This window comes from Humulus lupulus, chromosome X (genome assembly GCF_963169125.1).
Source record: "Humulus lupulus chromosome X, drHumLupu1.1, whole genome shotgun sequence".
Classification (NCBI taxonomy): Eukaryota; Viridiplantae; Streptophyta; class Magnoliopsida; order Rosales; family Cannabaceae; genus Humulus; species Humulus lupulus.
The window spans coordinates 42,020,840-42,165,018 of NC_084802.1; the positions used below are offsets into that span (position 1 = coordinate 42,020,840).

At 39.7% G+C, this 144,179-nt stretch overlaps 2 protein-coding genes, 2 non-coding genes and 1 pseudogene across 4 annotated transcripts; 3 read left to right on the forward strand and 2 right to left on the reverse strand.

Annotated features, from left to right (window-relative positions):
* Nucleotides 1–24,206: 24,206 nt before the first annotated feature.
* Nucleotides 24,207–67,164, reverse strand: LOC133805755 (uncharacterized; the record flags this gene model as incomplete). Its single annotated transcript, XM_062243915.1, has 5 exons — nt 24,207–24,482; nt 25,000–25,328; nt 63,591–63,949; nt 64,562–64,694; nt 66,237–67,164. Coding segments are annotated over 5 exons (2,025 nt in total), but the record flags the coding sequence as incomplete, so codon positions are not given.
* Nucleotides 67,165–68,173: 1,009 nt separating this feature from the next.
* Nucleotides 68,174–68,280, forward strand: LOC133807611 (small nucleolar RNA R71). Its single transcript, XR_009879514.1, has one exon. It is a non-coding gene; the product is annotated as a small nucleolar RNA R71 (small nucleolar RNA).
* Nucleotides 68,281–79,890: 11,610 nt separating this feature from the next.
* On the forward strand, nt 79,891–83,080 carry LOC133803956 (CDT1-like protein a, chloroplastic; annotated as a pseudogene).
* Nucleotides 83,081–96,864: 13,784 nt separating this feature from the next.
* On the forward strand, nt 96,865–96,971 carry LOC133807746 (small nucleolar RNA R71). The gene has a single exon (XR_009879642.1). It is a non-coding gene; the product is annotated as a small nucleolar RNA R71 (small nucleolar RNA).
* Nucleotides 96,972–122,871: 25,900 nt separating this feature from the next.
* On the reverse strand, nt 122,872–128,470 carry LOC133803531 (O-fucosyltransferase 10). The gene is made up of 10 exons (XM_062241611.1): nt 127,820–128,470; nt 127,114–127,192; nt 126,754–126,821; nt 126,403–126,491; nt 125,908–126,105; nt 125,544–125,748; nt 125,292–125,459; nt 124,911–125,078; nt 124,113–124,303; nt 122,872–123,585 (listed from the first exon to the last, which is right to left on the reverse strand). The coding sequence occupies exons 1-10, from the start codon at nt 128,183–128,185 to the stop codon at nt 123,405–123,407; spliced, it is 1,713 nt and encodes a 570-aa protein (XP_062097595.1). The 5' UTR covers nt 128,186–128,470; the 3' UTR covers nt 122,872–123,404.
* Between the last annotated feature and the right edge of the window lie 15,709 nt (nt 128,471–144,179).

A 144,179-nucleotide genomic window follows, 5' to 3' on the forward strand; every position in this document is an offset into this window, starting at 1 on the left:
ACAATGATATATCTCACACAGATATCTTTCCGGCATAGTTTCATTTCTCATGGTTTTGTTCATTTTGGTCGTGAACATCTGTCTTGTTCTATGAGAGGTTTTAGAGAATTGAGCACCCACAATTCTCCTTCGAAGCAGAACCACTTCTCTCTCACATATGTGACCTCTTATCTAAGAGTAATCCCCCATTACTCTACTGGGACTTCCGATGTGTAAGGGTCATTAAAAGCTTTAGCTTAACCTCTTTTACAACGAGCATCAATGTTTCACCATTGGAATAGGTAGGGGTAATCCCCCACAGTGATCCTACTCGGTCTCAATAACTAGGTTGTCCCATTAAACCTAGATCTTGGGATCTTAAGTCAACTAGGTTGGGTTTCCTTTATATCGACATTAATTTCCTTTGGGCTTAAGTCCCATTCCTTTTGATGTTTTTACAACTTGATCTCTATTTAACCCTTTGGTTAGCGGATTTGCAATGTTATCTTTTGACTTCACATAATCAATCAAGATAACTCTAGTTGAGATCAGTTGTCTAATGATATTATGTTGTCGACATATGTGTCTAGACTTACTGTTATACAAAATATTTTGTGTCCGACCAATTGTTGCTTGGTTATCACAATATATGCATATTGCAGACACATGTTTAGGCCATTCTGAAATATCCTCCAAGAAATTACGCAGCCATTCTTCTTCTTCACTACATTTATCTAGAGCTACAAACTTGGATTCCATCGCGGATCTAGTGATTACAATTTGTTTCGAGGATTTCCATGAAACAGCTGTGCCACCTAGAGTGAACACATACCCACTAGTACCTTTTGAGTCTTGGATGTCAGATATCCAGCTTGTGTCAGTGGATCTCTGGTATAGTTCAACCCATAGTTACGAGTATACCGCAGGTACCTAAGTACTCTTGTAATTGCCTTCCAATGTTCAACACCTGGATTACTTGTGCATCGACTTAAAGTACTGTAACATCCTCCTAATCCAGGACCGTTACACTGCGTACTTTAAATTGTGTCAGACTTGCTAATCAAGTCATTTGGCTTAAAACGTGCATCTATGGTTAATAACAAGGGTTAGGGTTAAAACTTTTGGTTAAAGGAATCATTGACTTTTATTTAAAAAGTTTCATACATTCGTGGGATCCCAAAATATTACAACCAAATTCTTAAAGAAGTGTAGGTATATCAAAATTACATCTAGCCAACCTAAGCGACAAAACAGGGCTACAACCCTAGTTCTTCTGAGATATCCTTGGTTGTGGTGGTCGAGCAGCCGCATATGTACACGCCGCCACCAAAGCTCTCTAACTCATGGATGGTCAAGCTTTCCCTTCCCCTTACCTGCACCACAAAGCACCTGTGAGCCAAGGCTCAGCAAGAAAAATCTACATGTGCATAAACAGAAAATACCGATTTTCAGATACTTATCCAGCATGTCCAGCAATAATAACCTACACATACAGTCATTCAGCTACAAACCAATGGTCATTGGACCAGTTTGGGGCCGTTGCCCTGAACAGTTGACCATAGAGCCAACCCCGGGGCCTATGCCCTAGCTATGTGACCATAGAGTCACCTGGGGCCCTCGCCCTTAGCTCTGAGTAACTAAGCATAGAGCTAGCCCAACACCTTTGTTTTTCTAACAACCATAGGGTCAACCAACGTAATAGTACATTGCTGATTTAGGCCTAAGCCTTTCGACTAGTGCACAGTGCGCTTTTGCCGTCCTTGACTAATAAGCCAAGCCCTGATCCAGGTATTCAAACTTCAAAATAGAAACAGATATGAATAGGCATATCCCAACAAAACGAGTACACATGCATGTTAATCACATAACACCATCGACTAATTGTACTCACAAGATTAATCATACCTATTTAATGGGGCCTCAGGCCCTAACCACAAAATCCAAGCAACAAACATGAAACACTTAAGCAGATATATAATATTCAAGTAAGATCAATCAACATGTGAAACAATAGCTTAAACATAAATGTTCTAAGGGCCCAAGCCCTAATCATAATTATTGATAACAGTCGGGCCAAGCCCTTTTCACATATAACATGTATTGATAACAGTCCGAGTATGGCGTAAAATAAGGACGACCCTCGAGCACGATCCTGGTTCCGAGCCCCTAACGATAACCTAGTCACAACCATAATATAGGATTCCATCAATAACAAGCAAATAAAGGCTTCCAGACCAAGTCCTAGCCTCCGGGGCCTCGAATTCCACTAAACCGGGTAGTGGAATCGATCTCGAGCCCAAAGGAAAAGGTTCCCGTCTTTAAAAACTCCCTTAAGGCCAAAACTGCCCAGGCGGGCTGCGACTTGACCTTGAGGGTCGCGTTGTGCCCCCTCTTATCCGAGGCCTTCTCCCTCTACCAAAGGGATGCAGGTCGCGGCCTGCATAAGAGGGTCGTGGGGCGCCTCCCAGACAGAGGCCTCCCAGGGCCCTAGGTTCAGCTGAGTCACAACCCCTCAAGAACAGAGCCGCGACTTGGCCCTGCGAACCCAGATTTTCTCCATTTCCCAACAGCCAAATCCAACCTAAATTATCTCAATCTTACCCCCAAAACCATAATTAAATCACCATAGTAGCTCTAACATCCTTTTAGTAGCAAAACCCAACAAGAACCTAATAACAAAACTCATTAAAACACCAAATTCAACTCTTGAGCCATAAAGTTCAAGAACACCTTAAAACAACCAAACCAACACAAAATTTCAATGGAAAGCATGACCTAATGCTTACCTCAGAAGTTAATTCTCAATGTAATGCCCCAAATTTCCTAATAAGGTTTAGAACCTTGGTTAGGAGGCCGGGAGGGCCATAATTGATTTATTATAGTATTTAATGATTATATGCATATTTATGTGAATTATATTATTATATGATGGTGAATGCATGCGTATGGGAGAATTTATTATTGTAAGAGTATTTTGGTAATTTGGCCACTGTGGGCGTAATTGTATATTTTGGGTGCATGATTGTGATTAATTAATATAGCCACATTATAAGGTGGATTGGTTCAAGCTATCGACATGAGACGATCATGAGATGTAAGTGTTCGGTCTAGTCATAACGGGTTTAAGCTCGGGGCTCGGGGTGAGTCTCGGGGTGATATTAATGATTATAGCGTTACCGGGGATTTTAGGGTAACAGAATATGAATTATTGGTGTTTGAGGATATTGAGATTAGCAGGAATTGGGAAGTGTTAATTATGATTAACGGGTTAAGCAAAAAGTACCAATTTTACCCCTAGAATGGTTTTACAGGCTTAAGATGACACAAGGGTAATTTGGTCATTTTAGGGGTGGATATATATGATTTAAAAGGCTGCTGGCTGAGGAAAGTGGTAGATTAAAACAGAACAAAACAGAGACTTGCTTATTCCTTCCGTACATTATCTTCTTCATTTCTCCTTTGGTGTTCTTGAGCTCTAGGAGAGGTTTCAAGCTAGGAAAACTTAAGGCTGGGTTGGTGGCTTGATTCAGCTTGTGAGGGAGGTCCAAAACCGGTTACAAGGTGAGTTTTAGACTTTGGTTTCAGGTGTTGCTCTGTTTTCGTTTTAGTTTTCAGCTCATGATTTTTGATGTAGAAAGTGGGAATCAAAGGGAGTTTTTGTGTTGGTTTGATTGGGATTTGATGAGGGTGATCTATGGGTGTTATTTGGGGGTTTAATTGTATGATTGGAGGAGGTTTGGAGTTGATTTGAGAGGCTGGTTTGAGAGGGAAAACGCAGGGTTAAATTTCTGGTGCGTGTGGCCGTATTGTTGGTCTGGGCTGGGCGCCGCGGCGCAGCAGGGGTGCGCCGCGGCCCTTGGCGTCTGGCAGAGGGAGAGCCCTCTCTGTTTGAGGGCGCGCCGCGGCCCTTAAGGCCATTTTGACCAAAAACATGTTTTTAGCTTGGGGATTCAAGCCATAGGCCTCGGGGTTGAACCTAGTACCCTGTTAAGTGGGGATTGATGTCCCAGAGGCTAGATATTGGTTTGGAACTTATGTTGATCATTTTTATTGATGATACCTTATATTTGGTTATGGCTAGGTGACCGCTAAAGGACTAAAAGTTGATCGTTCTCAAGGGTCGTTCTTTAAATCGTTCTAGCTCGACTTTGAGGTAAGAAAACTGCACCCTATGTATATGTGACATGCATGGCTATTATGATGCATGTTGGTTGATTACTGAGTATGACATGCGTGGTTATTATTGATGCATGTCGGTTGATTATTATGTATGACATGCATGGCTATTCTTGATGCATGTTGGTTGACTATTAAACGTGACATGCACGGCTGTTATTGGTGCATGTTGAATTGTTGAATATATTGCATATGATGCATAAGAAACATGTGATTAGGACATGCTTTGTATGCTGGGTGTGATATCGTTCAGAGCTTGAGCCTCTGTGTTAATGCATAGTCCTAATTGTACTAATATCTGTTAAGTAAGCATGCTGAATACCTTGTTTATGGATATTGGACATGTGATATATGTTTGGTGGCATGGCTTACCTGTGTATGGCGCTGACTTATTAGTCAGAATCGACAATGGTGTCAGATCCGTCTGTGAAGCTGTGACTTATTAGTTAAGTTCACCACGGGCTGAGCACTGGTCGTGTTTTACCGACCCAAGGGTCAGAGGTGGCAGTGCGTTGTGAATGCCGGGCCAAATAAAGATTAGATCTAATTGAGGTCGGCATTGAATGACTCATATGGGGTATTAATGTTGGACCGACCAGAAGGTCAATGAGAACTATAAGCGCTTGCCTGGTCTAAGACCAGATGATTTCAGCCAAGGTATATGACCCCGGTGACCGTTTGTCACATGGCTAAGGGACGTTGTCCATAGTTTCGACTCTAGAGTCATGAGGAAGGTTATGTTGGTGACTAATCACCTTGCACCTGTCCTAATCAAACTTAAGGAAGAATCACTTATCGGTTAAGCCCTGGTGACCCTATCGTCACGTGGCTAGAGGGAGCGATGCTCATTATTGTGACTTTTGGCTATTGTCACCTATTGGCTTGGACTGATAGTCCCGAATGGTTATTATGATCGCTGTTGGTATTATATCATGCTCTATTGTGTTTTCTTGCTGGGCTTTGGCTCACGGGTGCTACGTGGTGCAGGTAAAGGCAAGAGGAAGCTGGACCATCCTTGAGTTGGAGAGCTTAGGTGATGACGTGTACATATATAGCTTCTCGTCTGCCACGGTCGAGGTTTAAAGTGGAACTAGGGTTGAACCCTGATTTGCTGCTTAGAACGGCCTGTTGTAAATGTTTTCTGTAATAGACTTTGAAACTTTATTTTCGGGATCCCAATGTATAAATTAAACGTTCTAGTGAAACGTTACATCTTAACCAAAGTTTTTAATCCCTAAACCGCTAATCATACTTAGTTCACGATTTTGGCCAAATGACTCGGTTAGCGAGTTTAGCACTGTTTACAAGGCACACCGTAACGGTCCCTGGGGTTTGGGGCGTTACACTCAAGCTGCAACAAAACTAATCCCCCAAGTTTAGGCCTTCAATTCCCTAGCCTTCAACAAATAATTCTTCAAGAAACCCTTCTAAATTTTCCAAAACCAGGTTAAGGAAGCTTAGAGAGAAAGAGAGTGTGAGAGAGAGAGTTTGAGTCAGCCAGTAGAGTATTTCTGAGTGTTTCTTTTTGTTTCCTAAGGTTAAGTTTCACTTAAGTTAATCCAGAGGCTCGGGGTACCAAAAACGTCCCTGAGGGCAAAATGTTCAAATTCTCCGATATTCCCTCCTAAACTCACTAACTTTAAATATATCATCAATTATTCATTCCCATTACCCGATAACCCAATTAAATGCCAAATACCCAAAATACCCCTTGACTCGCCCCGAGTTGGGTATTGGGTTCCGTTGTGACTTTCCCGCTAATTTGCTCCCCAGGATCGTCTCGTGTTGTGTAACTCAAATAAACACACATAATAATGTGGTTTCACACATATATCACATATATGCGCATGTATATATATAATTAGGCCCATAACGGGCCAAATTATCAAAATTTCCCTTCTAATAAGAAACGGGCCACATACAAATTTAATACCCCTAAACATGCACCACTAGTTATATTATATCACATAACTCACATAATCACAATCAAATATATCAAATAAACATATAATTCAATGTATTGCCATCCTGGCCCCTTAATCAAGGCTCTAAGCCCTATTAGGTAATTTTGGGACGTTACAAGTACTTACAGTGTAGGCAATATCTGGTGTTGTACAACTCATCAAGTACATTAGACTATATATCACTCTAGCATACTCTGCTTGAGAGACATTGTCGCTTTTATTCTTGGACAGATGATGACTTATGTCATTTGGTGTTCTGGACACACCAGAATCATTTTTACCAAATTTGTCAAGAATCTTGTCCACATAGTATGACTGACTTATACTAAGTCCAACTGGCGTCCTTGTCATCTTTATTCCTAAAATTACATCAGCCAGTCTCATGTCCTTCATGTCAAACCTTGAGTTCAACATATATTTGGTAGATTTTACCATTCGTTGGTTGCTTCCGACAATGAGTATATCATCTACATACAAACAAAGAATAATATATCCATCATTTGTATTTTTGATATAAACTCATTTGTCACACTCATTGATTTTGAAGCCACTTGTCATCATGACACAATAAAAATTTCCATTCGCATATATATATATATTACTATATAAAACGTTCATGCTGCATGTAATATATAAAATTTCAAGTGAAGGTAACTTAAACTTAAATTATATAAAATATGTGCATATATGTATGTAAAATTCATATACAATTGTATTCATATAAATATATATACTAATATGCATAAATCATACATATATAAGGAAAAATAAATCTACATAATATGTTCATAATTATCGTGCTGATAATATACTTCCATATATATATAAATAAATATTTGTAATGACAATACCAATTAAGATAAGTGAATATGCATATACCTTTACCCATTTATTACAAGAATATGTGGAGCATTTCATTAATATGCATATATGTATTTAAACTAGACATTATACCAAAACCAAAAATATATGATATATGTTCAAAATTATAGAATACATTAAGCATATATGACATATATATATGTTTCATGCATATAAAACAAATGATATATTCCATATGGATACAACAGAATATAAAAGTACCAAAAAAATGCATATAACATATATACAAAACTTTCATATCAATACATATATGAGATAAAGAATTTTGGCAGATAATCGGTGCAAATATTCAGTAATCAAGATATATATATATACTAAACAAAGTTGGGAGCATAGAAAGATAATAAAATATTATCAGCACCAACTAAATAGCAAAACAAACAAAATTCAGAAATGGTTTCCGCCTTCAATCTGTTCATCTTCTCTGAGGAGTCAAAATCTACTTTAAGATTGTTAGAAATAATATAGTGGAGAAGAACGAAATATATATTATGATATTTAATTGAAGAACAGAAATGCAAAAATACAATATAAATACTAAACAAAAGTTGGGCACGAGAAATGTGTTTTCCTTAAAGAAGATTTGCCCCTCTACCTAAACGGTGCTAGAGGATTCATGAGCAACCACTTCCCAAGATACAACAACTATCAAGCAGGATGAACGCAACACTGCGTCTGCTTAGGCGAACTCGAAACAAACCTTCCCTCTATCACTAGAAAATACTACAAAGACAAAAGAGAGAAAGAGACTAAGACTATTGTGTGTGATACTCTGTATCTGTGTGTCCTAGAATGAGAGGAGTATCCTTCTTTTATAAGCTTCATGGATAGTTGAAAATGTGTGTGAATCAAGTGCATTAATGCCCAAATATCCAACAAATCTGGAATCTTAATTTCTGAAAAATCAATCAGAATTAATCACACTTATTCTGGTAATATCAGCAATTACTAGGGGTGCACACGGGTCGGATTTTCGGGTTTCGGGTTCATCGGGTTCGGGTTTTGAGGGTTTCGGGTTAAGAAAAATGGTACCGAAACCGATCCGAAATTTTTCGGATTTTTTCGGGTTCGGGTTCAGGTTCGGGTGTAATTTCGGGTTTGATGGGCCATTTGTGATTTTGGGCCAAAAAGCCCAGATTCGCAAAAATGCCATATTTTTTTTCAAAAATGCCATTTTTTTTTTCAAAAATATCATCTTTTTCAAAAAATATGTATGTATATAAATACATGACTAATTTATTAATACTCAACTACTAACATAAAGAAGAAGTTGTTACTACAAATCTTAAATTTAGAGAGCTCCTAAGAAAAGAAGAATAGTTGGGAAAATGTGCTATCAATTTTTATGTACATTCCCTGACTCTGAATAAGTTGCATATAAATATATATTACTAACACAACCATTAGCAATCAGCACACCACTATGTTATTGTGAGTAGTCTCATGTCAAGTTTGATTCTAAAACTATGTTATTCCTCAACATAATTTTTTTTTTCAAGTGCAAATTCAAAGAAGGTGGAAAGGATATTGAAGACTTGATTGGCTGCAGATTAAAAGTCCGGTGGCCTATGGATAAGCAGTAAGTTCTCTCTTGATAACACCCTTCATTTTTTTTCTTTTCTTTTTGACCAATATCACCATTCTTTTTTTAATACCAGCATAAAACCTACCCTTGGATTGGAGTTCAGTTATCGGAACAAGGCACAAACAAAAAGGAAAAAAAGATACTCAACAAATTGTAAAGCTGAAACTTATTATACATCCTTTAATTTAAAAAAAATAAGAAAAGAAAAAAGAAGTTAAAATATAATGTCAATCAAATCAAACACTTAAAATACAAACAAAGTTCAAATTATCAATTACAAAACAAACATTAAAAATGTCAAAGTCCCAAAATACAACCATAAATAAACAACGATAAAATCCATAAACTTAAGTACATAACTAGTTAACCACAAAACCAAAATAAAGTCCATAAGTCGTCTACAACCATAAACATTAAATTAAGTCTATAAAAATTCAAAATACATGAAAAGCAAAAGTCCATGCCCTTTCCTTCTTTCCTTTCCTTCATTCCTTTCAAAATTCAAATAAGAAAAATTAGTAAAGAAAAGAAATCATGGATAATAAATAACATAAAGGCAGGTAGGCATGAATAAATTCTTACAAGCAATTGCAATTCTTTTAATTTGTAGATTGTAGTGCAGCAGATGAGGCTGAAGACTGAAAATTGACAGAGGATGAAGCTAGCCCAGGCCCAACACTTGTAGGATCATTGGTCATCTCTACAAATATTTTTAATATAAAAGATAAATATTAGATTATAAAAAAACATTCACACACTTAAAATAAATATTAAAATGTACTAAACTACCTGACTCAAGATACTCTGATGTTTGAAATGCTTCTTCTTCTTCCATATAGTCTCAAACAATGATGGGTTGATGTGATCCGCTCCACTAGTTATTGAGACAAATTAATGCTTCGACCATCCTTGGGCTTAGTGAGCTTCTAAAAGGATCTAAAATTTGACCTCCTATAGAAAATGCCGCCTCAGAAGCAACGGTGGTAACTGGTATAGCTAACACATCACGAGCCATGAGTGACAAGATCTTGTACTTGCACCCACTACTAGCCCACCATCCCAAAACATCAAAATTCTCAGTTGGTCGCTCAAGTTCCTCTTCCAAATATTTATCGACCTCATTTTTTGTCACTCCATCATCCTTCTCCAATCTTCGTGCCACAAACTCATCATGCAAATTTCGTGACTTCTTGTTGGCACTAGGTCGACCACTAACAGGCATGACGAATGTGGATGAAGAACTAACAATAGAGGTTGATTGTAGCTGAGTCATAGATGCCAATGGATGAAGACTTTATGTTGTTTCATTATATTGATCAAACATTGCCCGCATTGTCTTCTCTACCTTTTTCACCATCTCTTTGCACGTCATCTCATCATAAGTAGCACTAAAGCAATGACTGAGATAGTCAAGCTTGTATCTTGGGTCAAGGACCAAGGCAATTAGAAGTGCCTCATTGAAATTATCAAGTTTTCCCCAATACTTGTCATACTTTAGTTTCATGCTCATTGCCATTGTCCTCAATAACTCATTCTCATCATCGTCAGCTACTAAGTCACACAGTTCTTGTTGCATATTGGAGATCTCAATGAAGTACTTATTAGCAGTAACATAAGTAGACCCACTAAACTTTAATGTTACTTCGTAAAAAGTCTCCAAAAACCTCAAAAACACTGAAGCATTTTCCCAATCATCAACAGTGGGGGGCCCCTCCTTTGGTATTCCATCTTTGTCAACCTCATCAAAATATTTCATATAATTAGCATCTCTTTTCATCCTGTCAAATGCCTTCCGAAATTTCATTGCACAATTGAGCATTAGATATGTGGAGTTCCATCTTGTTGGGACATCTAAACACAGAAGCCCTTTACATTCAATCTTTTCCTGCATGACACGCTCCTTAAAATTTTTTAGCCTAGCAGGAGAAGACCTAACGAACCTCACAGCATTTCTAATTGCTGCAATTGATCCATGTTTTTCCTTCAACCCTTCAGTGACAATTAGATTCACAATATGAGCGCAACACCTCATATGTAAAAACTTTCTATCCAAAATTAGGCCTCTCTCTTTCTCCTTGAATTGTTGCCTCAAGTATCTAATGGAAACATCATTAGACGAAGCATTGTCTATCGTAATGGTAAACAACTTAGAGATGCCCCAATCTAAAAGACATAAGTCGATCTCATGGCCAATGGTTTCCCCTTTGTGATCTACCACTTGGAAAAAATTGATAATTCTTTTTTGATACTCCCAAGAATTATCAATCCAATGAGCAGTGATGACCATGTAATTCAAATTTTGAATGGAAGTCCAATTATCGGTAGTAATCGATATCCTCTCACGACTCAAAATATTTTTCAATGTTGCCTTCTCCTCCTTATATAACTTCAATACATCTTTAGCAACAGTCATTCGAGAAGGGATCTCAAACCTAGGTTGGAGTGTTTTGACAAATCTTTTGAACCCTTCACCCTCGACATGTCTAAATGGCAACTCATCCAACACAATATATTGTGTGAGGGCTACCCTACAAGCTTCTTTGTTATAAGCTACCGCTACTAAGTTTGTCTCCCCCTCTTTCCCTCCCTTTACATGCTGAAAGCTTAAAGTCTTTTGTCTCTGCTCATCAATCTTATACGGACTTAGGTCACATACTTTCTTAAAAAGGTTCCACAAATGACTAGTCCCATGTTTTCTACTGTCACACAAGAAGTCAGACCCACAATAATTACATATGCACTTGGGGGGAGGAGACTCTTCGTTAGGATCTGTCGAGGGTGGAGGAGGATCTTCCTTAGTAAAATGATCCCAAATAGATGACCCTTTTCCCTTTGGTTTCCAGGTACTACTAGCACGAGGGATGGGGGGAGGTCTAACCCTCTTTCTACTAGCTCTAGTTTTTCTACCCTGATCAGTAGGAGGAGTAGGGTTTTCAGTTTGAGTGAGAGGTGGTTGATCTTGATCATCTATTGGGGGAAGAGTTTCATCTACCTCATCAATATCCATTACCTAACAAATCAATGGAAATTCAAGTAATTGTTATTGCTAGACAAAAGAAGAAGTAATAATCACAATACTGTTATGAATACAGAGATTTAGAAGCAAGTGTGGAAACTTTAGATTGGTCTAAATTTAAATCATAAAAAGAGTCCTTTTCTTAGTTATTCCTCTTCTTCTTTTCTCACTAGTTAGTAAGTTCTAAAAAAGATAAAATAATAATACTCTTCACACACTTTCTTACGGCATATGAAACTAGTTTAAAGCATATTAGTAATAGTAATTTATCACACAAGTAGAAGTTTTGTGAGTTCCCTTGGTCTCTGTTCAAGCTTGGACTGAATTTTAAACTTATGAAACAATTTAACCCTTTGTTTTGATTATGAACAAAACACACACTGATATACACACAAAAAATATACTTTGACCATCGCATACAATAAAGTTTTAGTCATTGGTCCTTATTGATGCATCATATGTTCATTTCCTAACAAAAGTTAAACTAATTGTATAACAAAATATTCAAACTGAACCCACATTGCCAATTTCAAACCCAAAATCTCTGACTTTTGTGTACAAGACTTGCCCTTATTTCCAACCAAAATAAAACTTTAACTGCCTAACTGTTAGACCATTTCTTAATGGTTTGACAACTGACTAACATATATATATGAATTCATTAGGAAGAAATTTGAATTATATTAAGTTAATGATTTCATAATTTCATCTGGTTACTTAATGGTTTCTACCAAGAAATGATTTCATAATCTCATAATTTGAATTATATGAAATCTGAATTATGAATTCTAACTTAATGGTCTAATGAAATGGTGACCTGAAACCTGCCTAACATATATATATATATACATATATATATGAAATCTGAATTATAAAATTCTAACTTAATGGTCTAATGAAATGGTGACCCGAAACCTGCCTAACATATATATTATATATATATACATATATATATATACTAAATGTAAATATATATAGCTGTGCTTACCGGACCGCTGCTGGCGAGGCGAGGCGTGTCGCGCCGCTGGTGGTGGCCGTGAGATCTGGTGGTGCCGCTGCGTGAGAGCTGAGGATGAGGGAGGCTTCGGGCTCTCGTCTCGATGGGTTGGGTCGGCAGGCAGTGGCACTCGGCTTCTCTTCTTCTCTCCTACTTGCTACCATGCTAAAGCTTGAACCAAGAGGGAGGCTGTCGTGCTTGATGGTGCTGAAGCTTGAATCAAGAGGGAGGGAGGCTGGGCTGCCGCTTGACTGAAACGAAGGAGAAGAAGACCAAAAAAAAAAAGGAGTCGGGTTCTAAAGTTTAGAGCTTAGATTTTTTTTTAGATTTTATTTATTTATTTTATTTTTTAAAAAAATTCGGTCGGGTTTCGGGTTACACCCGAACCCAACAGCACATATTTTATAAACCCGAATCCGACCCGATTTTTTCGGGTTCGGGTCGGGTTAAACCCGATTTTGTCGATTTTTTCGAAAAAATGGGTTCTCCGGGTTCGGGTCGGGAGGGTTTTGCGGGTTTTGCAGGTTAAATGTGCACCCCTAGCAGTTACCCAAAGGGATTTTCTAAAAATCAATAGAATTAATCACACAATATTCTGTTATCTCAATTTTGACCAAAGTGCTTTGGTAAAATCAATCAAAATAAATCACACAATATTCTGATAATCTCATCTTTAACCAAAGTGATTTGCTGAATCATTACCATTTTAGGCATCAATTTCTCATTCACTCAATTTTTTCCAACAGGGACATTACTTGAGACTTTGTTAGGTGTTCTCTTTAACAACAACAAACAACAATCTCTAATAAAAGTTAGACACCAAGGCTAATTATTTCCTTAAGTAAATATAAAAATAATTAGTGACTTCATTTGTAACACCTTGGATAACCAAAACCGTTACACTGTGTGTTTAAGATAGTGCAAGACTTGCTAATCAAGTCGTATGAACACAAATGTATTTCTAAAGTCAACTGACAGGTTAGGGTTAAAAGATTTTGATCATAAAATATTTGATTTTCATTATAATAAAAGTTTGATACATGGGATCCCAAAAATAATGTTTATATGGTGGATACAAGTTGCATAACACATATGTTCATTTACAGGGGATCTCAGTCCCATTCACAACTCGAGTGTAGTTTTCTTACCTCGAGTCCCGAGCGAAGGATGTAGAGCGGTCCCGAGCACGATCATCAATCCTAAGCCTTAATAGAAACCCTAGTCACAAGCGACAATTGATAACTATTAAAAATCTAATCCAATTAAAATGTTTTGGAATAAAATACTAGCCTTCGGGACCTCAAATTCTACTAAACCGGGCAGCAGAATTTGTCCTGAGCGCTTAGGTTTAAGGCCCCGAGCCCAAAGATCTATTTTGGTTAAGGTTGCCTAGGCGAGCTGCGACCTAGCCCTAAGGGTCGCAGCGTGCCCCCAAGTCAGAGGCGCCAGCCTCAAACTCCTGGGGTAGGCGGGTCGCGACTTGCCCTCTAGGGTCACGGCGTGCCAACGAATCAGCAAGCCCCTCCCAGGGCCTTTTTGGTCATGTGGGCCGCAGCGCACCCCCTGAACCCAGAAATCCTTGGGTTTTTCTGCATTTTCCCCGAGCCCAAACCAATAATTTACACCCCAAACACCAGCCAAACTTAGACGTAAGCCTAAAATCTTCTTTCATACAGCCTAAACATCACAAAAATTCCTAAACAATTACATACCCTCACCCAACACTCAAAATCAGACTTAAAATCTACTTCCATGCAAGCCTAAAGTTTTAATGGAATTCAGCAGATTAATCAACTTAAAATCCTTACCTCAGTAGTATCTCCACCCCTTGAGTTGATTCCCAAACATAACAAGCCTTCCCCCCTTAGTTTCTTAGCCTCAAGTCTTCAAATCTCAACAAGTTCTACATACCAAAGAAAGGGAGAGGGAGAACGTGAGAATGAGTGTGAGAGAGAGAGCTGAGAAATTTCTATTATGTTCTGATCACTTCCTAAGGTCCTTTCAAGCTTATCCCCCTACAAAAGACCAAAGTACCCTTGGTATTAACTCATCCCCCTAATTTCCCTTAAGGGTAAAATGGCCATTTCCCCGTTTCCCGCTAATTCCTTGAGTCATCCTACAAATTCCCAATCAATCCCGACATACCCAACTAATCACCAAATAATTACCCATTACTCGATAAATCCCCAAATACTCACTAAGTTTCTAGAATACCCCTAGGCTCACCCCATGCCAGGTAACCCACCGTTATGACTATTCTGCTAATCCGCTTACTAGGATCGCCTCGAGCCGAATACTCCTACTGACCAGAGGAGTCGTCTTGTTCCTTAGAACCTTGTATTTCCTATCTAAGATCTGAATTGGTCGCTCCTCATATGACAAATCTGTTTGTAGCTCCAAATCCTCGTATCCCAATACATGGGTCATATCTGATACATACTTTCGAAGCATAGAAATGTGGAACACATCATGAACTCCTGATAATGATGGGGACAAAGCCAATCTGTAGGTGTTATCCCCATTTCCTGCATGGGCTCGGGGCCATCGTCCTGGCCTACTATCAGGGGCCAGGTCAGCACGCGGGCCTGGCCCAAGGCCTCTTGGTATGTAGAGTGCCCAAGGGGAAGGGTATAGACCGGGGATTCATGTCTGGGACCATTGGAGAGGTCCGGAATGTCCCTCCGGGTCCGTCCTCCGCGACGATGGTCTGGGCGACGTACAGGGCGTTCGAATAGGTAAATGGACCCTGGACCTGGACCCTGGCACTGTCCAGGCCAAGGGTAAATGAAGCGGGACAAAGGTAAATGGACCCGGATCACCTCGCCCCCGGTTGAAGAGGCCAGGCGTCCAGGATCCTGACGCCGCTTCGCTCCACGTGGGCGTTGTCCCCCACTTTTCACCTGCAGAAAAGGCCACCTCGGGATTGCACGTTGATGTGTCAGGACTGCGCAGCCAAGTACTCTGACTGGTCTTGTCTCCTGAATCTGCCTCGTGACTCGAAGTGATCAGACCCAAAGCGCCGTTTTGTCGGGCGAGACGTAGTTCTAAGGTCAACCTATTGGGCCTTAGCTGGCTTGGATTTCATGTATTTTGTATCTTTTTGTATTGGGCCTCCACTAGAAAGGCCGCTTATATCCATTTCCCCGATGGCCCTGGGTTGGATCTGGCCCAGACCCGGTATTCCCATACGCCTATAAATATAAGCTACAGAACACTGTAAAAGGGGTCTCCTTTTTCACGAAAAGGACAGAAACTCTGTCAAAATATAGAGAGAAAACTCCATTGTAAAAGCTTCTTCAAGCTCTAATAATATACACTCGTGGACTAAGGCTAGTTAACGCCCCAACCAGGTAAAAACCCTGTGTCAATCTTTTGTTTTCATTATTATTATCAGTAAATATTACTCATTAATAGAGTTGCCGAAAATCTCGGTTAACAGTTTGGTGCTTTCATTGAGAGCTGAAGGAAGTTAGTGCTAACGTCAAGCCTTTACTACGATGGTGAACACACGACACACCACCTTCGAACCTACCAATCCAGATCAGGGCAACGGAGACCCGCTGCCTTCGCAGCATGTTCCTCAGGACCTGCCTAAGGACGTGCCTCCTCAAACATCTCACCAAGACGAGTCGCAGGACTACGAGGGTGGGATAGAATACAAAGTGGAAAACGAGGAGGGGTATTATGAGGAGGAAAATGAGGGGGAATACCACGATGAAGCTGCGGATCCCAGGACCCCCCGCGATGATCAGCAGGACTTGGAAGTGACCAGACTAAGGCAGCAAGTCCTGGATCAGGAAGCCAGGATCACTGAGCAGGCGGAGGCGCATCGCCGGATGCAAAAGTCTCTCCAGGCCCTGCAGGCGCTCATGGCCGCGCAGGGTCCGGCAGCCAACCCCACAGCTGGCCCACTTCCAGAAATGCAGCCACCCGCTCCCCGGGAGCAAGCCGGGGTCCCCAGAGGTGCCAGCCCGGCCCATCCCCCGGAGCCTTTTTCCGAACCGGCTCCAGGCGACCCGGACAAGGAGCGACGGAAGACCCGGGAGAAGACCACCCCCGTCGAGAAAGCTAGGGCACGTTCACGGCCGCTACCCAGGAAAGAGAAGGTGCGCCCCGTCACAGGACGAGGCCACCCGATCGATCCACAGGGGACGCAGCCACGGAATGGACAGCCCCGGCACGCCCCAGGGCCAAACGGGCGGGAAAGGTCTTTGCACCCAAGAGCCTCGGTCAACAAGAACCACCGAGAGCAGTCTCGCCTCGAGGAGCGCCACGCCCTCAGTTCTGGGGACAACACTTCCCGGATAGATTTACGTGATAGACTGAATGCTCGGAAGGAGCGGGCCCGCAAGGGAAAAATCCTCCCTCGAGACGGCGACCTCAGGAACGACATCAACGACAGGAGGAACGAAAGAATCCCCCTGGAGGATACCATGGCCAAGCTTCTCATGGAGCAGATGGCCGCATTAAAAAAGGTCACCGATCGCCTGGTCCGCAAGCACAAAGGTGCAGACATTGACTCCGACGAAGAGGATAAAGAGCCATGCACGAGGCACATCCTAGACGCCGTACTACCCAAGGGGTTCAAGATGCCGAGCCTCACTGCCTATACTAGAAATACCGATCCCAGGGACCATCTGTCCCGGTACAACCGACTCATGATAGTAGCTCATGTCAGCGACGACGGCAAATGCCTCTGCTTCTCAATCAATTTGGGCGGTCCTGCCGAAGAGTGGTGGAAGAGGCTTAAACCGGGGTCCATCCAATCCTGGTCCGGACTGCAATCTGCGTTTCAAAAGCAGTTCGTGGCCACCATGAGGATGGATATGCAAATCAGCGCTCTCGCCAATATTAAGCAGCTCCTCGTGGAGACATTGAGAGCCTACATCCAACGCTTTCCTGAAGAAGCCTCCAAGACGAAAGTCAACGACGGGCAGCGCCTGGTGGCACTGCAGTCCGGGATCCGGGCCGGGTCCCCCCTTTGGGATGACATGCAGCGCAGCAAGGCCGCCACTTTGGAAGAATTCATCAGAAGGGCCCAAGGATTCATCAACTGGGAGGAAGCTCAGATCCAGGTCTTTGGGTGGCCCCCAGCTCCTCATCCCATCTCTCAGACGATTTCGGGATATACGGGACAATTCCCGGCGCAGTCCTATGCCGCGCCCCCCATTGCCCCGGGATCGGCCATCGCGCCCGGAGTCAGCTACACCCCTACGATATACGACCCTGCCACTTCGGGGTACGCCCCGTCCCAGTCAACCCACTTCTCCGGGTATGGCGTCGCGCCAGCAGGACACAGCATGGTCCCCGTCGTGGCCCAGCAGTCACAGACGGGAGTGACCGAGGCAAGTGTGAATCCCGCCCAGGGGAAGCGATCAGGCAAAGGCCAGAACCGGCCCGAGCCGGCCAAGAAGGGGAAGAGGGGCTACGAGCCCCAATATTCAGAATACACAAACTTGGTGGACACCAGGGAAAACATCTACCTGGCGACAGAGAGGGCGGTCCACTATCGGAAGCCTAGCCCCATGTTTAAGGGGGGAAGGAATCCGAGAGACACCAGCAAAAGGTGCGCCTATCACAAAGACGTGGGCCACACCACCAACGAGTGTCGGTAGCTCAAGGATGAGATCGAAAATCTCATCAAGCTGGGGCACCTCCACCAGTGGGTAAGGATGCCCGTGGGAGTCCCGGGCATGTCAGCAAGCCTTGGGCAATCCACGACCCCGGTAACGACTCGGGCATACCCCCCCCTGGGAGGGTATGCACAGGGACCTCCAGCGTAGGCCCCTCAGGGGGCCCTTGCCGCGCAAGTTCCCTACCCCGGAATTCCCTATCCCTCCGGGGCGGCACCCCCTCGAGTTGACGGGCATATGGCAACCATCTTGGGCGGACCTCACCTGGGAGGGCCTTCGCGAAATGACCAAAAGTGCTATCTAAGCGAGCTGGACCACGGCCAGGAAGTTTGCGCCCTTGTCCAGGCTCCCGCTCAGTGCCCTAAACTGATGAACCTACCCATCACCTTCACGGAGGATGACGCCCGCAACATCCATTTTCCACACCATGACCCGCTGGTCATAGATGCGCAAATCACCAACAAATTGGTGTCCCGCGTGTTGGTGGATGACGGAAGCTCTGTCAACTTGTTGTTCATACCCTCCTTCACCACCATTGGCCTGACGGAAGCAGATCTGGCGTCCTGCCCGACCCAAATCTACGGCTTCAACGGAGATGCGCTTCTCCCCATGGGAAAGATCCAGCTGCCGGTTACGCTGGGGGGTGAATTGCAGCACTCATTCAAATTCTGCACCTTTGTTGTGGTGGATTGCCCCACCGCTTACAATGTTTTCTTTGGTCGGCCTGCACTGGTCGAGTTCGGGGCCGTCACCTCCATCCGCCATCTTTGTATAAAGTTCCCATGCGACTACGGAGGGGTAGGGACTGTCCGGGGAGACCAAAAAAGCGCCCGGAAGTGTTACCACGTCTCTGCCCGGCCCATATACATGGTCCGAGAGGAACCCGTCGAACCAGCCCTCCTCCCTCCTGCTGAGCGAGTGGCCCAGGAAGAGGATGATCTAGACCCGCGGACAGGGGACGATCGCGTCCTGGAGCCAATGGACGAAATAGAAGAGGTGTGCATCAGCGAAACCGACCCGGCCAGGATCATCCAAGTAGGAAAGAGCCTGCCGGCAGACATTCGGGCCGCCATCATTGCCCAAGTCCAGGAAAACCAGGACCTTCTGGCCTGGTCCCACTCCGATATGACCGGGATCGACCGTAATATCATCTGCCATACATTAAGTATTGACCCAAACGCGATCCCGGTCCACCAGAAGCGCAGACCTTTGGGGACGGAGAGGGCCGAGGCCCTTAAGCTGGAGGTGGAGAAGTTGTCTTCCATCAACTTCACTCGCGAGGTTGTGTACCTCGTGTGGTTGGCCAATCCCGTCTTGGTGCCGAAACTGAACGGGACCTGGAGAACATGCATTGACTTCACAGACCTCAACAAAGCGTGTTCGAAAGACTGTTTCCCGCTCCCCCGAATCAACCAAATGGTGGATGCCACGTCTGGTTACGAGATCTTGAGCTTCATGGATGCCTACTCCGGCTGCAATCAGATCTCTATGCACGTGGCGGATCAGGAGCACACCAGTTTCCAAACCGACAAGGGCATCTATTGCTACATAATCATGCCTTTCGAACTCAAGAATGCCGGAGAAACGTACCAAAGGCTCGTCAATCGGATGTTTCGGGCCCAGCTAGGGCGAAACATGGAAGTATACATCGATGATATGCTGGTCAAGTCTAAGACATCCCGGAACCATTCGGACGACTTGGCAGAGGCTTTCGCGGTTATCCGGAAGTACGGGATGAAGCTGAACCCTAAGAAGTGCACTTTCGGCGTGGCCTCCGGGAAGTTCCTGGGATTCATAGTGAGCTTCCGGGGAATAGAAGCCAACCCGGACAAGATCAAGGCACTGATCGACATGGCCTCTCCCCGGAAGCACAAGGACATGCAAAGCCTGACGGGGCGAGTGGCCGCCTTGAGCCGTTTCGTTTCTAAAGCCACGGATAAGTGCGTCCCTTTCTTCAACGTCCTTCGGGGAAGCCAGCGTTTCGAGTGGTTGCCCGAGTGCGAGGAGGCCTTCCAGAAGCTGAAAGAGCACCTGGCCAAAGCCTCTATCCTGGCGAAACCAGTAGAAGGAGAGTCACTGTATCTATACCTAGCCGTGACCGAGCACGCGATCAGCGCCGCGCTGGTGCGAGAAGAAGAAAGGACGCAACTCCCGGTATACTATGTGAGCAAGCGGCTACTAGACGCCGAGTCTCGATACCCATTGATCGAAAAGCTGACTTTCTGCCTGTTGATGGTGTCCCAGAAGCTTCGACCCTACTTCCAGGCTCATGCCATAAAAGTCTTAACCAACCATCCCCTGCGGCAGGTATTGCAGAAACCCGAGTCGTCGGGAAGACTCCTGAAGTGGGCAATGGAGCTGAGCCAGTTCGATATATCTTACGTGCCCCGGGTGTCCATCAAGGGACAGGCCCTGGCTGATTTCATCGTCGAATGTTCCAGGATTTCCCCGAAAGAAAATATTCCCGAGGCCTCCGCGGCGCCCATGTGGAAAGTCTTCGTGGATGGAGCCTCAAACGAGAATGGGGCTGGGGCCGGGATCATCCTGGTGTCACCGCAGGGGCACCAGCTAAAAAATGCCCTCCGTTTCCAGTTCAAAGCATCGAACAACGAGGCGGAGCATGAAGCTGTCCTAGCCGGTTTGCGCCTGGCCCGGGAGGTAGGGGCAACGAACCTAGAAATTTACAGCGATTCCCAACTAGTCGTCAGACAAATCTCAGGGGAGTATCAGACCAAGGGAGAGAGAATGGCGGCATACGTGACTCAATCGAGGGAAATGCTCCAAACGTTCGCAGCGCATTCCATCCACCAAATCCCCCGGGAGTAAAATGTCTTCGCGGATACACTGGCAAAGCTAGCGACCGACGCAGAGGCCGAGCTGGCCGGACTGGTTCCCGTCAACCATCTCCCCGTACCGAGCATCAGGGCCTCCATCGTCCACACCATCGACCACTCCACTTCCTGGATGGGACCGCTGATCCGATACCTGTCCACCGGGGAAGTTCCAGACGATCGGGCCGCAGCCAGGAAACTCCTGTACCAGGCCCACCGGTACGTCATGATGGACGGAAAACTCTACCGCCGGGGGCTATCCATGCCTTACCTCCGGTGCGTGTCTGGGACTGCGCTGAGTGCCATCATGCATGAGGTGCATGAGGGTTTTTGTGGAGATCACACGGCTGGGCCCAGTCTGTCCAAGAAGATCCTGCGCCAAGGATACTTCTGGCCCACCATGAAGAAAGAATGTATAGACTACGTCCGTAAGTGCGAACAGTGCCAGAGGTACGCGAAGATCCCGCGGGCCCCCCCCCCGACAGAGATAACCTTGATGAATAGTCCCTGGCCCTTCGCAGTATGGGGGATCGACCTTGTTGGATCCCTCCCGACCGGGAAGGGAGGGGTTAAGTATGCCATTGTGGCTATGGATTATTACACAAAATGGGTTGAGGCAGAGCCCATGAACACAATCACTTCCAAAAAGGCCCTAGATTTCGTCATCAACAACATAGTATGTCGGTATGGCCTCCCCTACAAAATCGTGTCCGACAATGGGAAGCAGTTCGACAGCGCCCACTTCACGGATTTTTGCGAAAGGCACGGTGTATTGAAGAGTTTCTCCGCGGTTGCCAGACCTCAGGAAAACGGGCAGGCAGAAGCCGTGAACAAAATCCTAAAGGGGACACTGAAGAAAAAGCTTCAGGCCTGTAAGAGCAAATGGCCCGAGGAACTCCCCCGCGTACTGTGGGCCTACCGGACGACTGAGAGGACGTCAACCGGGCACACCCCCTACTCTATGGTCTATGGATGCGAAGCCGTCATCCCAATCAAAACGACCGTCCCGTCCCACCGACGCGACACATATGATCCCACCCAGAACCACGCCTTACTCCAGGAATCGCTAGATCTCATCGAAGAGATCCGGGAAGAGTCGCAAGTGCAGCTGAAGATGTACTAAGGCAAAATCGCGCGGCATTTCAACTCCAGAGTCAAGAGCGGTAAGTTTGCAACCGACGATCTAGTCCTGCGAAGAGTCTTCCCTGCTACTCAAGATCCGGGAGTGGGGGTTCTGGGCCCTAATTGGGAGGGGCCATATGAGATCCAACACGAGGTATGCCCCGAAACGTATCGCTTGAAGCAGCTCGATGGTTCAGAAGTCCCGCGAGCCTGGAACGCGGAGCATCTCCGCAAATACTATCAATAGTCCTAGAGCTTTTCCCAATTTAACATTTTCGTTGTAAACAATGTATGCCTCAGGGCGACTTTCTTTCGAACAATGGAAATGACGTGTGCAAAACGTCATAAAGGGCTATTGTCACAACCATGCTAATCCCTCTCAAGTGACCCCAGACCCGTCTCCGCTCACTTGCAGGGGGTATCATCCCAGGTATAAACAAAATATCTGGCGGGGCGCAAGCTTAGGCTAGTCTTGGTTCGGACCACGGTCCGGGAGACGAAACCCCAAGGTCGGTCCCACCCTGGACGAATGACGTCCGGGGGTATAAAAGAAAGGACCGAGCCCAAGGCCGGTCCCACCCCGGACGAACGACGTCCGGGGTTATAAAAGAAAGGACCGGGCCCAAGGCCGGTCCCACCCCGAACAAACGACGTCCGGGGGTATAAAAGAAAGGACCGAGCCCAAGGCCAGTCCCACCCCGGACGAACGACGTCCGGGGGTATAAAAGAAAGGACCGAGCCCAAGGCCGGTCCCACCCCGGACGAACGACGTCCGGGGATATAAAAAAGAGGACCGAGCCAAGGTCGGTCCCACCCTGGACGAACGACGTCCGGGAATACAAAAAAGAGGACCGAGCCCAAGGTCGGTCCCACCCCGGACGAACGACGTCCAGGGGTATAAAAGAAAGGACAGGGCCCAAGGTCGGTCCCACCCCGGACGAACGATACCCGGGGGTATAAAAGAAAGGACCGAGCCCAAGGTCGGTCCCACCCCAGACGAACGACGTCCGGGAATACAAAAAAGAGGACCGAGCCCAAGGCTGGTCCCACCCCGGACGAACGACGTCTGGGGGTATAAAAGAAAGGACCGAGCCCAAGGCCGGTCCCACCCCGGACGAACGACGTCCGGGGATATAAAAAAGAGGACCGAGCCAAGGTCGGTCCCACCCCGGACGAATGAGGTCCGGGAATACAAAAAAGAGGACCGAGCCCAAGGCCGGTCCCACCCCGAACGAACGACGTCCGAGAATACAAAAAAGAGGACTGAGCCCAAGGCCGGTCCCACCCCGGACGAACGACGTCCGGGGGTATAAAAGAAAGGGCCGAGCCTAAGGCTGGTCCCACCCCGGACGAACGACGTCCGGGGGTATAATAAAGAGGACGGAGCTTAGGGCCCTTCTGATCCAGACAAATTGACCTCTGGGATATAAAAGCATCTGGCTAGCCCCAGGGCAAAGTCAGGGCCTAAAAACTGGTAAAAGGAGAACAAAACTCCAGGTTAAACCAAGCCCCGAGGGCCCTGGACTGAGTGCCAAGACTAGAGACTTTGAAAATGAAGTCGTTGGGTCTAGTCCCGACCATTGGAACCGGAGCTAAAACCCTGCAATCAGTTAGTCACGGCAACAAAGTGGAATTTCTATTGAACGATGGAAGGGAGCTTTCGTAAAAACCAAAGAAAGTAGCAATGTTTTAAATTTAATTACAAGCCAAAAACACTAATAAAAGTACAAGGCCAGGGGTCGGGCCTACAACGCATCTGCCCGGAGGTCCGCATCCTCCCTCTCCTTGGCCTCGTACTCGACCCGCTTTGACTCAGGATCAGGGAAGACAAGGAGGTTCATACTCTTATCCTTGCACCAGGCCATGTAGATGGCCTCATCAAAGGTGACATCCAGTAAGCCCTCAGCCTCCTCTTTTTCGTGAGGGGTCATTTCATGCGCCGCCTTCTCCTGAAGCAGAGAGTCGCCCAGTTCGCAGACTCGGGCTTTCAAGGCCAGGATCTCCTCCTTATCTAGGGTGGATTATGCCGCGGCCATCTCCAAGAGCGTCGCCCGTTCATCGGCATCCTTTGTCTTACGAGACAACTCCTCTTCCAACCCGACCTTGGCGCGGCCGAGCTCCTCACGCTCCGCCTGCACGCGGGCCACCTCTGCCTGGAGGCGGGCCGTCTCCCGGCCAAGGGTCTCCTTGGCGGCCTCCCTCTGATTCACGGCTGCCATCAACTCTAGCTTGGCCGTCTCGATCTTTATGGCAAGCTCGGCCACCAGGTCCACACTCCGTTGGGACAACAGATCAACCTGGAGCAAAGAAAAGTTAGAAAATAAAACCATCATCAACAAGTAAGGAAAGGAGTATAAGAGAAGTAAAAATTACCGCGGTGGCCTGGTGGCGGAGAGCCTGGGAGATGAACAGCACGTCCGGGTTGGCTATCGTGGCATACCTCTTCAGCTTAAGGTTGGACATGGTGCTCCCAACCTGGTCCAGCAGATCAGCCGTCAGGGGCGCTGTGTCCTGGCCGAGCTTCGGGCGGAAGCCCGCTTCGACGACTAGCCGGTCCACGATCAGCTGGGGAGTGCTAAACTCGGCAGGATGATCCGAGAATTCGACCTGGCGACGGATCATCAAGGCCTTGTAAGTGTCGTCCCTCCAGCACCGGCCGTTTTCCCAGGTTCGGTTGATCAGCCGGGACTGCTCATCCTGCAAGGCTGACTCCCCCTCCTCGAGAAGAGTTGGGCAAAGGGGAAGAACTGGCGGGGCGGGGATTTCCTTTGCGGTCAGCCGACTCTCCCCGTGTGATTCTTCAGTCGAGCCTACCCGCGTCGTCCGAGGCCTCTTCCCGATGTTACCTTCTCCAGCGTCAGCCTCCGGGCCCCTCTTCCCGGAGCTCCGGCTGACAGCCGCGCCCGCCTCCAAATCAATCATGGGGGGTTGGTCAGAAGCGAAGTCTGCAGCAAGCTCCACGGCCTGGAAGGGAACCACGGCCAGAGCTTCTTCACCTAGACGGAGCTCGGTCTTGGGCGTTTCCCTGGTAAGTTGGAGCTCCAAGCCCGTCACCTCATTTCCTTTCCTGGCCGCCTTCTTGGCCGCCCTGTCCTTGATGAGTCTCCTCATTTCGCTGGCTGGGTTTGACATGTCGGAGTCCTCTGAAAAAGTACAGAAAAAGGAGTTAGGACAGTAAACCAAACAGATGAAAACGCAGAAAGCAGTTAAAAACGACCCGGGACGAACCCTCATCTAGGCCCCGGGCGAGACTCAATTCCCTTAAAGGAAATGAATGGACTCGATCCCCTATGTCGTCTGGGTTCAGGAAGCACCCGTACTGGAGGAACCCAGGTAAGAACATTAGGACCTCTGAGCCTACGGGGACGGGAACTGAAGGCCTCATCTCCCCATCGGCCCCAAACGCGGGGCCCGAGGGTACTAGCCTATCCCTAGCTAAGTCCCCGACTCGGGGAGCATAAGTTAAGATTAAAGGGGAGTTACCTCGCCCCGATACGCTAGCCCCGGGAGTCCCGATGTTTGGCAGGGCATCTTCGAAGAGCTCCTCCAACTCCTCTTAGGTGGCCACTTCCGCCGGGGGCTGGTTCTTCTTACGCTGGGCCGCGTCGGCCCGCGCCGCCCTTACCACAGTCGCAATGTGGTCGAGGGCCAACTGCTCCCGGACGTCGACGTTCTTCTCGCAGGGGATGCCCCGAAGGTTCAGGATAACAATGGTCTGGGTGGCCGCGAGCATCCCAACCAACTAGAGATTATCGTCCGTGACGTAGCCCCCTACGTCCAGATCCTCCGCGGTCAACTTAGCATAAAACCTCCTCTTCTCCAGGATGAACTCGGTAAGGGGGCTTTGAGCAAAAGGCCCTGCCACCCGGAAGACATGATAAGAGACGAGTAGAAAAGAAGGATAAAAGAGAGGTCCAGGGAAATACTTACCCACTCGTTGGAAGTCCAGCAACAGCGTGGGGTTCTTGTCCACGAGGAACCCAGACGTCATGAACCAATAATGCCTGACATCCGGGGGATGCCTCCAGGAGCTGGTAGGAGTAGGGTAGCTGCTCCGCGGCTGCAACCTGTAAAAGCCGTCCAGGGTCTTGTCCTTGACGTTAACCTGCGGCACCAGCTTGTAGAAGTACAAGACCTCCACAGGGGAAGGCTCCGCGATCTCTTTCGCGGCGCAAAACACCTTCCACCCAGCAAGCAGACAGTACGCTTGTGGCAGAAGCTGGAATGGTGCGATTCCCACGTACGTCAGGAACCGCACGAAATAGTCATGAAGCGGGAGCGTAGCTCCCGCGCTGATATGGCCAGCACTCCAGGCTCCAAATCCTTCCACGGACGTATGCGCCCGCTCCTCGAGCCTGGCCAGGCGGTTGTGAAAGAGGCCCGGAGTTGATTCGATGCCCAGACGCTGCTCCAGGAGCAGCATCATCCGGTAATTCTGGAACGAGTTGGCCGTCACGTCCATTTCCCACCTATTGCCCTTAGGCGTCTTGGATCCAGGAGCGGTGACAGGGGCCCTATTGACCTCTTCTTCGGAGTGGAGCGTAACGCCCGTTGCCATAACTGACTATCTGAGAACAAAGAAAGAAAGACCAAGCAGTCAGTACCTAGACCTAAGAAAGTCGGTTAAGGTACGGGGAGTCTCCTAAGGACTGCTTGGAGTTCCGTCGGATCAGGTCCGGGACTCCGGAGAGCCCTGGAACCCTGATCGGGAGAGGAGACTACTAAGGCCCGCCCCTTGTCCAGGAGGCATCCGGATATAGAGCAACCCGAACCAGGCAGCATTCCTAGCAATTTCTAAAGCATAGCCTAAACGCACGCATCAAAAGAACATAGGTTCACAAAGTTGTCAAGAGAGTTAAAAAGACTTACTGTGTGGTGTCGATCGTAGAAGATGATGGTTGTCTGACTGTAAGGACGGCAGAATCTCGTTCTTGAAATGGTGCAGCCGATGTAGTAGTTCGTCAACAGGGCAAACCCGAGATAAGTCTTCAGGTGGAAGAACGGAAATTGGGGTTCTGGGGAACAGGCGGCGGCACAGAGTGAGCAGGTGGCAATGTATGTCATCGGTGATGTCGGACATGCAAGGCTCGAGTAGTGCTTATCGGTTTATACGCTGGTTCGAAGAGGTAAAAGTGCCAAATGTGGTTTTCTTCGGGTATTTATACTAGCCCCAATTTCTAGCCCACGATCCTACGGACAGGTGTCTCTTCATCAGACGGTCAGGAGTCGCGCAGGGAAATTTATGAGTCCTTTCAGGTTGGATCCTCGCCGCCTCAGATCTGACGGCCCAGGAGTGGCGGATGCCAAAGGTCGCCCCATCCTACGGTCCACCTCGTTCCAGGGACATTGATGATGCCCCCCCCCCCCCCCCCGTGTGGATGGGACGCCTCGAGACGTGCGCTGACACCCTAGTCTAGGCCTAGTGACCCTTGGAAGACCTAGGCGACCTTTCAAGACCCATACAGCAATCACCTGATGACACGTGTACCCTCGCCGTAAAGTGGGACAAAGGTAAACGTCCCCGAATAGTGGTGAACGATCCGGGCTAAGCATCCAACCAATGCCACGGCCTCCTGCCCGGACCCACGAACTCGGGCAAGAACTGGGGAGGAAACCTAGCGAGCGTCAGGGGGACAATGCAACCCTCCTCCCGGCAGACCCGGGCGAAGGCTTGGGGGGTAAATGTTATCCCCATTTCCTGCATGGGCTTGGGGCCATCGTCCTGGCCTACTATCAGGGGCCAGGTCAGCACGCGGGCCCAGCCCAAGGCCTCTTGGTATGTAGAGTGCCCAAGGGGAAGGGTATGGACCGGGGATTCATGTCTGGGACCATTGGAGAGGTCCGGAATGTCCCTCCGGGTCCGTCCTCCGCGACGATGGTTCGGGCGACGTACAGGGTGTTCGAATAGTCGCGGCCTACGTATCCCGATCTCGGACCCTGGCACTGTCTGGGCCAAGGGTAAACGAAGCGGGACAAAGGTAAATGGACCCGGATCACCTCGCCCCCGGTTGAAGAGGTCAGGCATCCAGGATCCTGACGCCGCCTCGCTCCACGTGGGCGTTGTCACCCACTTTTCACCTGCAGAAAAGGCCACGTCGGGATTGCACGCTGATGTGTCAGGATTGCGCAGCCAAGTACTCTGACTGGTCTTGTCTCCTGAATCTGCCTCGTGACTCGAAGTGATCAGACCCAAAGCACCGTTTTGTCGGGTGAGACGTAGTTCTAAGGTCAACCTATTGTGCCTTAGCTGGCTTGGATTTCATGTATTTTGTATCTTTTTGTATTGGGCCTCCACTAGAAAGGCCGCTTATATCCATTTCCCCGATGGGCCTGGGTCGGATCCGGCCCAGACCCGGTATTCCCATACGCCTATAAATATAAGCTACAGAACACTGTAAAAGGGGTCTCCTTTTTCACGAAAAGGACAGAAACTCTGTCAAAATATAGAGAGAAAACTCCATTGTAAAAGCTTCTTCAAGCTCTAATAATATAGACTCGTGGACTAAGGCTAGTTAACGCCCCAACCACGTAAAAACCCCGTGTCAATCTTCTGTTTTCATTATTATTATCAGTAAATATTACTCATTAATAGAGTTGCCGAAAATCTCGGTTAACAGTAGGCCACCTGCCCGATCCTCTCCAGGATCTCGAAAGGTCCTACGAACCTAGGGCTCAGGTTGCCCTTTTTCCCAAATCTCCTTACTCCTCGCAATGGCGAAACTTGCAGAAATACGTGGTCCCCAACTTGGAACTCCACGCCCCTACGCTTGGGATCAACATAACTATTTTTTCTACTCTACAAAGTGAGCATTCGAGCTCAGATCTTCTCAATAACTTCATTATTCTTCTGAACCATCTCCAATCCCAAATACTTCCTCCCTCCCATCTTATCCCAATGAGTGGATGAAGTACATATCCTTCCATATAACATCCCGTATGGTGCTACTCCAATCGTTGATTGATAACTATTGTATGAAAACTCAATAAACAGGAGGTACTTACTCCAAGACCCCTCGAAGTCTAACACACATGCTCTAAGCATGTCAATTGTCCTCTCAGACTGTCCGTCTGTCTAAGGATGAAAGGTTGTACCGAACTTCAACTAAGTTCCCATAGCCTTCCGTAAACCACCCCAAAACTTGGAGGTAAATATGGGATCCTGGTCCAATACTATAGACTTAGGAACCCCATGGAATTGTACAATCTCCCTCAGATACAGCTCCACATATTGGTCCACAGTATAGGTCGTCCTCACTGGCAGAAAGTGAGCTGACTTGGTGTACTTGTCTACTATCACCCACACCAAGTCATGTTGCCTCACTGACCTGGGTAAACCTCCCACAAAATCCATGGTAATATCTTCCCACTTCCACTAAGGAATACCCAAAGGCTGTAACAACCTCGTTGGTTGCTGGTGTTCCGCCTTTACCTGCTAACAGGTTAAACACTTGGCTACGTATTCAACCATGTCCTTCTTCATTCTAGGCCACCAATATAAAGTTTGTAGATCCTGGTACATATTTGTGGTGCTTGAATGGAGTGAGTATGGTGTTGTATGGGATTCATCAAGAATCTCTCGTCTAATAGCCATATCCATCAAAACATAGATCTGATCCTTATACCTCAATAAACTCATCTCTAAGATGGAATAATACCTAGCCACTCTAGCTAGGACATTTCCTCTAACCTCCTGCAACTGTGCATCACCCATCTAACCCTCTCTTATCCTTGCCAGGGTAGACTGTAAAGTAATATTGGTCAACTGGCCCACAACCAAGTATATCCTCGCTCTAGTCATCTCCTCCACTAATTCCTTCGATATATGCTTCGAGCTAAACAACTGTCCTGGACCCCTCTAGCTCAAAGCATCTACCAATACATTGGCTTTTCCTGGGTGGTAAAGGATGTCACAATCATAATCCTTCACTAATTCTAGCCAACGTCTCTGTCTCATATTTAGGTCCTTCTGGGTGAAGAAATACTTTAAACTCTTATGATCGGTGTATATCTCGCACTTATCTCCATATAAATAATGTCGCCATACTTTCAGTGCAAATACAACCGCTACTAGTTCCAAATCATGGGTAAGGTGCTACTGCTCATATTCCTTTTGCTGTCGTGACGCGTAGGCAATAACCTTCTCATTCTGCATCAACACACATCCCAATCCCAGTCTCGATGCATCGCAGTACACTACAAACTTGTCCTCATCCGAAGGAAGACTCAGTACCGGAACAGTAATCAATCGTCACTTCAACTCCTAGAAACTATCCTCACATTTGTCTAACCATGTGAACTTAGTCAACGGTGTGGCAACCTTTGAAAACCTTTCCACGAACTGTCTGTAATATCCAGCTAGTCCAAGGAAACTCCTAACCTCTGAGGCGTTCCTTGGCCTCGGCCAATCCTTAACTGCTTCGACCTTGGTCGGATCCACCTTAATCCCATCTCCACTGACAATATGTCCAAGAAATGTCACTTCCGACAGCCAAAACTCACACTTCTTAAATTTAGCATATAACTGATGTTTCCTTAACCTCTGCAATACCAGTGGGAGATGTTGCTCATGCTCTACCTCTGAACGAGAGTAAACCAGGATGTTGTTGATGAAAAAAATCATAAACTGATCTAAGAAGTCCTTGAACACCCTGTTCATCAGGTCCATAAACGTTGTTGAGGCATTGGTCAATCCAAATGACATGACCAAAAACTCATAGCGCCTGTACCTCGTGCAAAAGGCTGTCTTCGGAATATCCTCATCCTTGATCCTCAGCTGGTGATAACCAAATCGAAGACCAATCTTTGAGAATACCGTTACCCTGCAGCTGATCGAACAGGTCATCTATCCTTGGTAGGGGGTACTTGTTCCTGATAGTTAACTTGTTCAACTCCCTGCAGTCTATAAACATTATTAGAGTATCCTTCTTCTTCACAAATAAAACCGGAGCACCCCATGGCAAGAAGCTAGGTCTGATAAATCCCAAGTCTAGTAGCTCATGCAACTTTATCTTCAACTCCTTTAGCTCTGTCAGAGCCATTCTATATGGTGCCCTTGACACTGGCTTTGTACCCAACGCTAACTCAATAACGAATTGAATTTCCCTATGCGGCGGCAATCCCGGTAACTCCTCAGGAAACACATCCAAGAACTCGCATACCAGTCTAGTCTCTCCCGGCCCCACTAGCGTAACTCTTGTGGTATCTACTACACTGGCAAGAAAACTTATACAACCTCCTTGTAATAGGTCTCTAGCCCTCAACGTTGATATCATAGGAATGCGGAGTCTATGCATTGTACCCACAAAAACAAAGGGGTCCACACCCTCTGGCTCGAAAGTCACCTTCTTTTTCCTACAGTTTATAATTGCCCCATGTAACACCCTAATCTCCAGAGACCGTTACGATGTGCATTTTAAACAGTGCTAAACTCGTTAATTGAGTCATTTGGCCATAATTGTGTAACTAAGTATGATTAATAGTTTAGGGTTAAAAATTTTTGGTTAAGATACAACGTTTCACTAGAACGTTTACCATATACATTGGGATCCCAAAAATATAATTTAAAGGTTAATTACAACAAAATATCTACAACCAGCCGACCTGAGCGGAAAAATAGGGTTTAACCCTAGTTCCTCTTTAAACCCTCGACAGTGGCGGTCGAGCAACCGCATATGTACACATCATCACCTAAACTCTCCAACTCAAGGATGGTCCAGCTTCCTTTTTCCTTTACCTGCACCACATAGCACCCGTGAGCCGAAGCCCAGCAAGAAGACTCAATATGCTCATGAACAAGTAATAACATGTTACTAAGTCTTAATAGGCATGCCTAGTAGTAATAAACCTACTAATGCATGCAAGCAGGTACAAACAAATGTTTGTGAAGTCCTGCGCTCTAAGTAGATGACTAATAAGTCTCCTGCTCTGAGGTAAATGACTAATAAGTCTCTCTGGGGTAGATGACTAATAAGTCATTCTTTGAACAGTTGACTAATAAGTCACTCTCTAAATAGATGATTGATAAGTCTATCTCGGTCAGATGACTGTTAAGTCTATCTCGGTCAGATGACTGATAAGTCTATCTCGATCAGATGACTGATAAGTCTATCTCTGTCAGATGACTGATAAGTCTATCTCAGTCAGATGACTGATAAGTCTATCTCGATTAGATGAGTAATAAGTCTATCTCGGTTAGATGACTAATAAGTCTATCTTGATCTGATGACTGATAAGTCTATCTCAATCAAATGACTGATAAGTCCATCTCGATCAGATGACTGATAAGTCTATCTCTGAGGTCCCATACCCTCCTAGCCATGTGATGTGTAGGTCACCTTAGCCTTTCCTGCTCTGGCTCTAAATAACTAACCTTTAGACTAGACAAGTGCTTTTGTTTTTCATCGAACTTAAGGTCGGTTAGGCATTAATGCTCATGATGAGTCATTCAATGCTTATGTCGATTAGATCTAATCTTTTCGGCTTGCGTTAAACACGCTAATACTGTTCTTGACTCATAAGACAATACCATACGACCAGTGCTCAGTACAACTGTCGAACTTGACTAATGAGTCACAACTTCACAGTTAATACCGACACCATTACCGATTCTGACTAATAAGTCAGTGCCATTCACAAGTGAGCAAGATTTACTAAGCATTTGATATGCAATAAATGTCCACATTTAAACACTCAACATGCCTCAATAATAACCATTCATGTCACATATGGGGTGCAATTTTCTTACCTCTGGTTCGAGCGAGAAATAACAAATAAACGACCCTTGAGAACGATCAATGTAACGCCCCGGTTACCCCAAGACCGTTACGGTGAACGTTGAACCGTGAATTTAACTCGCTACCCGAGTTCTTTGGTTAAAAACGTGCTTCTAGGTGTTGTTAACAGGTTAAGGTGGAAAACCAATCAAAAGGAAAGGATATATTTTATTTAAAACATAAAACTGTTCATGGGCCCATCAAAACATTTACAACTTATTTACAACTCAAAATGGTCATTACAATTTAATTTACAATCCGCCGACCTAAGCGGCAAAAATAGGGTAAACACCCTAGTTCCTCTGAGAAATCCTTGGTCGTGGTGGTCAAGCGGCTGCATATGTACACATCACCACCTAAGCTCTCCACTCAAAGCTGGGTGAGCTTTTCTGTCCCTTTACTTGCACCACATAGCACCCATGAGCCAAACCCCAGCAAGAAAACACAATATTTCATGAATATAATATCAACAATGATCATAATAATCATTTAGGACTTTTAATCCAAAATAGAGGAGTGACAGTTGTAAAAGTCACTAAGGTGGGTTCCGTTCCCATTAGCCATGTGACGATAAGGTCACCTGGGCTTTACAAATAAGTGATCCTTTCACTAGCTTAAATAGGATAGGTGTTTGATGAACTAGTCACCAACATAACCTACCGCGTGACCATAGAGTCACAACCATGGGATTCCGCTCCCTAGCCATGTGACAAACAATCACCTAGGCCTTTGGCCCTGGCTCTGAGTAACTAGTCTTAAACTAGTCAAGCGCTTATAATTTTCATCGACCTTAGGGTCAGTCTAGCATTAATGCTCCTAGAGTCATTCAATGCTGATATCGATTAGATCTAATCTTTTATCGGCTCTGCGTTCATGACGCTTATGCCGTTCCTGACTCCCAGGTCAGTAATACGCGACCAGTGTCGATTCTGAATAGTCAGCGCCATACACAAGTAAGCAAGATTTGCTAAGCATTTAATATGCAATCAATGTCCACATTTAATAACCAACATGCCTCAACAACAACCACGCATGTCATATACACAGGGTGCAGTTTTCTTACCTCTGGTTCGAGCGAGAATGAGTAAAAGAACGACCTTTGAGAACGATCTGCCTTTTAGTTCCTTAGCGGTCACCTAGTCATAACCAATTATAACCTTCATTAATGAAAATCAACAATGAAAGGGTCTTGACCTAAACCCCACTCTCGAGACCTCGAAATGTACCCACACGGTGAGTAGATTCAATCCCAGGCCTTAAGGATTGAAACCCCGAGCCAAAAACCCTTAAAAACACTCAAAATGGGATTCTGAAGGAATAGAGTAGCGCCCCAACGCCACTCACTAGCGCCCCGACACTCTACTCAGAACCAAAAACGCCCAAAGCCAACCCTGGGTAGTGCTGTAGCACTCCCTTGTGGGCGCTATAGCACTACACCCAGCCTGAAATGCCCATGAACCTTTCTCCTTCGACTCCTTCATTTCCAACTTGATTCCAATGCTTCCAAACATCAAATTAAGTTTCAAATGAACCCAAAAACCACCCCCACATGTCCTAGGCATCACAACCCCAAGAACCCTAGCCAAAAACTCCAATCAAATCCATTCAACCTACCTAAAAATCCCAGCTGAAATTCAAAGCAAAAATAGAATAAACCAGAGATTTAATGGCTAGAATCTTACCTCAAGCTCATATTATGATGCTCTTCAATGGAGGAACAAAATCCCAAGCCCTGAAGACTTACTTCCCAAGCTTGAATCCTTAAGTTAGACTCAAAAATCACAAAGAAAATGGAAGAGAAAATAGGTACGGGAGAAAGGTATTTTCTATGCTCTGTTTTCTTCAAACTTCCACAGCCTTCATGGCTTAAATCAATCCTAGGGGTGAAAAGACTAAAATACCCCTAAGCCAAATAAAAGTTTCTAAAGGCTCCCAAGGACAAAACCATCATTTCCCGCCTATTTCGTTAATCATAATTAACACTCTCCAATTCCCGTTATTCTTGATATTCTCAATTACCAATAATTCATATCCCTTTAATTCCTGGCAACGTTCAAATCTCCAAATTACCCTGAGACTCGCCCCGAGCCTCGAGCCCCGAACTTAATCTCGTTATGACTAAACCTCTAATTTGTACTCAAAGATCGTCTCATACCGAATGGCTCGAAAAAATCCACATTATCATGTGGCCTCAACAATAGATCACCGACATGCATACAAATATACAATTACGCCCTCAATGGGCCAAATTACCACAACACCCCTGTAATGAAATGTGGACCCACATGCATGCATTTAACATCATATTATAATATAATTCACATAAACATGCATATAATAATTTAATGGCATAATAAAACAATTATGGCCCTCCTGGCCTACTAATCCAGCCATTAAACCACATTAGGGATTTCAGGACATTATAATCAATCCTTTGATCCCTTAGCGGTCACCTAGTCATAACCAATATGGAATCCATCAATAAAGTAAATCAATAAAAGGTTCATAATCTAACACCTCACTCCTGGGACTAATCCCGAGCTCTTGGGACTTCCAATCCACCCAAACGGGGTAGTGGAACCATCCCCCGAGCCCCCAAAGTCATCCCGAGCCCTAAAAATATGCCTTGCTGAAAATGACCTAGCGCTGGGGCGCTGCTAGGTTGCGTTGGGGCACTGTCCCAAGTCAGAGAGAACCATACTCTCTGCCCTGCATAGCGCTAGGCGCCAGAAGTGGTGTTGGGGCGCCACTGATTGACCAGCAAATCTCTGGTATTCTCCCCTGCGATTTCCCTTGAAAACCAAGCTTTAAAACCAATCCCATGTTATATTATTTTATAATATAATATAATGTAATATTATATTATATTATAATATAATGTTTAGATTAAATAAATGTGACAAAGTGTGTCACATATTGTAACATATAATAGAGAGTTACAATATTTAGATATATGAGATATATCCAAATAATGTAACATATTTGGTGTTACAAATTTGTAACTTCCAAATATTACCCTTTATTGTGTAAAATTGTTGTTACACAATATTGAGATGAATTTCATAAAGCCATATGCGATATGGTTGTTAGAGATATGATTTTAACCCCAATAATGTGTTTTGGGAGTTACAAAATCATTTGGGAGGGTTTGGAACCATTTGGAAAAACAGAACATTTTTAAGTGCTGAAATTGGTCGGTGGCCACGGCCACTGAATGTTGGTGGTCGCGGCCTGTGGGACAGAGATCAGTGGCCGCGGCCACTAATGTCTTTGGCCGCGGCCACAGGCCAAAAACTGACCAATTTTCAGTTTTTTTAATATTTGTTGAACGGCTCAAAAAACCGAATAACTCCCAAATCTCCTTTTTGATTCCATATTAATCCAATTAAACATTGGTAACAGCCATGGGGGTTGGTGGAATTTGAAATTCAAAGGGTGTCTCTAAACTCTATAAATAGGAGCCTATAGCTCACTTGTAAGACACAATATTTCTATCCATTAGAGCACTTGGCTAGAAACACCTTGAGGCTTGATAATTCCATAAAGCTTTTCCAATATCTAAGAGAGATCCCTTAGTGCTTGAGTTAGGGGGAAATAAGCTTTTGGACAAAGGTTTTAAACCTTGTTCAAGTTGGTGATCCCCAACCCTCTTCACTTAGGTTGTGTAAGTGAGAGTTTCTTGTATTTTTGTTCTTCTTTCTATTGTATTCTTTTCTTCTTATTCTCTTGTTCTTTTTTACTTGTATTTCTTGTTCAAGAGTTGTAATCATTTCTTTTCTTTTGTTTCAAACACTTTACTTTATTTGTAACCTTTTGCTTAGAGTTGTATTTTACTATTCTCTTCTTCTTCATCATCTTCTTCATTTCCTTTGTTTATTTGTAATTTTCAGTTATAGAGTTGTAACTCCTTTTAATCAATAATTATTTATTTGTAATATATTGCATGGAGTTGTAATATTATTATCAATTTCCATTGAGGCAAAACAATTTTTCATAACATTCAAAAGCTTATCCCTTTTTGTTTCAATGGAAGGGGAGACAACCAAGATCATGAACCAAGACCTAGTGAGATTGGATAGGTTTGATGGATCCAATTTTACTAGGTGGCAAGACAAGGTGAGGTTTCTTTTAACCACTCTTAAAATTGCCTACATCCTTGAGTCATCCTTGGCACCTCTAGCCGAGACATCCGACAAAGACACTCCCGAGGTGGAGAAGAGAAGGAAGAGGGAGGAGGACAACCATCTTTGTAGGGGTCATATCATCAACGCCCTATCCGATAGGCTCTATGACCTCTACACCGAGACCAAATCGGCCAAGGAGATATGGGATGCACTTGAGAAAAAGTTTAAGGCGGAAGAGGAAGGTACCAAAAAGTTTTTGATATCTCAATACTTCGATTTCAAATTTTTTGGTGATAAACCTATTCTTCCTCAAATTCATGAATTGCAAATTATTGTTAATAAATTAAAAGTGTTAAATATTGAGCTTCCCGAGGCCTTTCAAGTTGGTGCTATAGTGGCTAAATTACCACCAACTTGGAAGAGCTATAGAAAAAGAATCCTTCATAAAAATGATGATTATTCTTTGGAGGAGATCCAAAAGCATATTCAAATTGAAGAGGAATCGATATGTAGAGATAAACTTGTGGAGGGGTCTAATGGAGAGACTTCCAAAGCAAATGAGGTGTCATAACCAAAACATCCCCAAAACAAAGGGAAAAAGGGTAATGAGAAACCTTTGGGTCCAAAAATCAACCCAAACAAGTTTAAGGGCGAGAAAGGTCCTTGCTTTGTGTGTGGGAAAAAGGGTCACTATGCTAGAGAGTGTAGGCATAGAAAAGATTAACAAGGACCTAAGGTGAACACAACTCAAGAGGAAAACATAGTTGCTACCCTTAGTGAGGTGAATGCGGACCAAGGCAAGGTGAAAGGGTGGTGGTATGATACATGTGCCACCGTCCATGTCACCTATGACAAATCATTGTTCAAGACCTTTGAAGAGTCAAAGGGCAACCATGAGATACAAATGGGCAATGAGGGAAAATCCAAGGGACTTGGCAAAGGTACTATTGATGTCTACTTCACCTCTGGCAAGAAAGTTACATTAGTGAATGTACTTTATGTTCCCGAAATGAGTAGAAACTTGGTAAGTGGTGATTTGCTTGGCAAGCCCGGCATTAAAGCCATTTTTGAGTCTGGTAAACTTATACTTACCAAATCAAATGTATTTTTGGGAAAGGGGTACTCTTGTGAGGGTATGGTTAAATTGTGCACCAATGATGTAACGTTCAATGTTATCAATAAAAATGCTAATTCCGCCTATATTGTTGAGTATGATTCTTTATTTTTGTGGCATCTTAGACTATCGCATATAGGTTTTTCTACCATGAAAAGAGTAGTAAAATGTGGTATGATTGCATGCAATATTAAAAACTATGGTAAATGTGAAACATGTGTTAAGGCAAAAATGATTAAGAAACCATTTCCTAGTGTAGAAAGATCATCTAATTTACTAGATTTAATCCATAGTGATCTTTGTGAATTAAATGATGTTTTAACTAGAGGTGGTAAAAGGTATTTTCTTACTTTTATAGATGATTTTAGTAGATATACCTATATGTTTCTTTTAAAGCATAAAGATGAAACTTTTGATGCTTTTAAATTGTATAAATTAGAAGTTGAAAATCAACTAAATAAAAAGATTAAGGTGCTAAGAAGTGATAGAGGAGGAGAGTACTTCTCTAATGAATTCAATACATTTTGTGAAGAAAATGGTATAATTCATGAGTGCACTACACCTTATACACCACAACACAATGGTGTTGCCGAAATGAAAAATAGGACTTATCTAGAGATGATAAATTCTATGTTGTTGTTTTCTAAGTTGAACTTCAACTTATGGGGTGAAGCGCTTTTAACCGCTTGTCACATTCTTAATCGAATACCGATGAAGAAAAATGAGATATCTCCATATGAGTTATGGAAAGGAAGAAAACCCAACATAGGGTACTTCAAAGTGTGGGGGTGTCTTGCATATTGCAAGAAAAACGAACCTAATAGAACAAAGTTAGGTTCAAGAGTCATAAAGTGTGCTTTTGTTGGTTATGCCAACAATAGTAAAGCTCATAGGCTATTAGACTTAGAGTCTAATATTATGATTGAATCTAGAGAAGTTGAATTCTTTGAGAATATGTTATGTGACAACAATTCTCAAGCTTCAACATCTCTAAATGAGAATTTTTTATATGAGAACAATTCTCAAGTTTCTACATCCAAAGTTGATTCTCAAGAGGAGAATTCTCAAAAGAATGTAAAGCAACCCTTTGAACCTAGAAGAAGTCAAAGGCTTAAAAATCATAAAATTCTAGTAGTGGATGAGATAGATTCTCAACGAATTTCATTCTACATGGTAGAAGGAAATAGAGAGGAAGTCATTAGGAAAATTCCTATTGTACTTCTCGTTGAGGATGATCCTAAGACTTATAGAGAAGCTATGCAATCAAGAGATAGTGCATTTTGGAAAGAAGTCATCAATGATGAGATGGATTCCATTCTTTCCAATAACACTTGGGAATTGGTAGACCTCCCACCGAGGTCTAAGCCAATTGGGTGTAAGTGGGTATTTAGGAGAAAATATCACACTGACGGCACTATCCAAACCTTTAAAGCTAGATTAGTAGCTAAAGGGTTTAGGCAAAAAGAGGGTATCGATTATTTCGATACCTATGCGCCTGTTGCAAGAATAACTTCTATAAGAATTTTGTTCGCTTTAGCTTCTATACACAACTTGTATGTTCATCAAATGGATGTCAAAACGACATTCCTTAACGGTGACCTCAATGAGGAGGTCTATATGGAACAACCCGAAGGGCTTGTCCTACCAAAATATAAACATAAAGTTTGTAGACTTGTAAAATCCTTATATGGATTGAAACAAGCTCCTAAGCAATGGCATGAGAAATTTGATCAAGCCATCATGTCTAATGGGTTTAAACATAACAATGGAGACAAGTGTTTGTATTCCACAACTTGTAAGGGATATGTGATCATTGTTTGCTTATATTTGGATGACATGCTTATTCTAAGTAATAGCATGAAAGGGATAGAAGAAACGAAGAGGTTTCTATCATCAACCTTCAAGATGAAAGATCGTGGAGAAGTTGATACCATACTCGGTATCAAAGTAAAGAAACATAGTGGGGTTTGCGTTAGGGCATGCCCATTATGTTGAGAAAATATTGAACAAATTTAACCATCTCAAGGTTAAAGAAGCCAATACTCCATTCGATCATAGTGTAAAACTAGAGAAAAATGAAGGAAGAGCGGTGGCTCAATTGGAGTACGCTAGTTCTATAGGGAGTCTAATGTACGCTGCCCAGTGTACTAGACCTGATATAGCATTTGCGGTAAGTAAACTTAGTAGGTTAACAAGTAATCCAAGTGTGGATCACTGGAAGGCAATTGGAAGAGTCCTAAGTTATCTTAAGAAAACCAAAGGACTAAGCCTTCACTACTCCAAATTTCCTTCAATTTTAGAAGGATATACAGATGCAAGTTGGATATCCAATCTTGGGGACAACTTGTCCACAACTGGTTGGGTATTTACACTTGGTGGAGGTGCAATTTCTTGGGGTTCCAAGAAACAAACCTGTATATCTCATTCCACTATGGAAGCAGAGTTCATAACTCTAGCTGCTACCGGCAAAGAGGCCGAATGGTTAAGGGATCTGTTGATAGAGATTCCCCTAATCAAAGATAATGTATCTAGTATATCGATACATTGTGATAGCCAAGCGACATTGGCTAGAGCACACATCAGAGTGTATAATGGGAAGTCTAGACACATTAGTCTAAGACATGGATATGTAAGAGAATTGATTCAAAGATGAGTCATCTCAATATCCTATGTGAGAACAAGTGAAAATCTGGCGGATCCTTTCACTAAGCCACTAACGAGGGATTTAGTGGCTGCATCATCTCGAGGGATGGGACTTAAACTCCCTAAAGAGATTCACGATTGATGGTAACCTATCTTAACACTAGTTATTCAACTAGTGTTAGGTTCAATAGGTAACAACAAGTCAATCAAGTGAATATTAGTTGTACTCAAAACAAGTCCCATTTGAGATATTGAGTACTTGTGTGTTACCAAGTGGAGGGTTAAAACCGAAAGGTTTTTTAATAGAATTCAGTCTTGTAAAGACAAGTATTTTTGGTAACAAAATACTGTAAGAATTCTACTTATATGGACCTAGGGGTGGTGCCGCCTCTCATGAGAATTGGGAGTATTCTCAAGAACGTCCATGAATGGAAAGTGCACATGGCCATTAACGGTGCAAAGCGAGACATAGATGTCTCAAGTGAACATCACATAGGTGTGTGTGTTATCACTGATTTGTCATCATGAAAATATGGTTCAATGCCTAGTGCAACCTAATTTTCGACAAATTTTGTGATAATTACACTATAGTAAAGTTCAAGTTGAAAAACACTTTGCTTTATGCACTAATGCAAAGACTCCTATAAGAGAGAGTTCTTATTTAATCAAGTGGAGGATATGTTATATTTTCAAAATATAATGATTGATTAGATAAGTGTTACAATAGATGACTATTTAATCTAGTGGGGGAATGTTATATTATTTTATAATATAATGTAATATTATATTATATTATAATATAATGTTTAGATTAAATAAATGTGACAAAGTGTGTCACATATTGTAACATATAATAGAGAGTTACAATATTTAGATATATGAGATATATCCAAATAATGTAACATATTTGGTGTTACAAATTTGTAACTTCCAAATATAACCCTTTATTGTATAAAATTGTTGTTACACAATATTGAGATGAATTTTATAAATCCATATGTGATATGGCTATTAGAGATATGATTTTAACCCCAATAATGTGTTTTGGGAGTTACAAAATCATTTAGGAGGGTTTGGAGCCGTTTGGAAAAACAACACATTTTTAAGTGCAGAAATTGGTCGGTGGCTACGGCCACTGAATGTTGGTGGCCGCGGCCTGTGGGATAGAGACCAGTGGCCGCGACCACTAATGTCTCTGGCCGCGGCCACAGGCCAAAAACTGACCAATTTTCAGCTTTTTCAATCTTTGTTGAACGGCTCAAAAAACCCAAATAACTCCCAAATATCTTTTTTAATTCCATATTAATCCAATTAAACATTGGTAACAGCCATGGGGGTTGGTGGAATTTGAAATTCAAAGGGTGTCTCTAAACTCTATAAATAGGAGCCTATAGCTCACTTGTAAGACACAACATTTCTATCCATTAGAGCACTTGGCTAGAAACACCTTGAGGCTTGATAATTCCATAAAGCTTTTCCAATATCTGAGAGAGATCCCTTAGTGCTTGAGTTAGGGGGAAATAAGCTTTTGGACAAAGGTTTTAAACCTTGTTCAAGTTGGTGATCCCCAACCCTCTTCACTTATGTTGTGTAAGTGAGAGTTTCTTGTATTTCTGTTCTTCTTTCTATTGTATTGTTTTCTTCTTATTCTCTTGTTCTTTTTACTTGTATTTCTTGTTCAAGAGTTGTAATCTTTTCTTTTCTTTTGTTTCAAACACTTTACTTTATTTGTAACCTTTTGCTTAGAATTGTATTTTACTATTCTCTTCTTCTTCATCATCTTCTTCATTTCCTTTGTTTATTTGTAATTTTCAGTTATAGAGTTGTAACTCATTTTAATCAATCATTATTTATTTGTAATATATTGCATAGAGTTGTAATATTATTATCAATTTCCATTGAGGCAAAACAATTTTTCATAACATCCTAAACATCATCCAAACCTATAATTTAACCCCAAAACTTCATCCATAGCTCAACCTCATCAAAACCCAAGCCAACTTTCTCAAAAACCTCCATGAATTCTCAACTAATCACTTCAAAATTCTCAGCTGAAAACTAAATGAAAAACAGAGTATAACCATAATTTCATGGCTAAATCCTCCTCAATAGTTGAACTAAGGTTCTAAGCTCCAAACCTTGATTCCCACACTTAAATCCTCAAACTTAGCTTCAAAATTCCAAAGGGAAGGGAGAGGAAGAGATGATCGTGAGGGAGGGAAACTGTAATGCCCCAAAATCCCTAATAAGGTTTAGGGTCTTGATTAGGAGGTCGGGAGGGCCATAATTGATTTATTGTGTCATTAAATGATTATATGCATGTTTATGTGAATTATATTATAATATGATGATAAATGCATGCTTATGGGTCCATTTTTAATTATAAGGACATTTTGGTAATTTGGCCCGTTGAGGGCTTAATTGTGTATTTTCATGCATGTGGGAGAATTATGAATAACACCACATTGTATGCGGATTTTTTTGAGCCATTCGGCATGAGACGATATTTGAATGTAAGTTATCGGTCTAGTCATAACGGGGTTAGTTTCGGGGCTCGGGGTGAGTAGCGGGGTAATTTGATGATTAGAACATTACCAGGAATTAAAGGGTAATGGGATGTGATTTATGAGTATTTGAGAATATTGGGAATTGGAGGATGTTAATTATGATTAGCGGGATTAGATGGGAAAGGACTATTTTATCCTTGGGGGCTGTTAAGGAAAGAAGATAAGCCTAGAGGCATTTTGGTCTTTTGACCGAAAGGATATATATCTTTAAGAAGCTGTTAAAGCTTAAGAAAAACAGAGTGTTTCCTTTCCTCTCTCTCCCCGATTATCTCCCTCTTCCTTCCTTTGGATTTTTGAAGCTCAAGTTTAGGGTTCAAGCTCGGGAATTGAGGCTTAAGGGTTTAGGCTTGTGTTCAGCCATTGAAGAGGATTCAATTTGAGTTTAAGGTAAGGTTTTAGTTCAATTTTCTGGTTCCTTACTCTGTTTTTTATGTTAGTTTTGAGATTGGAGTTTTCATCATTGAAATGGGTATTTGATGAAGTTTTGATTGGTTTAAGGCTTAGGTTTTGATGGTTATATGGTAGATAAGTTACGATAATAGTTGGTGGCTTTGCTTTGTGATATTGGGGGTGTTTTAATAACATCTTGAAATGAGTTCGAAGGGGAAAAACAGGGGTTTTTAGTTGAGTTGCTGGTGGGGCCGCAGCTCTGTTCTAGAGCGCCGTGGCCCAAGCTTGTTAAAGAGTAAGGGTGGAGCTGCAGGGTCGTTGGGTCGCGGCATGGTGAAGGAGGGTTGCGACCCGTGTTAAGGATTGAAGGGTGGCCGCTTCTGTTTGAGGAGGCGGGTCGCGGCATGGTGGTGTAGGGTCGCGACCCTTAGTGGCATTTTGGCCAAAATTGAGTTTTTGGCTTAGGGAATCAAACCTTAGGCCTCGGGATCGTTCCTACTACCCGGTTTAGTAGGATTCAATGTCCCGGAGGCTAGGTTTTGGTCCGGGAACCTTTTTTGATTCATTTTATTGATGGAATCCCATAATTGGTTATGACCAGGTGACCGTAAAGGAACTAAAAGGTCGATAGTTCTCAAGGGTCGTTCTTAACGTATTTCTAGCTCAAACCAGAGGTAAGAAAACTGCACCCAGTATGTGATGCATGTGATGCACGAGAAACATGTGGTTAGGGCATGCCACGAAGGTTGAATATGAGATTGATCAGAGCTTGAGTCTCTGTGTTTGTGCATGATCCTAATTATGCTAGCAATTGTTAAGTAAGCATGCTGAATGCTTTACATTTGGATATTTGACATATGATATGTACCTAGTAGCATTGCTTACTTGTCTGTGGCACTGACTTACTAGTCAGAATCGGCAATGGTGTTAGAATTGACTGTGAAGCTGTGACTTACTAGTCAAGTTCGACAGCAGTACTGAGCATTAGTCGTATGTTATTGACCTATGAGTCAGGAGCGGCATAAGCGTCATGAACGCAGAGCCGAGAAGATTAGATTTAATCGACATCTGCATTGAATGACTCATCATGAGCATTAATGTCGGACCGACCTCAAGTTCGATGAAAACTATAAGCGCTTGTCTAGTCTATGGCTAGTCACTCAGAGCCAGGGCCAGAAGGCCCAGGTGACTGCATCGTCACATGGCTAAGGGTACGGAACCCACACTAGTGACTCCTTAGTCACTCATCTAAAGGTGTAGATCCCATGTTAGTGACTTGATCATCAGTCACTCGTCTAAGGGTACAGATCCCATGTCAGTGACTTGCTCATCAGTCACTCATCTAAGGGTGCAGATCCCATGTTAGTGACTTGCTCATCAGTCACTCATCTAAGGGTGCAGATCCCATGTTAGTGACTTACTCCTCAGTCACTCATTTGATTAGGGCTATAAGCCCCAACAAGGTTATTAGAACCTCAAGTGTAAATCACTCATCTGTTTAGGATTGACTTGATAGTCATCCATATAGGAGGGCAAGGCCCAAAACTATCATTATTTGAACTTATTTGCATGCATGATTAAGGCTATCATTGCTAGGCATGCACATTATGATTTGATGACATGTTATTATTGTTCATGAGCATATTGAGTTTTCTTGCTGGGCTTCGGCTCACGGGTGCTATGTGGTGCAGGTAAAGGCAAAAGAAAGCTGGACCATCCTTGAGTTGGAGAGCTTAGGTGACGATGTGTACATATGCGGCTGCTCAACCGCCACGGCTGAGGGTTGAAAGAGGAACTGTTATATTATTTTATAATATAATGTAAAATTATATTATATTATAATATAATGTTTTAGATTAAATAAATGTGACAAAGTGTGTCACATATTGTAACATATAATAGAGAGTTACAATATTTAGATATATGAGATATATCCAAATAATGTAACATATTTGGTGTTACAAATTTGTAACTTCCAAATATTACCCTTTATTGTGTAAAATTGTTGTTACACAATATTGAGATGAATTTCATAAAGCCATATGTGATATGGCTGTCATAGATATGATTTTAACCCCAATAATGTGTTTTGGGAGTTACAAAATCATTTGGGAGGATTTGGAACCGTTTGGAAAAACAACACAATTTTTTGTGCTGAAATTGGTCAGTGGCCGCGGTCTTTGGGACAGAGACCAGTGGCCGCGGCCACCATTGTCTCTGGCCGCGGCCACAGGCCAAAAAGCTGACCAATTTTCAGTTTTTTCAATATTTGTTGAACGGCTCAAAAAACCCAAATAACTCCCAAATCTCTTTTTTAATTCCATATTAATCGAATTAAACATTGGTAACAACCATGAGGGTTGGTGGAATTTGAAATTCAAAGGGTGTCTCTAAACTCTATAAATAGGAGTCTATAGCTCACTTGTAAGACATAACTTTTCTATCCACTAGAGCACTTGGCTAGAAACACCTTGAGACTTGATAATTCCATAAAGCTTTTCCAATATCTGAGAGAGATCCCTTAGTGCTTGAGTTAAGGGGAAATAAGCTTTTGGACAAAGGTTTTAAACCTTGTTCAAGTTGGTGATCCCCAATCCTCTTCACTTAGGTTGTGTAAGTGAGAGTTTGATTGTGTTCCTGTTCTTCTTTTTATTCTATTGCTTTTCTTCTTATTTTCTTATTCTATTTACTTGTATATTTTGTTTAAGAGTTGTAATCTTTTCATTTGGTCTAAACACTTTATTTTACTTGTAATCTTTTGCTTAGAGTTGTATTCTCACTATATACTTCTTCATCATCATCTTCTCCCTTTCTTTAGTTTATTTGTATTTTCAGTTATAGAGTTGTAACCTTATTTAATCAATCTATATTTACTTGTAATATTATTGCATAGAGTTGTAATATTATAATCATTTCCATTGAGGCAAAACAATATTTTACTAACAGGAACTAGGGTTAAACCCTATTTTGCCGCTTAGGTCGGCTGGTTGTAAATATTTTCTTGTAATTAACCTTTAAATTATATTTTTGGGATCTCAATGTATACAGTAAACGTTCTAGTGAAACGTTATATCTTAACCAAAAATTTTAACCCTAAATCGCTAATCATACTTAGTTGCACGATTATGGCCAAATGACTCGATTAGCGAATTTAGCACTGTTTAAAAGACACCGTAACAGTCCCTAGAGTTTAGGGCGTTACAAAAACCAGTCTCTGTTTTGCTCCTAAGGTTTCTACAACCTTCCTATTTTAAACATATCTCTTGGTCAAATGACCAAAATTCCCCCAAGCATATCTTATTTCCTTAACAACCCCCAAGGGCAAAATAGTCATTTCCCATCTAATCCCGCTAATCATAATTAACGTCCTACAATTCCCGTTATTCTCAATATTCTCAAATATCAATAAATCATATCCCATTACCCTTTAATTCCCGATAATGTACTAATCCTCAAATTACCTCGAAACTCACCCCGAGCCCCGAAATTAACCCCATTATGACCAAATCGCTAACTTGCATTCAAATATCATCTTATGCCGAATGGCTCGAACGAATCCACATTATAATGTGGTATTATTCATAATTCACCAACATGCATGAAAATACACAATTATGCCCTCAACGGGCCAAATTACCAAAATTCCCTTATAATGAAATGTGGACCCATATGCATGCATTTATCATCATATAATAATATAATTCACATAAATATGCACATAATCATTTAATGGCATAATTAATCAATTATGGCCCTCCCAGATTCCTAATCAAGGTCCTAAACCTTATTAGGAAATTTAGGGCATTACAACTATCCCCTCCTTACAAAAATTTCATCCTCGAAATTTATCTGAACCTCTCAGAATAAAAATTCCGCACAACTGATTCTAGTTTTTCCCCAGGTCGTTCCCTCGACCTCACTGTTTCTGTAACATTACCTTGACTCAAGGTATAATTTTCTTTCTCAAAACCTTATTCTTTCTGTTAAAATCTGAACTGGCTACTCCTCAAAGGATAACTTAGCATCAGTCTCCAGATTCTCATAACTCAACACATGAGTCTCTTCTAACCCATGTTCTCAACCTAGAAATATAAAATACATTGTATACAGCCGACAGTGCCAAAAATAAGGCCAATCCATAGGCAACCTGACCGATCCTATCTAGGATTCAAACGGCCATACTAATCTAGGGTTCAACTTGTCTTTATCTCCTCACCCCTTTCCATGGTGATACTTTAAGGAAGATACAATCTTCTACTTGGAACTCCATGTTCCTGTATCCCAAATCAATATAACTTTTCCATTTACTCTGAGAAGCATGCTTCCAAGCCCCAACCTTTTCAAAAACCTCAATGATCCCTGAACTACCTCGGGATCCAGATATAATATCTCATTCATCCTATAAGATGCCCTTCTAATAATAATTGGATAACTCTCTCTGATTTACCATCAGTTTGAGAGTAATAAATTGTATACTCATTGCCTTCTACAACCCTTCCCAAGACTTGGAAGTAATAGCAAAGTCTTCATCTGATAAGATAGACCTCAAAGTCTATGAAGGCGTACCACCTCTCTCACACAAAGATCTTAATATTAATCAACTGTGTTACTTGTCCTTACTAATAGAAGTGAACTTACTTTAATATTGGTCCATAATGACCTAATCCAAATCACGCTAGCCCACTATCCTGGGCAGCCCCACCACGAAACTTAGTGCGATGTTTCCTTATTTCCACTATGGAATACTCAAAGGCTATAATGACCTTACTGGTTTCTGATACTCTGTCTTGACCTGCTAACAGGTTAAGAACTTTGCCACATATTCCATTATGCCCCTCTCCATCCCAGGCCACCACTATAAAGCTTTCATATCCTGTTACATCTTCCATGATGCCTGAATGAAGAGAATAAGAGGTAGTATAAGATTCATCAAGAATCTCCCATTTAATCTTAGTGTCCATTGGATCCCAAGTCCGATTCTTATATCACAATAAACTCATACCTGATACTGCATAATCCTTAGCTAATCCAGCTAAGACTTTCCCCTCAATTCTTCCCATTTATGGGTTCACTTAATTGTCTTTCCTTGTTTCCTTTCTGAAATAATAATCTCAAGCATAAACCTGGCCACCTGGCCCACCAGTAACTCTACTTTAGTTCTGGTCATATCCTTTAACCAACATGATGCATAGGCAATCACTTTTTCCCTATTACTGAGGTGTCATAACAACCTCAGTACATATAATATCCCGATTCTAATCTGTAAGAAAACTCAGAACTCATCCACAAAGTACATATAATATCCTGCCCGTCCAAGGAAACTTCTGCCCTCTGAGGCATTCCTTGACCATGGCAAATCTCAAACGGAGAGTATACCACAATACCGTCGATCAAGACGATCACAAATCCAATTTAAATAATCCTTGAATACTTTGTTCCTCTAATTCATCCAAATATAACTTAGCGTTAACCAATTCCTCAAAACATAACACAACACTCCCAGTGCCCTTATCTGATATAAAAAAATAGTCTTCTGCATATCCTTCTCCCTGATCTCTAGCTGGTAATAACCAGATCAAAGATCCACCTTGGAGAATACTATCTTACTCAATAACTGAGCCTTTAGGTTTTACAATTTTGTTGAAGTCGTACAAAACAGTGCCCTAGACCTGATTTCATTCCTGGCACCAATCCAATCACCATAATATCACTTTGTGTAAAGGTAACCCCGGAGAATCCCCTGGAAATCCATCTAGAAACTCACAGACTAATCCAGTCTGTCTTGATCCGGTGTCACAACCTAAGTGGTATCCACCACACTAGCTAAGAATTCTATGCATCCTTTGCAATAGATCTCTAGCTCTAAATACAAATGTCTTCAACATATAAAGTCCATGCATAGTGCCAGCTACCACAAGGTCTCCCACTCACAAGCCCCGAGAGTAACTATCCTTTCCATGCAATTTAGCATTGCCCCACACGTGGTTAACCAATCCATATCCAGGATTATACTGAAGTCAGTCATAACCAACTTTATCAAACCAACTGATGAGTCCCTCCCAACATAACCTAACTCATCACAACATAATCATGCAATTTGCATATCAAATTTATGCCTCTCTATATGCAACAAACAAAGAAACAGTATGGCCCCAAACTAGTCAGCATAATACAAAAATCAAAACTAGAAAGCTGACCTGCCACCCCTGAGGAACCAGCCTAAGTCTTAGTCTCCGAAACTGACTGCCTCTGAATGAACACTCGAGCTGGAGTCGAGCTGTCCATCCCCTTTTGCTCATCTACTCCTTGTCTTGGGGAAATCCCTCATGAAATGCCCAACCATTCCACATAAGTAACATGCCTTTGCCCGGCATTTTCCCAGATGATGTCTCTTACATTGGGCGCATTTTGGATAAGTCATCCAGCTCTTTTTCTTGCTCGCTCCAATAAATGGAGGTGCCACTGCTTGAGCTCCACGCTCTCATTTCTTATGCTCTCAACAGCTAGAGCCTTCCCTACCACCTGAGCATAGGTGGAGGTTTCATGCACTGGGGCAACTCTAATGCCCTGAGCTATCCTGGATTTCAATCCTTGGATAAACTTTTCCTTCCGAGCTACATCTATGGGTACCATATCAAAAGAAAACTTGGCCAACACATCAAATCTATTAACATACTCGGTTACTGTTGCATTGCCCTGAACCAGGTTCATAAACTCATTCATCTTAACAGTCTGGACCGCATCACAGTAATAGTTTTCATTGAACAGCTGCCTAAAGTCTTTCCACTCCATCACAGTTGTATCTCGTGTCTGGGATACTACTTCCCACCACGTCCGAGCATCATCCCGCAATACATATGTAGCACAGATCACCCTATCGTGCCCTACAAGCCCCATACTATCAAGAATGGAACTAATCATGCCCATCCATTGCTCCGCTCTAAATGGATCTAGGCCTCCCTCAAAGACTTGAGGGTAATACTCCTGGAATCTTCCACAGAGTAATTCCCACATGTTCTCAACCCTAGGCTGAGCCAAAACTGGTGGCACTCCTGGCATAACAAAGGAAGAGGTGTTCCCCGACAGATTATGTTATTGCTTCAAACACCTGATCTCTTCCTCTTGCCTCTGCAATCTTAATTGCACATCTGTAAATATTTGTTGGAAATTTTGAGGGGCAGATGAAGAACTCAACCCCTGGCTGTAACTCCCAGCCTCAGTATAACCACCATCAGGCCTCATTATCTGCCTTGGATATATACCTGCTGGTTGAATCTGCAGTCAATAACTTGACCCATTAAACATGATGAGCATATCAAGAGCTTTCCCCATGGGAAAAATCATACCAAACTACAATCACAAACCACTGCAGTGCTAAAAACATGCCCATAGCATTTGTTCATCAATCCATAACCCCTGCTCTTCCAACATACACACCATGCTTCCAATTCCAACATGCAAATATCACATTTATATATATATATATTCATGGAGCAGGTGATCATATAGTCAAGAGCCAAGCTCTATCAGAATCGCATGCTCCCTAATACAATGTGCAGGTAAAGCATTCACATTCTATTTAAGCAGTTAAACACATAACTACAGAAATAGTTACCATTCCCTGAGTGAAGCTATCTTTAGTGACGAGTGTACATGCCCAGCTTGTCTTCAGGAACCCTTAACCTTGGCTCACTCTGATACCAAGTTGTAACACCCTAATCTCCAGGGACAGTTACGATGTACATTTTAAACAGTGCTAAACTCGCTAATCGAGTCATTTGGCCATAATTGTGTAACTAAGTATGATTAATAGTTTAGGGTTAAAATTTTTGGTTGAGATACAACGTTTCACTAGAACATTTACCATATACATTGGGATCCCAAAAATATAATTTAAAGGTTAATTACAACAAAATATTTACAACCAGCCGACCTAAGCGGCAAAATAGGGTTTAACCCTAGTTCCTCTTTAAACCATCGGTCGTGGCGGTCGAGCAGCCGCATTTGTACACATCGTCACCTAAGCTCTCCAAATTAAGGATGGACCAGCTTCCTTTTTCCTTTACCTGCACCACATAGCACCCGTGAGCCGAAGCCCAGCAAGAAAACTCAATATGCTTATGAACAAGTAATAACATGTTACTAAGTCTTAATAGGCATGCCTAGCAGTAATAACCCTACTCATGCATGCAAGCAGGTACAAATAAATGTTTGTGAAGTCCTGCGCTTTGAGTAGGTGACTAATAAGTCTCTCAGGGGTAGATGACTAATAAGTCATTCTTTGAAGAGTTGACTAATAAGTCACTCTCTAAATAGATGACTGATAAGTCTATCTTGGTCAGATGATCGGTCAGATGACTGTTAAGTCTATCTCGGTCAGATGACTGATAAGTCTATCTCGGTCAAATGACTGATAAGTCCATCTCGGTCAGATGACTGATAAGTCCATCTCGGTCAGATGACTGATAAGTCTATCTCTGAGGTCCCATACCCTCCTAGCCATGTGATGTGTAGGTCACCTTAGCCTTTCCGGCTCTGGCTCTAAACCTTTAGACTAAACAAGTGCTTTCGTTTTTCATCGAACTTAAGGTCGGCCAGGCATTAATGCTCATGATGAGTCATTCAATGCTTATGTTGATTATATCTAATCTTTTCGGCTTGCGTTAAACACGCTAATACCGTTCTTGACTCATAAGCCAATACCATACGACCAGTGCTCAGTACTACTGCCGAACTAGACTAATGAGTCACAGCTTCACAGTTAATACCGACACTATTGCCGATTTTGACTAATAAGTCAGTGCCATTCACAAGTGAGCAAGATTTGATAAGCATTTGATATGCAATCAATTCCCACATTTAAACACTCAACATGCCTCAATAATAACCATGCGTGTCACATATGGGGTGCAGTTTTCTTACCTCTGGTTTGAGTGAGAAATAACAAATAAACAACCCTTAAGAACGATCTATCCTTTGATCCCTTAGCGGTCACCTAGTCATAACCAATATGGAATCCATCAATAAATTAAATCAATAAAAGGTTCATAATCTAACACCTCACTCCCGGGACTAATCCCGAGCTCTCGGGACTTCCAATCCACCCAAACAGGGTAGTGGAACCATCCCCCAAGCCCCAAAAGTCACTCGAGCCCTTATAATATGCCTTGCTGAGAATGACTTAGCGCTGAGGCGCTACCCCAAGTCAGAGAGAACCCTACTCTTTGCCCTGCATAGCACTGGGGAGCCAGAAGTGGCACTGGGGGCCACTGACAGACCAAAAAATCTCTTTTCTTCTCCCCTGCGATTTCCCCTAAAAACCAAGCTTCAAAACCAATCCCAAACATCATCCAAACCTATAATTTAACCCCAAAACTTCATCCATAGCTCAACCTCATCAAAACCCAAGCAAACTTTCTCAAAAACCTCCATGAATTCTCAACTAATCACTTCAAAATTCTCAACTGAAAACTAAATGAAAAACAAAGTATAACCAGAATTTCATGGTTGAATCCTTACCTCAAGCTTGAATTGAGTCCTCCTCAATGGTTGAACTAAGGTTCTAAGCTCCAAACCTTGATTCCCACACTTGATTCCTCAAACTTAGCTTCAAAATTCCAAAGGTAAGGAAGAGGAAGTGATGATTGTGAGGGAGGGAAACCAGTCTCTGTTTTGCTCCTAAGGTTTCTACAACCTTCCTATTTTAAACACATCTCTTGGTCAAATGACCAAAATGCCCCCAAGCCTATCTTCTTTCCTTAACAGCTCCCAAGGGAAAAGTAGTCATTTCCCATCTAATCCCGCTAATCATAATTAACATCCTACAATTCCTGTTAATCTCAATTTCTCAAATACCAATAAATCATATCCCATTACCCTTTAATTCCTGATAATGTACTAATCCTCAACTTACCCCGAGACTCACCCCGAGCCCCAAAATTAACCCCGTTATGACAAAACCACTAACTTGCATTCAAAGATCATCTCATGCCGAATGGCTCGAACGAATCCACATTATAATGTGGTATTATTCATAATTCACCAACATGCATGAAAATACACAATTACGCCCTCAACGAGCAAAATTACAAAAATTCACTTATAATGAAATGTGGACCCATATGCATGCATTTATCATCATATAATAATATAATTCACATAAATATGCACATAATCATTTAATGGCATAATAAATCAATTATGGCCCTCCCAGCCTCCTAATCAAGGTCCTAAACCTTATTAGGAAATTTGGGGCATTACACCCCATATCTAACCATCCAATCCATCCCCAAAATCATGTCGAAATCATCCATACCCAACTCAATCAAATCTACTGATAGTTCCCTACTGTCCACCATCACTGGTAGTGCTCTAATGCATCTCCTAGAAACCACCAGCTCCCCTGTAGGCAGTATAGTCCCAAACCCCGCAGTATAATACTCACTAGGTCTACACAATCTATCAATCACTTTTCTAGAAACAAATGAATGTGTAGCACCAGAGTCAATCAATACAGTATACAAAGAGCCAGCACTAGAAAGCTGACTTGTCAATATCGAGGGACTAGCCTCAGCCCCTGCCTGTGTCAAGGTGAACACTCGAGTTGGAGTCAAGTTGTCTGCCTTCCTTGGTTCCTTTTTCTTCAACGTCGGGCAATCTTTCTTGAGGTGTCCAACCACCCCGCACAAATAACAGGCCTTTGCCTGGCATTCGCCCAAATGGAGCTTTCGGCATCTAGCACACTCCGGGTAGTTCCTCCATGTCTCACCGCCTCCCTGGGCACCCCAGCCCCTCCTATCAGGACTAGTAGTGGTCGAGGTGTCAGGGGTCTTCCTCTTTTGATCACTGGGGCCTTCGCCCCTACCAGACCCTATAAATGGAGGCACTGCCCTGCAAACATCCCGTCTCGCAGCGTTCTCCCTCCAAATCTTGTTCTCTGCCTCCTCAGCAGTGAGGGACTTCTTAATCGCCTGGGCATAAGTTGTCACCTTGGGTACTGATGTGATCCTCACATCTCAGGCTATCATAGCATTAAGCCCTTGAACAAACCTGTCCTGCCTAGCTACATCTGTAGGCACTAGATCAAGTGTAAACTTTGCTAGCCTGTCAAATTTCAGGGCATACTCATGTCATGCTGCCCTGCACTAACCCAATGAACTCAGCCACCTTTGCCACCTTGACGAAAATGTTGTAATATTTCTGGTTGAACAAATCTCTGAACTCATTCCAACTTAGAGTAGAAACGTCTTGAGTCTGGGATGCCACCTCCCATCAAATACAAGCATCCTCTCTAAGCATATAGGTGGCACGGGCCACCCTGTCATTACCTTCCACCCTCATAAAATCCAGGATGGAGGTGATCATACTCATCCACTGTTCAACCTTAAGTGGATCTGGTCCTCCCTCAAAGATTAGAGGATGTTGTCTCCTAAATTTTTCATAAAGTGGTTCCCACCTGTTCCCAATCTAAGGCGGTTGTACAACTGGTGCCACAACAGGTGGCAAGTTAAGTGCAACACTCCCTGGCGGAGCCTGCTGCCTCAAAAGGCAAACCTCTTCTGCCTAACTTTGAAGTCTAGCTTGCATATCAGCAAGCAACCGCTGCCAGTTCTCAGGGACTAGTAGAGGGTTCTGGCCCTGCTCATCATCTTTAGCCCCGACCCCGATGCCGGCTAGTCGAATTGATCACCTTGGACGCATAACTATCCAAGTTTATCTACAATCAATGACTCAGCTAGTCAGGCAATGATAATAGGTTTATATTCATTTCACAGTCTAATGCCAATATCCAAGCCACGATACACATTTGTAATGTAAACAAGTATTTTAACAGGTATTCACATAAAATAGCAATGCTAATAAGCATTGTAGTGTCTCCGAATTTTACTTAGTTAGATATTAGTAGCTTGTGCTATAGTATTTTAGTTTTCGTGGTTATTGGTTCAAGCTAGGAATTATTTTTGAAACTCATAGAGATAGTTATGGATTATATAAGTTTAACCTATAGTTTAGAAATATTAATTTTATCATAAGGTTTGATTATTGAAGTTGGTCCTATAAATATTATTTATTATAACCTAAGGTTTAGATAGAATAATTAAGGATTTGACAAATGTCACATGTATGTTTATTAAGGATTTTAGATGAATAAATTAATAAAGGATAAAACCTAGGAAGTCTAGAACCTTCCATCAGTTGTTAGGATCTCATATTACCCAGTCAAAGTGGTTTTAACAACTTCAAGTGTCCGGAAAGTGTGCAAAAATGTGTTTAAAATATCAGTGTAAGCCGATATATCGCAGCTATAGGGGCTGATATATCGCCTATGATGATACGAAAAACACGTCAACTTCGTATGAACGAAACCATGGAGCCTCGAGAATATGGGGGAGGCGATATATCAACTCCACTTGCATATTTTATTAGTTCATGGAATCCGAGCTAGAAACGACCCTCAACAACTTGGACTTTCTCTTGAACGATTTTGATCGAGTTTTGGGTATCGGTTGAGCAGAAAAATCAATTTTTATTTTTTTATTTATTCATTTAAAAGGGAGTTAGTTTCACTCCTTGAACTCTATAAATAGGACCCTTCACTCAGCCTTTTGCATCATCTTTCAAACACTTCTCAGAGCCTCCAAGCTACTAAATTCGTTCTAGAGAGAAACACTAGGGTTTTGGGGTTAAAAGATTTCAAATCTAAGCTTTTCTAAACACTTAGGAAGTAAGCTAGAGTGTGATTTCAGTATTGAGGTGTAGATCGAAGTTCTAAGCTGTCTAAGGTACTCTTAATCCTCAAGTTTAGTTCATCACAATTTCTCTTATTCTTTTCTTTTTCTTCAAATCCTAACTTGTTATAATGACTTTTGGTTAAGTATTTGATTTTTCTTGAAACTTAAGGTTTTTGGTAAGTTCTTATCTCGATGGTTTAGATCTTCTTTTCTTTAGGAAACTTATGGTTTTATCGTTTGGTTTTAGGAGTTTCCAATCCCGCACTTGTCTCCAATACCCCGGTTTTGGTAAGGAAAATAAGTTAGATTTTATGTGTAATGATTATGTTTATATGCTATGTGTATGTATGTATGTTGTTTTTATGTTTGTAGTCGCTTGGGAAATATGGTTGCTTAGATAGCAAATAAGCAAATCCCGAGATTTTTATCATTATCGTAGACTATAGTTGTGTTTAAACCTACCTCTAAATAGTAGCAAGAGGACCTAGATGGTTTCTATCACATACTACGGTAATGAGTTAATGGCCACTAATTTGTAGTCTTATGTTTTATGTTTTTACGTCTTATATTTTATGTTATGCTTTAGTAGTTTTTCCTTACTGGGAATTAGGCTCATTTCTTTTTATTTAGATGGTGCAGGTAAATGAACATGGAAGGCGAGACAGATCCATGGCAGCTTTGGCATGTGTATTGGGCGAGAAGTAAATGAATGGACTGATGGGAATGATCAAGGATGGCGTTTATGTTTCGAGTTTTTTTATTTATGTATTTGTGATTTCTGCATTTAGTATTTGAACAATTTAATTAAAGGTTTTGTTTTCTTTATGATTTTATGTAATAACAATGGGATCCCGTATTTTTTTTATTTTCTATAATAAAGTTTCATTATTTTATGTATGTATCCAAAGATAGCAGTTATTGTCTTAGTATTTTTTTAAAGGTATGAGTCATTTTAGTTAGTTAGGTCTTTACAAGCACGCCCTATCATATCCACATAACAGTCAAGGGCAAGACCCTATCAGTATATCTCATGCTCCCTAATAAACATGCAGATAAAGCATTTATATTTCATTTAAACATTCAAACATATAATCACATATATGGTTACCAAACCCTAAGTCAAGCTTGTCTTTAGCGACGGGTGTACATGCCTAGCCAGTCTTCAAGAACCCTTAAACCTAGACCGCTCTGATACCAAGTTGTAACGCCCTGGATGACCAAGACCGTTACACTGTGTGTTTAAGATAGTGGAAGACTTGTTAATCAAGTCTTTTGGACATAAATGTGTTTCTAAAGTCAATTGACAAGTTAGGGTTAAAAGATTTTGATCGTAAAATAGTTGATTTTCATTATAATAAAAGTTTGATACATGGGATCCCAAAAATAATGTTTACATGGTGGTTACAACCCTAAAAAAATAAATACAACAGTAGCCAGCCTAAATGGCAAAATACAATTTTTGGCTTTAGTCCCTGTAAATCCCTCGGCCTTGGCAGTCGAGCAACTGCCAATGTACACACCACCCCCAAAGCTCTCCAAATCATGGCTGGTTTAGCTTTCCTTTGCCTTTACCTACACCACGTAGCACTCATGAGCCAAGGCTCAGCAAGAAACCAAATTCAACAAGCATAGATAACAACAGATTGTGCATAGTAAACTTTAGATCAACTAGTTCAACCAACAACAGAGTACAAGCAATAAATTAAGCAATGGTAAATAGATTATTCCAAACATATAATTCAATCTTAATACAAATATTAAGGTGTCGGCACCTTTAGGTCGAGCCTTGTGGTTATTTAGTTGATCCCGGCTCGCTTAGGTCGAGCTGCGTTTAGTACACTCAAAATCAGCTCCGACTCCCTTAGATCATACTTTCACATCACACATAACAGATATACAAGTTGCAGAACACATATGTTCATTTACAGGGGATCTCAGTCCCATTCACAATTCGAGTGAAGTTTTCTTACCTCGAGTCCCGAGCGAAGGATGTAGAGCGGTCCCGAGCACGATCCTCAATCCCAAGCCTTAATGGCAACCCTAGTCACAAGCGACAATGGATAGCTATTAAAAATATAATCCAATTAAAATGTTTTGGAATAAAATACTAGCCTTCGGGACCTCGAATTCTACTAAACCAGCCAGTAGAATTCATCCCAAGCGCTTAGGTTTAAGTCCCTGAGCCCAAAGACCTATTTTGGTTAAGGTTGCCTAGGTAGGGTCGCAACCTGGCCCTAAGGGTCACGGTGCGCCCCCAAGTCAGAGGCGCCAACCTCAAACTCCAGGGGTAGGAGGGTCGCGACTTGCCCTCTAGGGTCGCGGCATGCCCATGAATCAGCAAGCCCCCCAGGGCATTTTTGGTCACGCCAGCCGCAGCGCCCATGAACTGGGTCGCAGCGCGCCCGCGTGAACCCATAAATCCTTGGGTATTTCTACATTTTCCCGAGCCTAAACCAATAAGTTACACCCCAAACACCATCCAAACTTAGAAGTAAACCTAAAATCCTCATTCATACACCCTAAACATCACAGAAATACAGAAACAATTACATACCCTCACCCAATACTCAAAATCAGACTTAAAATCTACTTCCATGCAAGCCTAAAGTTTTAATGGAATTCAGCAGATTAATCAACTTAAAATCCTTACCTCAGTAGTATCTCCACCCCCCTGGGTTGACTCCCAAACATAACAAGTCTTCCCCCTTAGTTTCTTAGCCTCAAGTCTTCAAATCTCAACAAGTTTTACACACCCAAAGAGAGGGAGAGGGAGAACGTGAGAATGAGTGTGAGAGAGAGAGCTAAGAAATTTTTGTTATGTTCTGATCACTTCCTAAGGCCCTTTCAAGCTTATCCCCCTACAAAAGACCAAAGTATCCCTAGTATTAACTCAGCCCCCTAATTGCCCTTAAGGGTAAACAGTCATTTTCCCTGTTTCCCGCTAATTCCTCGAGTCATCCTACACATTCCCAATCAATCCCAACATACCCAACTAATCACCAAATACTTACCAGTTACTCAATAAATCCTCAAATACTCACTAAGTTCCCAGAATACCCCTAGGCTCACCCCGAGCTGGTTATTAAACTCCCACTAGGATCGCCTCGAGCCAAATACTGCAAATTTATCCACATAATAATGTGGTCTCGATCATTTAACGCATATAATCACATTTATGCCCTCAACATGCCAACAAGAACGGACCCACAATCATATTTAATACTCATAAACATGCATTTATAATCATATTATCGTATAATCATGCATGCCACATGGTCACGTATATAATCAATTAATTACACATATATCCAAGTATGCCCTCCCGACACACTAATCAAAGTCTTATTAGCATTTTTGGGACATTACATCATTTTCTCTCTATACAATATGGCAAATGTCATAAACATACACACACATATAATTAATCAAGCATCAATAGTTTATGTAACGCCCTACTACTCAGAGGTCGTTACACTGTGTATTTTAAATAGTGCTAACTCGCTAAATAAGTCATTTGGTCATAATCGTGTAACTAAACATGATTAACGGTTTAGGGTTAAAAATTTTGGTCAAAGATACAAATGTTTCACTAAAACGTTTACTTTATACATGGGATGCCAAAATACATTTAAAAGGTTAATTACAATGCAAAGTTACAACCCGCCGACCTAAGCGACAAAATAGGGTTTGACCCTAGTTCCTCTTTAAACCATCGGCCGTGGTGGTCGAGCAGCCGCATATGTACACATCGTCACATAAGCGCTCCAACTCAGGGATGGTCTAGCACCATATAGCACCCATGAGCCAAGGCTCAACAAGAAAACTTAAACATGCTCATAAGTAGTTAATAACATGTTACCAAATCATAATAAGCATGCCTAGAAGTAATAACCCTACTCATGCATGCATACCATCCATATAAATGACTGCAACGTCATATGGGCCAATAGCCCAAGATAACCATCAATGAATCATATCAGGGTCCAATGCCCAAAATATCTGATTATGGAATCATATTGGGGCTCAGCACCCAAACACATGATTAATAAATCATACTGGCTCAGCGCCCTAGGATATGGGACTAATGAGTCACCCCGGGGCCCTTTGCTCTGTCCTCTATATAACCAGCCTTGGAGCTGGCCCAGCGTACCTAGCGTTGAGTTTTCCTCGACTGATAGGTCAGTCAAGCGTATGATGCACTTCTGGTTAGACATAACCATATCGACCAGCGCTCAGCACGCTATTGCCATCCTTGTTGGACCCAAAACGGGTATGTTTAAAAGTTTATAAATCGCAAGCGCACAAATCGTCCATATAGAATAATGATCGTGTAAGCAAGGATGTCGAACCCAAAGGAGTTGTCTAAAATCGAAAATGAAACTATTTTAAATCAAAAATAATAAATTCTAACCTAGCTCCAAAGATTGACGAGTTTTAATATTATGAACATAAAATAAAAGATTGAAAAATAAAGCTATTTAAGAGAATAAAAATAAAGCAATAATGAGTTGAAAATAAGTGTTAAAAGAAAAGATTATTAAGATACTAGAATCCACAAAATGTAAGTTTAATAATATTTATTAGTATATTGATTCCCAAGTTTTAGTGATAGTTAAAATAATTTAAACTATCATTTTCCAAAAAGATTTATAATTTTAAGCACAAATTTCTTATATAAAGATAGGATTTTTCTTCACTTTTCAAAATTATAATTTCAAAGCATTTAGTGTAAATCAATCTAATGAAATAACAAATAAATCAATGAACATTATTTATAAGGCAAAACATAATATTTTTGTTCTAAGCATGGATGTATACAATTTAATGACACATCTTACACAAAGAGTATTATGTTTATGCACTAATGAAAAACAAAGTGTAAATATGTTCTAACAATCTAAAATACAAGATATTTAAGATGAAAGAAATATATGTAGAAGAAAAATCCATAAACTTTGTTGTATTACAAGGGAAATCAACATACAACATAAATATTACCTAGTTACAAGTTGCTTTATCATGATCTTAATAATCTTATGAAAAAAATTAGAAGCACATAACTAGAGTAGAAATTACAAAATAAATGACATACATACTTGCAAAATGCTCTTGAAAAACCCAAATGGAAGAGAGAAAATGGGAGAAAAAGATGGTAACCAAAACATTAAGCCCCTAAAATGGTCTTCAAAACCCTTATTTGTAGCCAAAATGAGATTATTAAAATAATCAATTTAAATTAAGTAAATTGATTAAATTAATAATAATATGGTAAATAGGGGTAAATTGTAGGAGTGATGATGATTTTGGGGTAAAAAGTGGCATTTTGAGCATAGGGGACAAATGGTACACTTAGGCAAATTTAGGCTCAAAAAGTGGCATGCATAGCTGTAATAGGCGGCTGGGGAGCTTTGGGGCCTGCTGGGCGAGCTGGGGACTTGGGCCGGTTTGGCTGGGCAAAAGGACAGGCCCAAGGTGGTTTCGGCTGGGGATGTGCTTTGGTGATGCTGCTATGATGAGGATTTTGTGAATGCTGGAGAGAAGGGAAGCTCTTGGAGGCACATTGGTTGCTGCTGGGAGAGAAATGGCCAGGACACGTGGCAGCAGGAGGTTGCTGCTGGGCATAATTGATTGTTGGCAGGTGGAATGGAGCATCAGCGTGGGCTTGGGCCTGGCAAGCGTGGGCCTGTGTTATGGCATTTCAAGAATGCCAACTTTCCTATATTTTCTTCCAAAAATACCACTTTTCTCTCATTTTTCTTGCTTTTCAAGAGCAAATAAAATACAACAAATTCCTTATAAAACAAATATAAATTAAATTAAAACTAAATATTTTCAATAATCAAACATACCTCATAAATTCCATGAAAATATTAATTAAAACTTAATTTCTATTAAACATTTAAGTTCAATAATACAACATTTTTTTACCACTAACTTAACAATAATAATTCAAATAATTAACTACAACATTTTACAATATAATAACTATAAAAACATACAAATATATATAAAATCAAAATAAGCCCAATAAATTCAAAATTACTTTAAAATTTAATAAATCAATTAAAAACTCAAGAATTAAGCAACAATTAGCACATAAAAAGTGGTAAAATAACTCTATTTTGTAGAGTTATCACACCTCCAAACTTAAAGTTTTGCTAGTCCTCAAGCAAAAGAAAAATTAAAACACACATTTTTTTTTATTGGTGATATAAAACGGATTTTCTCAAAAATTGCACAATGAAAATAAATCTCAAAAATTATTATGAATAAAAGTTAAGCTTATGTAATTAATTAAATTGTCAATTTTGCTTTTAGAAAAAATGCTTTCATTAAAATTATTTTTCCCTTAAACTTATAGGAAATAAGAGTGTTCTTGTTAAGAAAAATGTAATTTTTGTTATAAGCAAAATTGACCCTATAATTAAAAACAAAGCTTAAGAATTATTCATATTTTTAAGAGAATTAAACTCAAACTCAATCAAGATTTTTATCATTGAAAATGAAAAATATCACCAACATTTTTTTTTTTTAAACAATTTTTTTTTTAATTTTTATTCAAATGAACAAATTTAAAAAATTAACAAAACAACAACATAAATTTTTTTTTCAAACAAACATAAATAAAACACAAAACAAAAAAAACAAAGCAAAGCAAAAACACAATAAATCATACTCCTTATTGATAATAACCATATAAACTTGATACCCCCAAACTTAATTTAAGCATTGTCCTCAATGTGTCAAAATATAAATATAATTTAAAATTGACAAGAGTTGAGAGTTTAGAATGGTTGTACCTCGATATGGTGCACCGCTAAGAGAGTAGAATATACAACAAACAAAAATTAAATCACACATAAAACAAACAAAACACATAAAACACAAGTTGTCAAGATCAAATAGGAATTAAAGAGCATGGTAAACAGGGTCCTCAAGGAGTATCTCATCCACTTCATCAGTTTTTAATTCGAAAAATGGTTTTAATTTTTGTCCATTAACTTTAAATATATCACCATTTTTAGGATTTTCAATTTCAATAGCTCCATGTGGAAAAACAATACGAACAATGTAAGGACCAGACCACCTAGAACGTAACTTTCCCGGGAATAAATGCAAACGAGAGTTGTATAAAAGGACTTTCTGACCTGGAGAAAAATCTTTTCTCAAAATATTTTTGTCATGGTAAAATTTCATACAATCCTTATACTTTTTTGAATAGTTATATGCATCATTCCTAATTTCGTCTAGTTCATTTAGTTGAAGCTTTCGTTTCTCACCTGCTTTGTCTAAAGAAAAGTTTAACTGCTTAATTGCCCAAAAGGCTCTATGTTCTAACTCAACAGGTAAATGGCACGCCTTCCCATACACAAGTCTGTAGGGTGACATGCCAATGGGTGTTTTGTACGCGGTACGATACGCCCATAATGCATCAGTGAGTCTTAAGGACCAATCTTTTCTAGTTGGATTCATAGTTTTTTCTAAAATGTGCTTAACTTCCCTATTAGACACTTCAACTTGACCACTAGTTTGTGGGTGATATGGTGTTGAGACTTTATGCGTAATGCCATATTGTTTCATCAAATGTTCAAATGGCCTATTACAAAAGTGTGTACCGTTATCACTAATGATAGCACGTGGTAAACCAAAACGGGAAAATATATTTTCTTTCAAAAACCGAAGCACAACTTTGTGGTCATTAGTGTGGCATGCAATAGCTTCAGCCCATTTAGATACATAATCGACTCCAACAAGAATATAAAGATTACCAAAAGAGTTAGGAAATGGTCCCATAAAATCAATGCCCCAAACATCAAATATGTCAATAATAAGAATAGGATTTAAAGGCATCATATTTCTTTTAGTTAAACTTCCTAACTTTTGGCAACGTTCACAAGCTTTACAATAAATATATGTATCATGAAAGATAGTAGGCCAATAAAAACCACATTGTAAAACTTTAGCAGCTATTTTCTTACCACTAAAATGTCCTCCACATGCATGATCATGACAAAAAGATATGATTTTAGATTGATCACAATTTGGAATGCATCTTCTAATTATTTGATCAGGGCAGTATTTAAACAAGTAAGGATCATCCCAAATAAAGTTTTTCACCTCAGAATAAAATTTAGATTTATCATGCTTAGACCAATGAGATGGTATTTCTTTAGTGACCAAATAATTAACAATATCAGCATACCAAGGCAATGAAGAAATATGCATTAATTGCTCATCAGGAAAAGTTTCAGTGATAGGAGTGGAATCATGTATAGTTTCAACAACTAGTCTAGATAAATGATCAGCAACAACATTTTCAGATCCTTTTTTATCACGTATTTCTAAGTCGAATTCTTGTAAAAGCAAGATCCAACGGATCAAACGAGACTTAGTATCTTTTTTCGACAAGAGATATTTTAATGCAGCATGATCAGAATAAACAATAATTTTAGATCCTAACAAATAAGATCTAAATTTCTCCAATGCAAAAACAACAGCAAGCAATTCTTTTTCGGTTGTGGAATAATTTAATTGAGCATCATTTAAAGTTTTGCTAGCATAGTAAATTACATGAGGTATTTTTTCAAGTCTTTGTCCTAAGACATCACCTATAGCATAATCAGAAGCATCACACATTATTTCAAAAGGTATTTTCCAATCAGGAGGTCGAATAATGGGTGCAGTAGTCAACAAATTTTTTAATTTTTCAAAGGCAACATGGCAATTATTATCAGAGACAAAAGCATTTTCTTTTCCAAGTAAATGGCATAAAGGCCGAGAAATTTTGCTAAAGTCTTTTATAAATCTTCTATAGAAACCGGCATGGCCTAAGAATGATCTAATTTCTTTCACAGTTTTAGGTGGGGGAAGTTTTGAAATAAGATCAACTTTAGCTTTATCAACTTCTATTCCCTCAGAAGATATTACATGACCTAAAAGAATTCCTTTTTTAACCATAAAATGACATTTTTCCCAATTAAGCACAAGGTTTTTCTCTTTGCAACGAATTAACACAAGGGAAAGATGGTGCAAACATTCATCAAAAGAGGAACCAAACACAGAAAAATCATCCATAAATACTTAAAGAAATCTTTCAACCATGTCAGAAAAGATCGAAATCATACACCTTTGAAAAGTCGCAGGTGCGTTGCATAATCCAAAAGGCATGCGACGATAGGCAAAAGTCCCAAAAGGGCATGTAAATGTAGTCTTTTCTTGATCTTCTGGGGCAATGGGGATTTGGTTATATCCCGAATACCCATCAAGAAAACAATAATATGCATGGCCAGCTAATCGTTCAAGCATTTGATCAATAAAAGGTAATGGAAAATGATCTTTTCTAGTAACATTATTCAACGTTCTATAATCTATGCACACTCTCCACCCCGTTTGTACTCTAGTAGGGATTAATTCATTTTTCTCATTTTCAACAACTGTGATCCCAGACTTCTTAGGCATAACTTGAACTGGACTAACCCATTGACTATCAGAAATAGGGTAAATGATACCTACGTCTAACAATTTTATGACCTCTTCTCTAACTACTTCTTTCATATTTGGATTTAACCTTCTTTGACATTCCCGAGAGGTTTTAGCACTCTCTTCTAGATGGATTCTATGCATACATATGGATGGGCTAATTCCTTTAATGTCTCCAATGGTCCAACCTATGGCTTCTTTATGTTTTCTAAGGACATCTAACAATTTACCTTCTTGTTCTTTATCTAAAGCGGATGCTATGATAACAGGTAAGGTTTCAGACTCTCCTAGAAAAGCATATTTTAAATTTTCTGGCAAAGGTTTAAGGTCTAACTTTGGAGACTCAGAAATTGATTGAACATGACCTAAGGGTGAAAAAGGTTCAACTTTGGTTTCATTTAAGGGTATAGACTCTAGCAAAGCATTCACATCATCATTAAAGTCATCAATATGCAAGTTCATACCAAAGTATTTTTCACAAAAATCAAGTAAGTCATTTCCATCATCTTCACAAATACTATCTATCATGTTAACTTCATGCACTTCTTCACACTCAATAGATTTTGCAACATTAAATACATTCAATTCAACAGTCATATTTCCGAAAGATAATTTCAAAACACCATTACGACAATTTATGATTGCATTAGATGTAGCTAAGAATGTTCTACCTAAAATGATAGGAATTTGAGCATGCATATTTTCCACAGGTTGAGTATCAAGAACAATGAAGTCAACAGGAAAATAAAATTTATCAACTTTTATCAAAACATCATCTATAATGCCTTTAGGAATTTTCACAGAACGATCGGCTAATTGCAGAGTTATAGAGGTAGGTTTTAGCTCACCAATACCAAGTTGCTTATAAACTGAATAAGGCAATAAATTTACACTAGCACCCAAATCAAGTAAAGCTTTGTTAATAAAATGATCACCAATAATGCATGAAATTGTGGGACACCCAGGATCTTTATATTTAACAAGACTCTTATATTGAATAATGGAACTAGCTTGTTCAGTTAAAAATGCCTTTTTAGGAACATTAGTGTTTCTTTTAACAGTACAAAGATCCTTTAAAAATTTGGAGTAGGCAGGAATTTGTTTAATGGCATCTAAGAAAGGGATGTTGATACTAACTTGTTTGAAAACTTCTAAGATGTCATTATATTGGCTGCCTTTTTTAATTGGAAGCAATCTTTGTGGGAATGGGGCTTTTGGAATGAAAGGATGGATTGGAATTTCTTTGTTTGATGAGTCATTGAGATTAGAACTAGAAGACTGACTCTTTTCTTTTTCCTTTTCGTTTTCAACCTCGGGTATGTAATCGGGTTTGACAATGTTCTTTCCAGACCTAAGAGTAGAAATTGATTTGACTTCTCCATTATGACTAGACTTTCCTATCTCATATTGACCTTTTGGATTAGGGATAGGTTGACTAGGGAATGTTCCTTTTTCTCTATCAGCTAAAGCAATGGCGAGTTGTCCTACTTGTGTCTCGAGTTTGGTAATAGATTGAGATTGATTTTGTAGGATTTGTTGGGTGGATTGCATAAATTGTTGTAAAGTATCTTCTAAGGAAGGTCTTCTTTGTTGCGGATATGGTTAATTTTGTGGGGCATGAGCTTGGTTTTGTGTGTTGTATTGGTGCCCTTGATTCATTTGGGGTTGGTTTTGTCTCCATGAAAAGTTCGGATGGTTTCTCCAATTTGGATTGTAGGTGGACGAAAATGGGCTATCATTTGGTTTCCCATAAGAATGAAGAGCATTGGCCTCCTCAGAAAAGGCTTCTTGGTAGGAAGGACAGGATTGGGCATTATGGCACGGACTAGAACATATAGAACAGACATCTTTTCTTGGTTGTATTTGAGAGTTTATAGTTTGGCTTATGGCTAAAGCTTCTACTTTTCTCGCTAATTTATCTAAAGATGTTCTTAAGTCTACTTCTTCTTTTACTTCATACCTTCCTCCTCTTTTTGGTGAATTAGTTGACCTAGACCTAGGATCAAAATAATTCCATTGTTGTGAATTGACAGATAAATCTTCAAGGGCGTCCCACGCCTCTTGTCCTTGAAATTTTAAAAAATTTCCAGTATGCATAGATTGAATCATTTGACGATTAGAGGGAGTCAAACCATCATAAAAATATTTTACAAGTTTCCATTTTTCAAAACCATGATGAGGACATTTTAATAATAAATCTTTAAATCCTTCCCAACATTCATAAAACTCTTCATTATCTTTTTGAAAAAACTCGGAGATTTCTCTCCTTAGACTATCAGTTTTAGACATAGGAAAAAATTTCAGTAAGAATTTATTATAAAGTTGATCCCATGTAGTTATAGACCCCATGGGAAGGGAATTTAACCAAGCTTTTGATTTGTCTTTTAATGAAAAAGGAAACAATCTTAGTTTGACCGACTCATCAGAAAAATTTTGAAATTTAAATGTTGAGCAAATTTCCAAGAAATCTTTGACATGCATGTAAGGATCCTCTCTATCTAACCCATAAAAAGATGGCAATAATTGAATGATTGCGGGTTTAAGCTCAAAATGAGTAGCAAAAGTAGTAGGTAAAACAATGCATGAAGGAGCATTAGATGAAATAGGTGCAAAATATTCAAGCAAAGTTTTTTCAGGCACAACATTTTCATCAACAGGATTAGCAATAGGTTCCATGATGCTCAAATTTTTACTAACACTTTCAATTTCAAACAAAGATAAACGTCTTTTTACTAATCATTTTTTAGAGTTACGTTCCCAATGATGCATACAATTTTTCACAAACAAGGCAACAAGGATAATCTCAAACAAGCAATTTTCTGATGTGGAAGATCAGTTAAAACCGCAACCACAGAGCATACTTAGAATTTTTAGAGATTTCACAACAATATAATTCTTATGGTTTACTTGTCCCCAGGCCTATTTGATTCCACTTACTCGCGCACTACTAACAACTCCCCGAGGTTAATTAGTAGAGGCGGATCGGAATTTTGTTCAAATTTCCTTTAAGCAAAAATTGCTTATGGTGAAAGGACAAGATTTAGGTTTTTTTTTTTTTTTTCAAGTATTTTTCACAATTATAGAATAATATGATAAAATGTAAAGAAAAATAAGGCAAAAATTAAATAAGATTAAAATTTAGGCAAGAGTAGGGAGGCATAGAATGCCATCAACCATAACAAAATTAAGGTAAAAACTAGGAGGCACAAGTGCCATCAACTCAAACATAAGATAGAGGACTAGGAGGCAAAATTGCCATCAACTAGTAATTTGCGAAAATTAAATAAAATAAAAATTACAACAATATAAATAAAGAAAATTACAACAAATGTTAGGAGGCACAAGTGCCGTCAACTAATAAAGATATAAAAGAAATAAAATTACAACAAAATTATAACAAAATTAGGAGGCACAAGTGCCATCGACTATAAAAATTAAAAGGATAGATAGGAGGCACAAGTGTTGTCACTAGAAAAAAAACAATAAATATAGAAATATAAGTATATTTTTTTTTATGGGTGGTTGAACCGTCCCAAATTTCTTTTTATCTCTCTTTTTTTTTTTTTTTAGTTTTTATAGATATATATTTTTTTAGTTTTTTTTTTCAAGTGCAAAAATTAAAATAACTAGTAGAAGAATTTACTAACCTTGAGATAATTTTCGTTTCTTTTCTCTTGCAACTCCCTGGCAACGGCGCCAAAAACTTGTTGGACCCAAAACAGGTATGTTTAAAAATTTATAAATCGCAAGCGCACAAATCGTCCATATAGAATAGTGATCGTGTAAGCAAGGATGTCGAACCCAAAGGAGTTGTCTAAAATCGAAAATGAAACTATTTTAAATAAAAAATAATAAATTCTAACCTAGCTCCAAAGATTGACGAGTTTTAATATTATGAACATAAAATAAAAGATTGAAAAATAAAGCTATTTAAGAGAATAAAAATAAAGCAATAATGAGTTGAAAATAAGTGTTAAAAGAAAAGATTATTAAGATACTAGAATCTACAAAATGTAAGTTTAATAATATTTATTAGTATATTGATTCCCAAGTTTTAGTGATAGTTAAAATAATTTAAACTATCATTTTCCAAAAAGATTTATAATTTTAAGCACAAATTTCTTATATAAAGATAGGATTTTTCTTCACTTTTCAAAATTATAATTTCAAAGCATTTAGTGTAAATCAATCTAATGAAATAACAAATAAATCAATGAACATTATTTATAAGGCAAAACATAATATTTTTGTTCTAAGCATGGATGTGTACAATTTAATGACACATCTTACACAAAGAGTATTATGTTTATGCACTAATGAAAAACAAAGTGTAAATATGTTCTAACAATCTAAAATACAAGATATTTAAGATGAAAGAAATATATGTCGAAGAAAAATCCATAAACTTTGTTGTATTACAAGGGAAATCAACATACAACATAAATATTACCTAGTTACAAGTTGCTTTATCATGATCTTAATAATCTTATGAAAAAAATTAGAAGCACATAACTAGAGTAGAAATTACAAAATAAATGACATACATACTTGCAAAATGCTCTTGAAAAACCCAAATGGAAGAGAGAAAATGGGAGAAAAAGATGGTAACCAAAACATTAAGCCCCTAAAATGGTCTTCAAAACCCTTATTTGTAGCCAAAATGAGATTATTAAAATAATCAATTTAAATTAAGTAAATTGATTAAATTAATAATAATATGGTAAATAGGGGTAAATTGTAGGAGTGATGATGATTTTGGGGTAAAAAGTGGCATTTTGAGCATAGGGGACAAATGGTACACTTAGGCAAATTTAGGCTCAAAAAGTGGCATGCATAGCTGTAATAGGCGGCTGGGGAGCTTTGGGGCCTGCTGGGCGAGCGGGGGACTTGGGCCGGTTTGGCTGGGCAAAAGGACAGGCCCAAGGTGGTTTCGGCTGGGGATGTGCTTTGGTGATGCTGCTATGATGAGGATTTTGTGAATGCTGGAGAGAAGGGAAGCTCTTGGAGGCACATTGGTTGCTGCTGGGAGAGAAATGGCCAGGACACGTGGCAGCAGGAGGTTGCTGCTGGGCATAATTGATTGTTGGCAGGTGGAATGGAGCATCAGCGTGGGCTTGGGCCTGGCAAGCGTGGGCCTGTGTTATGGCATTTCAAGAATGCCAACTTTCCTATATTTTCTTCCAAAAATACCACTTTTCTCTCATTTTTCTTGCTTTTCAAGAGCAAATAAAATACAACAAATTCCTTATAAAACAAATATAAATTAAATTAAAACTAAATATTTTCAATAATCAAACATACCTCATAAATTCCATGAAAATATTAATTAAAACTTAATTTCTATTAAACATTTAAGTTCAATAATACAATATTTTTTTACCACTAACTTAACAATAATAATTCAAATAATTAACTACAACATTTTACAATATAATAACTATAAAAACATACAAATATATATAAAATCAAAATAAGCCCAATAAATTCAAAATTACTTTAAAATTTAATAAATCAATTAAAAACTCAAGAATTAAGCAACAATTAGCACATAAAAAGTGGTAAAATAACTCTATTTTGTAGAGTTATCAATCCTTGACTCATAAGTTAATGCTTTTTGACCAGCACTCAACGTGCTAAGGTTGTCCTTGACTAATAAGTCAATGCTTTACGACCAGCACTCAACGTGCTAAGGCCATCCTTGAATAATAAGTCAATGCTTTACGACCAGCACTCAACGTACTAAGGTCGTCCTTGACTAATGAGTCAATGCTAGGGCCTAGCCCTAGGATAAAGGACTAATAAGTCATCCTGGGGCCCATCGACATATCCTCTGTATAAATAGCCTTGGAGCTGGCCCAGTGTACCTGTCGCTCTAGTTTTCTCGTGACCAATAGGTCGATCAAGCGTATAATGTGCTCCTGGTTAAGCATAACATCTCAACCAATGCTTAGCACGCTATTGCCGCCCTTGACTAATAAGTCAATGCTTCATGACCAACGCTCATCGCTATTGGCATCCTTGACTCATAAGTCAAGCCTTTCTCAATAACATAATGCAAACAGGCATATATCATATGTCAAATATCCAAATATAAAGCATTCAGCATGATTAATCAACAATCACAAGCATAATTATAATCATGCACATTTTCAGGCGCTCATGCCCTATTCATATTCCAGTTCAATAATTCGGGCCAAGCCATAATCACATGTATCACATACTGGGTGCAGTTTTCTTACCTTTAGTCCAAGCACAGGTTACCAATAAACGACCCTCGAGCACGATCCCAATTCTGAGCCCCTAGCAATAACCTAGTCACAACCATAATATAGAATTCCATCAATAATGAGCGAATAAAGGCTTCCGGACCGAGTCCTAGCCTTCGGGACGTCGAACTCTACTAAACCGGGTAGTAGGATCGATCCCGAGCCCTTAGGTTTGAATTCCCGTCACTAAAAACCCATTTTGGCTAAAGTTGCCCAGTCATGCCGCGACTTGCCCTTAAGTGCCGCGACATGCCCCCCAGACAAAAACTCCTCTGTCTAAAATTTAGGACACGGGCAACGACATGCCTTCTGTAACGCCCTACTTCCTTAGAGTCGTTACCAAGTGAGTTAAAAACGTGTCATTAGCTTGCTAATTGAGGTTTTAGGTTAAAAGTGTAGCTAAGCTATAATAAAAGTCGTTTAAAGCCATTTAATATAAAAATGCGGTCATCCATTGAAAACGTAAAGAGTTATACATTTGGGATCCCAAAATACTGTTTAGAAAATACTTTACATCTCAAAATACATTTAAGGTCGACTTAGGCAAAAAATCTACCAATACATTACATCTTCCCAAAATAACCATGGCCGTGGCGGCCAGGTAGGCCAAACATGTACCCGTTGCTCCACGCTCTCCATACTCATGGTTGGTCGACCTTTCCCTTGCCCTTACGCACCCGTGAGCCGAAGCCCGGCAAGAAAACTCAACACACAATATATAACATATGCATATCTATCTGCATATAACAAAATAGTCAACGGGCTAAACACACAATGACCTTGCTGTCCTAGGCGCTTTACCAGACCCTGGGTTCGCGGTCTTCACCGAGAGGGTGACTCCAGCATCCTAGGAGGGTCTCGCCCTAACAGCCTGCACTCAGCGTGCTCAACACCGATCCCAGCCCCTTGCCATACTCGACTTTCTGCCATTCTCGGCCTTCGTCGTTCCCAGCCTTCACCGTTCACTCACAAATACACATCACATAGCACAATATCAACGGATATTTAAACATATACCAAACATAAATAGTAGGGCTACGCCCTACAATTCAATCATTAGAGTCATGCCCTGCTCTACGGGTACAATAGTTTTCTTCCCTGTGTCTCGAGCTAACCGAGCACCGTAATCCCGAGCACAGTCCTTAGTCACAACGTATTCATAATAACCATCCATCAAGTTCTAATTCAATAAATAACTTTAGAATATAAATCTAGCCTCTGGGACCTTGGATTCTACCAATCCGGGTAATAAAATCCTTCCCCAGCCTAAACATTTGAGTTCCCGAGTACCAATATTTTTCATTTAAGCCGCAACCCAGCCCCCTTAAGGGCTGCGACGTGCCCAAGTCAGAGGCAAAATGCCTTTACCGAGGGACACGGGCCGCAGCGTGCTATACCTTGCGCTGCGATGTGCCTGGGCAGACAGAGGCTTCCAGCCTCTTCAACACACACGGGCCGCGACGCCTAAAGAACAGGGCCGCGGCGCGAGCATCCAAACCCAGAAAATCACCATTTTCTCAACATTTTTCTTTGAACCTAACCCTTAAATTCTCACCCCAAACACCAACTAAACCCATAACTAAGTTTAGATTCTCTATCCACACACCCTAGAAAACCCAACAAGTCCATAAATAACCCCATATACTCAAAAAACATCCAAGATCATACTTAGAACTCATTTTCATGCAAACTTCTCATCTATGACAGAATTCAACACAAGTAATTAAGTCCAAGACCTTACCTCTGAATTGTACTTGACCTTGAACTGTTTTTCCCAAGTTTTCGAGCTTCCAATCCACCAATTCTTCAGCCTAAATCCTCAAGATTTTCTCCAAAATTCTCAAACACCATGAGAAGGAGAGAGATCTGTGAGATAGAGAGAGAGAGAGAGATAGATGAAATTTCCTTTTGTTTCTTTCTAAATGACCCTAGAACCTCAGCTGCCTAAGTGATCAAATCCCTCCCTAGTCAAAAGTCCAAAATACCCCTTAAGCTTATCTAAATCTTCAAATGCCACCAAGGGCAATTCCGTCATTTGCCATATCCTGCTAACTCCTCGAGTATTCCTATAAATCCTCATTTAATCTCGACATATCCAAATCATTACTAAATTACTACCCGTTACTTGGTAATTCCCGAACACATATAACATTCGACCCCATTGTAACTTTCTAGATAAACTACTTCCTAGGACCGTCTCGAATTGTGCATCACAAATATATCACCACTCATGCATGGTTTCTGTAATGCCCCAAATTTCCTAATAAGGTTTAGGACCTTGATTAGGAGGCCGGGAGGGCCATAATTGCATATTATGTTATTAAATGATAATATGCATGTTTAGGTGTATTAAATATGCATGTGAACTCATTTCTGAGTAATTGGGTGATTTTCATATTTTGGCCATTTCGGGCATTTTGGCATATATGTGATATGTGTGTGGTGCTTTATTATTATCTGGTTATGCCAGGGTTACTCAGCACAAGACGATCCTAGGAGATAAGTTAGTGGGAAAGTCACAACGAGATTTATTCTTGACTCGATGTGAGTCAAGGGGTATTTAGAGCATTACCGAGTTATTGGGTAATGGGAGTTAATATTTGGTGATAAATTGGGAGTTAGTAAGATCAGGGGGAAATTCTTGAGGTTTTGGCTATTTTGTCCCTGGGGTTGTTTTCGGGACCCAGAGCGTTAGGATTTGGTTGAGGCTACTTAAGCTTGAAGTAACCTTTTAAAAGAATAAAAGAACGTTATGTACGTTCTCTCTCCCTTAAAGTTCCATTTTCGTCTCCCGATCGCATTTTCAAAGGTAACTTGAGTTCTAGGACTCGGAATCAAGCGAGGATCGAGGCATAGCGATCCTAGGAAAGATTAGAAGCTTATTAGCCGGAGGATTTAGTTGGAAACAACTCAATTGGAGGTAATTCAAGTTTTAAGTTTTTAAAGCTTGGATTGGACTTTGTGTTTTGGTGAGTTTTTGTTAGATTTGAAGCTTGGGTTTTATGGGTTTTGGATCATGGGGATGTTTGGGAACTTTGATTTGTGGATTTGGAGGTGTTTAGGTATGTTTTTGGGAGGTTTTAAAAGGTTGAAATCGGGGTTGTGGCTGGTTCTGGGTTGGGGGTTGCGGCCCTGTTCTTGGGCGTCGCGGCCCTGGTTCGAAGAAGCTGGTGGGGGCTTGTTGGTCTTGCTGGGCGCCACGACCCTAGGTGTAGGGTGCCGCAGCCCTTGCTCCTGGAGTGACTGGGGGCCGTGGCCCAAGGTGTTAGGGCCGCAACCCTTGGGCAGGTTTGAGCCCGTTTGGGTGTTTTGACCTCGGGAACTTGGTTTTAGGCCTCGGGATCATTCCTACTACCCGGATTGGTGGGGTTTGATGTCTTGGAGGCTAGGTTTGGGTTCCAAGATTGGTTTTAGAATTTTAACTCATTGGATCACCATTTGTGGTTGTGACTAGGTTATCACTAGAGGCTTGGAATCGGGATCGTGCTTGTGGCTCGTTTATTGGTAACCTGTGCTTGGACCAAAGGTAAGAAAACTGCACCCTATGTATGTATGACATGCATGGTTATTCTTGATGCATGTTGGATTATTAAATGTGGCATGCATGGTTAATGTTGAGGCATGTCAAGTGGTTAAATATGATGCATGTGATGCACGAGAAATATGTGATTAGGGCATGCTATGATTATTGAATATAAGAATGTTCAGAGCTTGAGCCTCTATGTTTATGTATGGTCCTAATTATGCTAGTAATTGTTAAGTAAGCATGATGAATGCCCTGTATTCGAATATTGGATATATGATATATGTTTGGTGGCATTGCTTACTTGTCTATGGTACTGACTAGTCAGGGATACTGACCTAAGAGTCAGAAACGGCATAAGTGTCCTGAATGCAGGGCCGAATGAAGATTAGATCTAATCGATATCAGCGTTGAATGACTCTAGGGCATTAATATTGGACCGACCCTAAGGTCGATGAAACTTATAAGCGTTTGGCTAGTCTAAGACTAGTTACTCAGAGCCAGGGCCTAAGGCCTAGGTGACTGCTTGTCACATGGCTGGGGAACAGTGTTCCATAGTTATGACTCTAGAGTCATGAGGAAGGTTATGTTGATGATTAGTCATCATGCACCTATCCTACTTAAGCTAGTGAAAGGATCACTTATCTATAAGCCCGGTGACCCTATCGTCACATGGCTGTTGGGAACGGAACCCACTTTAGTGACTATTATAACTGTCACTCTTCTATTTTGGGCTAAAAGCCCTAGATGATTATTATGATCATTGGTTGATGTGTTATACTCAACATTACGTGAACTCATTTGCCTGCTTGAATAGGGTTATCTCTGCTAGTCGTGTGCCTTATGATTTAATGTCATGATATGACTGTTTATGAGCATATTGAGTTTTCTTACTGGGCTTCGGCTCACGGATGCTATGTGGTGCAGGTAAAGGCAAAAGAAAGCTGGACCATCCTTGAGTTGGAGAGCTTAGGTGATGATGTGTACATATGCAGCTGCTCGACCACCACGACCGAGGTTTGAAGAGGAACTAGGGTTAAACCCTGTTTTTGCCACCTAGATCGGCTGGTTGTAAATATTTTCTTGTAATAGACATTTAAATTATATTTTTGGGATCCCAATGTATATAATAAACGTTCTAATGAAACGTTAAATCTTAACCAAAATTTTTAATCCCTAAACCGCTAATCATACTTAGTTACACGAATTTGGCCAAATGACTCGATTAGCGAGTTTAGCACTGTTTACAAGGCACACCGTAACGGTTCCTGGAGTTTAGGGCGTTACAGTTTCAATCACATTTAACACATATACCACATTTATGCCCTCAACGGGTTAAAATTACAAATATGCCCCTAATAGCCAAATGGGACCCACGTGCATATTTAATTCACCTAAACATGCATTTCTAATCACATAATCATCAAATTCATATATTAACGTAATTAAATCAATTATTGCCCTCCCAACACCCTAAGCCTTATTAGCAAATTTGGGACGCTACACCTTCCAAACAGAACCGCCTTTGTGCCCTGGGTTCACACAGGTTGCAGCGCCCAAGAACAGGGCCGCGACATGACCACACGAACCTAGAAATCCATGTTTTTCCTCAGCCAAAACCTTACCAAAAATCCCTTCCAAGCAATCCTAAAATCACACCTCAATCCCAGCATAATATTAGCACTAATCCAATAGTAAAACCCAACTTAAACACACTCAAAACACCACCAAAAACTCAATCCACAACCTTGAACTTTCAAGTTCAAGAACAACTAAAACCACAACAAAAATACCAACTAAAACAGAGTTTATAACACTTACCTTAGCTGTGAATTGAATCCTCCTAGCTGCAGCAATTCAATCCTAAACCTCAAGCTTTAAATCTCCAAGCTTTGAATTCTCTAACCTTGCCCCAAAAATCTAGCCAAGAGAGAAAGAGAGAGGAAGAATGATCGAGAGAGAGAAAGAAAAGAGTGATGTTCTGTTTTTTGTTTCCTTCAGCTAAGGGTAAGGGTGACTAAGTCACTGGTTTTGACTCCAAAATGACATATATGCCCCTTGCCCTTTTGTCTTGCCTTCCTATGCCACAAGGGCAAACTTGACATTAGCCAATTGTCCCGTTAATCAAAATTAACGTCTCACAATTCCTATTACTCTCAATATCCTCAATAATTTCCCCATTACCCGATCCCGTTAATGTACTAAATACTCAAAATACCTCTTGACTCTCACCGTGTTAAGTATTGGTCCCGTTGTAACTTTCCCACTAGCTTGCTCCCTAGGATCGCCTCATGCTGAGTAACCCAAATATATCCACATAATAATGTGGTCCCACACATATATCACATATATGCTAAATATACTCATAACAGACCAAATTACAAAAATTGCCCTATTAATTAGGAATTGGCCCATATGCATATTTAATACATCTAAACATGCATATCAAGTCATATTATAATATAACTCACATAATCATATAATGATACACATATATATCACATAATTTCTATAATTTGTCATGCTGACCCCCTAATCATGATCCTAAGCTTTATTAGGTAATTTGGGAAGTTAAAGTTTTACTCTCAAAAAGAACGTATTACTAAAAGAGAATAAAAAATGCATACAAACAAAATGAATCTTTATTTTAAAATAAATACATTTTCAATACACAATTTCAGATTTTGTATTCTAATACAACTTTTCAAACAATATACACTTTTTCAATCATAAACTCTTAAACAACCCCTATATGAAAATGTGGAATTATGCTTTTAATAGTGCAGTATCTAATAACCAAAAAAAAAAGTGAGGTTACTAAACAAGCGCAGCGCAGGGGGCCGGACTAAGACTACAGAAACAAAGAGCCTGTTTGTCATTGTTTTCTGTTATTTGTTTTCAAAGTTGTGTTCTCAGAAATGAGAACAGAAAACTATTTTTGTAGTTTTCAAAAAACAATAAGTGTTTGGTTAATGTTTTCTAAAAATGATTTTTTAGTTTTATTTTTTTTAAATCTTGAATAAAATATTAACAAATATATTTACAAAGAGAGAAATATTTTAAAAGTTTGTAATAAATAATGAGATAAAATAATTTGAAAAAAAATGATGAAAAATAAGAAGTGAGAAAGTAAGGAGAGAAAAATTTGAAGAAATTGAAATTGAGAAGAGAGAAATTGATCCAAGAAAAAATGGGAGAGAATGTGATGAGAAAGAAAGTGAAGAGAGAGAAGTGAGTAGAGAGAAAGTAATGAGAGATGAAATGACAAGAGAGAAAATGAAGATATATTAAGTGATGAGAGAGAAAATTATGTGACAATAAATGATGTTAAATAATAATAAATAAATAAATGATATGAGAAAAAAATAGACAAAACAAAATTTGAGAACAACAGAAAACAACTTTTTGTTGTTCTCAAAATTTTCTGTTTTTGATAACTTTGGGTCTGTTTGGCATTGTTTTCTGTTTTTTGTTTTCAAAACTTTGTTCTCAGAAATGAGAAAAGAAAACTGTTTTTGTAGTTTTTAAAAAACAAAAGGTGTTTGGTTAATGTTTTCTAAAAATAATTTTTTTAGTTTTTTTTTTAAATCTTAAATAAAAAATTAACAAATATATTTACAAAGAGAAAAATATTTTAAAAGTTTATAATAAATAATGAGATAAAATAATTTGAAATAAAAAATGATGAAAAATAAGAAGTGAGAAAGTTAGGAAAGAAAATTTGAGAACAATAAAAAATAACTTTTTGTTGTTCTCAAAATTTTCTGTTTTTTGTAACTTTGTTTTTAAAAATTATTTTCTGAAAACAATGTCAAGCACCCCAACTTATTTTAAAAAGCTGTTTTTAGCTTTTAAAAACAAAAAATAATTTTTTAGTTAAGGTGCCAAACACCCTCTTTGTTTTTAAAAATTATTTTTTGAAAACAACGACGAAAATTTCAAAAACTTTCCAAACAATCCACAAAGAAAATGAGGGAAGTAACGGCACTTTTTGGCGGGAAACACGTGGCAGTCATATGGGCTATCATATCACCAACTCAGATTTCCCGCCACGACAACCCTAGTATATTTATTTATTTAGCAGACCCCTTCAGACATGGTGTCTTTCTTCTCTCGTAGTCCATACTCGCCATAATGAGGTGCTCTTCGGAATCGGAAACCTCTTCCTCCGTACCCTTCACATCCAAGAAACCCCTAAACCTAATCACCAAGGCCCAAAACCTAGATCTTAACACTCTTACATCCAAGACTCCGGACAAGACGCCGGTGCTTCCTCGCCGGACCGGGAACCGAAACATAGCTTTGTCCCTAAAGCAAGTGAGAAAAGCTGCTGAAACCATCCGTTTATTACCGAATCAGGAGAGCCCCCGCGATGGCACGGACCGGGTATCTTCTGCGAGATGGAAAATCGTACTCTTTCCGGAGCAGAGCGCCGCCGCCAAGACAAAGGCCGATGCCGACATACCGAAGTTACTGGATAAGTAACATATCTTTAGGTTTCTTTGTGCACTTTAGGAATGTGACTATTACTTTATTTCCAATAACTGGGAGAAATTGTTTTGCAGGTATAAGGTTCTAGGAGAGTTTTTCATTAGTTTGGATAATTCGATTCGGTTGTTGCAGCTGAAAGGTTCGGCCACGAATTTTACTAATATTCGCCCGAAAATCGAGTATTTTACCGATAGGTATGTTAAATTTTTCTTGGTTAATGCATCTTCTAGTTGTGTGCATTGGGTTTTATTTATAATTTAGTGCTGCATATGGAAGAGGAGAACAGAAGAAAATGGTGTATATAAACTGGTTGGCTGAAGATAATCTTGGATTGAAATTGGTTATAGGGTTCTGTTTGGTTAGAGGTTTTCTGGAGAAACGAATCCAAGTTTTCATATTAACTAATTTAGTTAGCTCTAAATGAAAGATCAAACTGAACTAAGTTAGGTACTTGTAGGCTTGTAGCATTGGGTTTGGATCCGTGGCTTTCGTTCTGTTTTGTTTGCTCTCCAAAAGTTTCTTATTTGACCAAAGATATCATGATTTTAATCTTTATCTATTCATGCAAGGTGCTTTTACTGGTGTGTCATTATTAACTTCATGTATTTTTTTTTTCAGGAGGTTTACATATAGTCACTTGGCTCAATTGAAGTTTCTTTTACCTAAGGTAATCGAGATAAAGAAGACACGAATATTCAATGAGAAAACGAGTTGCATGAAGCCAGATCTTCATATTGCTTTGAATCTTGACGCATTGGAGAATGACGGGAAGTTAAATTCTGAAGGTCGAAATTTGTACCTGAGAAGGGTCTTCCAGTCCCGGCTTGCAGATTTTTCAATATCTCATCCCGAGGTATATCTAGGTTATGTTGAAGATGACATATTTGTTTCTCTGTGTGTTCATTGACTTCAAATCTAATCACAGTATTTTTTAAGAATTTTTTAGACTGTTAGGAATGAAAGTTTTCTGCCTCCATTGGCTTCAAATTTTAAAATCACATCTAGCTAGGTTCTAGATATTTGTTGATCATAAATTTTGGTCAATATATTAGAAGTTCTGTAACATTCATGTTTTGAGTAATTAATTTGGAGTTCATCATTGATATGATGCTCTACTATTTGAGACTTGGTGTGCTGGAATAGCTTATGTTGGACATATGCATTCTAAGAGGATGGAAATCAGACAGTAATTGAGAAGAGTTGATCTAATACATATCTTGTTATTTTTTATTATATTGTGCTTGTTCTCTTACCGTGTAAAGTTGTTTCGTCTGATTTTAGGCTCTTGAAATTCCAAAAGAAATGCTGCCAGAGCCATTCAATGTTCTAGGGCAAGGTGTCAATTCAGGTTTTATAGAAGTCTCTCCGTCATCTTCTTGTGAGGCAGTATCTGATGTGCAATCAGTTGATCAAAATTCTAATAAAATTCATGAGGAACTGCAGCCAGTTCAGTCTGCTCATTTAAAAGAGGATAAAGTGTGTGATTCGGCGTTGATTTTGAAGACATCATCTGAGGAACCTAAAAACCAGCATCCAGCAGTAGCATCTCTTCTGTCTCACACTTTCCGAAGACATTTTTCTCAAAGACCGAGAAGCAATGAAGTGGATAACACGTCCCAAAAATCATTCGAGCCTTCAGTCCAACCTCCAGGTGATTCAGTTGCTCACTTGGTCCCCAACACAGCTTCTTCCAGTGAGGAATTGAATTTTGGTAAGGTTTCCTGCCCATTGAATGCAACTCCAAGCAAAGTCCTATCTGCCTCCAAGAGTGAAGAAGGATCTCCAATAAAAGAATCTAGTGTTTTGTCAACTTCAGTAAAGCCTGTTTCTACACCAGTCAGGCTGATGACTGCCACACCTGCATTGTGCTCTCAAAAGAGAAGTTACATGAGCCCAGAGGATAGTTCTATTAGCGCAAGTTGGTTAGGCGCCAACCCTGTACTAGATCATTAAATTTTGACAGCCCTGTGAAGAATAACAGAGCTAAGGATGAAGTCTCTGATATAAATGGTGTCTCAATCGATAAGGACCTTCTTGATATTCTTCCTGAGAATCTTTTGCAATCGGTAAGTCCAGTACCAATTCTTAGTCTACACAAAGATGCTGATTTGATTGTATGATTTAGAAGTAACCATGTTTCTCGTTACAGATTAGAGAGAAAGAGATCAAAGCTATGGAGGAACGAGATCCAGCTATCTCGCTAGCAAAGAGGAGGCGACGGATGATTGCCAGTCTACCTAAGCTCTTCAACATGATTCATTTCTTATTTCAGTCAATAAATGGTTCTGTTATTACTAAGGAAGAGCTTATGCACAAGATAATCTCAAGCCATTTTGATATTGTCGACAAAAGTAAGACATTAGGCCTGCCCATTACACAAGATTGAGATTTGCTGTTCTGTGGAAGCTTTTCTCAGCTAAATTCTTTTATCCCGTGTTCACAGGAGAAGTCGATGAGCAGCTTAGCTTGTTGGTGGAATTGGTCCCGGACTGGATTTCTGAGAAGTTGGGATCCTCTAAGTTCCTTTTCAATACTAAAAATGACCATATACTCAAATCAACATTCTAATCTTTTTTCTTCAAATGTTTTTTTTTGACAAGTCAATATTCCAAAACAAAACAAATGTTTATTAGTCATCTTTTGTAATGTAGTAAATCCTTGAACTAGTGTTTTCTTTTTCCTACAGCATTAACAAAACAACGAGTCCTGAGTCAATTCGCTCAAGTCTTGAAGAAGCAGAGTGAGTCCATTGTCATGTCAGCTTTTTGAATGATGTTGTCAGAAGTAAAGCATTTTACTTGCAAAAAAAAAAAAGGCTTAGAGTCACTTCTGAGAGGTTGCAGTAAATATTTTGCTAATTGACTATTTATGTGAGTCACACTCTATACGAAGCTTCAACCAAATATATTCAAGAAAGTCAGAAGTTTCCGATTGAGTACCCTCATTGTATAAAGTAGTTTTGACATACAAATCGACAAGGTTTCTGGGTTGAAATTGTAGATAATCTATCTTGGAATGGAATGGTAGCTCTCTTTTGATTTCCAAAATACCTTCCCTTTTTGCTCAACACTAGCTATGTTTTGTGCACTAATAATGTAAAGTACTTGATGGGTTATATATGTTTTACGCCACAACCGGCTAGGCGGGTTGGGGTGGGGTGGGGTGTACAAGATTGGCATGCCAAAAACAACAACCCATTTTTCTCAAATAAGAAGGGTGAGAAAGAAAGTGAAGACATGAGCCAGTAGTGCACTGGGGTGGTGCTTCTCAGTCCCGTGAGCAAAGATATGTGAGGCTCAACTCAGTTCGAACACACGATGGGATCTCTCAGGTGTTTGAGCATGACTTCGATTGGACACCCATCTCGTTCAGAGAAGCAAGAACATGCCTTAAAAAACTCCTAACCTCAGCAGTAGTAGAGGATTCTTACCGAAATTTATGTTTCACAGGAAAGAAAATAGTGTAGAGATTAGATTGGATCTAATTCAAATATAAAGAGATGGCTTAGTAAGAGGGTGTTTGGTTCCTGCAAAGATTAAGCGAAAAAGGTTTGCTGTATATATACAACCTAAGCAAGAATCATTCAAGGATACATATATGCCAAATTAGGAAACACTCTTAATATACATCAAATTGGTATCCCAATTGTATCCCACAAATTAATCCCAAAATATCGTAACACGCCCCTCAAGTTGGAGCATGTGGGTTCAAGATGCTCAACTTGCTAAGGAAAAAATCAAATTGTTTATGTTAGGAAAATATATATTTTACTCAATGGAAATGATAAGAAATTACAACTCTATGCAATATATTACAAATAATAATTATTGATTTAAAAAGAGTTACAACTCTATAACTGAAAATTATAAATAAAAAAGAGAAGGAGATGTAAGATGATAGAAATAGAAAATACAACTCTATTACAAAAGATACAAATAAACTATAAGTGTTTGAACAAAAGGAAATAAAATGATTACAACTCTTAAACAAAAGTACAAGAAAATAAAACAAGAAGAAAAAGTAGAAAAGCAAATAGAAGAAAATAAGAACAAGAACAAAAACAATAAACTCTCACTCACACAACTAAAGTGAAGAGTGTTGGGAATCACCAACTTGAACAAAGTTTGAAACCTTTGTCCAAAAACTTATTTCCCCCTAACTCAAGCACTAGGGATCTCTCACATATTATAGGAAATACTTTCTGGAATTATCAAGCCTCAAGGTGTTTCTAGCCAAGTGCTCTAATTAATAGAAATGTTGTCTTACACATGAGCTATAGGCTCCTATTTATAGAGTTTAGAGACATCCTTTTAATTTTAAATTCCACCAACCCCCATGGCTGTTACCAATGTTTAATTGGATTAATATGGAATTAAAAATGAGATTTGAGAGTTATTTGAGTTTTTTTAGCCGTTCAACAAAGATTGAAAAAACTGAAAAATGGTCAGTTTTTAGCCTGTGGCCGCGGCCAGAGACATTAGTGGCCGCGCCCACTAGCCTCTGTCCCACAGGCCGCAGCCACCGACCATTTTCAGCACTAAAAAATGTGATGTTTTTCCAAACGGTTCCAAACCCTCCCAAATGATTTTGTAACTCCCAAAACACATTATTGGAATTAAAATCATATCTCTAATAGCCATATCCCATATGGATTTATGAAATTCATCTCAATATTGTGTAACAACAAATTTACACAATAAAGGGTAATATTTGGAAGTTACAAATTTGTAACACCAAATATGTTACATTATTTGGATATATCTCATATATCTAAATATTGTAACTCTCTATTATATGTTACAATATGTGACACTCTTTGTCATATTTATTTAATCTAAAACATTATATTATAATATAATATAATATTACATTATATTATAAAATAATATAACATTCCCCCACTAGATTGAATAGTTATCTATTGTAACACTTATTAAATCAATCATTATATTTTAAAATATAACATATCCCCCACTTGATTAAATAAGAACTCTCTCTTATAGGAGTCATTGCATTAGTGTATAAAGCAAAATATTTTTCAACTTGAACTTTACTATAGTGTAATTATCACAAAATTTGTCGAAAATTTGGTTGCACTAGGTATTGAACCATCTTTTCATGATAACAAATCGGTGATAACACACACACATTTGCAATGTTCCCTTGAGACCTCTATGTCTCGCTTTGCACCGTTAATGGCCATGTGCACTTTCCATTCATGAACGTTCTTGAGAATACTCCCAATTCTCATGAGAGGTGGCACCACCCCTAGGTCCATATAGGTAGAATTCTTACAGTATTTTGTTACCAAAAATACTTGTCTTTACAAGACTGAATTCTATTAAAAAATCTTTCGGTTTTAACCTTCCACTTGGTAACACACAAGTACTCAATATCTCAGATGGGACTTATTTGAGTACAACTAATATTCACTTGATTGACTTGTTGTTACCTATTGAACCTAACACTAGTTGAATAATTAGTGTTAAGATAGGTTACCCTCAATCGTGAATCTCTTTAGGGAGTTTGAGTCCCATCCCTCGAGATGATGCAGCCACTAAATCCCTCGTTAGTGGCTTAGTGAAAGGATCCGCCAGATATTCACTTGTTCTCACATAGGATATTGAAATGACTCATCTTTGAATCAATTTTCTTACATATCCATGTCTTAGACTAATGTGTCTAGACTTCCCATTATACACTCTACTGTATGCTCTAGCCAACGTAGCTTGGCTATCACAATGTATTGATATAGTAGATACATTCTCTTTGATTAGGGAAATCTCTATCAACAAAACCCTTAACCATTCAGCCTCTTTGCCAGTAGCAGCTAAAGCTATGAACTCTGCTTCCATAGTGGAATAAGATATACAGGTTTGTTTCTTGGAACCCCAAGAAATTGCACCTCCACCAAGTGTAAATACCCAACCAGTTGTGGACAAGTTGTCCCCAAGATTGGATATCCAACTTGCATTTGTATATCCTTCTAATATCGAAGGAAATTTGGAGTAGTGAAGGCTTAGTCCTTTGGTTTTCTTGAGATAACCTAGGACTCTTCCAATTGCCTTCCAGTGATCCACACTTTGATTACTTGTAAACCTACTAAGTTTACTTACCGCAAATGCTATATCAGGTCTAGTACACTGGGGAGCGTACATTAGACTCCCTATAGCACTAGCGTACTCCAATTGAGCCACCGCTCTTCCTTCATTCTTCTCTAGTTTTACACTCTGATCGACTGGAGTATTGACATCTTTAACCTTGAGATGGTTAAATTTGTTCAATACTTTCTTAACATAATGGGCTTGCCCTAACGCAAAACCCCCACTATGTTTCTTTACTTTGATACCGAGTATGGTATCAACTTCTCCAAGATCTTTCATCTTGAAGGTTGATGATAGAAACCTCTTCGTTTCTTCTATCTCTTTCATGCTATTACTTAGAATAAACATGTCATCCACATATAAGCAAACAATGATCACATATCCCTTACAAGTTTTGGAATAGAAACACTTGTCTCCATTGTTATGTCTAAACCCATTAGACATGATGGTTTGATAAAATTTCTCATGCCATTGCTTAGGAGCTTGTTTCAATCCATATAAGGATTTTACAAGTCTACAAACTTTATGTTCATATTTTGGTAGGACAAACCCTTCGGGTTGTTCCATATAGACCTCATCATTGAGGTCACCATTAAGGAATGTCGTTTTGACATCCATTTGATGAACATAAAAGTTGTGTATAGAAGCTAAAGCGAACAAAATTCTTATAGAAGTTGTTCTTGCAACAGGCGCATAGGTAACGAAATAATCGATACCCTCTTTTTGCCTAAACCCTTTAGCTACTAATCTAGCTTTAAAGGTTTGGATAGTGCCGTCAGTGTGGTATTTTCTCCTAAATACCCACTTACACCCAATTGGCTTAGACCCCGGTGGGAGGTCTACCAATTCCCAAGTGTTATTGGAAAGAATGGAATTCATCTCATCATTGATGGCTTCTTTCCAAAATACACTATCTCTCGATTGCATAGCTTCTCTATAAGTCTTAGGATCATCCTCAACGAGAAGTACAATATGAATTTTCCTAATGACTTCCTCTCTATTTCCTTCTACCATGTAGAATGAAATTCGGTGAGAATCTATCTCATCCACTACTAGACTTTTATGATTTTTAAGCCTTTGACTTTGTTGACGCGGTTCTTCGCCAACAGATAATTAAGAGAAGAAGAGAAAGGGATTAGTGCTGAAAGTAGAACCGTCACAGATGAAATCTTAGAGAATGAACTAGGTGACTCAAGACACGTTTTTAAGTGGTTCAAAGGTTAAAATCCTTCTACTCCACTAGTCAATATTATTGATATATTCTGGATTTTTGGTTATAAATTGTATATCTCTTCTGAGACTATTTTTTCCAGCCCTTATCAACTCCCAGGGTCTCCATATTTATAGGAGAAAACACCTGGAAGTTGGTAAGGAGGTCATCCCGTGACCTTATTATTTGTCATATCAACTCTGTGACACTCATGATTAATTCCTAAACCTGACACATAAGTATGGTCAAATCAATAGATAAGGAGATAATGGGTCGCACGGCCCAACCCAGTCATGGGTGTCTGAACACGCACGTTCCTGCTGCGTGTCCGAGAAGTCAGGGAGATATCGGACACGTGATGTCAGATATAGGCACGTTTATCTTGCGTGTGTTGACTTTACAAAGGGTCAGAGATCTATACGAGCTGCTTCCCTGACCCGACCTTCGGCCTCAAGGATTCCTTCCCCCAGTCTTGGGCAACCTTGGCGAGTTCTTGAGGATACCTCAAGCTAAGGGGGTACAACCTGGAAAACAAGATCTCCGACCTGGGGAAGTTTACGGACTAACCTTGATTAGTCCGAGGCTCGACCTGCTAATCAGCCCGTGGGAAAACCAGGGCGTACATCTACCCCCTAAGCTCCTGCTCGTGGTATATGACGTCATATATAGAAGACCACAGTAGGGGCTTTTAGACTTCCCCACAACCCTTCACATTCCACTTTTTGTGCAGGCATCTGATACGTGGAACGCCGTGGGTGGTGACGGTACATTTTACGAGAACCGCATTTAATGGCCTAGTCTAAGCCCAGCCGTCGTTTCGTATTTCGAGTGGAAGGCCTCGGATCCCTCACTAGGGTCATCCAAGAGCCTTCTACACGTGATCCTTCACGTATATAAAAAATGGGGTGGCCACCCTACGCACGGGCCACCCCTTCATTCAAAATTTCCCAAATTTCTTTCCTTCTTCCCTCTCTAACTTTCAGAAAAACGAAACCCTCGCCTTCTTTGCTACCATTTTCATTGTTCAAGAAGCTTAGGCGCATGAGTTTCTCCGAAGCTTTGGAAGCTATTTCACCGACGAAGCTTCTATCAACGCAGCATTCTCTTCGACCTTCCAGCCATATACTGTAAGTTTCTTGACCCTGTTCATTTTGAAAACATGCTACTGTAGCTTAGGTAAAAAAAATTACTGTAGCCGCATGCAAGGGTTTTCTGGGTTGCATGGATAAGGAGGGTGACAGCCCTCTTTAGGCTAGGACATACTTGTTGTAGGAAATCGCCTTAGAGCCTGGGTTTCAGGATGCTTTTTCTGGGACATTTTCTGGGTAGGAGTTTTGGGAATTTTGGGTGCAAAACCGGGTAGCTTAGGGAACACGCCTCATGGGCGGTTTTGCAATTCCTGCCTACTGAAACTTTCCTCCCAAGGCAAATTTTACTCTGAACCTCCTGACACGCGAATTCTGAGTAATCTGGGATCTGTTGGGAGTATACGCGCGTGTTCACTGAACCGCGTGGTTCCACTTCCCACGAGCTGGGCTTTCCTCAGCTCGTGCAAATAATAATTATTCTTCCTCCCGCTTGGGTCGCCTTTTCTAAAATGTTTTCTTGTGTTCACTAGGCGACCAGATGGCTCCAAAAAAGAACCTCCCTCAGAAGAACGTTGGAAGCTCGGCCTCCCGGCAGGAGAAGGGAAAGGCGGTGATGCCCAGCTCGTCGATCCCTCACTTTGGGCCGGCCGTGGAGAAACAAGTCGAGGTGGCCCCCGACGCTTTCTTTGAGGCGGAGAGAATCGTCTCAAAGGTAACTGATTAGTGGTGAAAAATGCACATTTGTTGATTTTAATTGTCAAAATAAATTAAGTTTCAATTAATATTTTCATAGAATTAATATGATTTATTTAATAAATGAAAATATTTGATTAGAATTTAATTTATTGTTGTTTTGTAGGAATTAAAGTGCATTTTGGCATAGAGAAAAAGAAAGAAGAAATAAATAAAACTGAAGAAATGATGAAAAGTTGGTATTTTTGTAACTTGAGGCCCAAACGAAAGCCCAGGCCCGCTGGCCTTTTTCTCCAACTTCAGCGCCATGTGGCGCCTTGTCCTCGTGCCACGTGTCCCAGCATCACTCCTGCCAGCCAGTCCACATGCGCCACGTAGCAATGCCCATCAATTCCCATCTTTAGCAATGCCCATTAATTCAACTTCTTTCAGGAAGATCAGGCCAACGTGACCATCATATATGCATATATGCATTGACCCACAACGTGACCATCCATCTCAGCGGCCCAAACAAAGCCCAGCACCATGCATCAATTCTCCAACAGCCTCTCACGCCCAAACCCCAAAATGAAGGCCCAATTCACCCCAGCCAGCCGCCTACGTGGCGCGCTCTCATTGGCTGGGAGTGGGTCAAAACCCACTTCTGCCACAGCAACTCTTTTTTAGTAGTTGGACAACGAAGGGAGTTGTGCTAGGACAACGAAGGGAGGGGAAACCCTTTGTTGTCTATTATGCAAGCCGAACTCTCAATAGTGCCCAAATGAACTATTAAACTACTGAAAAAGAGTTGTTGTGGCAGAAGTGGGTTTTGACCCACTCCCAGCCAATGAGAGCGTGCCACGTAGGCGGCTGGCTGGGGTGAATTGGGCCTTCATTTTGGGGTTTGGGCGTGAGAGGCTGTTGGAGAATTGATGCATGGTGCTGGGCTTTGTTTGGGCCGCTGAGATGGATGGTCACGTTGTGGGTCAATGCATATATGATGGTCACGTTGGCCTGATCTTCCTGAAAGAAGTTGAATTAATGGGCATTGCTAAAGATGGGAATTGATGGGCATTGCTACGTGGCGCATGTGGACTGGCTGGCAGGAGTGATGCTGGGACACGTGGCACGAGGACAAGGCGCCACATGGCGCTGAAGTTGGAGAAAAAGGCTAGCAGGCCTGGGCTTTCGTTTGGGCCTCAAGTTACAAAAATACCAACTTTTCATCATTTCTTCAGTTTTATTTATTTATTTCTTCTTTCTTTTTCTCTATGCCAAAATGCACTTTAATTCCTACAAAACAACAATAAATTAAATTCTAATCAAATATTTTCATTTATAAAATAAATCATATTAATTCTATGAAAATATTAATTGAAACTTAATTTATTTTGACAATTAAAATCAACAAATGTGCATTTTTCACCACTAATCACAACCCCCAACTAGCTTATTGCTAGTCCTTAGCAATTCAAGCGAAAAAGAAAATTGTCAAGTTGAATAATCAAGTCAAACCAAGCAAAATCATCTAAGCATTTTCAAATTATCAGCAAGAAGTCAAAAATTACTATCGAAGCTACTATAGTTGTGATTTCAGAGTTGTGTGTGTGTGCACCAAACCATATTCGTTTTCTCACAAGTCATAACACAAATAGTATCGAAAAATCTCAAAAGTATAAAGATCTCAACTCCAAATTCCTCACGGGCATTGAAAGTATTGTATGGGAAGGATTACACTCTTGGAGTTGGAAATGTAACAGTTTACGCTCAAATGAGAAAAGATAAACTTTTTAGGACAAGCAATTTGAACAAATATTGATCACAAGATAGGCAAATCAACTTATTGGAATTCAAGTGACAAACAACCTTTGGGATATACATGAGAAAACTCAAAGAACAAAATGACAACTAATTAGAAACGATAAATAAGACAATGAACTATAATGATAATTTTTTTTTATTACAAAATAATAGAAGGAAGTGTTGCTCTTGTTCTCTTATTTTTTTTTCTATATTTTTGTTTTTTTTTTATTTCTTTTTTTCTTCATTATTTTGTTTTTTTGTTTTTTTTTGACAAGAGACAACACAAAGATAACAAGGAAATTACAAATACAATACAACACAAACTTATTACAAAGACTTTTCTTAAATGAAAAACATCCCTCTAGTAAATGTCATGTTTTAAATTCCAAAGATGTGACTTTACCAACTCAAATGATAAATAAAAGTTCAAAATGTTGTTTTCTCAACTCTCACAACTCACCAAGAAATGAAAAACTTTAAACTTGAAATTTCTCTCAACTATTTGTGTTAACAACCAATTTATTTATCATATGTTTGGAAAGTGCACAAAAGAACTCTGAAAATCACTTCTTAATAGCTAAACATAGTAAGAACTGACTCAAACCAACAAATTATACTCATGCTTGGATAATTTTGATAAAATTTGACTTAAAATTCAACAAGACAATAATGTTTTCCAAATGAATGCTAATGACGTAACAATAAGATTTCCAAATGAAAGCCAATGCATGCTCACCACCCCCAACCAAAAATCAGATAGTGTCCTCAATGTCAAAATGAATAAGCAATGAAAAAGATAAGGAATGAGAACACCTGAATGATGACCATGTCCATGAGGTGAGAGCGAAAATAGCCTGGTAACAAAACCCCAAAACAAAATACAAAAACGAAAAGCATACAAAAATAAAAGAAAGACAGAAAAATAAAAAGAACAACAACAAACCGTTCAGAACTTCAGAGTGTATAGATTGGGTCCTTAAGAAGGACCTCTTCAACACGACTCACACTCTCAATGTAATGCTTCAGTCTTTGGCCATTGACACGAAAAATTCTCCCATCGGTTGGGTCCTCGACCTCCACCGAACCATTGGGAAATACTTACTTGACTACAAATGGACCAGTCCATCGCGATCGCAGTTTACCGGGATGCAAGTGCAAGCGAGAGTCGTACAGATGCACTTTTTGATTTGGCTCAAAGTGTTTTCGCAGGATTTGTTTGTCGTGAGCGATTTTCAATTTTTCCTTATAAATCATGGAATTGTCATATGCATCGTTTCTCAACTCCTCAATTTCGGACAACTGGAGTTTGCGATTGATACCTGCGGCATTCAGATCAAAGTTTAGGGCTTTGATAGCCCAATATGCTTTATGCTCGAGCTCGACAGGTAAATGACAGGCTTTTCCAAAGACGAGCCGATAGGGAGACATCCCAAGAGGGGACTTGAAAGCAGTGCGGTATGCCCAAAAAGCGTCTAGAAGTCGTGTAGACCAATCTTTGCGGTCGGGATTTACCGTCTTTTCCAGAATGTGTTTTATCTCCCTATTGGCTAACTCGGCCTGACCATTGGTTTGGGGATGATAGGCATTTGCAACTTTATGAAGTACACCGTACTTGCGCATAAGAGCCTCAAAGGATCGGTTGCAAAAATGAGTGCCTTGATCACTGATGATAGCGCGAGGGGTACCGAACCTTGATAACACATTTTCTTTCAAGAATTTGACAACTGTAGCGTTATCATTGGTTCGACATGGGACAGCCTCGACCCATTTGGAAACATAATCCACAGCGAGAAGAATGTAAAGGTGGCCAAAAGAAGGTGGAAACGGTCCCATGAAGTCTATCCCCCAACAATCAAATATTTCGATAACAAGAATTGGGTTCAAGGGCATCATGTGCCGACGAGATAAGGATCCTAACTTTTGGCACCTTACACAAGAACGACAGAAATCATTGGTGTCTTTGAACAGAGTGGGCCAGTAAAGGCCGCATTGTAAGATTTTTGCAGCGGTTTTCTTCACAGAGAAGTGACCACCACAAGCATCATTGTGGCAAAAATTCAGCACACTAGACACCTCATCGTCATGGATACATCTTCGCATGATTTGGTCGGGGCAATACTTGAATAAGTATGGGTCATCCCAAAAGAAATTGCGCACCTCCACCAAAAATTTGCGTTTGTCTTGTGAACTCCATTCAGATGGGAGTTCACCTGTTACTAAGTAGTTTACAATGTGAGCGTACCACGGCAACTTAGCAACAGAAAGCAATTGTTCATCGGGGAAATCATCATGAATAGGTGGACCGTCAGCGGGATCGCTGAATTCAAGTCGGGACAAGTGGTCCGCGACGACATTTTCAATACCTTTCTTGTCTTTGATTGTTATATCAAATTCTTGCAGGAGAAGGATCCACCGTGTTAATCACGCCTTAGCATCCTTTTTGGAAAGGAGATACTTAAGGGCGGAGTGATCTGTGAAGATCGTAATAGGTGATCCAATCAAATAAGAGCGGAATTTGTCAAGGGCAAAGACAACGGCAAGCAACTCTTTTTCAGTAGTTGAATAGTTCATTTGGGCACTATTGAGAGTTCGGCTTGCATAATAGACAACAAAGGGTTTCCCCTTCCTTCGTTGTCCTAGCACAGCTCCCACAGCAAAGTTGCTGGCGTCACACATGATCTCGAAAGGAAGACTCCAATCGGGTGACTGAATGATGGGAGCGGAGGTGAGCGAATTGACAAGCGCTCGGAATGATTCCTCACACTTAGGTGTCCACTCAAAGGTAACATCTTTGGCTAGGAGGTTGCTCAGCGGACGAGCAATCATTGAAAAATTTTGTATGAACCTCCTATAGAAACCAGCATGACCAAGAAATGACCTAACATCTTTGACAGTCTTAGGAGTCGGCAGGTTGGAGATAAGGTCGACTTTGGATTGATCAACCTCAATTCCTTTTTCAGAAACAATGTGACCTAAGACTATGCCAGAAGGTACCATGAAGTGGCATTTCTCCCAATTGAGGACAAGTCCCTTCTCGATGCATCGTTTTAAAACAGCTTCAAGATGAAGAAGACATGTCTCGAAGGAGTTACCAAAAATGGTTAGGTCATCCATGAATACTTCCATTGATTTTTCAATCATGTCACTAAAGATGCTCATCATGCATCTTTGGAAAGTAGCTGGTGCATTACACAAGCCAAATGGCATACGCCGGAAGGCAAACGTGCCAAAGGGACAAGTGAAAGTGGTCTTATCTTGATCCTCCAATGCAATCTCAATTTGATAATAGCCAGAATAACCATCAAGAAAGCAATAGAAAGGATGACCAGCTACGCGTTCAAGGATTTGATCAATGAATGGGAGTGGAAAATGATCTTTGCGGGAGGCGGCATTCAATTTTCTATAATCAATGCACATGCGCCACCCCGTCACCGTTCTTGTGGGGACAAGGACCCCTTTTTCGTTTTGGATAACGGTGACACCAGATTTCTTGGGCACAACTTGAGTTGGACTTACCCATTTGCTATCTGCTACCAGGTAAATAATACCAGCGTCTAGCAATTTCAAAACTTCATTTTTTACAACTTCCTTCATTGTGGGATTCAGCCGCCGCCGAGGGTCTCTTCGAGGGATGGCTTCGTCCTCTAGATTGATTTGATGGGAGCAAATTAAAGGGCTAATACCTTTGATGTCAGCAAGCGTCCAACCTATCGCAGATTTATGCATTCGCAGTAGCTCGAGTAACTGCAATTCTTGAGAATTTTGAAGGTTGATAACTGGAAAGGTTTCACCGTCTCCCAAGAAGGCATGTTTCAAACCCTTGGGAAGTTGGGTCAATTGAACAGTTGGAACCTCTTCGGCTGAAGTTTTCGGCTGTGCCCTCTCGCGAGGTAGCTCTTCAAAGCGAGGTTGCCAAAACTGAGTCCTTCTATGGCGTGAGTCTATGCGATCTGATATTGCAAGAGTAGACTCAATAGAACTGGGACTTTCATTCTCTGACAGAAGGAGGAGTTCGTCAAGATTATCGAAGTTGTTTCGCAATTGAACCTCCTCGGGAATTAAAGAGTCAATCATGAATGTTTGGTAGCATTCATCATCTTCTCGGGGTTGTTTCCCGATGTGGAAGATATTGACTTCTAGAGTCATGTTTCCAAACGATATCTTCATTAGACCATTTCGACAATTGATCAAAGCATTTGCAGTAGCAAGGAATGGTCTTCCGAGGATAATAGGAATTTTAGACTCCATGTTCACCACAGATTGGGTATCAAGAATAAGAAAATCCACGGGGTAATAGAATTTTTCAATTCGAACCAATACATCCTCAACGATACCCCTAGGCTTTTTGGTGGAACGATCAGCAAGCTGTAGTACAACAGATGTTGGGTTCATTTCTCCAAGACCGAGTTGCGAGTATACAGAATAAGGCATGAGATTGACACTCGCGCCAAGATCAAGTAAGGCTTGGCTGACTTCATGGGTCCCAATTTGGCAAGAAATGGTGGGACAACCGGGATCCTTGTATTTTGGCGGTGTCTTTTGTTCAATCACCCCACTCACTTGCTCGGTCAAGAAAGCAGTCTTCTTGACATGGTGCTTCCTTTTTGCAGTACAAAGATCCTTGATGATTTTGGCATAAGCGGGCACTTGTTTAATGATGTGAAGCAAAGGAAGATTAATCTTCACTTGTGTCAAGTGCTCAAGGAGTTCAGCTCGGTTATCAGGAAGTTTCCCAACAGGTTTCAAAGCCTGGGGGAATGGTACCTTTGTGGTGGCATTGAGTGGTGGATTTTCGGAAATGACTTTTGGAATACTGGGAGAGTTGGATTTAAGGGGTGGGTCTAACAAAGTTTTACCGCTTCTCGTCGTGATGTCATTTACTTCCTTGACATTTTGATCATTTGAATTTGAAGATTGGGCCATGTGTTGGCCTTGAACATTGAATTTCGGTTGGGAAGGAAGTTTGCCTTTTTCAGGAATGGCCAAGGATTCAGTCAATTTTGAGAATTGACATTTCATTTCCTTGATTTCTTCCATCATTTGGCGATTCAGTTTGGATTGTTCCTCCATGAATGCATGAAGAGTATTCTCAAGAGAATTGCGTTGTGGATGAGCATTGTAATGAGGTGCAGAATACGCCTTTGATGGTTGAACTTGTTGCTCATTTCTCCATTGGCCTCCAAACGATTGAGCTTGGTTGGAATCTCTCCAACTGAAATTTGGGTGGTTTCTCCAACCAGGGTTGTACGTATGGGAGAATGGCTTGTTATATGTCCCTAAGGCATTGCATTGCTCCTCATAAACCCCCCTCATTTCATTCAAAGCCAAGCAGTCCTTAGCTAAGTGCTCCGTCCCTCCACAAACAAAGCAAGGTTCTTGCAGTTCTACTTGAGCAATCATGTGCGACTTTTGCCCATTTTTCGTCATTAAGACCTCAAACTGCTTTTTCAAAGCTTCGAGTTGGGCCTTAATACTATCCTCTTCTCGAAGTTGATAGATCCCTGATGGTTTGTGTCGGTTGGTGCTGTCAGTAGCACTTGGACCAGTCCAGGTGTGAGATTTTTTTGCAGTTTCTTCGAGATATTCAAGAGCATCGTCTGGCTCTTTTTCGAGGAATTCACCATTGCATAGCATCTCTACAAACTGGCGCTCACGACTCGTGAGGCCTTCATAGAAGTAACTGACCAAGCGCCAGTTCTCATAGCCATGGTGCGGGCACTGATTTAACAGATCTTTGAATCTTTCCCAGACTTGATAGAACGTTTCATTGTCTTTCTGGGAAAATGTGGAAATCTGTCATTTCAGATTGTTGGTCTTATGGCTAGGGAAGTGTTTCAGAAAGAAAGATTTAGTCATCTCCTCCCATGTTCCAATCGACCTAGGTCTCAAAGAGTACAACCAGCTTTTGGCTTTGTCATTCAAGGAGAAAGGGAAGAACTTCAGTCGCACAGCATCGGCATTGTCGGCTCGGTTATAGAACGTGGCTACCACCTCCTCGAATTCTCTGATATGCACGTATGGGCTTTCGTTTTCCATTCCATGAAATGTAGGCAAGAGTTGAATCATGACAGGTTTAAAGTCTAATGCGGGCATATTAGGAGGGAAGATAATGCATGAAGGTGTGGAAGTGCGAGTGGGATGGAGGTAGTCATTGAGAGTTCTTGGTTGGATGTCATTATTGCGAGCCATTGCGAATGGGTTATTATCAGCGAAAGTTTGTGGAGAAGCAGGATTGGTGGAAGGAGTTCCGGTAGGAGTGGCAGATGAATTGGAAGAAGTGTCACTGGAAGTTTCGTGATGATTCATCCACTCTCGGAAATCAGAATTAGATGTATTTTATGTTTCTCTTTTTTTTTTTTTTTTTGATTGATTTTTTTTGTTTGTTAAACTTGTTCCCAGGTAGAATTGGAGGTTTTCAGGTGATCTCCAACGCCTTACTAGAACTCCCCGAGGTTACTGAGTAAGTATGGTGGATCACAAGTCAACCTTTTCGACCAAACAACCTTTAAGCAAAGTGAAATTGCTTATTTTGACAAAACAAGCTTGGTTTTCTTATAGTAATAAGTTCAACAATGTAATAGTGCAAAGGTAGATGCTCGAAATGTTCGCAGGCCGATTGGGAAGGTTGCCAAGGTACTGCTTTAGGCCCACACTTGTCTAGACAGAACTCCCCGAGGTTCCCAGGTAAGTGTGGAGGGTAACGCTATCACAAACCTTATTTAACAACCAATCTTTCTAGACAGAACAATATCGGTTCCTACCATTTGTAATATTACACAATTGTTCCCAATACTAAGTGTTTTATGATTGAAATTTTATGAACAATTTTTGCAATTTTATGTTTTTTTTTTTTTGAAAAACCTAAATCCTAAAGAAAATTAAGGCAAAGAAAGTAAAAGCCTAAACTAAGCAACAAAATAAAAAAAAAACACAAAAATAAAATAAAGAAAAGAGAATTAAAGTGAAGATAGAATAACAAGCTTAATCTTTTTTTTTAATATGTATTAAACAAAAAAAAATAGAATAGAAATTAAGAAAGAAAAATGGACTAAGAATGAACTAAAAAGGAAAAAAAGTGATTATATAAATATATATATGATATTTTTTTTTTTTTAAACAAAAGAAAGGAAATTTAAAAAGAAAGGAAAAAGATAAGAATAAATATATAAATGTTTTTTTTTTTTGGATTTTTTTTTTATAGTTATGTATATATATATATATGAATGTTTATAATATAAATATATATATATTGTACCGAAAAAAAAAGAATAAAAAAAAAAGAAAGAAAAGAAAAGAAAAGAAAAGGTATATATATAAATAAAGGAAATTTTGTTTTTATGATTGTTTTTTTTTTCTTTTTTTTTGTTATAATTATAATAATTAATTAAAAATTAGTAAATAATAGAAACTATACTAACACAATATTTATTCTAACAAAAACACAAATAAGGTTACTAATATTTTTGTAAAAATTTCACTAAACCTTTGAAAATTTACCTCCCCGGCAACGGCGCCAAAATTTGTTTAACGCCCAAAATATGACTACACTAAGCGGTAGCTCTAGTAAGATCGGGCGGTCGATCCACAAGGAGGTAACCTAAAATCAAAAGGTTAGTAGAAAATAGCACAAAAAGTTAGTAACAAGAAGTAAATAAAATTGTAAATGGAAAGATGTTTGAGATTTTGGTATTGTATTTTGATAAAGTGATGAAATGAGATAAGTGAAATAAATGTAAGATGTAATCAAGAGTTTGAGAAAATGAAAGGTTTCAAAAATTATCCATATGCTTGTTTAGTTACTTGGTTGCTTGATTTACAAAAATACACAAGTAAATAGTTCACATCCCAACATTTACTTGGAAAATCTAACATTAAAGTCCATAGTTTTTCTAACAAAAGTTCATTTGAGTTATAAAGTTCTTTACTTTAAAAGCACAATGTTAATCTTATGAAAAATCTAAAAATGACAAAATACCCAAGGGCAATAATGCAATAGAAGATTAGACATAAAATTATGTATCAATATTACTTTTACTAATTAGAAGCACATAGAAAAAGCATGACTAATCCTATATACTATTAGCATAAGTAAATAAAGATAGCAAAATAAAGATAGAGATGAAAGAACATAAATAACTCAAATATATTACATTAAGAACATAGTAAATCAAAGTAGCAAAATAACATCACTTGCATATGGAATCATCCCTAACCTTCCTAGGAAGATTAGGCCATTATGCTCATGATTCTCACAAAATTCTAAGAAGAAAATATGAGAAGAAAGTGAGGGGAAATTTTGCTATAGTTTCTCTACTCTAAAAATTACATACATAATGTGAAATGAGAGTCCCTATTTATAGAGGGAGAAAATGACTAAAAATAAATTAAACAACAATTTGGGGTTTACAAAATAAATCTGAAATATTAATAATAAAATATGATTTTGAAAAATCAAATCTTATTATAAATATTAACCTAGTTATTTTGGGGTATGGTCAAAATGTTGGAAGCTCGGCCTCCCGGCAGGAGAAGGGAAAGGAGGTGATGCCCAGCTTGCCGATCCCTCACTTTGGGCCGGCCGTGGAGAAACAAGTCGAGGTGGCCTCCGACGCTTTCTTTGAGGCGGAGAGAATCGTCTCAAAGGTAACCGATCAGGTGAAGATCAATAAACTCTTCCTCACCCACAAGATCCCACTGGGGAAAGCCTCAGCTATAGCCCGACCTGCTGCGGAGGGCGAGCGGAGCTGCACGCCGCTAGACGAATCGTTTGCGGCCTGGAGTGGTGAACACTTCAAGGCAGGGGCCTTCCTCCCCCTGGACTAGTACTTCACTGATTTCCTGAATTACGTGGGGTTGGCCCCTTTTCAGCTCCCCCCTAACTCCTACCGTCTGCTGGCAGGGTTGAGGTACTTATTCAAGAAGCAGGAGTGGGAGGTCCCTACTCCTGCTGATATTTTATATTTCTTTTGTCTCAAAGCCCGCCCGGATCAGCGGGGGCAAGGTGATGGGTTTTACTATTTAACCCGTTTCCCTAATACGGCGGCGGTCATCGAGCTGCCAAGCCATCCAAATGACTTCAAGGACCAGTTCTTCATGTCAACTGGGTTCCGGAACTGTGAGCACCACTACTTCAACCGTCCCCGTAAGTGAACCCTGACCTTAGCTCGCCTTTTAAGTGTTGTTTAATTTTAGCTCTTCCCATATTCCATTCTGATTCCAGCCCAATCTTGCAGCCATCTACGCGAGGACCAAGAAGTCTGCGACCCTCGGAGGTCAATATGAAACACTCGCGGGCTTACCCCCCAGTGAAAAGGACTATCGCGTGCTCGTGACGGACGAGACGATGGTGTTCTAAAAACTGATTTTTCCAAATCAGACTCTGAACCTAAAGAGGCCTCGAGGGCCGCCCCCAGCTCGCGCAAACAGACCTATCACCGTGGAGGAGGTCGCGGAAGAGGAGGACGAAACGGCTGAAGTTCCGCTCGTGAGGAATAGGAAGAGGAACTTGGAGGTTGCCCAAGGGATGGACGAGGAGAGGATCCAATCCGGAGCAGCCACGGGTCCTTCCGGCCAAGGTAACCCTTTCTTGCTTAGGAATGTAGATAGGGCCACTGCGGACCCCCGGCTGGTTAGGTTCAATCCTAGGCAGATCGTCCATCGCCACCGAAGGAACCCGGACCTGAACACACTCCTGCTCCATTGTGTTGATCGGCTCGTGCTGGATCACCAGGATAGTCGGCCTAGGGGTACCATAGTAGCAGATAACACCCTAGCTTTTAGGTCGATCATTTTTTAGGAGTATGGGACCAATTTACGCACATGGCCATCACTCCAGAGAGGTATCTATGCTCCGGGGCTTAGGCAGTATGTAGAAGAGTCTAGTCCCGAGTCAGAACCGGACCTAGAACTTGCGCCTGTTCCGGAAATAATCGTCTTAGGTTCTTCCAGCTCGGGGGGTAGGGCTCCTTTAGTATTTGTATACTTTTTGCCTTTAACCTTTTGCTTTTATTTCTGCCTGATTGCTAACTTGTAATAACCATGTTTTTTGTTTTCGCAGAAGAGATGTCTCAGCCCGAGGATAGTCTGTGGGACATAGACTTCGAGGGGAGTCCCCCGGCAGGGCCAAGATTGAAAAGGCTCCGAGGGTCCAAGAGCACGGCTGGGGGCTCCACCAAATCTCCGGCAAAGGAGAAGGAAAAAACCCCACCATCCCAGGTCGGGGGGGCAATTCTTCTTGCTGGCGGAGCAGGACACATGCCCCCACCGACCCAGCGATCTCCATCAGCCGCCCAGAACGTGGGAACGGAGGTCGTGACCCCGGCTGCAGTGGCCCTCGGCGTACGCATCACGGTTGACGCCCAGGATCTGGAGAAGATCCCAGAAGCCTTTCAGGGGACGGTGTATGAGTCGGCGAGCTACGCCGTCAAACATTTCTACAAGTTCAAAGAGAAGGAGCTCCAGGCTATTGAGACACTGAGCCCGGTCCACGTAATAGAGTCATCGATGGACATGACCCTAACGGTAAGCTGCCCCATTCTTTTAAGGCTTTACCCCTCACACACACCGCCTTATTTTTCCACTTAGCCGATTTATCTCCCATTTCTCGCAGGGCATCGCTGCCGTACACCGAGGCATCGCCAGGACCAAAGCTCAGCTCGAGGAGATGAGGGCTGGTCACCAGGCCGCCCTTCAGGAGGCTCAGGTGGCGAAAGATGCGCTGGCAACCTCGAAGGTCGAGTTAGAGAGGACCCGCTCGAAGGTCAAAGAGCTTGAGACATCCCTTGCCACCTCGCGAACTGACCTCGAGGCAGCGAAGACCGAGGCCCAGGCCGCCCTTGAAGCTGAACGGGCCACCTCGGAACAGTCCATGCAGGAACTGTTCTATCGTTGCTGGGCCCACAACCCGGAGGCTGACTTCTCCTTCATGCCGTCGGGTCTCTGGGCGCGCTTGTTGGTGAAGTTCCAAGCCCGCTTTGACAAAGAGGTGCCGCCTTCGGAGACTGGGGAAGCCTCTGGTGCGGCGGAGAAGGATGAGACCGCGACCTCCAAGGGGCCGACCGACGGGGCTTAGGGAGTTTTTTCTTCTCTTTATTTTGAAGTATTTTATGTAATCTTTAGCACGAGGTATTTTTTCCTCGAGACAATTTGCCTTGCAATTTTAACTTGTGTATTTCTTCATGCTTTCGGCTATAATACACATATTTTGTTGTTTGATAAACTTAGTTCGTGTTAACCGTTATTTATATCCCGAGCCCTTTAAGAAGAACCACGATCAATAAATTTAAGTTAACTTCTAAGTTTTATGACCCAGTTAAAACCAGGAGCTTATTTTGAAAACTTAGTTCGCGTCAACTTTTTATCCATATCTCGTGCTCTTTAAGAAGAACCACGATCAATAAATTTAAGTTAACTTCTAAGTTTTATGACCCGGTTAAAACCAGGAGCTTATTTTGAAAACTTAGTTCGCGTCAAATTTTTATACATATCTCGTGCTCTTTAAGAAGAACCACGATCAATAAATTTAAGTTAACTTCTAAGTTTTATGACCCGGTTAAAACCAGGAGCTTATTTTGAAAACTTAGTTCGCGTCAACTTTTTATCCATATCTCGTGCTCTTTAAGAAGAACCACGATCAATAAATTTAAGTTAACTTCTAAGTTTTATGACCCAGTTAAAACCAGGAGCTTATTTTGAAAACTTAGTTCGCGTCAACTTTTTATCCATATCTCGTGCTCTTTAAGAAGAACCACGATCAATAAATTTAAGTTAACTTCTAAGTTTTATGACCCGGTTAAAACCAGGATAGGACTTAGTTCGCGTTAACCCTTATACATTGATAAGAATCAACACCTAAGTCGTTAAGGAGACCTGGTTATATCCAGGTACCATATGCCCCCCAAGTAACTGGGAAAGGGTCTTTCGTGGTTACTTTAAGATTACACTTGCAAAAAAAAAAAAAAAACTTGATTTTTATTAATACATAAAAAGTGGCCTTCCAGGCCTTACAAGTGGATCATTGATAATATTTCTTCAAGTGGATGGCGTTCCAAGTCTGTGGGACTGCCCCTCCATCAAGTCGAGCTAACTTACAAGTTCCTTCCTTGATGACTTCAAGGACCTGGTATGGTCCTTCCCAGTTCGGTCCTAAGACTCCATCCTTGGGATCTTTTCCGGCCAGGAAAACTCTTCTTAGGACCAAGTCGCCAACGCTAAAGGTACGTTTTTTGACTTTAGCGTTGAAGTAGCGAGCGATCTTTTGCTGGTAATGGGCGAGCTGGAGTTGCAAATCCTCTCGCCTTTCATCGATAAGGTCTAGGGAATGGCATAGGAGCTCGTGGTTCCTATCTTGGTCGTAGGACTGGACTCTATGCGACAGAACTTTAATTTCCACGGGGAGGACTGCTTCATTCCCAAAGGTTAGGGAGAAAGGAGTGTGACCCGTAGGAGTTCGATGCGAGGTCCGGTATGCCCAAAGGACCTGGGGAGCTGTTCTGGCCAGACCCCCTTTGCCTCATCTAGCCTCTTCTTGAGGCTCGCCTTTAGAGTTTTGTTGACAGCCTCGACCTGGCCGTTTGCTTGAGGATAGGCCACAGAGGAGAAGCTTTTCACAATCCCGTGCCTTTCACAAAACTCAGTGAACAGGTCGCTGTCGAACTGAGTGCCGTTGTCGGAGACAATCTTCTTCGGCAGGCCGAACCGACAGATGATGCTTTTAACCACAAAGTCGAGTACCTTCTTCGATGTTATTGTTGCCAACGGCTCTGCCTCGGCCCACTTAGTAAAGTAGTCGATGGCTACCACGGCGTAGCGGACCCCGCCCTTTCCGGTAGGCAGGGCGCCTACTAAATCTATCCCCCAAACGGCGAATGGCCAAGGGGCTGAGATCATTTTCAGTTTGACTGGAGGAGCTCGGGCAACCGCAGCGAAGCGCTGGCACTTGTCGCACTTTTTCACATATGAAATCGAGTCTTTGGACAGAGTTGGCCAGTAATAACCTTGCCTGAGAACCTTCATGGCCAGGCTTTGCCCCCCAGCATGGTCTCCGCAGAATCCTTCGTGAATGTCCTACAAGATGGCCTGTGCCTCACCTGGATGAACGCACCGGAGGAGAGGTAGGGAATGTCCACGTCGGTACAACACACCATCGACCAGCGTGTACCTCGGAGCTTGATACAAGACTCGCCGTGCATCGCTACGCTCTTCAGGCAGCTTGCCTTCGACGAGATACTCAAGAATGGGGGTCATCCAGGTCGGCTTGGCATCAATCATCTCGACCTCTGCCCGATCTCCTTCTATACTTGGTTCTTGCAAGAATTCTATTGGCACTAACCCCAGGGTTTCTGTCTCTCCCGAGGTGGCGAGTTTGGCGAGAGCATCTGCGTTGGCGTTCTGCTCCCGAGGTATCTGTTCGATCGATCCTCGCTCAAATGCAGACAGCTCAGTTTTTACCTTCGCCAAATAGGCGGCCATCTTGGGTCCCCGCGCCTGATATTCGCCCAGAACCTGGTTTACCACGAGCTGGGAGTCACTGAAGCACTGGACGGAGCTCGCCTTTAACTCCTGAGCTACCCTTACCCCAGCTAACAAAGCTTCGTACTCTGCCTCATTGTTGGACGCCTTGAACCCGAACCTTAGCGCCGAGTGGAACCTATGTCCCTCGGGGGATATTAGAATGATTCCAGCCCCGGAGCCGCTCTCGTTAGATGAACCATCAACAAAGATCTTCCACGACGAATGCGGCGAGGCGACTTGAGGTAGGCCTTCTGATGGATCCTCCTGGAATCCCGTGCACTCCGCCACGAAGTCAGCCAACGCCTGACTTTTTATGCCAGTTCGTGGAGTATAGAAAATCTCGAACTGACTGAGCTCGACCGCCCATTTTAACAAACGTCCCGATGCTTCAGGCTTTTGCAAAACCTGCCTTAGAGGCTGATCGGTCATGACATGTATCGAGTGGGACTGGAAATACGGTCTGAGCTTTTGTGAGGCTGTGATTAGGCAAAACGCCAGTTTTTCCATCAGTGGGTACCGTGATTCTGCTCCGAGGAGTCTCTTGATGATGTAGTAAACTGGCTTTTGAACTTGGTCCTCTTCTCGTACCAGCACAGCGCTAGCTGCATCCCCAGTGACTGCCAGGTAGAGGAAAAGAGGCTCTCCCGCCCTGGGTTTGGACAGAATGGGCGGTTCAGCCAGATGCGCCTTCAGATCGAGGAATGCGCTTTCGCACTCTACTGTCCACTCAAACTTCTTGTTTCCCCGGAGCAGGTTGTAGAAGGGCAAACACTTGTCGGTCGATTTGGAAATGAACCGGTTGAGTGCTGCCACTCTTCCTGTGAGGCCTTGGACGTCTTTCCGCGACCTGGGGGAAGGAAGCTCGAGCAGTGACCTGATTTTGTCGGGGTTCGCCTCGATTCCTCGGGTATTGACTATGAACCCCAAGAATTTCCCCGATGCGACACCGAACGTGCACTTCTGAGGATTAAGCCTCATGCCGTATTCCCGTAATATTTTAAAACATTCTTCCAGGTCGGAAACATGGTTGTCGGCAGTCTTTGACTTGACGAGCATGTCATCAACATACATTTCCATGTTCTTTCCGATCTGGTCCGCGAACATTCTATTTACTAGCCTCTGGTAGGTAGCTCCGACATTCTTCAGGCCAAAAGGCATGACCTTATAGCAATAGACATTCGTTGGGGTCATGAAGTTGGTATGTTCTTGGTCTGCCGGATTCATCGCGATCTGATTGTAGCATGAGTACGCGTCCATGAAGGACATGAGCTCGTGCCCCACCGTAGCATCCACCAGCTGATCGATCCTAGGCAATGGAAAGCAATCCTTGGGGCAGGCTTTATTCAGGTCGGAGAAGTCAATGGAGGTCCGCCATTTTCCGTTGGGCTTTGGAACTAGCACGGGGTTGGCGACCCAAATTGGAAATTTGGCTTCGCGGATAAAGCCACACTTTTTGAGCTGGGCCACCTCTTCTTCTAGGGCTTCAGCTCGGGTTGTTCCTAAACGCCTCTGCTTTTGAGACTTGGCAGGAACGCTTTTATCCAGATGGAGCGTGTGCATGATGACACTCGGACTGATCCCCACCATGTCCTCGTGGGACCATGCGAATACGTCCAAGTTATTCTTCAAAATCGTGATCAGCTCCGCCTTTCTCTTGTTGAAGAGGTTCTTCCCCAGCTTAACCGTCCATGACGGATTTTGTGGATCGATGTTCACCTCCTCGAGCTCCTCAATAGCCTGGAGCTCGGACCTATCTTCGCCTATTCGGGGGTCAATGTTCTCACTAAGGGCGACACTTTCCCCTTGGGCGTTTTGAGGTTTTTCAATCTCAGGAGCCACCAAGGGCTCCTGGGATTCCTCTTCACTCGAAATGGGCATAGCCAGCTGCTCGGGTTTAGACTTTCCGTTCATGGAAATGCTGTAGCATTCCCTGGCAGCGAGTTGATCGCCCTTGATGATGCAGATCCCTGTTGAAGTAGGAATTTCATGGCGAGGTGTCGAATGGAAGTGATGGCCTCGAAAGCTATGAGCGTAGGTCGGCCCAAAATGGTGTTGTAGGCAGCGGAGCAGTCAATGACCATGAACTCAAGTAGCTTGGAGACTGTCCGAGACTCTTCTCCTAGGGTGATCACCAGCTCGATCGTCCCTATCGCTGCCGATCCTTCTCCCGAAAAACCATACAGCATCATGGAGGTCGCCTTTAGCTCTGCGACGGTTAGACCCATCTTTTCTAATGTGGATCGGAATAAAAGGTTCACCGAGCTTCCGTTGTCCACCAACACTCTCCTCACTTTCCGGTTGGCGAGCTGGACTGCTACGACCAAGGGATCATTATGGGGGAATTGGACGTGACCTATGTCTTCCTCCGTAAAAGTAATCGGTTGCTTCTCTAACCGCTGCTGTTTTGACTGACGCAGCTCCGGGATGAACTCCGCTCCGTTGTGGGCCTTTAACTCATTCATATACCTCTTCTGGGCGCCTCTGCTCGTGCCAGCCATGTGCGGTCCTCCAGAGATGGTGGATATCTCTCCCTCGATCACGGGAGGAGGGACGTCTTGATCTACCCGAGGCCCGGGCTGACTGGCTGGGACGTCTGGAGCGGGTCGACCCGCTGGGACCCTGTTTCGCGAATATTGCGCCAAGGGGCCTGCTCGGATGAGAGTCTCGATTTCATCTTTTAGATGCCTGCAATTGTCGGTATTGTGGCCGACGTCGTTATGGAAACGGCAGAACTTTGAAGTATCTCTCTTTCCCTTGTGGTGTTTCAATGGCTCCGGCCTCTTCCAGGGGACCCGAGTAGAGTTGGCTAGGAAGATGCTTTCCGTGGACTGAGTGAGCTCGATATATGCTGTGAACACGGGCTTGAATTTATCCGCAGACTTATTCTTCTTTTGACCGTGCTGGCTGTTTTCACCATTTCCCTTTCTTTAGCCACCGCCGGGCTGGTTGTTCTGCGCGTCGTCGGGGATCGCCACCACGATCTCCGTCCCCGTTCCAGCGGGCTTCTCAGGAACCTGGCTGGTCCCTGCGGCTGAAGCTTCAGCTTCTTCTAAGTTTATCCACTCTTGGACTCTGTTAAGGAATTCGTTAACCGAGCTGACTCCCTTCCTCTGAATATCTTTCCACAGGTCTCCCCCGACCAAGATTCCGGTTCTCATGGCCATGAGCTTAGAGCTATCGTCAGCGTCTCGGGCTCGAGCAGCGACATTCGCGAATCTGCTCAAGTAGGCTTTCAGCGTTTCACCGGGCTGCTGTCTCACGTTAGCTAGGGAATTGGCTTGGACTCGGGCGGCCTGGGAGGCGCGGAATGCCCTTTTGAAGTCAGCTGAGAAAGTCTTCCAGGAGCTGATTGACTGTCTTTTACTTTGCTTGAACCATTGCCTGGCAGGTCCAATCAGTGTGGAAGGGAAGATCAAGCACCGCAGCTCCGGGCCAATGTTGTGGGCCATCATTAGGGTGTTGAACATTCCCAAATGGTCCGACGGGTCCCCGTCCCCGTTGAACTTTGACAAGTGAGGCATACGGAAACCAGATGGGTATGCCGTCACTGCTATATTAGGGGCGAAGAGTTCCATTTCGTCACCCGAATCATATTCGTCTTTTTCTTTTTCTGTTAGGACCTTCCTCATCAGTTCCTCCATCTGAGTTAGGCGCTCGAGGGTTTGGTCCTGAGATCCTGGGTTATTCCGGGGCTGTTCCACAGCTCCGGACCCATTGTACATATTAGGTGGGTTGTTGCCCCTCCTATCTTGAGATAGGTTATTCGGGACATTCCCTCCGTTACGTACTTCGGATCGGACTCCCGCCAAGCGGGCCTAACTACCATCCCTAGCCCTGTCCTCTCTGTGAGAGTTGAGGCGATCTCGAAGGTCGCCTCCCTGGGTGGTCTGGTGGCTCTGTGCCGAACTCAGTCGCTGACGCAGGTCTCCTCCGGAGAGATCACTCCGGCGGCTGCCGGTCCAATGACTCCTGCCAGATAGGCTTGGAGTCCGCCTTTGGTGGTGAGGACCTGAGCTTTCTTCAGGCGCCCTGCTATGCCGGGAAGGTCCCGTTGATGGTGGGTCTCTCCTACTACTTCCGTAAGCCGGGATGTCTCGGAAGGGCCGAGGAGACGGGTATCTGATTGGAGAGGGAGGATGCCTTACTGGGGAGGCGATCCTAGTTCCGTCCGAGCGGATCAAATTTGGTGGGGGCCTTTCGGCCCTGCCAGCTTGCTGGTCCCACCCTGGGCGAGCTGGATGAGGCGCAGGACGGTTTTCTGGGACGGGCTGGCGCTGCTGGCTCGCCCCGGATCTCCTTCGGGAGTTTCCTCGAGCTCTCCTGAGCGTTCCCGAGGAAGGTTGAGAACTAGGAGTTAACGTCCTGACCAAACGGCTGTATTGCTGTTGTCCGACCCCAGGCATTTCCCTGAAGTTTGCCTCTTGATGGTGTGATGAAGGGGTGGAGTTGGCTGCATGAGGCCTACTCGACCGGCTATGCCTGGGCCGATTACCTCGGTGAGACTTAGGAGCCTCATCTTGCCTCTCTCCAACGTTAATGTTGGTTGTGAGAGGGGGTAGTCGGGCCAGAATATCCTGGATTTGCCGACCGGCTATTGCTAACTGGCTCCTCAGTTGAGCATTCTCCATCTCCACCGCAGTATAATAACACGGGTTCGAATTAGGTGGCCGGGGTGCTGAGCTACCAGTGTCATCTTGGCTCGTTGGCTGCTTTCCTGGCCTCTGTTGGACTTCAGGAATTTGTTCATCAGGGATGGCAATATGGTGGGTCTCCTGCCCCTCCTGCTGCTCTGTTTCGTTGCCATGCCTGGATCGAGTGGTCACCATAGTTGGGTGTTTGTGGAAGCACTAAATGAACTTGCTCTCAATGAAAGCACCAAACTGTTGACGCGGTTCTTCGCCAACAGGTAATTAAGAGAAGAAGAGAAAGGGATTAGTGCTGAAAGTAGAACCGTCACAGATGAAATCTTAGAGAATGAACTAGGTGACTCAAGACACGTTTTTAAGTGGTTCAAAGGTTAAAATCCTTCTACTCCACTAGTCAATATTATTGATATATTCTGGATTTTTGGTTACAAAGTGTATATCTCTTCTGAGACTATTTTTTCCAACCCTTATCAACTCCCAGGGTCTCCATATATATAGGAGAAGGCACCTGGAAGTTGGTAAGGAGGTCATCCCGTGAGCTTATTATTTGTCATATCAACTCTGTGACACTCATGATTAATTCCTAAACCTGACACATAAGTATGGTCAAATCAATAGATAAGGAGATAATGGGTCGCACGGCCCAACCCAGTCATGGGTGTCTGAACACGCACGTTCCTGCTGCGTGTCCGAGAAGTCAGGGAGATATCGGACACGTGATGTCAGATATAGGCACGTTTATCTTGCGTGTGTTGACTTTACAAAGGGTCAGAGATCTATGAGAAGCAGCTCGTACCACGAGCTGCTTCCCTGACCCGACCTTCGGCCTCAAGGATTCCTTCCCCCAGTCTTGGGCAGCCTTGGCGAGTTCTTGAGGATACCTCGAGCTAAGGGGGTACAACCTGGAAAATAGGATCTCCGACCTGGGGAAGTTTACGGACTAACCTTGATTAGTCCGAGGCTCGACCTGCTAATCAGCTCGTGGGAAAACCAGGGCTTACAGACTTCTTCTAGGTTCAAAGGGTTGCTTTACATCCTTTTGAGAATTCTCCTCTTGAGAATCAACTTTTGATGTAGAAGCTTAAGAATTGTTCTCATATAACAAATTCTCCTTTAGAGATGTTGAAGCTTGAGAATTGTTGTCACATAATATATTCTCAAAAAATTCAACTTCTCTATATTCAATCACAACATTAGACTCTAAGTATAATAGCCTATAAGCTTTACTATTGTTGGCATAACCAACAAAAGCACACTTTATGGCTCTTGAACCTAACTTTGTTCTGTTAGGTTCGTTTTTCTTGCAATATGCAAGACACCCCCACACTTTGAAGTACCCTATGTTGGGTTTTCTTTCTTTCCATAACTCATATGGAGATATCTCATTTTTCTTCATCGGTATTCAATTAAGAATGTGACAAACGATTAAAAGCGCTTCACCCCATAAGTTGAAGTTCAACTTAGAAAACACCAACATAGAATTTATCATCTCTAGATAAGTCTTATTTTTCCTTTCGGCAAAACCATTGTGTTGTGGTGTATAAGGTGTAGTACACTCATGAATTATACCATTTTCTTCACAAAATGTATTGAATTCATTAGAGAAGTACTCTCGTCCTCTATCACTTCTTAGCACCTTAATCTTTTTATTTAGTTGATTTTCAACTTCTAATTTATACAATTTAGAAGCATCAAAAGTTTCATATTTATGCTTTAAAACAAACACATAGGTATATCTACTAAAATCATTTATAAAAGTAAGAAAATACCTTTTACCACCTCTAGTTAAAACACCATTTAATTCACAAAGATCACTATGGATTAAATCTAGTAAATTAGATGATCTTTCTACACTAGGAAATGGTTTCTTAATCATTTTCGCCTTGACACATGTTTCACATTTACCATAGTTTTTAATATTGCATGCAATCATACCACATTTTACTACTCTTTTCATGGTTGAAAAACCTATATGCGATAGTCTAAGATGCCACAAAAATAAAGAATCATACTCAACAATGTAGGCGGAATTAGCATTTTTATTGATAACATTGAAAGTTACATCATTGGTGCACAATTTAACCATTCCCTCACAAGAGTACCATTTTCCCAAGAATAAATTTGATTTGGTAAGTATAAGTTTACTGAACTCAAAAACGGCTTTAATGCCGGGCTTGCCAAGCAAATCACCACTTACCAAGTTTCTACTCATTTCGGGAACATAAAGTACATTCACTAATGTAATTTTCTTGTCGGAGGTGAAGTAGACTTCAATAGTACATTTGCCAAGTACCTTGGATTTTCCCTCATTGCCCATTTGAATCTCATGGTTTCCCTTTGACTCTTCAAAGGTCTTGAACAATGATTTGTCATAGGTGACATGGACGGTGGCACATGTATCATACCACCACCCTATCACCTTGCCTTGGACCGCATTCACCTCACTAAGGGTAGCAACTATGTTTTCCTCTTGAGTTGCATTCACCTTAGGTCCTTGTTGGTCTTTTCTATGTCTACACTCTCTAGCATAGTAACCCTTTTTCCCACACACAAAGCAAGGACCTTTCTCGCCCTTAAACTTGTTTGGGTTGGTTTTTGGACCCAAAGGTTTCTCATTACCCTTTTTCCCTTTGTTTTTGGGATGTTTTGGTTGTGACACCGCATTTGCTTTGGAAGTCTCTCCATTAGACCCCTCCACAAGTTTATCTCTACATATCGATTCATCTTCGATTCGAATATGTTTTTGGATTTCTTCCAAAGAATAATCCTCATTTTTATGAAGGATTCTTTTCCTATAGCTCTTCCAAGTTGGTGGTAATTTAGCCACTATAGTACCAACTTGAAAGGCCTCGGGAAGCTCAATCTTTAACACTTTCAATTTTTTAACAATTATTTGCAATTCATGAATTTGAGGAAGAATAGGTTTATCACAAAAAATTTGAAATCGAAGTATTGAGATATCAAAAACTTTTTGGTACCTTCCTCTTCCGCCTTAAACTTTTTCTCAAGTGCATCCCATATCTCCTTGGCCAATTTGGTCTCAGTGTAGAGGTCATAGAGCCTATTGGATAGGGCGTTGAGGATATGACCCCTACAAAGAAGGTTGTCCTCTTCTCTCTTCCTTCTTTTCTCCACCTCGTCGAGAGTGTCTTTGTCGGATGGCTCGGCTAGAGGTGCCAATGATGACTCAAGGATGTAGGCTATCTTGAGTGTTGTCAAAAGGAATTTCACCTTGTCTTGCCACCTAGTTAAATTGGATCCATCAAACCTATCCAACCTCACTAGATCTTGGTTCATGATCTTGATGGTCTCCCCTTCCATTGAAACAAAAAGGGTTAAGCTTTTGAATGTTAGGAAAATATATATTTGCCTCAATGGAAATGGTAAGAAATTACAACTCTATGCAATATATTACAAATAATAATGATTGATTTAAAAAGAGTTACAACTCTATAACTGAAAATTACAAATAAAAGGATAAGGAGATGTAAGATGATAGAAATAGAAAATACAACTCTATTACAAAATATACAAATAAACTATAAGTGTTTGAACAAAAGGAAATAAAAGGATTACAACTCTTCAACAAAAGTACAAGTAAATAGAACAAGAAGAAAAAGTAGAAAAGAAAATAGAAGACAATAAGAACAAGAACAAAAACAATAAACTCTCACTCACACAACCAAAGTGAAGAGTGTTGGGGATCACCAACTTTGAACAAGGTTTGAAACCTTTGTCCAAAAGCTTATTTCCTCCTCACTCAAGCACTAAGGGATCTCTCACAGATTATAGGAAATGCTTTCTGGAATTATCAAGCCTCAAGGTGTTTCTAGCCAAGTGCTATAATGGATAAAAATGTTGTGTCTTACAAGTGAGCTATAGGCTCTTATTTATAGAGTTTAGAGACACCCTTTGAATTTCAAATTCCACCACCCCCCATGGCTGTTACCAATGTTTAATTGGATTAATATGGAATTAAAAATAAGATTTGGGAGTTATTTGAGTTTTTTGAGCCGTTCAACAAAGATTGAAAAAACTGAAAAATGGTCAATTTTTAGCCTGTGGCCGCGGCTAGAGACATTAGTGGCCGCGCCCACTAGCCTCTGTCCCACAGGCCGTGGCCACCAACATTCAGTGGCTGCGGCCACCGACCATTTTCAGCACTAAAAAATGTGCTGTTTTTCCAAACAGTTCAAAACCCTCCCAAATGATTTTGTTGTTAGGAGTGTGTCCTAAAAGCATGTAAATACATTTGTTTTTTCAATGAATAAATAAATACAATAGTTTATTATTATTGTTATATTTAGATTGTTAAATTATTGTTTGAATAATTTTGAAAATATCAGAAAAATTCCATATTCATTATTGAGGATGTGATCTTGTATTAGTACGAGAGAATTAAGATCACATGAATGAATAAAAATAGTCAACAACAACAAATTAAAGTTATGGAATTCTTTAATTGGAGTTGTAAGTACGGTTTACTGAGTATCATAATGATACAAATAATCTAGATTCGGATTATTGATGTGGAAAGATATCTCGGTAAGGGTGCTTTATATAATATGATTATATATGCCATGGACCGATGTGAATTAAAGTCTTTATCCAAAAACTATTTAACAATAAAGACTTGTAATTCATATCATAACTGATGATCATTTATAGATCAACCTAAATCCTGAGTGTTCATGAACTCATGTTCATGTTTATTAAATCTTTTGATTCATTCGTTAAGGTCTCTTCAAAGAATGAGGCTAATGACTTTTGTTTTGGAGATTTAATATCATGGATGGCTGGGAACATGTATCAACAATACAGAATCTAATCTTTCCTAAAGGATTGTATATTAGTTCCCTTAAGGGTTAATTCTGGAACTGAATGATTTTAAGCTCAAATCTATAATTAGATTATAGATTAATTATTCACTAGTGAATTAATGGTACTTAAGAAATAAGAAGTAAATTAGAAAGGTTAAATGGTAATTCTTCCATTCTAATTTATGAACTAATTAATTAGAGGGTTGAACTATTGTACGATGGTTATATCAATGAACGACTTAAGAAAAAGATTTCTGTAAAAGTATATCTATAACATAAAGAGTGCAATTCTGAATTTATAGTGGAGTAATATCAGAATTAATAAATTAACTATTTTAATTAAAGAGTTTAATTATTTAGTTTCAATTTATTGGAGCTTAATGTTATAGGTCCATGGTCCCCGAAATGGCTCAAACAATCACTGTCAAAGGCAAATACAAAAAATGGGCAAAAAAGGACTTATGTGATAAGTAAAATATTTTTCTATGTATCAAACATAATTATTGTTTAATTATGTGTAATTAATTAATTAATTAATTGATTTAACAAAAATATAATTAATTTTGAATTAATTTATTTTTGGGATTTTTGGTATTTAAATAATAATAAAAATTGGGAAAAATCACATGCTATCACAGGCATGTGGTACACGTGTGACACAATGCACAGGCACTGTGCTACACGCATAAGAGAGTTTACTCAGTTTCTTGATTCCACAATTCTAGTTATTTAAATATTAAATAAATAATGAGATATTTTAATATGATTAAAATATTATTATTTAAACAAAAATCTGATAACTGATCAGTTATTTTGAATTTATTTAAAATAACAAATATTTTAATATATTGGATATTATTAAATATTGGATATCAGTTTTTTCACAGAAAGTAACTTTTCAGGGATAGAAAAATATCTAGGAATCTCTCTTAGAGAAAGAGAACACTGACAAAACTAAAGTCATTGTTCTTCACAAAAACTAGGTCCAAACTTTATCAGATCTCATGTGTTGAGAACATCCGATAAATAGTTTATTGCCTATTATTTGTATAGCGAGCCCACACTCGTTCTTTGTGTGCCTGAGAACATTTTGGAAGATCTTGGTGTGAGATCTCGAGGATTTAGCCATACGAAAAGTTAGCAGCAAGGAAGAACCTGAGGTAATTTTTTTGTTCATGTCCTTGATTCAATATGTATATGCATGTGAAGAAGTAGATCTAGAAATCTTATGGGATTAATCTAACAATTTGATTGTTGTTCCGCTGCGTATAATCAACATTTGTAACTCCCAAAACACATTATTGGGGTTAAAATCATATCTCTAGTAGCCATATCCCATATGGCTTTATGAAATTCATCTCAATATTGTGTAACAACAAATTTACACAATAAAGGGTAATATTTGGAAGTTACAAATTTGTAACACCAAATATGTTACATTATTTGGATATATCTCATATATCTAAATATTGTAACTCTCTATTATATGTTACAATATGTGACACTCTTTGTCACATTTATTTAGTCTAAAAATTATATTATAATATAATATAATATTACATTATATTATATTATAAAATAATATAACAGTTTCTTGCCTAGAGCCTTTGTAAAGATATCAGCCAATTGAACTGTCGTTGGAACATAAGAGGGATTAATCAATCCCTCTATAATAGCATCACGAACAAAATGACAATCAACATCAATATGCTTTGTTCGTTCATGATAAACTGGATTCCGAGAAATATGTAAAGCTGACTGACTATCACAAAACAATAGAATAGCTCTAGGATGGTGAACCCCTAAACTCAACAATAGGCCTTTGAGCCATTTAAGTTCACAAGTGATGGCCGCCATAGAACGATATTCTGCCTCAGCCGAAGACTTGGACGGTGTGTTGCTTTTTTGTTTTCCATGAAATAGGTGATTGTCCGAGAAAGACGAGCCAACCTATCAATGACCGACGTGTGATAGGACATGCGGCCCAGTCCGAATTGCACCACCCTTGTAACGACAAGTCACTGTCTGCTCGCAATAAAATGCCTTGACCCGGAGTGCCTTTTAAATATCTCACAACGCGGAGAGCGGCCTCCCAGTGCTCGCATCTAGGATCTTGCATAAATTGTGATAATATATGAATAGGATAAGCCAAGTCAGGGCGCGTGACAGATAAGTATACAAGACGGCCTACAAGATGCCGATACGATTCTGGATCAGAAAGTTTAGCACTTGTAGCAAGGCCGAGCTTATGATTATGCTCAATAGGAAAATCGGCCGGTTTGGCTCCTAAAAGGCCAGCCTTCGTAATGATGTCAAGAGTATACTTGCATTGACACAGAAACAAACCAGATGAACTGCGAGTGACCTCGATACCAAGGAAGTACTTAAGTGTGCCAAGATCTTTCATACGAAACCAATCACTCAAGTAGGCGTTAAAAGCTTGTAACGCAGCGGAATTATTTCCAGAATCAATCAAATCATCAACATACACCAACACATTAAGCTGCACTCCATCCTTGGTGTAAGTAAACAAGGAATAATCAGAATAAGACTGAAGAAAACCATACGCTTTCGAAGCCGTAACTAGCTTTGCAAACCAACAACGAGGTGCTTGTTTCAACCCATATAAAGATTTTCTAAGGCGACAAACCAAATTAGGATCCGAACACTCGAACCCGGGGGTAATTTCATGTAAACCTCCTCATCAAGATCACCATGAAGAAAATGCATTGTGTACATCCATTTAGTGAACTTCCCAATTTTTTAAAGCAGCAATGGCGAGAAAAGCATGAACCGTTGCCATCTTTGCAACCGGAGCAAAAGTCTCATTGTAATCCAAACCTTCAATCTGATGATTACCAAAAACCAACTAGTCGAGCTTTCAATCGCTCAAGAGCACCATTGGAGTGATATTTCCTTTTATAAATCCATTGGTTACCCAAAACTCGTTTCCAGGAGGAAGATGTTCGAGAGTCCAAGTGCCATTATCTTCCAGCGCTTTGATCTCTTCTTGCATAGCCTGCTTCCACCCTTCATCCTTCATGGCCTCTTTAAAAGATCGAGGTTCATCTCCGGCAATAATAGCTGCAAGAAACTTTTGATATGTCGTAGAAAAATTGTCACAATTTATATAATGTGCTATAGGAAAAGGAGTACCTGAGGTATGCTGTGGAGGGGAAGTAGCAATGGTAGATGGACTCTCTTTGACAATATTGTGTGTGACATAATCTCGTAGAAGCACCGAAGGAATTTAAGGTCTCATGCCACGACCTAGAACTTCCTCTGAACCATTGTCAACTAAATCAACAATAGCAGGGGTATTTCCATTAGAACAAGAGACCACATCCGAAATAGGAGGAGTCGTGTTTGTTGTGGTTTCGAATTCTTCTTGGTCTACGTTCGCTGGAACAGCTGCAGTGGGCTCAACCACAGGGAGCTCGATAGAAATGGGCTCAACACTAGTGGGTTTGGCAGTCGGTTGGGTTACCGTAGAGTATTGGTTGTCAGGGACTTCATATTGAAATTCCGCAAAATCCGAATCAACATCCACATCCAACTCAAAATTATTGCGAGCCTCTGTATCATTAAAAGGAAAAGTATCTTCAAAAAATTCTACGTCTCATGATACGAAAAACTCATTCTTGTCAAGTTCATAAAGTCTCCAACCCTTCTTGCCAAACGAATACCCAACAAAGATACACTTGCAACTACGACTTTCAAATTTATCTCCCTTAGATCGTTGATTGTGAGCAAAACACAAGGAACCAAAGACACGAATTGCATCATAAGATGGAGTGTGACCAAACAATTTTTCAAAGGGGATTAAGTTATCAAGAACGACAGATGGGGTTCTATTTATTAAGTGTGCGGCTGCCAAAACACTCTCTCCCCAAAAATAAATTGGCAAGTTTGCTTGAAATCGTAAAGCACGTGCAACGTTTAAGAGGTGTTTGTGTTTTCTCTCAACCCTTCCATTTTGCTGAGGAGTTCTGACACATGAAGTTTGAAACAAAATGCCAGAAGCAGAAAAATAATTAAGCAAACAATTAAATTATGTTCCGTTATCACTCCGTACTGTTTTGATAGTTTGAGAAAATTGTCGTTCAACCATGGCGACAAAGGATAAAAACATTTGAAAAACCTATGTTTTATCAATCATCGAATAAACCCACACAACTCTAGAAAAATCATCCACAATAGTTAAAAAATATCGAACACCACAAGAGGATTTATGTCTATAAGAATCCCACAAATCAACATGAATTAATTCAAAAATGGGACTAGCTTTATTTTCACTCAAAGGAAATCTATCTCTAGGATGTTTGGCACGAAAACACACTTCACATGCTTTATTCAAACTACCCCTAAAATTACGAATGGGAGGAAGCAACTTTACTACTTTCTCAGAAGGATGCCCCATTCTATTATGCCAGAGTGCCAAAGAAGAGGTCTCTCCATGAACTGTGACTGCCTAAATTGAGCTTGGTTCCTTGAAGTAGTAGAGTCCATCATGCTTACTTACCGTTCCAATCAGCTTCCTCGTTTGGTCCTGTATAGCACACATATAAGAGTTAAAAATGACAACACTGTTCAAATCGTCACACAATTGCGACACGGCAAGTAAGTTGCAAGTTAATTGAGGGGCATAAAGAACATGTTGAAGAGTTATAGCAGTTGACAATCTTACTGAACCCTCCTTGGTTGCTACAACCTTCTTGCCATCAGGAAGGCCGACGGGACACAAGATATTTTTCACATCAAATAAGAGAGAAATATTGCCAGTTATATGATTGGATGCACCAGTGTCAATAATCCACAAATTACCATTAAACTTACCACTAAAACGATCATTAGAAACAGTCATATTACCGAACACACTTGCAAGTGCCTTCCATTGATCCGCGAAAAACACTTGAGAAGAGGGTGCGCCAAGACATTCAGTCGCTGCTGCATTAGCACGAACGCTGCTGCCCCCCCCCCCCCCCCCCCCTCGACCACGGCCAGCCGGAACCAAGGAAGAGGATGATTTCCCTCGGTCTGCCCCACCATCATTCTTCGTACGATCCTCCCACCAATTGGGATATCCGATTTTCTCGAAGCATGTGGTCACTTCATGACCGGTTTTTTTACAATGGGTGCAAGAAAGATGCAATTTATCAGACTTCTCGGATCTGCCTTGTCCTCTTCCAACGGGACGAACAGCAAAACTGACTACTTCCGGATTCTCATCATGTACATCCAATGCCCTTCAAACACGCTCATCTTGAATCGCTAATTGGTAAGCACGATTAAGAAAAGGCAGCGGATCTTGAGCAAGAATACTTGATCACAATCGACCGTAATACTCGCTGTATAATCCCATCAAAAATTGGTGAAGCATATATTTTTTACGGCAGATTTCATGGTCTCGGCCAGCGGTACATCGTATACAACAAGAGCAAGTAATCAAAGGTTCGTGGGTATGTAATTCTTCCCACAAAGCGGTCAATTTTCCATAGTAGGTGGCAATCGTCATAGTTTTAGTTTGTCGGCAGCTACCAAGGGCAGTTTTTAATTCTTGAATCCGTGGACCATTAACAAGAGAAAATCTCTCTCAGAGAGTATCCCATAAACGTTTCGCATCTTTGTATTTTGAGAGAGTACTTTTTACCTCAGGAGCAATGGTGTTCATAATCCATGAAACAAGCATAGCATGAATAGTAATCCAATCAGCTTGCGTGCAAGGAGGCTCCGGTGAGGTGATTGTGCCATCAAGAAAACCAAATTTACGACGCGCTTGAAGAGCGGTTTCGATTTTGCCTGCCCAATTGTCATAATTCTCACCAGTAAAGCGGGCGGGAGTGATGAAATCACCAGGACGATCTTGAGGACCAAGGAAAAAAGGGGAATTCATTTCGATTTTAGGTGATGGTGGTTGCGGTGGTGTTTCGTTGCCGGCCATGGTTATGGTCTGTGACAATGGCATGTCATCACCGGCCATGGTTGTGGATCAACCTGGCTCTGATACTATGCAAAGATTAAGCCAAAAAGCTTGTCGTATATTGATGTTATATTTTGTATATATACAACCTAAGCAAGAATCATACAACGATATATATCCTAAATTAGGAAACACTCCTAATATACATCAAATTGGTATCCCAATTGTATACCACAAATTAATATTATGATCCCAAAATATCTCCCAAAATATCGTAACAGTTCCTTAACTAAAAAACAATTTTTTGTTTTTAAAAGTTAAAAACTGTTTTTTGAAAACAAGTTAGGGAGTGTTTGACGTTGTTTTCATAAAATAATTTTTAAAAATAAAGTTAAAAAAAACAGAAAATTTTGAGTACAATAAAAAGTTGTTTTCTGTTGTTTTCAAATTTTTTTTTGTCTATTTTTATTGTCACATCATTTTCTTTCTCATTAGTTTCTCTCTCTTCACTTTCTCTCACATCATTTTCTCTCTCATCACTTTCTATCTCGTTATTTTCTCTCTCATCACTTTCTCTCTCCTTACCTTTTCTCTCTTCACTTTCTCTCTTCTCATTTTTTATCTTTTTATTTTCTCTTTCATCATTTTTTATCTCCTTATTTTCTCTTGCATCATTTACTATGTCATCATTTCCTCTTTCATCACTTACTATACCCTCACTTTCTCTCTCCTCACTTAATATATCATCATTTTCTCTCTCATCATTTTTTCTCTCTTGCAATTTCCTCTCTCTTTACTCACTTCTCATCACATCTTTTCTCATTTTTTCTTGCATCGATCAATTTTTCTCTTCTCAATTTCTATTTCTTCAAATTTTCTCTCCTTATTTTTCATCATTTTTTCGTTCAAATTATTTTATCTCATTATTTATTACAAACTTTTAAAAGATTTTTATCTTTGTAAATATATTTTAATTTTTTATTTAAGATTTAAAAAAAAAAAAACTAAAAAATTGTTTTTAGCAAACATTAACCAAACACTTTTTATTTTTTGAAAACTACAAAAACTGTTTTCTGTTGAAAATAGAAAACAAAGTCTATTGGATCTTAGATTCTCAAAATAGGTGGCCTTAGGGGTTAGTTGAGTTTCACGCATGGCCAATGCTGCTGAACTAGATATGATGTTCATTATTTTTTCTTTTTCTTTTTTTTTTTAAATTCTGCAATAAAATTGTTTGGTAAACCGATAAAAATTAGTTTATTAAACACTTTGCGTTGAAGCTAAAGCTAAATTCTAAAGTTGTACAATCCAACTTTAAATATATAGTTATTATATAAATATATATTATTTATTAAACAGGTTATTTAAAATAAATAAATATAATATAATTTTTTTTAAATAAAACTAATGAGTTCTCCACCTGTATGGCTACATAGGTGGTAGAATCTATCTCATTGTAAATAGTAGTTAGTTTTAAAATAAAGTTCTACAACTCCGATTTTAGCTTATTGAAAAATTTATAATTATTTTATATATTATTTAAAATAATTAAATGTAATATTAAAAATAAAGATTAATTAAAAACTAACGAGTTCCCATAGGTGTAGAATATATCCCCTCCTTGCCAATAGCGATTAGCTTTAAGATTGAAAAAAAAAGTGGATTTCTTGGGAGGCTAGTTAAGAAACTTGTACAAAATTTTAAGTGCAAGTTCAACCAACATCCTATAGCTGTTGAAATGGAGCTATCTTGAAGTGGTCACACTTTGATAAAATAATTATTCAAGGGCAAGATGGCTCTGGTTCCACAGTGTTTAGGGATCTAGGCAATGTGGTTATTCGGGAGTTGTCTACTTGTTTATTGGTAGGGACGAACGTAGTTAGTCTTTTCAGGGCAAGCCCTCCCCCCTCCAACCCTAGTTAATTTTTAAAAAAAAATCAAAATCAGAATAATATTTCTTCTCAAATCAAAATTTTCATCAAAATTTAGAAGAAACTTAATCAATCCATATTGCTCAAAAATTATTTTTTATTTTAAAATTAATTAAATGATGTTTTAAAAATATTTATGAGGTAGATCAATCACAAAGTGACACGTGTTGATCCAGTCAGCAACTAACGGAGTATAACTGGCGAAGATTGACGAAATTACTTTTACTAAGTTTTGGCACTTTCCTAGCGAAAAAAAAAATAGGTCTATGACGCATAGAAACGCCAAACATAGATACTTTTGTCGTATTTACCCCCAACTTAAAACTCCGTAAGTTTTCAGAACAAAAACTTAAACCCTCATTACTAGCAAAGAAAAGATTCTAAAACCAACCGAGAAATGATATCAAACTTTTACAAAACTCATATGAACCAACAAAAATTCTAAAACAAACACAGAAATCAAAAGTCATGTTTTGTCTTCCAATGTAATGAAGGCTTCAACTAAGAAATCATTGTTTTCTCTTTTTATGTGTATTATTTAATTAATATCAAAATTCTAACAATAAGGAAATATCCTAATCTTTTTGGGAAAGTAAGCAGAATTATTTCACTATAAATAGTGGTGTAATAGAGTAGAACATACAACACAATTATGAAAAAAAACTCGTGGACATAGCCTTATTCAATTGTTGAACCATGCAAAAGCTCATCGTGTCATTTCATTATTGTCGTTTTCGTTAAGATATTGTTGTTTTATTCAATATTCTTTATGAAAACATTACGGAGCAAAGTTCACAACACATTTTATCAACGACACAAAATTGGCAAGAGTCAAAATGAGGGTGCAAAATATATTTAGGGGTAAAAACAGTATCAGACTTTTTGCACAAAACAAATCATTTTACTTCACTAATACCAAAATTGCTTTGCAAGTTTACAAAATGACAAGTGACATTGTAATGCTAAACTGTTACACATTCTTACGTGCTAATAATAGCAGTTACATATCAATCAACCTGTGTCTAAACCAAGGCCATCTGACCAGAACTAGGAGCCATATCCACCTGGAAAAGGAAAATAAAGTTTTGAATATCCATTTATGGAATCCAAACCTGTAATTCAGCTCTGCTCATTGATAGGCCTTTTTAGCCAGTGCAAGGAAGAGATCCAACATCTCCATGCAGAGTGAGAAACAGTAACCTCAGAAGGAACAAGTTTCACTTGTAACCAAATTCCAATTTTCTCTGTACAATTTCATGACCATCTATACCATACCTTCGTCGGCAGCATCGTTTTCATGAGCATCAGAGCAAAGGTAAGAAACCACACAAGTGAAGAACTATACTCCCTAAGGATGATGTGTATATTGAACCAAACTGGCAAAACATGTGTTCTGTTTGTCAAACTGAGTATCATGAATGCACATTTAGGTCAACTTGAGGGTTTCGCGGTTGCTGTAGACACCTACATTCCGGCAAAGGGTAAGTGTAAACCGAGGATTTTCTGTTTATCTTCTTTACTCTTGGTACTATCATTCCTTTGCGGTCACTTTCAGCAAGCATTGCTTCCATCTCATCCTTGAAACCTCTCCAACTGCAACCCAAAATACAGGAAAAAGATTATCAGAAAACAAAGATGGTAGGTAAGTTTTTCATTTAAGTTTTAAAAGTAGGAACATAAATGCGGATGTCCTATAATTTAATATCATCGGTCGGGACATTCCAAACATATATCATATTATACAAATACGTCATGCTTTTGATCTTTCACTACAAAACATAAACCAGATATATAGTGTATTTTTAGAATTTTCTATCTTGCATATTTTCTAACATAGGAAACTATATCATTTAAATTTGCAACTGATAAAATCTTCCTAAAGGTTCCATGACTCAACAAGACCGTCCTATTTTCAATTTTTGTCTTTTCAGATACTATCAACAGCGTCTAGACCTTTGTTGTTATAACCTTTACTAAATTTTCTTGATCCATTTTACAAGTCGAAAAGTTCCAGTGAGTTTCATATTTAGGTTCACAAGATTACTACTATAAGTACATATATTCAGGAAATTAAATTTAAAATACATAAAAATAAAAAAGTTTCAATCTAGGCAGCATACCTCATATTTTTATCTTCAAGCAGAACAACAAGCTTGCGCTTATCAGGTATAATTGTCTTTGCATGTCCACCATTGTAAAATCTTCGGTGACCCATTAAAAAATGTGGAAAATTTCCTCCCTGAGTTGTTACGAAAACCTCGCTAAGCAAGCATGCTGTGTAGTCTAAAGCAGCCAATCTTGAAGAATATACCTACAGAAGGAAATAATCATTATTAGGGCATGTTGAAGTTAATTGGGCCAGCTAAACCAGGACTAAGATAACACTAATAGTCTTATACTGCATATTCATATAACTCTTGTTCCCTAAATCAACCTAAACGGAGAAAATTTCCAAAACCAAACGTTACAGGATAATTTCACTCTATTGGAATCAACGTTTTCTATTAAATAGTATAAAATTTTATTACCATCCTGATTGACTAATTCAGCTATCCACTTATGTTGCTATTCATTTAATTTGATACTGCAATATGTCTCTCAAACAGAGTTGAACAAATAATTTTTATTTTAGGTGTGATGCAGTTTGCCATTGAGTTCGTAGTTGTCTCCTGGCAAAGTTTCATTTTGGGTCATATTTAACTACTGAGCAATTTTGAGAAGCATTTCAATATTATATAGGCTTTTACTTGCACATGTATCATAAATAATGATTTTCAGTATTGCAACCATGGTAAAGATGTGTAATTAGTTAATTAAAGACATAACAAACTTTTAGCACTTACAAATAATTTGTAGAGCCATTAATCCAACTAATGAAAAAGAGATTCAGTAACAGACGACGAGGAATGTAGTTTTACCTGAAAAGGACCAAGCTCATCAGGGGATACAAGAGACTCCTTGGTGTGCAGGTTAGGAAACATCTTTAGCAGCGGGGCTAAATGTTTCTCTTCCTGGTATATTTTGCCTGAGGCCAGGTAAATGGAAGTGTTGTTATCAAATCCCATTCCCCGTAGCATCATTCCAACCTACACTGACAAGATATTGTGCATCAGAAAGAGATTATTATTCACAACATTAAGAGCCTGTTGACTAATTCATAATAAAAATAATCATAAAAGTAAAGGGATTAAAGAGAAAAGGGAATGAATACAAAACTGATCATCCATTTCAAATTTCACAGTTTCACTAATTATGTTAAGGAATTTCCAAAACTACAGAGTAATTGGTACTGCTAATACCTCTACCGGGGTTAATGGACATTTTCCTTCAACTCGATTTTGACCAGGAGAAATGACACGATCTGTTCGCTGGAACTTCTTCTTCCACCCTTTTTCTCTAATTGAATCCATTTCAGACTTTTCAACCTCGCCCCCATCATATAAACAGCATGAGAAGGCCACCATATCCTATTTAACAAGGAAAAATTAACAAATAATTAGGTTAAGGAAAAAAACAGATTCTCATCAATTCGGGAGAACAAGTTTTCTTACCCCCTCAAAGCGAAGGTGGATTGAAATGTACTTTCCACCTGTCCTTGAGCTCTTCTCGGTCATGCGACTGACTAATGTCTTTCCAAGAGTCAAAATGGGAGCAGAAAACCTTAATGCTTCATAATTAGCCAGGCATCTTAAGAATTGAATATGAGGAGGGACGTTCATTGCCAATCTATTAGCAAAGGGGGATATCCGGATAATCCTGATCATATAAATGAATAAGGCATGAAATAAATTTCAATGAAAAACAAATAAACAAACCAAATTATTGTTTGGTCATTTGTCAACAATGTGGTGGTTCAATTTGGTTACTCACACGGAATTGAAATTATAAGGGAGAAATTAATGGTTTACAACATACCCTTGGCTCCTCAGAACAGGATAAACTACTCCTGTGTAATAACCGACGGTAGCCCAAGCTTGAACACGGAAGCTTGGTATGTTACTTATGTTGTAATCATATATCTCCATCACATCCTGAGGAAGCTCTTTAACCACTTTAACATAGTCCTTAAGGGTTGCTATGAAATGATCTTCATCATATATGTCAGCAAACTTACTGCAAATAAAAATAAATAGAAACAGCTGTTACAAATAGAATTTATTCCCCGCTATAAGGGTAAAACCAAATGTACTTCTTGAAACAATTTAAGCAACTACAAATGGAAATCATAATCTTTGAATCACTATTACCTAGACAGCTAAGAAATGGTGACAAATGCAAAAGTTGTCTCTATTTTATGAAAAATATATCAGAAACCATGATTTAAAGAACCAAGTCACGGCTCTTATGATGAAAAAAAGTATTTACATATGTTTCAAGACAATACTGTTAGTTATGAAGATAGTTAGTTACCTTGGATCCCTCCAAACACTATTGAACTCAAAACTAGGAATTACTAGTATTGCGTTCAAAAGTCCAGCTACAGCCACAGCATTGCAGATCTGCGGAAAACATTATTAAATAATATGAGAAAGCTAGCACTAACAAAGATGCATGCAAAAATCAGAAGATCAAACAAAACATAAATGGTAGCCTTAATGCTTTATTCAATTTCTTTGACTTTTCCTTAGCAATTTTTTTAATGGATTGAAAAAGCTATAATATAGTTTATTGAATTATTTTCACACCAAAAAGAAAATACACAGGAGAGACAGAGAAGTACCACAATGTATAAAAAATTGTATATCTATACTGACAACATACCGCAGATCGTTGTTGGTTGAGACCCCCATTAGCTTCAACAATCAAGTAGCCACTAGGACCAGAAGACCCTGTAATTCAACAGAAAATTTCCAATTAATTACACATATACTCTTAATTTTTTCAGTAATATAAGAAACTTCCATATAGATAATGATCCTAAACTGAATGCTTTTTTCTTTTCGTGCGTGTAAGGTAGATGAGGCTCCATTATCCTAGTCATGATGTACTTTTTTGTTCTTTAAACATGGAAAGAAAAAATATCATGCAGAAAGAAGGATAGAAATAATGAAGTCAACATTTCTTCTCGCTAAATTTTTTATTTTCTAGCAGATAGTGGAGCAAGTCAATATTCGTATGTACCAGACAGTAGTCCATCGGTTGAATTTGGACAAGGTTTCTGCTCTTTCAGTCTTCTTCTGTAACTCCAGACCGAGGAAAGCTGCAACAAGAAAAAAAATATATATACATTGATCATATGACATTGGCTTATCCTAGAGTCAAAGGAGAGTAACCGAACAAATATTAAAATTGACTCAATAAAACATATAGCAATTAATTATAGTCACCAATTATTCCTGGGAATTCTTTTTGTAATGTTTATCACAAGAGGTTGAATCTCAAAGTTGATTTTCCACTGGGGTTTCATATCACAATCGACTTATCATTCTTTGAAAATAATAATTTTGCGCACTAGAAGTTCAAGAGCAAGACAAATTCAACTTATTATTGTTATCATCATCTTGGAACATTTCGAAAGAAAATCTACTTCAAAGAGTTCATAAAAGCTTTGTATCAAAATCCAGATTCCACATTAAGAAACTGTGTACTAAATTTCAGAGGCCAATGTACGAACTCAGAAGTCCTCTTTTGGAACAAAATTCAACTTAATGACTTGTACTACCTGTAATCCCAAAACTAAGCTTTTAGTAAAGTTATGTTCCAAATCTCTAAAACAGAAGAAAATTCCAAACTCAAAAAACCTTCCTTTCTTCTTGTTATTCTTTGCCCATTTCATATGACAAGAATAAATAAATTAAATAATCTTTAAAAAAAAAATGAAGCACACCTGAATCCCAGATGAATTATCAAAATGAATATGATTCCAAAGCCTTCGAAACATCTCATCGCTACGGTAAACCGACCCTGGAGGAGGAGGGGACTGGCCCATAAGAGCAGAGAAGGGACCCACACACATGATCAACCCAGAGACATAGAGCATCGGCAGAACAAACAGGTACCGAAGATTCCACCGGAAAATCACACCACCGGCGAGATTGGAGTACGGCTTCGACCGGAGCCTCCGACGGCAAAATGACAGACTAGAACGACGGCGCGGTGAAAGAGGTGGACTCGGCGAGTTACTACCGCTCTCTTCGCCGGCACCGCCATTGACATTGCCATTCCCGTTCTGGTGATGGGTTTTGGCCTTCATATTATTGCTTTAAACAAACCACACAACACTCTCTCTCTCTCTCTCTCTCTGTACTCTTCGTTTGAATTTTTTTTAAGAGAGAGAAAATGGGGAGACTGTAGAGAAGAGAACAGTGTCTACGAAAAAAAAAAAGTTGGATTTGGAGTATTTGAAGAGGGTGTGGATGGCTTGGGCTTCAAATTTATCTGCACTGTACTTTGCAGCTTTCATGGAGGAACTTACAAAAAAATATAAAGTTAAAGAAGAAATAAAATAAAATAAAATAATTATATAAAATGACAGACCAAGAAAATGACAGAAAGCTTGGCTTGGAGCCGATGATGGCGACAGTTTGGTATGTCAGCTAATGCAAGCTTCTTTTTTTTTTAGGCATTAACCAAATTTTTATCATTTTTTTCTGTTTTTTAAGGAATAAAGTGCTTTTTTTTTTTTGTATTTTAACTGTTCTCTGAAGTAATATCCTAGTTTTCCAGAGCGCACTATTGTCTTGTTTCTTTGCTTTTGTTTTTATTTTTTTATGAGATGCCTTTTTATATATATATATACTTAAAAAATTAAGTATTTTTATTTACCTATTTTTGGGAAATGTCTAGTTAAAATGATTTTTTTTCTAATATGGAAAATTAATGTAATAAGTTGATATGGATTTGTAAGTTAGTTAGCAACCTTGAGGTGAAGCTGAATTTGGAATGATATTATTATAATGGTAGTAGGACTATTGAGTTAGTAATATAATATCCTAGTTTGTTGTCGTTACGTTAAGTAGTAAGATATTTTCATTTCAAATACCCGTTTCGAAAGATATTTTCTGACACCGTAAAGAGAATGAAATAACAAATATCACCTGTTTTTAACATTTTTTCCATGGTTGGGTTTGAGCTTCACTCCAAATTTTTATAGGAACCTGATTTTTTTTTTTTAAGATATGTATTTATTAATTTTAAAGAAATATATAATGTATTAATTTTTAAAATTAATTCTTCTGCAAAAAATAAGTTTGTGAACTTTGTTTCCCTACCGACAAAGAATTATATCATCATGTGATTTTTGTTTTTAGTTTGAATTTTCATCCACTACCAATATATTGAGTATTAACTGTCTTCAACTGCCTATAAATAGAAGACTTATCTTTTTTCGCCCTAAAACTCCAACACCATTGTTATTTTCCCTTAATTTTTGATTTTTTTTATTCAAGTACCACTTAAATAATAAATTTATTATTATTATTATTCTAACATTTAGAAGCATGTTAATGGATAAGGGTTAAATGATCTTTTTGTCATTTTTGAAGAGCTGAATTTTAAGATTTTGGGGAAATTGAGGGAGCCAAACATAAATTAAAAATATATATCCTATGTTTGATCTTGGATTTTAGGGGAGAGAGAAAATAACTTCCAAAGAATTTTATGTTCTCTTGTTTGTTTGGATTAAAACAAAATATTGATATATCTCTTAAAGCAAAAAATAAAACTTAAATGTTGAATAATTTTATCAAATTTAGAACAATTATTAACATATATATTCAAAAAGTGTCTTATAAAATTTTAGAAAAATATTTTTATCTTTTTTTTCCTATTCTTTTATCTCACAAAATTGACAAGGATTTGTAATTGACTTTATTTTTTCTTTCTAATATTGTTAACAAAAAAAAAAGACATTTATTTTACATAAAGAGAGTTGAAAGTCGATCTATAGACTATATATATTATATACATATTAGACTTTTAGGTGGTGAAAATATCATATTTGACTTTTAATCATTAACTAACTTATTTTAGGTGACATTTGATGAGGTGTGCGGGGCATAGGGGCAAAATGAGTAAATGACTTATTACTATAATTTAAAAAAAAAAAAGTCTGGGTGTTTATATTGATATTTATGTGTGAGAGAGAATAAAGGTGGCAAAATGGCTATTTCTCAATATAGCTTTTTTGTTTTATAATTGCTTTCTAAGAATTATAACAATTTGTAGTCTTAACTAATAATATATGAAAACTATTATGTATAATTAAATTATCATAAATTGCTCGATAAAATTAATAATTCTAATTATTCTAAATGAATTCATTTAATATTATATTAAAAAAATCAATATGTTATTTAATTTCATAACAAAAGATATGAACAACAAACATTTATATATGTAAGAGAGAAATTGTCTACGTACTTTCTAGATGTAAAACATTAAAGAACAAATGTTATATATATATATATATTACTTCTTCAATACGTATTAGTTATTAATACTAATTATCATACAGGGTCGAAGTAGGTTAGCAATGAAGGAAAGGAATTTGTTCCATATAAAAATGTCAAAGTGAACCGTATAAGTTATGAAATTCACATCCTATATATTTAATACAAAATGTATCCCATAATTAATTTTTTTTAAAAGGAGTGAATCTCACGCCATTATTCTATCCTCAAGTCATGTGGATCGATGATGGTCTAAATATATATATATATATATATAAAAGCACTTTTCTTTAATTTTAAAATTATAAATATTGTCTATAATTGTGATGCCCCGAAATCCCTAAAGCGGTTTAATGGCTGGATTAGTAGGGGGAGGGTCATAATTGTTTTAATTATGTCATTAAATGATCATATGTATGTTTATGTGAATTATGTTATAATATGATGTTAAATACATGCATGTGGGTCCACATTTGATTATTAGGGCATTTTGGTAATTTGGCTCGTTGAGAGCATATTTGTGTATTTTGGTGCATATTGTAATTTATGGATGAAATCCCATTATTATGGGGATATATTCGAGCTATTCGGCATGAGACGGTCCTATGTTGCAAATTAGTGGTTTTGTTATAACGGGGTCAATTACTGGGATATTGGACAATGAGAATGTTTATTTTATGATATATTGGGAGTTATTGAGATCATGAGGAAATTCTGGGAGTTTTAACTATTTTGTCCCCGAGAGTATTTTTGGGACCTCGGGCATTAGGTTTTATTTGAGGTTACTTAAGCCTGAAGTAGTCTGTTAAAAAGAACTGTACGTTAAAAACATATTTTTCTCTCTCTCGTTAACCTTTGTGATGTTCGTAGCAATTTCGAAGAAAACTTGAGTTCTAGGAGTCGGAATCAAGTGAGGTTCGAGGCATAGCGATCCTAGGAAAGATTAGAAACTTCTTGACCGAAGGATTTAACGAGAAACAACCCAATCAAAGGAAATTCAAGCTTTAAGTTTTGAGTTTTAGAGTTTCTAAGCCTTGATTTGGATTTTGTATATCGATGAGTTTTTGATTCGTTTGAGCCTCGGGATTTGATGATTTTGGATCATTGGGAAGTTTGAGAACTTTGATTTTTTGATTTGGAGATGTTTAGGTATGTTTTTGGAAGGTTTAGAATGTGAGAAATCAGAGTTATGACAGGTTCCCAGGTGGGGGCCGCGACCCAAGCTCGAAGGTGAAGACGGTGGGGTTTTGTGTGTGCTGGGGGCCGCGACACTAAGTAGAGGGCACTGCGGCGCTTGCTCCTGGTGTGGCTGGGGGTCGCGGCTCAAGGTTCTGGGGTCCCGACTCATGAAGGGTTTTGAGGCCAATTGGGTGTTTTGATCATGGGAACTCAGTTTTAGGCCTCGGGATCGTTCCTACTACCCGGATTAGTGGGATTCGATGTCCCGGAAGCTAGATCTTGGTTCGAGAACCTTTGTTATTCATTTTATTGATGGTGTCCCATATTTGGTTATGACTAGGTGATCGCTAAAGGACTCAAGGGTTGATCATTTTCAAGGGTCGTTCTTTTATTCATTCTCGCTCGAATCAAAGGTAAGAAAACTGCACCCTGTGTATATGACATGCGTGGTTGTTGTTGAGCATGTTGGTTATCAAATGTGGACATTGATTGCATATATTAAATACTTAGCAAATATTGCTTACTTGTGTATGGCACCGACTATTCAGAATCGGCATTGGTCGCGTATTATTGACCTGGGAGTCAGGAATGACATAAGCGTCGTGAACGCAGAGCTGATAAAAGATTAGATCTAATCAATATCAGCATTGAATGACTCTAGGAGTGTTAATGTTGGATTGACCCTAAGGTCAATGAAAATTATAAGCGCTTGACTAGTCTAAGACTAGTTACTCAGAGCCAGGGCCTCAGGCTTAGGTGACTGCTTGTCATGTGGCTAGGGAGCGAAATCCCATGGTTGTGAGTCTATGGTCATGTGGTAGGTTATATTGGTGACTAGTTCATCAAACACTTATTTTGATAAGCTAGTGAAATGATCACTTATTTGTAAAGCCCAAGTGACCCTATCGTCACATGGCTAATGGGAATGAAACCCACTTTAGTGACTTTTCCAACTGTCACTCTTCTACTTTGGACTAAAAGTCCTGAATGATTATTATGATCATTGTTGATATTATATTCATGCAGTTTTGTGTTTTCTTGCTGGGCTTTGGCTTGTGGGTGCTATGTGATGCAGGTAAAAGGAAAGAAAATCTCACCCAGCCTTGAGTGGAGAGCTTAGGTGGTGATGTGTACATATGCGGCCGCTTGACTACCACGGCCAAGGAATTCTTAGAGGAACTAGGGGGTCTACCCTATTTTTGCCACTTAGGTTGGCGGATTATAAATTCAAACTGTAATGACCATTTTGAGTTGTAAATAACTTGTAAATATTTTGATGGGCCCATGAACAATTTTATGTTTTAAATAAAATATATCATTTCATTTTGACTGGTTTTCCACCTTAACCTGTTAATAACACCTAGAAGCACGTTTTTAATCAAAGGATTCGGGTAGCGAGTTAAATTCACAGTTCAACGTTCACCGTAATGGTCTTGGGGTAACTAGGGCATTACAATAATTTAATAAAAACTGGTTCACTATTTTTTTCAAATATATATATATAATAGAATGAATTATAGTTCTACCGTATATATATAAATATTTATATCAATAATCTCTACATATGACATCTTGACACAAACGTTGACATAGATATATATTTACATGACATATATATAAAATACAATAATTTTTAAGAAGAAATTAATAATATAAATAAATAAGGATAGAAAAAGTCATAGTATAGACAATAGTATATATGCATAACTTATTTTTAGTTTATAATATATCTCACAATGTTTTTAGTGAATTTGATGAAGAAAAAGAACTTCAATCACTTGATAAAACACAAACTATCACATAAATTTATAAGATAAAAAAAATAATATGCATGTCTTTATTATTTTTAAATAAATATGATTTAATTATTTAAATTATCATAAAATATCTTATTTGAATTCATTAATTTAGTTTTGTTTAAGTATATGTTTGTTCTAGTTTTTTAATTTGACAGTGATTATAAAAAATTATATATTATATATTTGATATAATATTAAGTTTAATTAAAATTTATTTAAGTTATAAAATATATATAGTTTTATTATTTTTAAATAATTATCATTATAAAATATCTAAAAAATATTATATTTTAATTTACTTAATTTTATTTAAGTTTAAGTCATATTTACAATCTAATATTAAATAAAAAAATATTTAGTTAAATATAAAAATATTCTATTAAAATTAACTAAAAAAATATTTAAAACCAACAATTTTTATTATTTATACATTTTTTTATATAAAAAAGACATAATTATAACAAAATAATATATGTGGCACTCAACAACAACACTACGAATTCAACCATAACAAAATAATATTGTTTTTATCTTCAATATCAATATCAATATCAATATCCCACGTGAGGTTAAATGAGGACAATAAAAAAAAGTATTGTGTAAAATGTATAATAAAAATAATGTTTTAATAATTATGGTCCTTCCTACAGAAGGAAGGAAGGAGGCAGCCGACACGTGGTCCACGGCTGGCTTGATGATGAGCCGCCACGTGGCAAGCCGAGCCGATCCTACAATTACGGAAAGGAATTAAGGTGAATAAAAGAGTGGTGAGGGCGGGAAGTGAATCGGCAGGGCTGTCAGCAAGTGCGTCCACTCGGGCTCTGTTCATCCATCCATCCACCCAGTCAGGCCATGTTTTTATTTTATTAATTAAATTGTTTTTGGACCATTGTACCCTCAGCTCTGTGCTTTACTGGTTTGGTTGACCACCACATCTTTTCTGAACCCACTTCCATTCATTCATGCTTTGCTTTCTCCGTTAACACGTGTCACATTTATTTTAATTGTTTTTTTTTAAATAATAAAACAAAATCTCAGATCTTTTCTTTTCCATATTGCTTCACTCCAATGAACACTTTTTTTTTTTTTTAAATGTAATTTAAAGAAAGTCGGTTGTGTAACTTTCGTCACTCCACCATTCAACCTCCTGCATATCTATATTTTCGTAGAGAGAGAAAAAAAAAGATTCATCTATTTTAGAATTTATTTTCTTTTCCATAAAAATTTGGATGATTCCCTTATACGAATTGATTTAAATTGATACAATTAATTACACAATTTAATAAAATATATATAATAAAAATAAAATAAGTATTTTTATATAAACATAACATAAACTTAATGAATTTATTTATTATAACTACTTGATAAATTTGAACGAAATTAATTATTACATTAATTAAGTGTTATTTTTTCACATTCCAATCGATTTTTATTAAACAAGTCATGTGGTTCAAAAATGAATGAACAAGTTGCCACCATTATTTATATTTAAAAAATAAAAGTTCACACTAAAGACTATATTACTAATTAAAATGATATTTTATTAATCTAATTTATGAATTTTTTTTCTTCCATAAATATCACTTTTACCTTTTTATTAATCATTATTTCAAAAAACAAATTATTTATTTTACAATCTAAGAGAGACTAGAGATGATATGGCAAAACACTAAACAATTTTTGGGAAGATGTTTCAGGTCAGGTTCTATTAAAAGCCAAAGAAATTTCCTTATTTTAACATGATTGAAAAACATACTTAATAATTACAACCTACAAAATTAAATATTCTACACCTTATTAAATGAAACATTTTATTTTGGGATCCCCAAGTCCATTATCTTTAATTGTCTGCCACAAAGGATATGATAGTGTGCGAGGACTAAGGATAAAAGGATGTCAGTGTAAACTTTTGGAATTTTAGAATGAAGGGTGGTGCGTATGCTTCATTGCTTATTAAAGAATTAATTGTAATGTGTATATGCTCATTTTTCTTACAAAAATAAAAATAAATGTTTATATTGATCGATATTTTTATTGCATAGATATTTATATATAGTACTAGTGGGACGGGAAGTATTTTCTTAAAATGACATGATAGAGAACCGGTATGCACATTTCTTTTTATTGTTATATATTTCATGTCTATTCGTGTTATGTTGTGTATCGTATCATATCATGATTGACATAATTAGTATCATATTTGATTTATTATCAATTTATATCACTCATTTCACTAATACACTAAATAAAAATATATAAAATTTCTAATAAATAAAATTAAATAATTGATCATAATAAACAAAATTTATAATATCAATTAATTATCAAATCTTGATAAGTTATACTATATTTTTTAAGTAATTTTCTTTCTATTTTAGTTTTATTTTTTTATGAAAAATATATAATAATTTAACTATAAATTAATAATTTTGATAATATATTGATCATAGACAAACCAATTTGTGTCAGTTTCATATCACGCAGGTTGATCCTAATTTAATAAAAAAAAATGTCAACTGACATAAGCATATTAAAAAAATAAATTAAATTAAAACATTGTCTATAGTTAAAAAAATGATAATTTTTTAAATCACAAACAATCTTACTGTCCTATATTCAAGATACACAATATTTAATCATGATGCACTTCAATAATTAGACAATAAACTTGTTTATTTTTATATTTTATAGTAATAATAATGATATTTTATTGTTATATTAATATAATTATTAAATATATAATTTTATAATAAATATTATTATAATAATCATATTTTATAATACTTAAATTTATATTAATATAATTATTAAATATTTATTCTACCATACTTTTTAATTAATTTTAAATATACATTCGGTTAAATATACGTAAGATTTCATTAAAATTGAGAATTATATATATTATATTTAAAGATATTGAAATTTAAGGACAAGCATAATTTTTAGGATACAACTAACAATATTTCTTATGCAATTTCCTACTCAATTTTCTAATTTATTTATTGACTTGTGATGATTATCCATTCTTATAAAATAATAGGTAATGATTCTTTTAACTTTACAAACATGTCACTCTTTACTTAAAAAAATCCTTCAATAGGAGAAATTATCCACTCCTAGTCTTTTTCACCTCCCTCTTGTTTTCTTCCTTGCTAAATAAAATTGGTTTTTAACTCAGTTTTTTTAATACTTCCAATAATTCTTATTGCCAAACATAATCCTAAAGTGAGTTCAAGACACCTCTCTTTCTCTCTCTCACTCAAAGGAGGAAGTTGTGCACGTGCGCGAAGAGTGTGCCAACAGCAAAGATCGCCAGCTGGCCAATACAAGATCTCCCAAGACCGCCGACTACGGAGGGGCAAAATAGTAATTATAAGAAGAAACGACACTCCATCACGTGTGACAGGAGGGATAACATCGAGCCACACTCTTAGACCAAGTGACTCCTCTTAATATTATTCTATCAAAATAAAAGAAAAAGAAAAACGGAAAGCTCTCCGAGACGTGCGGTTTATCCGCCTCCCTCGGTGTTGCCACGTTACATTCTCCGTTCGGTGTTTTCCCTAATTTACCAATATACCCCCATTGTTTAGAATGTTCTTTGACTTGTAGAGGATACCAATGTAATTAAGGTTGGCAGCCAGCAGTCACCCATAATCTTTTCCTTCAAGTTGAAATTTAAATAAATATCCAAATTATATATATATTTTTTGCGAATGTCTATAATTAGAAAAAAACTCATAGAAGGAATCCCATATATAATTATTAATTATGCTTTTTTTTTTGGCTGGATACCATATATATATATATACGTTCATGATTTTCTCTTTTATTCTTACTGAACATTTTAAGATTTTGTATAATGTGCACGTTTTAAATTTTTATTAGTCTATTGTTATATATTTATTCAGTAAATCATATTATATGTAATAACAACCAAACACAATTAGAAAGCTAAAGTCTGGATATTAAATGGGTAATCTATATATCTATATCTGTATATATATATATATATATATAAAGGAGAGTTTCAAGTATATTATGTGGCACTCTAAAATCTCTTCAAATCACTCTTTTTATTTTCTTATTTAATCTAATTTTTTTATTCATTTTCTATTTTCTAAAATATCTTAACAATTGAAAATATCAATATATATACATATTAATTTGATTAAAAATTTATTTAGTTTAAATATCTTAACTACTTATTTATTGAAAAATACTAAAAAAATTAATTAAAAATTACGTACTAATTTAATTTTCATAAGAAGTTTGAACATTTTAAATAAATACATGGTCCAAAGGTTCATTTTAAAAAACATAGGGTCAAAACGGGTAATAAGCAAAAATACAGTGTTCAAATAATCAATCTATCAATTCCAATTTTTATTATTTTGACAAAACACGAGATCTAAAAGTTAATTTTTAAAAATAAAGACTTCAAACAGGTAATTGGCCAAAATAAATCTTACACAAAATATAAATTTTCTTATACATAATTTAGACTTTTTATAAAAAGAACTACGCAAAACGTATAATAATAAATAAAAATAAATGTACAACAAGTTTTTTTAACTTTGTTTTCAGTACTTTAAAATTTGTTAGAATTTTTCAAAAATCTACAGGAGGTTCGCTATACAATAACAGTGAACACCATTATGAAATAAAAAATTATGGTCAAGATGTCTTCACGTGTCTATATAAAGAACATGTTGTACGAGTATGGTCAAAATGAATCACCACTCCACAGTCTCCCAAAAAATATTTTAAAATATATATGTTTTAATAATTACAAAAGACTGCGCGGAGCACGGTTATATTTTCTAGTATATATATAAATGAGAGTTTTAAGGATATTATATGGTACTCTAAAATCTCTTCAAATCACTCTTTCTATTTTCTCATTTAATCTAATTTTTTTATTCATTTTCTATTTTTTAAAATATCTTAACAATTGAAAATATCAATATATACATATTAATTTGATTAAAAATTTATTTAGTTTAAATATCTTAACTACTTATTTATTGAAAAATACTAAAAAAATTAATTAAAAATTACGTAATGATTATTTGGATTTGTGATTTATTTTCACTATAATAAATAAATATTTTATACATTGTAATTTTAGTGGACATTCCCGCAGCAACAAAAGATGCGGAGGTTGACGTGAAACACGAAAAATTCTTTTTAGAAATAAACAACACATTATGAATGAAAAATAATATTACTAAAAATAAAATAATGCACAACAACAAAAATAATAAATGTTTATTTAAATTATTTATGTTTTTTTAAAAATTTAAATGTAATAGTTTTACAAAAATATATATTAACAACATGTATAATTTAATTTAAATTTGATTTATTTCAACGATGTATATTTTGAATTTAAATTTAATTAGACATTTCATTACAACAACTATTTAATTAAATTATAAATATAAGTAAACAATATTTTTTTCTCATTTTTTATATTATTTTTTTAATTTATAGCTATTAATTTATTAAGGAATTTTTTTTATCTATTTTGTCTGTTCTCTTTTTTCTCCTTTTTATTTTAATAAAAATTATAATAGATAAAAATATCTACATATAATAATAATAAAATCTATCTATTTATATTTTAACTTTTTGACAAAATACAGGATCCAAATGTTAACTTTTAACAATAAAATATTCAAACGGGTAATTAACCAAATTATACGTGGTTCAAATAATCTATCTTTACATTCCTATTTTTTAATTTTTGATAAAACACAAGGTCCACAAGTTAATTTAAAAAAAAAATTAATGGTCAAAATTGGTAAACAACTAAAATACAAGGTTCAAAATGGTGTGAACCCTTATAGAAAACATAAATTATATATATTTATATAATTTACTTTTTATAAATAATTTTTAACCTTTTGAATAAATATATGATCCACATGTTAATTTTTAAAAATAAACAATTAAAATGAGTAATCGGCCAAAATATAGTGTTCAAATAATAGATTTATCTATTTCTATTTTAATATTTTGACAAAACTTGAGGTCTACAAGTTAATTTGTAAAAATAAAAGTTCTAATGGGTGATCGACTAAAATACAAGATTCAAAATAGTGTTGTTGACGCCGTTTTTCGTCAAACAGTGAAAGAAGAGCACATAAACAATGAATGATAATGGCCAAATAAAATAAAACAAATCAAACACACGATTTTTACGTGGTTCAGCAGTTAAATCTGCCTAGTCCACGAGTCTCTGTTATTAATCTCAAGATTATCTCTGAAAATTCTTAAGCATGAATTCTTCAGAGTTTTCTCTCAAGGATCAGAATTTCGGTCCTTTACAATGGTGCATGGCCTCTCTATTTATAGAGAAGGCTGCAGAATACTATCCCACATATTTTGGGTAGTTACTCTTTTTGTGAATAAAATAAATGGCTTTAAACACCTATAATCAGATATAAAAGGAAACGTCCTTGAAGACCAGGAGACGTATAACTGACCAAATAATATCCCACGATTCTAGGGGATTTACAATGATAAATGAGGATTACATCTCATATTTATAATACTTGTAGATATTCAAGGTGGTTATCGCGTATCTCTAAGGCTTTAGCTTCCCAGGTTTCCCGTCATCTGTCGAGCTGAAGATATCTCTCAAGGCTACACGGCTTTCGAGATCGTACGTGTGTCGAGCTCGGGCCCCTGATCCGAAGTTGTCCCCGAAGATGAATGTGTTCCCGGAGCTATCTTTCGAGATCATGAACTCTTCGAGGTCACCATACTCGAGATCGTCTATATCCTGCAAGCTCGGCATATGATCCTGGAGCTTGTTTCCAACCTTATGAGTCCACTTATTTGCGAATCCAACTTTCGAGGTCATAATTAACATGGCTCGAAATCTGGGTATAACATCTTGCCCCCTCAAAAGTATTTGTTCGAATCCTAAGAGAAGGAAACTTTTGAACTACTTTCTTTGAGAACTGTACCGTCACACTTTTGAAAATAGACACGCGTCAGCTGGGTATTGCTCATTTTCGGCACTCGAGTACCTTGGAAACACGCCCACGATCGTTCGTCTAACACCTTTTCGGCGCCATCATGTCATTGATCCCTAACCGTTGGATCTTGCAAGGATTTCGTTCAACGTTCCAGATTAATGCCTTTTTCCCACCTATATATACAAGACTCCACTCTTCACCTTCACTTTCACTTTCGTTCATCAGAAGCAAGAAAAGAAAGAAAAACGAAACCAGACCTCTCCATACAACTTCCGTTCTGTATATGTTCTCTCGGCCAAAGAAGCAAAGAAATCCTGGTCTGTTCGAGTCAGTGAGTTCTTACTTGCAACCTCTTCTTCAATCAACAATCTCTCTGCAGTCGCCATTATTGTGTAAGTAAGCAATTTTTGTTCTCCATTTTGTCAGTTTTTATTCAAACTGTTCTTGCAGTGTATGTTTATATACTAGTTTACATCCTTAGCATAATGTGATAGGAGGTTTTGATCCGATAGGCTCAGATATTTTTTAGACTCCCGCACTGGATTTACATCACTGGCTTATACCTAGTTTTCATATTTGAGTGAGGTTCCAATTTTTCTGGGTTTTGAAATTTTTAGGCAACGTTTCTTATACACTAAGTTTTCGGGTAAAAACATGGGCTTTGACAAATGCACGAAACCCAAAGACGCCTTTCCTGGTTAACCGCCACTCTTCTTTCTCTTGAATTTCGGGATTTTCAAAAAATTATCCACGCTCCTTTTCTTTTTCGTGGAATACACGCCCCTGACTCCTCAATAAGGGTCTTAGTATTTAGTGTCTCGTTCCTAAATCTTCGAGCTCATTCCATCGAGCTCGTGATTCTTGCATGCATGGCCCTCACCATTTTTTATTTCTCGTTAGATGTCACAGAATCTGGAAAGACGGTGGGGGTCATTGCTGGCAATCCCTTACGAGCCAAAATCTCCGAGCCCCGAATCGCTGTTCGCCCGGAATCAACGTCGGATAAGAGAATACGAGATTGCGCGCAAGCAAGAGGACATTCGAGCTCACTACCGCCGTCAGATAGACGAAGTCATCGAGGGGAAGAGGAGAGTTCTTCGGGAGGCCATCTATCCGGAATCTAATTCAGGCCCTAGACCGATTCCTCTCGACCCTGCTTTAAAGGTTACTGTTGCGTACCCCCCCGGAGAGCTCAAATTTTCATTAATGGGGGAACCTTCCTCCTCACAGCCGAGGAGAGAGATGTTCGAGGCCGAGCTCTACTGGAGCACGGTTACCACAATCAGTCAAATAACTGAAATCCTGGCTTTCCATGGCCTTGGTTTGTCAGGCACCTTGAAGTGTCGACCTCCGACTGGTCAAGAACGGAGCTGCTTTGCCTCTGGCGGCCGTGACGCCACAGTGAAATATGCGGCATGGAGCCAAGAACATATGAGGGCAGGAGCACTGCTGCCCTTGAAGTCTTTTTTCAAAGACTTTACTGATTTTGTTGGGTTGGCTTCGTTCCAACTCAACACCAATTCATACAGGGTGCTGTCTGCCCTGAGGTCCTTGTACCACGAGCTGGGGTGGGAAGGACCTTCACCTCAAGAGATTTTATATCTCTTTTGTTTAAAAAGTAACCCCTCCCGAGCTCGGGGAGGGGATGGCTTTTACTACCTCTCGAGCTACCCCAAGGAGACGAAGGTTTTTGGGGACCTTCCCAACCACCCGCCTGATTTCAAAAGAGCCTTCTTCTGGACAGATGGTCTGTCCCCGTCTCGACATTATTCGTTCAGGCGGATTCGTAAGTATTCTCGTTACCTTTATCTCTGTGCTCGAGACTTTAGTTCTTAAATCCACATTTAGATGAAATGTGTTTCATTTTTCAGCTAATTTTCAGCGTCCCACCCCTAATGAAGCAATGAAGAGGCACAGAGAGGCCTTGCTCCAACTCCCTTATGGCAGGAGGTCTCTCTCGTACCTATTACATGAGGGCAAGCTCCGAGCTTGTGGGCTGTTGGGAGAGGGCCAGTCAACCTCTGACTGGTCCAGTAAAAAATATGAACACTGGGAGGAGGTGCCACTGCCCACAGGCGCCCTTCCTCCAAGGAGAGAAAGGAGGCCATCACTCCCAGTTCGCCTGAGGAGTCCGCGGTCTGGGAATGAGGCCAATGATGAAGCCTCGAGCTCGGATTCAAATGAAGGTAAAGTCCTCCCTACTTCGAGAATGTGGTCCCCCACATTACTAAAACACAGGCCCAATAGGTTAGTCTCGTGCCCACAGGATAGATACCACTTCTACATATGGAGTTGGGTAGATGACTGTGTCCATAGGTTCGATAGTGGGCTCGGGAAATACGATACCATGTACACCACGGACGAGGTGTGGAATGGGATAGCTGTGCAGTACGGGACCAATGATTATAGGGACCTTTCGAGGTTATCACCTACTTATAGGGAAGGCACTCCCCCCGCCTCCTCTGAAGACGGGGGAATTTCATGGTCCCCAAGCTCGAGCTCGGGGGAGAGTTCCAGTTAGGTTTCTTCTATCATCACTCTATGTCTGTGATACTGAAATGACTTGTATGCTTCTCTTTTATTTATTCGCGCTGTGTTGTGACTTGTGCAGGCAAGATGGACTCTGACCTTGACAGCATCATTGACGGCGCCGGCGCCAAGAGGAGCAAGAGCCCCAGAGCGGGGGCACAGAAGGCTGACCAGCTGGGCAAAGGCCCCAAGAGGTCCAAGAAAACACCTCCCCTTGTTCTGCCGGTTTCGAGCTTCGTTGCTGCGTCGACTGCCCAAGCCAGCGCTTCCACGATGGCGCCGTCTTCACAGGTCGTCGCCTCGGCAGTGGCGCCGACCTCGCTGGTCGACCCCTCCGCTATGGCTGAGGCCCAACCTCCTGTGGTGGGTCAATCATCCTCTGCTCCGCTTTCCAAAAGGCCTTCTGCTTCCCGAGTCCAGAAGCTGTCAATCTCCACCCATATGGATGCATATGCAGTGGACAATGCTGCTGGATCCCACGGATCCACGCTGATCTCGGATGTCATGTCCCGGATCGGCCAGAGCTATGGGAGTTTCGAAGCTCCCCAGTGGCAGTGCTTAAATGGTACCCGAGATTGCACTGCTCTTTATGATAAGAGTATCGAGCACACTGTCGCGGTAAGTATTCTTCTATACTCCTTCCTTTTCTGTTTGTAATCATACTGACCTGGAGCTAATGGTGGTTTATTTCTTTTTCAGGCTCTTGCCTTCACTGCTCAGCTCAATTACCAGTTAAACCACGAGATCCATTCGAGCAAGATTCATGCTCAAGAGGCGAAAGATCTTCACCTCAAGGCGAGCGATGATCTGAAGGCGGCGAACGCGAAGCTCGAGGCGGGAGTTAAGGAGCGTGAGGGTATGGCCACTGAGCTCGGAAAGCTGAGAGCTGAGCTCGAGGAGCAAAAGAAAGAGAATACCCAGCTTCGGGAGACCAATAAGAAGCTTGAAGAGGACAAGGCCTCCACTTTCGAGATCATGGAGGATGAAAAAACTCGCCTCCTTGCTGAATACAAAGAGAAGAAAGAACAAGCAGTTGACTCTGCTATGTACCGGATGTGGGCCTACAATGAGGATCTGGACACCAGCTTCTTAGGTCCTCACGAGGCGCCGCTCCTTGAACGGTGGAATGCTCGGCTTGAGAAGGAAGAGGCTGAACAGCTCGAGAAGGAGAAGGCTGCTCCGGACACCGCTTCGGAGGGAGCTCAGGAGGATAGTCATGCTATTCGTCCTGAGGGGTCCGGTGCTACTGATGCTGAGAAGGCCAAGGAGACTCCTCTTCCTTGAATCTGATCTCGGGG

Coding starts and splice junctions, on each gene's coding strand:
- LOC133803531 (XM_062241611.1), bottom strand. CDS start 128,185: ATGAAGGCCAAAACCCATCACCAGAACGGGAATGGCAATGTCAATGGC. Junction 126,106..126,402: donor AGTGTTTGGAGGGATCCAAG/GTAACTAACTAT, acceptor TTTTATTTGCAG/TAAGTTTGCTGACATATATG. Junction 123,586..124,112: donor CTTGAAGATAAAAATATGAG/GTATGCTGCCTA, acceptor TTTGGGTTGCAG/TTGGAGAGGTTTCAAGGATG.